This window comes from Sitophilus oryzae, unplaced genomic scaffold, assembly GCF_002938485.1.
Source record: "Sitophilus oryzae breed Bouriz unplaced genomic scaffold, Soryzae_2.0 scaffold_1390_pilon_pilon, whole genome shotgun sequence".
NCBI classification, from domain to species: domain Eukaryota; kingdom Metazoa; phylum Arthropoda; class Insecta; order Coleoptera; family Curculionidae; genus Sitophilus; species Sitophilus oryzae.
Genome location: NW_022146049.1, coordinates 15,798 through 153,020, shown reverse-complemented (window position 1 = coordinate 153,020; position 137,223 = coordinate 15,798). Strand labels below are relative to the sequence as shown.

The 137,223-nt window shown below is 31.1% G+C and overlaps 8 protein-coding genes across 13 annotated transcripts; 2 read left to right on the top strand and 6 right to left on the bottom strand.

Annotated features, from left to right (window-relative positions):
- Positions 1-7,274: 7,274 nt before the first annotated feature.
- On the bottom strand, positions 7,275-15,328 carry LOC115875608 (SET domain-containing protein SmydA-8-like). The gene is made up of 9 exons (XM_030891109.1): positions 15,043-15,328; positions 14,837-14,985; positions 13,091-13,252; positions 10,543-10,665; positions 10,227-10,484; positions 8,228-8,448; positions 7,926-8,171; positions 7,754-7,868; positions 7,275-7,663 (listed from the first exon to the last, which is right to left on the bottom strand). The coding sequence occupies exons 1-9, from the start codon at positions 15,178-15,180 to the stop codon at positions 7,360-7,362; spliced, it is 1,716 nt and encodes a 571-aa protein (XP_030746969.1). The 5' UTR covers positions 15,181-15,328; the 3' UTR covers positions 7,275-7,359.
- Positions 15,329-17,964: 2,636 nt separating this feature from the next.
- Positions 17,965-29,011, bottom strand: LOC115875607 (SET domain-containing protein SmydA-8-like). 3 transcript variants are annotated; one of them, XM_030891107.1, is made up of 8 exons: positions 28,862-29,011; positions 28,174-28,232; positions 25,011-25,150; positions 24,679-24,948; positions 20,435-20,695; positions 20,221-20,379; positions 18,305-18,688; positions 17,965-18,250 (listed from the first exon to the last, which is right to left on the bottom strand). In XM_030891107.1, exons 2-8 carry the CDS (start codon positions 28,222-28,224, stop codon positions 17,986-17,988), a joined length of 1,530 nt encoding a protein of 509 aa, XP_030746967.1. In that variant the 5' UTR covers positions 28,225-28,232; positions 28,862-29,011; the 3' UTR covers positions 17,965-17,985. The 3 variants fall into 3 exon arrangements, with proteins under 3 accessions (XP_030746967.1, XP_030746968.1, XP_030746966.1); XM_030891108.1 differs by lacking the exon at positions 28,862-29,011 and adding an exon at positions 28,420-28,771; XM_030891106.1 differs by lacking the exon at positions 28,862-29,011 and adding an exon at positions 28,439-28,771.
- Positions 29,012-32,377: 3,366 nt separating this feature from the next.
- Positions 32,378-36,701, top strand: LOC115875599 (trypsin alpha-3-like). The gene is made up of 3 exons (XM_030891095.1): positions 32,378-32,639; positions 32,696-32,951; positions 36,332-36,701. Exons 1-3 carry the CDS (start codon positions 32,378-32,380, stop codon positions 36,699-36,701), a joined length of 888 nt encoding a protein of 295 aa, XP_030746955.1.
- Positions 36,702-38,715: 2,014 nt separating this feature from the next.
- On the bottom strand, positions 38,716-46,953 carry LOC115875606 (group XIIA secretory phospholipase A2-like). The gene is made up of 3 exons (XM_030891105.1): positions 46,627-46,953; positions 42,029-42,271; positions 38,716-39,716 (listed from the first exon to the last, which is right to left on the bottom strand). Exons 1-3 carry the CDS (start codon positions 46,856-46,858, stop codon positions 39,553-39,555), a joined length of 639 nt encoding a protein of 212 aa, XP_030746965.1. The 5' UTR covers positions 46,859-46,953; the 3' UTR covers positions 38,716-39,552.
- Positions 46,954-47,012: 59 nt separating this feature from the next.
- Positions 47,013-47,967, bottom strand: LOC115875604 (glutaredoxin-C4-like). Of its 3 annotated transcripts, XM_030891103.1 has the most exons (5): positions 47,949-47,967; positions 47,781-47,885; positions 47,498-47,615; positions 47,334-47,438; positions 47,013-47,275 (listed from the first exon to the last, which is right to left on the bottom strand). In XM_030891103.1, the coding sequence occupies exons 3-5, from the start codon at positions 47,597-47,599 to the stop codon at positions 47,180-47,182; spliced, it is 303 nt and encodes a 100-aa protein (XP_030746963.1). In that variant the 5' UTR covers positions 47,600-47,615; positions 47,781-47,885; positions 47,949-47,967; the 3' UTR covers positions 47,013-47,179. The 3 variants fall into 3 exon arrangements, with proteins under 3 accessions (XP_030746963.1, XP_030746964.1, XP_030746962.1); XM_030891104.1 differs by lacking the exon at positions 47,949-47,967 and having other exon boundaries at positions 47,498-47,633; positions 47,781-47,936; XM_030891102.1 differs by lacking the exon at positions 47,949-47,967 and having other exon boundaries at positions 47,781-47,934.
- A 1,702-nt stretch (positions 47,968-49,669) lies between these two features.
- Positions 49,670-68,046, bottom strand: LOC115875603. 2 transcript variants are annotated; one of them, XM_030891101.1, is made up of 9 exons: positions 67,700-68,046; positions 67,461-67,552; positions 66,867-66,976; positions 56,389-56,640; positions 55,548-55,677; positions 53,676-53,976; positions 52,414-52,604; positions 52,172-52,360; positions 49,670-50,086 (listed from the first exon to the last, which is right to left on the bottom strand). In XM_030891101.1, exons 1-9 carry the CDS (start codon positions 67,776-67,778, stop codon positions 49,853-49,855), a joined length of 1,578 nt encoding a protein of 525 aa, XP_030746961.1. In that variant the 5' UTR covers positions 67,779-68,046; the 3' UTR covers positions 49,670-49,852. The 2 variants fall into 2 exon arrangements, with proteins under 2 accessions (XP_030746961.1, XP_030746960.1); XM_030891100.1 differs by having other exon boundaries at positions 52,160-52,360; positions 67,700-68,042.
- A 402-nt stretch (positions 68,047-68,448) lies between these two features.
- On the top strand, positions 68,449-114,864 carry LOC115875601 (nuclear protein localization protein 4 homolog). Its single transcript, XM_030891098.1, has 11 exons — positions 68,449-68,556; positions 68,713-68,955; positions 69,016-69,197; positions 69,279-69,540; positions 69,605-69,743; positions 69,831-70,054; positions 72,648-72,750; positions 72,807-72,968; positions 110,232-110,404; positions 112,626-112,870; positions 114,439-114,864. The coding sequence occupies exons 1-11, from the start codon at positions 68,542-68,544 to the stop codon at positions 114,581-114,583; spliced, it is 1,893 nt and encodes a 630-aa protein (XP_030746958.1). The 5' UTR covers positions 68,449-68,541; the 3' UTR covers positions 114,584-114,864.
- LOC115875602 lies at positions 82,040-108,116 on the bottom strand. The gene is made up of 3 exons (XM_030891099.1): positions 107,730-108,116; positions 87,177-87,484; positions 82,040-85,865 (listed from the first exon to the last, which is right to left on the bottom strand). The coding sequence occupies exons 2-3, from the start codon at positions 87,480-87,482 to the stop codon at positions 84,507-84,509; spliced, it is 1,665 nt and encodes a 554-aa protein (XP_030746959.1). The 5' UTR covers positions 87,483-87,484; positions 107,730-108,116; the 3' UTR covers positions 82,040-84,506.
- Positions 114,865-137,223: the final 22,359 nt, after the last annotated feature.

Sequence of the window (137,223 nt, the reverse complement as noted above, 5' to 3'; positions counted from 1 at the left end):
AGGGAAAGGGGTACGTCATGCGTTCAGCTTCACGATTTAATTACGTCTCGTGATACTTAATTTGTTTATTTATTAACGAGTCGTTGTAATTTACAGCCCTACAGCTTGAATTTTTTTAAGTGCATGCTAGAAACACTTGCATTTTTGGTAAAAATAAGTGGAATTGAGTAGGTGTTCGATGGTGGTCGCGCTATTAGAACTCTGAATTCAAAAATCGATATCTCGAAATCTATTAGAAATAATAGATTGTGGTTTTTTCAAGAATTTTGTTAATATTTCTGCTGTATTCTCTTTGTAGACAGACTTTGTTATGTGAAAATCTTTATCAATAAAAAAATTACACGATTGCTGAAAATTGCTATCCTCTAAAAGTAAATGGATGGATTGTTTACAATTTTTGAATGGAAAAAACAACCTTATCGCATTTTTCTTATGTAAACATATTGTAAAATATCCGATGTTGAAAACAAAATAAAGTTTCAATATCTAAAGTGGTTCTTGAGTTATAGCCTTGTGTTAAAGTTCTTGTGTTAAAAAGTTGAGTTTTTAAATTATCGCTATTACTGACGTTTTCTCGTTATAAAAAAAATGACACCCTAACGATATCCTTATAATTCCATTTCAGATGCTCAGAAACATGTCTAATGATTTTATCTAGTTATCTCTTGAAAAAAAGTCTTTTAAAAATAAGCGGTTTGCTATCGTGATTTTACTTTACTTGATAGGGAAAGGCGTATCGGCAACGCCGCAACAGCACACCGTCGCGCGTCGGGTCGGTCGGTCGCATTTCTCTCACTCCGACTTAATAAGATCCCTATGCGATTTACTTCCACACATGTAAATGCCTACCCAAAAGTAACAGTTGCCAGCACGGTATTATATTCCTAGATCATCCGTCTCCAACATCACGACATGCCATTTTCAAACCTTCTTTATTGCACTTACGAAACATTCAATAGGTTTGTTTTTCTCGAGGACCGTACTTTGCGCATGCGAATTAAAAGTTGCACGTATTTCGAAAATAATCACAATTTTATACGGTTTAGAAAGTACAAATTATACATTGTTATGAAAACCAACTTTTCATTGTAATCATATTGTCATAATCATATGTCATAATCTTATTTCCATTGTGTAACGACGCTTGTTTTTTGCGTTTTTTAATTTAAAAATTGTATTAATTACTCTTTAATCGACTGCTTTTATATAGCCAAGGATGCAAGTGTGTTCAGAAGTGATTTTAGAGTAGATAGTGAGAAGTTAATTTTAAGTTTGTGCAATTATATTTCTATTTTTTTCGCTGGACTTTCTAAATACTCGTTCAAATGACTAGAAAGTGTGCGTTTAGTGTGTGAAAGTTCTAATATAAAGGTCCCCGAATTATCTTTTCATAGGCAAGTAAAGTAGGTATTCAGTTGTTCTTTTATTTATATTAAGCCACATTCATACTTTCTGGTTAGATTTCCTAAGTATATTGCTATTCGTACGAAGTGGCTAAATGTATTTTTTTATATAATTTAATTTTTGTGACAGTAAACATTCAATTTATTGTTCAAATATAAGCATTTTACAAATTAAGTTTTTAAAATTAATGTTCAAATTTGGCGCGCGGAAGATAGGTACTCGACAAGGATAGATAGAGTAGAAGCACCGCGTGTGCAACAAAAAAAGAAGATAAATGAAAGTCTTTGATATGTTTGCGGCAGTTTCCATAGTGATTTACGTATCCACGTAAGTATATATAATCTAGCAGGACCCTATAACATAGGATACAACATTTTAATGAACAGTTCTTTTCATAAAATCAATAAAATGAAAAATATACGAAATAATATACATGTACAGATTTCTTTCGAAAATCGACAACTATGAAACTATGATCCCTTCCCCGACACGAACGGTACATTGTAAGACAGGAAATTGTAGAGAGAAACAAGCCCTATAACATAGGATACAACATTTTAATGAACAGTACTTTCCATAAAATCAATAAAATGAAAAATATAGGAAATAATATACAGGTACTGATTTCTTTCGAAAATCGACAACTATGAAACTATGAACCCTTCCCCGACACGAACGGTACATTGTGAAACAGGAAATTGTAGAGAGAAACAAGCCCTATAAATAGAATACAACATTTTAATGAACAGTTCTTTCCATAAAATCAATGAAATGAAAAATATACGAAATAATATACATGTACTGATTTCTTTCGAAAATCGACAACTATGAAACTATGATCCCTTCTCGGACACAAACGGTACATTGTGAAACAAGAAATTGTAGAGTGAAACAAGCCCTATAACAGAGAATACAACATTTTAGTGAACAGTTCTTTCCATAAAATCAATGAAATCAAAAATACTTATACGAAATAATATACATGTACTAATTTCTTTCGAAAATCGTCAACTATGAAACTATGATCCCTTCCCGGACACAAACGGTACATTGTGAAACAGGAAATTGTAGAGAGAAACAAGCCCTATAACATAGAATACAACATTTTAATAAACAGTGCTTTCCATAAAATCAATAAAATGAAAAATATACGATATAATATACATGTACTGATTTCTTTCGAAAATCGACAACTATGAAACTATGAACCCTAAGAAAAAAGAAATTAATTAATAAGATAAAATTTGGTATAAAATAAAATTGTTACAAAAAAGTTAATAATACAAATTAAAACAGAATATCCAAACCAATTAAAGTAGATTTTTTTTCCACAGTTACAATACCTTCCAGCAAAAATTTAATTCAAATTTAGTACTTTTTGAATATTCACACTACCCCTCCCAGACTCAATCTCTAGATGCGCCACTGAGCAGGATTGCATTTCAGAAATCTGCCTAATCCTGTCGTGTCAAGCCACACCCATAATTGCAAACACACATGCTTTGGCTAAGGCTTGATTAAGGTTTGCAGAGCTTCAGCATTTGCCAAAAAATAGTTAGCAATTTGTTACAAAACCATAGAAATTATATATCACTGTAATCACACTGTAATCAATATTTCCGTATTGTAACGGAATTTTAAATTATGTCTTTATTTTCGAGAAAATTTAGTCCAAACATAAGGAATATTTTGTTGAGGTTTGACCATCAACATCTTAAAAATAAGGAATTTGTTTAAAAATGTGCTAAAATACGGATATAGTATAATCCTTTATCTTCAATTTCGTTCTTCATTTGTGTAAAAACACCTAGCCAGTTTTACATAAAACGTGAAATTCCCAACGTTTATTTTGCTACTTTTTCGGATAAGAGAAATGGACTCTTAAATTATGTCATTTATTTTTTATACTATAATTTTGATACATTACTTTTTACAACAGTTATTTTTTGTATCTATAAGAATTTTGACGCTCTTACTGTGTAAATTAACGTACAACCACTATCATGCTTAAAATATAAATCAAATATCTTAAAATCTCAAGTATTTCTTTCATTTTATATTAACTGGGATAATATCACTGATAACAAAAATTCAATAAATTTTGACAAAAAAAAAACAATTAAATGTTAATTATTATATTATGTTTCATGCCATTATGCTTATTGGAATTTTTACTGGCTTACATACTCGTATATAATACTAGTAACACTCTTCTATAATCTATCTGATATCAACAAGAATTTTGTTTATTGTTAAAATTGTTTTTGATTTTACCTATATTCTATACAGGGTGTCCCAATGTTACATGGACATAGAACTATTATTCATTAGACATAATTTACCTCTATACAATATAGTTCAGTCATTGGGGATTTTTGCTTGGAAAAAAGTCCGGAAGTTTTGCAACTTTGCAGGTTTATAGGTTTTGGGGTCCCTAACTAAAATCCATAAAATGCACATTTCCAGATCTTGCCAAGATGGCGCCCAAAATCGGTGTTTTGTGAATATCTCGAAAACTATGCGTTTTTCTCGAAAATTTGAGGACAGCAAAATTAAAGAAAATAAAATTTCCTATACAAAAGGTTTTATGAAAATTTTCACTAAAGTCAACCGTTTAGGCACAAAATCCCTGGAAATTTTACAATTTTGCGTAAAATATGATATATTATGTATAGTCGATTTTCCGAAATCAAATGTCGATTAGGGTTCACTAAAACTAGTTTTAGTTTAGTTTCTTCAATTTTGTCATAAAACAGTGGCGTATCATAAATTCGCGCATTAATTTATGAATAATTAATTTTATTTATTGAAAATGTGTACTTGTTTCCACACCACCCAAGAGGTAAAGTATATGGCGCGTTTATTTTAACGTGGTCTCCCCGGAGGCCTACTCCACTAGATAAATTAAAAAGTTTAACTTATCTGCTCAAGCCCGACGGATCTGGCTCATTGATGTCAAAGTCGATCGTGTCTGCTGTGCAGCCCAGCGGCTCATCAGGGTGGTCTCTCAATACGTCCAACTCTTCATCTTCAGCCGCCAAAGGGATATCTACAGGCCAGTCCAACTCCTCTTCATCGGATTCGTCGAGTGACACTTCATTGGCGTTGTCACAGGATTTTCCATTGCAGTATGCACACATCATTGAACATTTTAATCCTGCTTTTCTGCATGCGCAGACTTTACCATAGTTGTTGGTTTTGCGTTTACAGGATAAAAATGCCAACAGGGATTTTGGAGCTGAATCTTTCAACGTTGTGACTGGAGTAATGCCTCTTTTTGTTTTCTTCCAACCCTATTCTTCGGCATCTTTGGTACAACCAGACCAATGTTGAATCTGGTGGTAAGAATTCGCAATGAATGCTGTCCAGCACGACAATTAATTATTCATAAATTAATGAGCGAATTAATGATACGACACTGTTTCATGACAAAATTGAAGAAACTAAACTAAAACTAGTTTTAGTGCAAGGACTGTATATATTCTAAAGGACTGTTCGATCGCGTCAAATCGCCGCTGTCGTAGTCGCCGTGGAATGCTACGTCACGCGCTGACCAGCGCTCCACAGTGCGGCGGTTGGTTATTCTAGCGGGACAAAATCTCAAGAGCAATGTTTGGGACTTAAAATCTAAGAACGTAGCAAATGGTCTGATATATAGCAACTATATGGTTAAATTTATTTATTTATTAACAACTTAATTTATTAATAAATAAATACAAGATAATAAAACTATGATATTATTCGTACATGACACACAAAAACCGTATTGTAAACTATTACCAAATACATAAAATTATGATATCAAAAAACTCTTTAGCAGTTTTTTAAATTAATTGTAATCTTGTGACACCCTCTATAATTTATTTAAAAAAAATATATTTTATTTTGAAAATAATAAATAAGATAGATATTTTAATTTTAATTTTAACACTCGGTAATTGTAAATTCATATATAGTAAGTATCTAAGACAATTTTTTAAAATCAGTGCCTTTTGATGGAATTGTTTTGTTTTTATACTATCCGACTGAAATGAATCTTTTTGGGCATTCACCTGTTAAGCTTGAACTCCCTGTGACTGTGACTACCTGTGTTGGTAACTGTTGGTAACTCAAAAAAGCTACATCATTCAATATATCGATATTTGAAAAAAAAGTGAAAGTTTGATATCTGCAGAACAAAGGCACGAAGGATTTTAACAAATAATATACGTACAGTAGAAAAGTACATATCTTTGGCAATCTTCAACATAATTTGGCTTTCTAATAAAATGTATAAGCACTTGTAAATATTTTGTTTTCGTATGATCTCTGCCTTGCTGAGCAGAAAACGACCAAATTTGGTTGATAAAAATGTATCGAAATACAAAGAATATTCATGCATTTTTGTATCAATTGGAATGTCTACTATTTATTCTTATCAGTACACATTTTTGGCTTATTTCTAACCAAACGCTTTTGTCCCGCTAAATTTATCTTCCAACGCACTGTGCGCTCGTCCGTCAAATGCAAAAATAACTGTCACTGTCTAAAATCTTTAGCGCCAACTTCAACTCGGTCAGTAGATGACGTAAAAAAACTGACAGTGCAGGAAGATAGGAATCGAACTATCCTTATCTCTATAGTATATCCTTGGTTTTAGTGAACCCTAATCGACATAAATGATTTCAGAAAATCGACTATACATAATATATCATATTTTACGCAAAATTGTAAAATTTCCAGGGATTTTGTGCCTAAACGGTTGACTTCAGCGAAAATTTTCATAAAACCTTTTTTATAGGAAATTTTATTTCCTTTAATTTTGCTCTCCTTAAATTGTCGCGAAAAACGCATAGTTTTAGAGATATTCACAAAATACCGATTTTGGGCGCCATCTTGGCAAGATGGCGGCGCCGGCGGCAAGTCTGGAAGTGTGCATTTTATGGATTTTAGTTAGGGATCCTAAAACCTGTAAACCTGCAAAGTTTCAAAACATCCGGACATTTTTCCAAGCAGGCCCCTTTTTTGATCCCCAATGACTGAACTAATAGTGATTCGTTTGTCCCATGATAGAGCACATTCTTTGACTTTGACAAGGCATTGACAAAGGCATTGACAAGGCATTCTTTTACCAGAGACAAAAAATTTAGTAAATACTAGAAAGACCATTCTACGAAAAAAAATCGGTTGTTGTTTGAATCGAAAAAAAAATATACTAGAATTTATGTAGGGGTGGGTGTAGTTTCTACTCTTCCTGTACTTTTTCTTGATTTTTGTGAAAGTCAAATGTTAAAGCACTTAAAAAACATAGACGCCTAAAATCTCAATCAAATCGGGATAACGGTCCTTAAAATATCTGAAAAAAATTGTTTATTTTTTTAAAGATTGATGCCCTCTAACGGATAAACAAAGCATTTTTGTATAGAGCCAAACGAAAACAAAAATACGTAGTAGTTCTATGTCTACAGAATATTTGGACACCCTGTATAACGATCAATAAACCAAATATATCTGATTATTGTTTTTAAACATTAAATAGAGCTCTAGGGATTTTCGCCAAGACCTTATCTATATCCTTTGAATCAATTTAAACAAAATAAAATATTTAATGAATGAATATTTGAAAATAAGTAAAGTCAAATATTTAAACTAATTTTTTAATTTATCATAATTATTTTTAAAGTTATGAATATTTAGCACTGATTAAATTGTGAAATTCGATCCAATAGGTATACTTTTAAAAAGATGTTTTTAATATATTATTTTTCACAACTAAAAAAAATTATTAACTGCTTACTTTTCAAGTCTGGGTTAAAATAAAACCTAAATTACATTCACTCCTAAGAAATAATCAAATATTGAAAAGATAATATTAAAAAATAAACTAGCAATACACAGAGACAATTTGTTTTATTCATATTATAACAAAATTATCATCATTTTTTAACATTATCGGTTATCCGTATATATTATAATTTATTTCCCATTTTCTGTAATTTTGGCTGGTTCTTTGACACCCAAATCAATTTTGTTCCTAGCTACAAATTTTTCGAATTCCTTCTTTGACGCCTCTATCAGACTAAGAAGTTTGACACCTGCTGGTGAATTTCTCTCATCTATTAAAACTTTAATCGCTTCATTTAACGAATATTGGCACTCTTGAAGCATTAAATTTATAGATTTAACTTTAGTTTTGATTCCCAAGTCCCATTTTCTTTTAATCAGGATCATATTGGCTAAGTAGAGTTCGTGGTATAATACTCCAGAGTACAGTGGTAATCTAAAAGATAAGAGAATTGTCAATAAAAAAAATATTATACTTGATTTTATACTATTAAAAAATACCCAAATTCTTTTAGATTATATTTACCTTGCGTTTACTGGATCCAATTTTTTATTAATATCCAATAATTCTCTACACATGACTGCTTTCCTGACTAGTACATCGTCGCTTAATTGATTAGGCATGTACCCTTGCTGATAACCTAAAAAAAACCGCTTTAATTTTTTCTCTACATTTCTTTTAACCATTTCCTCCATACCATACAATTGGACTAACGAATGCTTAACCGAATAAGCATGATAATGATTCGGATGAACAAAATTTAACATCTTCGTCAATAAACTATCTAGTTCACGAACTGTAGGATTAGACAACTGCACATTGTCAACTTCTTCACCTATTTGATTGACTAAAAATGTTACTTCGTGATTGGTTAATTTTACGTCACATTTATCACAAGCCCATTCAGTTTTGTCGTCCAAAGGATCTATTGGCAACTGAATACCTAAAGCAATATTACATTATTTATATTTGTAAAATTATTATTACAACTAATTTTACCTCCACAAGGTTCATCATCTTTGGTCCCAATGCACCTAAGGGCACTTAGGTAGGTTCCTAGTTCAGTAGGATCAGAGCATCTCTTACATTTACAAGAAAAGTACTTGGTTTCTTTCAGATGTTCTCTACGTGCTTGAGTACCCCACAAGGAATGTGTATACATAGTGGTGATATGATCTCCTTTGGATATTGGAAGGGCAGCTTTAATTGTGATAGCATATCTAGAAAAGTATCAGAAAAAGAAATAAATCTGTAAATAAATAAATGCCTTTATTGTCCACAAATTTTAAAATATATAAACAAAGGTAAAGTAAAGAAACAAAAGAGAATACAAAACAAGTATACAAATTACATTGTCAGTCTTATTGTATAAAATAAACATTTATAAATGTTTACAATGTCAAAGAATAAAAAAATATAAATAAGATTCAAAAATATTTAGTAAGTTTATAGTAAATATAGTAATATCAAATATTAGACCAGTGTTTACAAGATCAAATTTATTATCAAAATATAAGTCATTTACGGCGTAGAAAGCCTTGTCTAGTAAATAAGATTTCAATGCTTTGCGAAATGAAAAAAATGATGTTGTGGATTTGATTTCAAATGGCAGGTGTTTGTGCATTTTTTCGAGTTGTATAATATTGTACTTTTAACTAACTCTGAGCGTGGGGTAGGTAGATGAAGATCTTGCTCCGCGTTCCTAAGTGGATAAGTGTGAGATGGCCTTACTTGAAAAACTGATACATGCTTACGTATTAGGCAAACGGATTCAAATATAAATAAGGAAGGAAGAGTTAATATTTTCAATTTTTTAAAAAATCCTGGCAATGAGTTCTGCTGTTTAGTCCCAGTAAATATCGAAAAGCTCTTTTCTGGAGCTTGAAAATGCGGTCAAATTGAGTCGCACAACACGTACCCCAGAATGGAAGGGCATATCTGAGGTGCGACTCAAAAAGTGCATAATAAACAGTTCTAGCCACTGACAAGTTAAGCTCCTTAGAAACAGATCTTAATGCAAAACAGGCAGAGCTAAATTATTTCTACAACAGCGTCGATATGCATGTCCCATTGTAGAGAATTGACTACAACAAGCCCTAAGAATTTTACAGATTTTACGACGACAGTGGTGGTGTTGTTAAGTACAAAAGGCTGCAGCGAGTTTTTATACGACAAAGCTTTAGTTTTAGAAATGTTGAGACTCAGGACGTTCGAATCGCACCCTCACAAGTTGACTTCTGTTGCTCAGATACGACTTAAACCATTAGAGAGATATTCCCCTGAACCCGTAGTGCTGCAGTTTATTAATTAGGATCTTATGATTTACACAGTCGAACGCCTTAGAAAAATCACAGAAAATTGTTGCTGTAGAATGATGGTTATTTAGGCTGGAGTAAACTTTATTAAGGAGGGAAAACATAGCGTCATTTGTGGACTTGTTGCTTAGAAATCCGAATTGATGTTCAGTAAGTAATTTGTACTTAAACAGAAAAGATTCACAACCAGCCTTCTTTTAACCAACCTTTCTATGTACTTAGATAGCGTTGGAAGGAGTGCAAAGTACTGGACGCCCGTTTCGCTAACCAAGTTAGCATCATCAGCAGATTATTAAAACTTAGTGTTGTGTTTTGAAGAACTCACTTTTGAGTTTTAATCATCTGCTGGTAACGCTAACATTGTTAGCGAAATGCGCAACGCGCGTCCAGTGTATAAAAGTAAAGTGTTTTAGTGTATTAGTTGTTGCGAATTAGTGTTTTATTTTGGAATTACTAAAAGGATTGAAAGTTCAATGACTACTTTTAATATATCAGTTATGGAAAATTATACAAGGTATCATTAGCATTTAGGAAGAGATATTTAAATGATAAATATTTGAAAGAAATGAATCTTTTCGTTTAGAATAAATTGCTATTGAGTTATTTAATGATAATATCGAAAATTATGTAAAATTCTTTCTAATTTCTCTAACCTATATTAAACTATGTGAAATACAAGTTACCCTTTTTCTGAGTTTCCAAAGTTGTGCCTAGTATTGCAGATACAGTTATGTTCCATAAGGTATGCTGTAGGATACAACGCAGTTACTTCCGCATCTTGGTTGATTTCCAAAGCGTTGACATCAATAATACCACAAATTTTCTGAATAGTCTCTTTGGAGATGTCTTTCAGAACTTCCTTTCCTGCTTTACCTTCCAGCATTCGCATAGGCCCAAAGAAATTGTCATGCAGATAATCTACAACTCTCGAGTTGATATCCCTATTCGAGGAACAGAATATTTTAGAGAGAGATTTGCTATAAAGTAAGAAAAATTTACTTGTATAATTCACTATCTTCGCCTCTTTTCTCCATGTGGGCTTCCATTTCCATTAGTTGAGCAAACTTCTTTGGATGTCGATTTTGTAACAAAATACATCTTAAAGGCAATAAAGTATCTTGCCTAAAATGGTCATTCATATTAATGCACTATAACATCACAAAGAAAATCTTAACACATACAACACTAAACAGTAATAATATATGCTTCCATTCCATAAATATGCAACCAATAAAAGCAATAATAGTTATTTTTTATACAAGACGATAAAATGGTATTTTATCGTCGACCAAAAAGATTAATTCACGAGCGAGTGAATTAATTTCGGGAGACGATAATGCAATTTTATCGTCGTGTATAAAACAATATTTTTTTCCATGGCGAGTTACGTTTTAAAAAATATTCAGAAATTATTATTTCAAGGAATTTATTACGAATAGAAAAAATATTGAGCTGGGTTGGCGTTGATTTCTATGTAATTTGACAAATAAATGAAGCTGTCTCTTTAGTTGCCAGTTTTGAGTCAATATTTTTTAATTCTCTTTCGTGTCGATTGCAGATTGAATTGGAGCCAGAAATGGCTCAAAACGAAATAAGTAAATGACCAACAGATATTCAGGTTGAGGCGACAAACGCCATATCCAAACTACTTCCATTTAAATCCCGAATAACTTATGAAAAGAAATACCAAAATTTTCAAAAATGGAAGCAATTAAAAAAAGTGCGAGAAGAAATAAAGTTTTTAACCTATCCTCGCTGTTAAAGTATCATTTAATCTACCCTTGTGGTTAAAGTACTATTTTTGATAGATATAAGGCAATTTTAAGAGTTGCTATGGAAAAAAAAATTAGTTGAGACTACTATCACAACTACTATAGATACTATTGGTGATTTGAATGAACTAAGATTATTTTGAGAAAGTATATGTCAAAGTTCTTGAGAGTTCTTAAGCTTTTGAGAAAGTATATGTCAAAGTTCTGAAGAATTTGAAAAACATTTATTGCTATTATTCTAGATTTTTGTAACATGTACACAAAAATGATAGATATGTATATCTTGTTTATTTATTTTGTAGGTCGTAAAAGGAATATCGATTGAACATATGTTATAATGGATTATGGTTTTATTGTCTGGAATTGTATTCTACTGCCTATAAAGTAGAGAAATATTGAAACAGCTTAACGCGAAGTATAATCTACTTCATTTTTTATTGGAGAGGAAGGATACTGTATAAAAACATTGATAAGATGAGATTTTCAAGATATGGTTTTTCCCAACATAAAGCAAAAATTTTTAGCGTTTCACACATATGTATATTTTTTATAGTATTGTAATAATATTTTGTAAATAATTCGTTCCATGTTATAACTCTAGATCATACAGGGTGAGTTTTCTACAATGTTGTCTATGGGTATCTCGGAAACTACTGGAGATAGAGAGTAGATAAATTGGAGAAAGAATTGCAGTTTTGTGGGGTAATAAATACTCGCCTTTCAGATTTTTGAAAAAGTTCATGGTTTCCTAGATATTTCGAAAAAAAAACCAAATTTTGGCTATTTTAAAAATTGTCCCTTATTCCATTATAATCTATTTTAGACAAAAAGTTTTCAGATAAAAGTTGTTGATAATCACATCCTTAATGAGTTTGTGTTCTCCGATTTTTGTACAATTATATTTTTATTTTTTTTTTCGTTGGACTTTCTAAAAATACTGATAAGAATGACTAGAAAGTGTTTAGTGTGTGAAAGTTCTAATATAAAGGTCCCCGAATTATCTTTTCATAGGCAAGTAAAGTATTTAGTTGTCCTTTTATTTATATTAAGCCACATGCTTACTTTCTACTACTTTCTGGTTACATTTCCTAAGAATATTGATATTCGTACGGAGTGGCTAAATTTATTTTTTATATAATTTAATTTTTGTGACAGTAAACATTCAATTTATTGTTCAAATATAAGCATTTTACAAATTAAATTTTTAAAATTTATGTTCAAATTTGGCGCCCGGACGATAGGTCCTCGACAAGGGTAGATAGAGTAGAAGCACCGCGTGTGCAATAGAAAAAGAAGATAAATGGAAGTCGTTGATATGTTTGCGACAGTTTCCATAGTGATTTACTTATCCACGTAAGTATATATGATCTAGGGTTATAACGGTAATATACAGGTTGATCCCATAAACACGTCTATGAGGTTTTTTCGCGAAAAAAGTTTGAAAATTTGGATTTATTTTTAATTTTTAGTTAAAAACATATCTTCATAACATGGCAACACAGGTAGTAGATTAAATATACAAAAAAGAAACCTCAGAAAATATCCAGTGGTTCTCAAATTTTAAGAGAAATTTAAGTAAAATATCTCAATTATTTTAGACTTATTTGAAAAACGGTAGAGGGAACATATGTTTTTTATAGCGAGATCTACCAGCCCTGAAAATGTTTGCGCTAATATAAAAACTCACCCTGTATGTTATTAGCGATATGAAGAAAGAACGTTATCTCATATCAATATGAGATAGCACAGAAATAAATATGCGTTTGGAACTTTACCTATAAAAATCGTGAAGTCCGTTAATAGCTTTGACGTCTCTAAGCCCCAATATCATACATTCGTGTCCGTGTCGGTCCATATCTTTTAATCCAGGGCAGTCTGGATTACATATTGGAAAATCACATCCGTCACATCTAGCCGAGCCTTCACCTATTATCAACCTAAAGGGCAATCAACATATTCGTGTATACTTTCAACACATATTTTTAATACTTGCTTTAACATACATATAATATTTCTTTATAAAATGAAGTGTTTGAACCCTTCTATTTATAAACCTACCCATACAATAAGTTTTTTAGGAATAAACAGTTAGAATATACATTTCTAGGTATATCAATAATAAAATATATCAATGTTATTCACTTAATTGGTTAAAAAAATATATGATTTTTTTTATGATATAAATAGGAGGTTTTTGTAAGCATGATATGATATGGATTGTTAACTAAAGATGAGTTAACTAATAAGATTATGTAAAGATAGGTATAGTGAAATACTAATTATACTTATTTTATATTTTTTTTCTTTATGAACAATAAATTATACCGGGTGCGTCTCAAAAGTGGCTCACCCATATATGTTTTTTATTTTTTAAATAAAAAAACGAGATTTGATATTATGTTAGTATATGATATAAATTAGGATTGATTGACGTATTCAATTGTTTTTGGTCACTTCCTGTTTCACCGGAAATTACTACAACTTTTGATTTTTAAATGACACCGTCGCGTCGCGTCGCTATTTTTTTACTTTATTCTATAGAAAATGACACCGTGAATAGAATGACATATCATATGTCAACTTTTGACATTTTCACATATGGTTTATTTGAAAATGTAACATGCGGGTCATGAAGACAATTTGACTCGAAATACCAAGTGTGTGGTAGATACCAAATTATTCATAAAAAATGCTTTTTCAAATATGCTAATGACCCATCATTGATCCATTTAAAAAAATTAAGATATGATTAAAAATACGATTTGGGCATCTTTTAACCGGCCAGAACAAGACACGAAAAACATTAGACAATCAAATTTATTTTTCCAAGGCTCCTTGATTAAAAATTAGTGTTTTTAACACAGCCACTCTAGATTGAAATTTAAAATACGATTTTTTATTAAGCGAAAATGTCAAAAGTTGACATATGATATGCCATTCTATTCAGAATGTAGTTTTCTATCGAACAAAGTAAAAATATACCGAGGGTGCCATTTAAAAATCAAAAGCTGTAGTCATTTCCGGTGAAACAGGAAGTCACCAAAAACAATTAAATATGTCAATCAATTCTAATTTATGTCATATACTAAGATACCAAATCTCGTTTTTTCATCTGAAAAAATAAAAAAGTTATAGGGGGTGAGCCACTTTTGAGACGCACCCGGTATAGCTATTGTAAATTAAAAAAAAATTGTAATATCTGTTTAAAAATATATCTGTCAAATATCTGAAAACAATATGAAATATCTATAATATAATATCTGTCAAAAAACATAATTGAAAACAATTTCAAACTATTATTTTTTTTATGTTTACAAATTGTACTTATACCTAGATTAAAAATAAATCGACAGTAGGAAGTGCATTTCAATAGAAACTACGTAGGTTCTTGGTAATTTATAATTTTAACCGCAAAATGAATTAAATTAAATCGTTAGTTTATTTTGTACCCAATAAATAAACTTGAACAAAATGCATTTTATATTAAATATTGAAGCACGTGGTGTATTATTTGTACTAACCTGCAACAACCTGGGCATGGAACAGGACCTTCTTCAACCATATGAGGTCGAGGCCCAAAAATTAATGGATACTCCACCAATATCGTGTCTCCAGGCTGTAAATCCCTCGTTGCTACTAAACATCGTCCTTTATCTGGCTCATCGGCAATCTAATTTGGACAAAATTCATTAATATCTTCAACGAATACTGACCTTCATTTCATTACCTCAAAAGGTCTGCAAAGAAGCTTGTGGGATTTCCAGTGCTTCTTCTGATGGTCTTTACTACAATATGCAACTAACTTACAAGCAGAGCATTTGAGGTTTGCAGGTTCACCACACTCAGCACACTTTTGGTCACTCATTTTCTACAAAAATTTCCTTCGTTTGACTAAAAGATTATACACTTTTCACGCCATATTTCCCGCATGCAGTATTAAGCAAAAGCGGAAAAAATGCTTCAACGCGAATGGTCTAAAAATAGACGCGCGTAGTGAAGTTTATAAATAAGTGAGAAATCTAGATCATTTGGCAGAAATCCAGGTGTCAATTTTCCAGAAGGAAATTAACGCGATTTAAGCCATTTGTCTGTACTATACTTTTGATTAGGTTGATAATAGCAAATTTTACAAATCAACCACAATACATCAAGATACTTAAAAAAATTATCAATAAAAATAGTTTTTTTTGTTACAATTCCCTAGTCTTTTTTAAGCTTGTTTTTTAACTTCTATACAATACAGCGTATTTCAAAAATTATGTGCCATCTCTCGTAAGGGGATTTCTCAAATAAGGTAGCTACAGGGTGTTAAAATCTTAATAATCTTTCGATTTATTATAATTTTCTTCCAAGTGCTTTTAGCGATTCGAATGAAATTTTGAGGGTAAAAGATACTATAAGTGCGACATATTTTAATGCTGAAAAATTGTTAATATATTTACCAGGGATGTGCATATGGTTTATCACTGGAATATTTTTCTAAAGAAATCATGTACACCACTGGCTTTTTTCTCTTGTTAACAGAATTGTATAGACCTTTTAATGCCGATTAAAAGTGGTCTCTCGATATTTTGTCGATTTAGGTTTCCTTGATGAGATAAACGAAATTTTCTCAATTTGCCTTAATCCTAGACTAATACCAGCCTTTACAAATTTTAATGTTATTAACTGACCAAAGTGTTAAATAAGTACTCATCGATTCCTCACCAAAAATTTGAAAAAAATTTGCTATAAACATGGGTATGGAAATGCATAGTTTTAGAGTTACAGGATGTTACAACTTTTTAAAATTAGGTTTTTTGTAATTATTATCTTAAATATCATTATTTTTTTTATTTTAAATTGCTCTATGTTGGACTAATAGTAGTAATACCTAACAGTAATAATATTTAATAATAAAGTAAAATATATAATTTATTAATTTTATTTTTATTTTAATTTTATTAATTGTGATTAATAAAATTGCGTTTATCTCATCAAGGAGGCCGAATTGGGCAAAATATCAAGAGATAACTTTTAATTGGCATTATACGGCCTACACAATTTTGATATCAAAATAAAAAAAAAGTCGGTGGCGCACACGTTTTTTTAGAAAAATATTCCAGTGATAACTTTTATTATATTTTAGATATTTTTATAATTTTTAGCACTAAAATACGTCGCGCTTATAGCTATATACCTTTTTCGCTAAAAATTAAAAATTAAAGACTTAACCCCCTGTAGCTAGAAAACAAAGCAGAATCGGTCCTTTTTTGATATAAAAAATAAATCTTATTTTTACATGAAGAATCTCCACGCGAGAGACGGCACGTGTTTTTTGAAACATTCTGTATTTTTAAATATTTAAGTTTGTAAGAGAAAGTCTGTAAACTTGCATTCAAAATATCTATAGTTTGTTAATCATAGAAAAAATATTCAAAAGTCAAGCTATTTTAGATTTACAAAATGCTAGTAAAATAGGTCTAAAAAATAATAAAAAAAAAGTTTAATTCCGGTAAGTCCAATATCTAATAAAGTCTAATAAAAATAAGTTAAATCTAAAGGTGAAATTTTTGTTTACTTGAAATCACTTATAAAAAAAACATCCAGTATATGGAAGCCTCACCAAACACAAAATCATAAAAATTTCTCTGCGGAAAGGCATCATTCTCTTTTTTCCAACTTACGTAGAATAACTAAAATTAGTTACATAAACACGTGTTCCTGCTTTACATGCTAAACACTTTTCTTATGAAAGTATGAACTTAACCTAGTAGACACTGTAATTTAGACAACGATACCGTACCGAGAAAAAACGAAAATAAACAAAAATAAACCAACAAACCAAACCAAAACAAACCTAACCAAAGCAATCAAAACACGCTGTAAGCTAAAACGCATCTGGTTACGAATTTCAATTGCCGAGTACTTTTCAAATCTTGCTGTATTTTACAATATTTTATCAATAAATGAAAATGGTACACTTCCGCAAGAATTTTTTTGCGTGTCTATGTTTAGAAAGTACTAAATAACCAAATATTTCTTACATATCTGATTTCAGCTAAACTAAAGTAGCCCTGATTTCAGCAATTCTAAAGTTGAAAAACTGAAAATGATGCATTTCCGCAGAAACATTTTTGTAACATACTATTCAAAAAGGCTTCCAAATACTAAATAAACAAATATTTCTTACAGAACTGATTTCAAGTAAACGAAAGTAGCCCTGATTTCAGCTATTCTAAAGTTGAAAAACTCGAAAAGGATGGATTTCAACAGAAAAATTTACATGACATACTATTAGAAAAGGCTTCCAAATACTAAATAAACAAATGTTTCTTAGATAACTGATTTCAAGTAAACCAATAAACTTCAGCCAAATCTAATTCCACTACATGATTTAAAAACCATATCTGCCTTTATTAAGTTAATCTTATTACTGTACTTACGAAATGGATTATGATGAATGATGTTATTGATTCGTATGATTTTCTATTGCAACAACAAAGTTTCAAAACCAAGATGTATTTTATAAGTTAAGAAAAAAATATGCTCTAAGAATAGGCTATTATTCAAATATTATTCTATTTGTATTTTTGATAAGATAAAAAATTAACAGCAAAGCAAGCAGGTAATAACATATTAAACAATTTAATATTTTTTTTATTGTGCATCATAATCTTTACATAACTAACTAGTCAATTTCAAACATAAATGAATTTTCTGCCAGCCATTTCGATATCATATCTTTATTATTTTTCACATTTTCCAACAAGTTCTTTTGGGGGTGTATTTGGGATTGGAACTCAGCAATCTTATTTGCTTCCTTTAAAATCTGTAAGATTTCTGTAATCAGACTAAAACTAGCGTCTTTATCTTCCGGTAAAAAAGTTTGGAACAGTAGTTCTGTTTTTGCTTTGTATAACTCTGATAAAATAGTTAACAGATGAAGTCCTAACCTACAATAGAAGATATAATTAAAGAATTTAAACAAGACTACTTGAAAAACCGACCTTGTAGACCCTGGATCAATTTTCTTAAAAACTTCAATCAAACTTTCGCACATTTTCATTTTTTCTTTTAGCAAATCTCTTGATGTTTGGCTGATTTCGTAAATCTGTATCAAGTGATATTTAACTCTAATAATCAAATAATGAGTGGGATGTAGAAACAGTTCCAATTTCTCTAAAAAATCTTTCAAGTCCTCAAAATTTGGTTTGGTTTCCAATCTTTTATCAACTTCCTTATTTAAGTGCCGGATAAAATCAGTTACTTCCTTGTTAGGTAGTTTTATATTGCACTTGTTACATAGCCAGACTGGCGTTTCATCGGTAGGGTTTAGTGATAGCTGGATACCTTTGCAAGGTTCATCTTCCATACCAAAACAGATCATAGCACTAGAAAGTATATAGTTCCTTTAATAATTAAGAATTATTATGCATTATGAGCAATATTGAAAAAAATATATAGGTATATTTATAAATAAACAAAAGATGTTATCGTGGGGACTATAATAAAAAAGAAGGACGTATTGGGCAAACCTACAGAAAGATTAGCCATGAAACATGGCTAAAATACGACTACCCGTAGATACTTAGTGTTTCTGCCTTCCGGCTTCATCAATACGGGAGGAATCAACAACGATGAACTAGCGATCCTGAAAAAAGAAAAAGGGGAAGCAAACGAGGCACTAGGCACTATTTGCAACCTGGTTAAGCAGTAGCTCACAATTCGCAAGCGTTACTACCAAAAAACCGCTGCGGAGGTACTTCAACATACCTCGCCGCTGTCACCTTGGCCAAGAGAAAACAATAAACAAAAGATGTTATCGTGGGGACTATAATAAAAAAGAAGAATGAAATTATTGGGCAAACCTACAGTAAGATTAGCCATGAAACATGGCTAAAATACGACTACCCGTAGATACTTAGTGTTTGTGCCTTCCGGCTTCATCAATACGGGAGGAATCAACAACGATGAACTAGCGATCCTGAAAAAAGAAAAAGGGGAAGCAAACGAGGCACTAGGCACCATTTGCAACCTGGTTAAGCAGTAGCTCACAATTCGCAAGTGTTACTACCAAAAAACCGCTGCGGAGGTACTTCAACATACCTCGTCGCTGTCACCTTGGCCCAGAGAAAACAATAAACAAAAGATGTTATCGTGGGGACTATAATAAAAAAGAAGAATGAAATTATTGGGCAAACCTACAGTAAGATTAGCCATGAAACATGGCTAAAATACGACTACCCGTAGATACTTAGTGTTTCTGCCTTCCGGCTTCATCAATGCGGGAGGAATCAACAACGATGAACTAGCGATCCTGAAAAAAGAAAAAGGGGAAGCAAACGAGGCACTAGGCACCATTTGAAACTGCTGGTTAAGCAGTAGCTCACAATTTGCAAGCGTTACTACCAAAAAACCACTGCGGATATATTATAAAAGTAATGTAGTTGTGTAAGTATAGTTATGTAGTAGTATAAGTGGTAGTAAGTATAGAGTGGATACGATAAAAGACCCAGGTAATAGATGTCCATCCACAGAATCAAATCCCTCAAGTGGCAATGGGCAGGACACCTGGCAAGAAGGACGGCCAACAGATTACAGCATGGTACCCACGAGGAATTAAGAAACCTAAAAGAAGACCAAACCTGAGATGGGACCATGATATTAGGAAATTAGCAGGGATTACTTGGGCCCGTATAGCCAACAATAGCTAACAATTTGCCCAACTACAAAGAGAGTATCTAAATATGTGAGGGAGTAAGCTGATGATGATGATGATGATGATAAAAGTCATGTATTAATGTTTTTCAAAGTGATTTTAAGTAAATTTAAGTAAAATGGTGCAATTAAAGTTATTTTTATAGCTTCAAATTGATTATTTAATATAGATATAATCAATTTATGAAAAAATGTATTAAATCACCTTAAATAGCTATTAAACTCCGTAGAATCCTCACATCGAGAACAGCGACATAAAGTATTCCTCAATTTCTTCAGGTACTTCTTGCGTTGTTGAGTACCCAAAAGTATATCTGTATAAGAAATGGTTATATGTTCGCCTTTCAGTATAGGCTGCACAGCTCTAGAACACAATAACAACAAACATTTTTAGATTCATATTTCTATTATTGACTTACTTTATGGTCATTTTATAATCATCTTCATCATCAACCACGAAAATCGCATTAGGAACGCAATTTTGTTCAATTAAATTAGCCTTAGCGTATAGAAGTTTAATATTGCTATGTTCCATAACGTATAGCATTAGAAAACCACAAACTTTTTCGACTATATCACTCGATGCTTGTGGTAATATACTTTTTCCAATTTCAGCTTCATAGTTTCTTAACGGTTTTAGATATACTTCTTCAAGGAAACGCTTCTTTTCTTCAACTTTCCTAAAAGAGAACGTATACTTACAGGGTAACTTGCCTAAATACATATTAGGATACCGGTTATTTACCAAGTTAATCATTTCTCTCACGACGCCCTCTAAATTTTTAGTTTATTGTCTACGAGCCCTAACAACTATATGTTGGGACAAGGTCATATTTTGGAATTATTGCCCTGGTTTTTCAGAATGACTGAAAAAAATATGTTTAATTTTTTAAATATAAACATAGCCATATATCCTAAACAACTTGACAATATTTTTATGAATTTGTAAATCAATCCATATTTACAGTAGCGGATTTTGTTCATAAAAGGACAAATTTAATGACAACTAAATGTTGGGACAAGTATTTTTAAATAATTAATATCATCATAGGCGGCTTTGCTATAAACGTCACAAATGTCGCAAACTGTTTACTTCAGCATTAACAGCTTGTAAGTGACTCGATACTTTGAATAGTGAGATTTACTGTAAGTACTTTTAATTTTCAATTTTGTTAATTATCTAATTCAAAGTAATGGTCCGTGGAAAAGCTACAAATCAAAAACTAGGCGAAATTATCATTCGTCAATACAGTACGGGATAAACAATTCGAAAAATTTGTGATGATTTAAGTATTCCAAAAACCACGGTCTTTAATATAATAAAAAAAATACGGCGAATCTGCCAATGTAGACGTTAGAGGTCAGAAGTTCGGGAAGGCCAAAAGTTGTATCTCAAAGAGGTTTACGAAATTTAGTAAAAATTTGCAAGTCTGCGAGAAGAAGTACTCTTCGCGAAGTAACAGTTAAATGAAATACTGTAACTGGTTTAAATATATCAAGAGAATGTTGCCGAAAATATATCCATAAATGCGGTCTGGGGTTTTACAAGGTAAACTTTATTTTGTGTGGATAATCAATTACCTGAAGATTATTGATACAAATTCTTATTTAGGCCAAAGAAAAGCCGCTACTGACAGAAATTCAAAAGAAAAATCGCTACAATTGGGCAAAATCTAAATTATCGTGGACACAAAATGATTAAAATAAGGTCATATTTAGCGATGAGTCTAAATTTCATGTTTGCGTTGGAGATCATCGAAAACGAATAATACGAAATAAAGCAGAAGTCTTTCATAAAGATTGCATAAAGAGGGTTGTTAAATTTCCTAAGGGGATTATAGTTTGAGGTTGCATGTCAGCAAGAGGTTTGGGCAAATTAAATTTTAGAGATGGCACTGTTAATGCCCAAAAATATCAACATATACTTGAGACCTCACTTTTGCCTAGTGCTAAAGAATTGTTTCCAAACGAAGACTATATTTTCCAACAAGATGGAGCATCATGCCATTCAGCAAAATCAACTAAAAATTGGTTCGGTAATAATAATATAAAAGTTCTATCCCATCCTGCAAGTAGTCCTGAATGTTATAGAAACCGTGTGGCATGAAATGAAGCAATATTTAAGAAACCACCCTCAAAGAACAATTTTTGATTTGCGGACAAAACTGCAGGAAATTTGGGATAATCTTTTTTGGCTAGATTTTGGCAAAATAAGCTATTATGAAAAGTGATTTGTTTGTAAAGTTATAAAAATATAGTAAAATTGTTTAGATCATATTGTAATGTTTGAATTTAGAATAATAAACAAAATAAATTGAGTCCTTTTAACATATTACTATTTTTATTGCAAAAAAGACCTTGTCCCAACATATAGTTGATAGGGCTCGTAAAAAAATCAGACCATTGTAAACCCTTAATATTCACAATAGACCTTGCCCCAAAAACGATTCATTTCCCGTTTAAATTATATGGGAATTTGCCACTTTTTGCAAATATTTTTTTAGCTCGATCTCTTGTTCTATCGCAGCCACAGCAATCACATATCTTGTACAGAATTGAACGCTCTACAAAAAAGCTCTCTTACAATTTTTGGATAAACCTACTCCTTCAAAAGTTATTCACGGTCAAAAGTTAAACACCCGGTAAATTCCTAAATTTTTCAACTTTTTAAGGAAAATTATGATTATTTTTGAAGAATGTAATCTATTATTTGGAAAAAAGCAATTTTCATGATACCATGATAAACAATTTTGAATCATGAAAAACAATTGAATGCAAACAGGTAGTTAATTCTAATGCTTATTATAGTATCAGGCAGAAAATGATTGAAGCTTTAAAAGTGAATAATGGCGAAGAGTTCGATATTTCTAAACGCTTCATTTTTAATCAGGATGATTTTAAATGGTTTATAAACAAAAACATTGATTATTTCATAAATTCAAATTCGTTACAACTTTTTACACGGTTTAATATTGATACAAGTTTTCTGAAGTTAGATAGTACGGAATGGTTAAAGGATCCTGGATATATGAGAGGCTTAGAAATTTTAAAAAATTTGAGAGTAGTTAATGATACTGCAGAAAGAGCTGTTAAATTGTCAGAAGAATAATACATTAATATTTTATCTAGAACTGGAGATGAAAAACAATATGTGATTCAGATTGTAAGCGAATATAAGAAGAAATATCAGAATCCAACTAAAGAATGTTTATTAAAATAAATCAGCTATACTTAAATGGTTTAACCTTTATTAGACTTGAAGATTTCTTAATTCCCAACCTTAACAGCATCAGAATTGTATATTTTTACAGTAATAGATTAAATTTTTCAAAAATAATCATAATTTTGTCAAAAAAATTGAAGAATTTAGGAATTTACTGTGAGTGGTTAATTTTAACCGTGAATAACTTTTGAAGGAGTAGGTTTATCGAAAAATTGTAAGAAACATTTTTTGTAAATCGTTCAATTCTGTATAATAATATGTGATTGTCATGGCTGGGAAAGAACAAGATCGAGAGAAAAAAAATATTTGCCAAAAGTGGGAAATTCCTATGTAATTTAATCGTCGTGAGAGAAATGATCAACTTGGTAAATAACGGACAAACCTACTAAATATATTCATAAATAAATCAATATTTTTAATATTTATCTGTATAAATATAGTGTATTTCAGTAAAGTTAAAGGTAGGTTCCACTGAGTGAAAGCTATACAGGGTGGTCCGAACTGTATTCCGGAAACTTAGGAAGCATATTCTGCAGATAAAAATAAGTAAAAAAGTTCGTATTAATGTATGTCCTAAAATGCTTAGTTTCAGAGGGTGTAGAAGTTTCATTTCTATTTCGATTTTTTTCAAATGATTTCCGAAGTAACGTCAATATTTGGATGAAAATTGCTGTCTAGGAGTTTTTTGACATGAGAAATTTGATTTTGATGTCAATATGACTCCTACTGGTAGAGGGCGCCACCTACATGTGTTTTGAAGCGTAATAACTTTTTGTCCGCACTTGTATAAAACTACCGAGAGAAAATATATACATTTTTGTGACTTTTACGTAAAAAATATCTCTTTGTAAAAATCGCTACGAGCAACCGTTCTCAAGATATTTAGAATGGAAATAGTCAATACATGTCATTATTGACGAAAAATAAACACGTTGGGTAGATAGTTAGTTGACTGCTCAAACTGCTCACGATCCTGCTCAAACCACTCAACGTAAGAAGCTCAATTTTGGCATACAGGTTGATTCTAGGGTGTAGAGGTTCGATAAGAAGGGATTTTTCGAAATTCCAGTTCCAAGAGGGTGAAACCACCCCTTAAATATTACAATATTTTTCATTTAAAAAACGGTCTAGTTTCCGAAAAAACGCTTAAACACGTATATTTTATTTTGTTTTCTTACATATTTTAAGATTTTTTAAAAGTGTATACAGGGTGTTTCGAAAAATCTGGTCATTGATTAATCACGATCCTGCTTAAAGCGCTTGACGTAAAAAGCTGATTTTTGGAAAACAGATTGACTTTAGTGGTTTTAATAAAAGAGGACGTTTAATTTCTCCAATGAATTAGAAAACAAACTTCGATGGTTTAATAGATGTCTTAAAAGTATTTTCTTAAGTTATCTTTAAATAGTCAAATTTAGAATATAATATAAATACGCCTACTTAAAATAATCTGCATTCCCCCGGTCTCCACCATTAAATCGATCCAGCAAGTTCAACAACACAGCCCATTTGTTTTTATTTGACGTTTGTAATAATAAGCAGCGAAGAATGATTAATATATCATATCGAAATTTTGAATCGCCCGATTTTTTGGGACATAATCTCAAAATTTCACACTCATTTTCGTTATGTGTAGAAACATCTTGACACTCGTTACGACATTTGGGCCAGCCACATTTCGGGCAATAACAATCCGTTTCATCTAGTCTTCTAAAATTATCAGTTATAGTAAAAATATATATGAATGTAATAGGTTATTTTTATTTTAATACTTGCAGCATCCAACGCAAAGAAGATCATTTTTGGTGGGCAGTGGAGCGAGAACAATAGGATTGTCTATAAGAATTACGTTTCCTGGTTGAATATTGTTTGTAGCTGTTACAAAACTGTCAGTTTCTTTACAAAATACTACCTAAAAACGAGAATTATATTTTGAATTTACTTTAGCAGTAAAACTTGACTTTCATTTTTTCATTCAGTGTAATAAAATATAGTTCCTTGAAATATTGCTATATATGTACTGTTCAATTTGCGAAGTTTGAGTCTTTCGTCACATATTGTCATTCTCTCTCTTATCCATGTTTATCATATGAAATGGAAGTTTTGTGTCAAAAACGTAAGTCCATTATATTTCTTACATCATAGGATTATTTTTTTTGTTTTACATACGGATCACCTTCATTACATGTAAAGAATCGCATTTCCTTGTCTAATGTGCATGAATAGAAAAAGGCAAACATCATGTTTATTGTACTACACGCCGAAATCGAACAAAAGAATATCGCCGACTGTCAACGTTGTTGTTAAATTTCAACGACTCCGATAGTTTCCCGTAAATTTTTGTGGGATTTTCTGTGTTTATTTAGTTATTTGTGATTTAATTTGTGTTTAAAATGCCGTCCCGTTATAGTGAAAAAGAACAACGGCTCATATTAAAAGTTATCGAGTATTTGAAACTCGAAAAAGATGGTGGAAAAAACCTTTTACCTGTGTCGGCTGTTTACGATGTAATTGGACAACTACCGAGTTAATATTTTGTAACTAAATCGAAAATATTCACATGTTTTATAGAGAGCATCGGAGGCTTTAATAATTTCATGCTCGACTGTGCAAAGAATAAGTTCCGTTTAAGTCACAATATTCGTTTGTCCCCTGGAATTCCTGCTTATAAGATCCATGAACATATTAATAGTATTTATTCATATTAATAGTATTAATAGTTTACAGTTGAGGGTTGGAACCTTTGGTGTTACACAGCAAAATAAAAACACTAAATCACCACAATACACCAAAACACTTTTACTTTTACACTGGACGCGCGTTTCGCTAACCATGTTAGCATCATCAGCAGATGATTATAAACTATCTAATAAAACTAGGATAAACTGAATTGGCTTTGCATGATTTAAGAAACCAAATATCTGCTTCTAATAACCTAATCTTAGTACTAAACTTACGATAAAGATTCAGTTCCGTTGACCGTGAAGCCATCGAAGATTACAGTTAAGGATTGGAACCTTTGGTGTTACACAGCAAAATAAAAACACTAAATCACCACAATACTGAATAAGCTGAAGCAGATGATTATAAACTGAAGTTTATAATCATCTGCTGATGATGCCAACATGGTTAGCGAAACGCGCGTCCAGTGTAAAAGTAAAAGTGTTTTGGTGTATTGTGGTGATTTAGTGTTTTTATTTTGCAGTATTAATAGTATTTATTCATTCACATATTATTAGTATTTATTCATTGTATACACTGCGGGTAGGCTACAATAAATTTGTCATTGTTTAATATTTTGTTATTAAATTTGTTATTGTTAGTTTACAACCAATAAACAACTCATGGACCAAGTCAAGAAATACGTGAAAACCAATATGGCGCCGAAAATGATGACGAAAATTTCAAACTTCGCAAATTGAACAGTATAAAGAAATAATTGTTGGAATGTTGACAGACTCGTATACTGACTGGTATAAAATTTCCGGAAATATCTTTATGAAAATAGGTATTTCAGTATGGAATATAACTGAAGTATTGGAAATACAGGATCCGGCAATGGTGCGTCGGGCATCTGTAGCTCCTAGAATAAAAAACTTTGGAAGTGCAAATGCTAATATGTTTTACCCTGTATATTATTGCATTTTTGGCTTTCTTTCAGATCACTTTACATAATCTTAATATATGAGTAAATATATTTCGATAGTTTCAGAGATATTAAAAAATAAATCAAAAATTTCAGCCCTTTTTAAAAAAGCTATTTCGATGGTCTGTTCTTACTTTGCTATAAATATGGTAATCATAAATCATACAGGATGTTCCATATTCTACGCCAAACTTTCTAAAATATAAAATAGTTTTCTTTGTTTTTTTTTTAATGAAATACACTGTATATTATTCTTTATTAGATGGAGAGTTAAAAAATGAACATTTTTTGTATTTAAAGTATTTCAAAATTTTTAATGGTTTTGCAGATACACGCAGTATTAATTTATATGGCGCAATATATTTCAATGGTAAAATACGGGAAAAAAATCACTGGGTGGCTTTGATAAAAATTTCCTGTGGAAAATTCCGTATAAAATATAAAATCGGGAATATCTGCGAAACCATTAAAAATTTTTAAATACTTTAAATACAAAAAATTTTCATTTTTTTACCCTCCATCTAATAAAAAATAATATACAGGGTGTTCCATTAAAAAAAAACGAAGAAAAATTATTTTATGTTTTAGAAAATTTGGCGTTGAATTTTGAACATCCCGTATGATTTACGATTTCCATATTTATGGCAAAGTAAGTTTAGACCATCTAAAATAAATACCTAATATAGTTTTGATTTCAGGACAGTTCTTGTATTATTAATATTTTTTTAAGAAAGGCAAAAAAATATATAATTTTTATTTATTTATTAATATCTCTGAAATTATCGAAATATATTTACTCATGTCTTAGGATTATGTAAAGTGATCGGAAAGAAAGTCAAAAATGCAATAATATACAGGGTGTTCCATTTAAAAAAAATCATCCCGATCCGCTTACACTTTTTTGAGCCACCCTATAGAAGTTAAAATATTTTCCTGAAATACATCCTAGTACATACTTTAGGTTTTGACTTAAACAAAATTCCCAAGTTTTTTATTCTAGCAGTTACAGATGCCCGACGCACTATTGCCGGACCATGTATATCGAAATATTAGAAGAAAAAAATAAAAACTAAAAAAAAATAAATAATAATTTAAAAAATAATTTTACAAAAAAATATAAGTCAGACAAGAGGAATTTCCTCATCGATGTTAATCCGCAATATTATCACATTCGGAAAATTTAAATATTTTCATTTCCGTGAAATATTTTCTACGCAAATGTTTCCATAAAGGAAAATATAATATTAGGAAAAAAATAATATTATATTATATTTTACTACGATACTGACTTCATACAATTTGTTTTCCTCACATGGTTTTTCTTCTGATATGCCTTCCATATATCCTTCTATAAAACATATAAACAATAAAAGTAAATAAATATAGTTTTTGAACATTATCATCCAAATTATGTGATAAAGTCAACATTGTTGACAAGTTGACGATGAAAACTTGCAAATGAAGAATGATACGTTGTGATAATAGATGCGTGAATTAAAAATAATTATTCTATTAGCAAAACAAGAAATATATACCTATACCAATAATACTCACTCGTTCACATATAATCTTTATTAAAACTAAATAAATTTATTGCAAAATATAAAGTGCACACTTTGCCGATCTGGACAGATTGAAATTGGAACGGAATTATGATACTCGAATTAGAATAATTATATAATAAATTTTAGTTGCAAATTAAACATGTATAAATAAATGATACACTCTGCGTCACTCATAGTTATATACAGGTACATTGTGTTATATACACAGTAATTACAGCCAAATTTAAATGTTAATATTAGCCCAAATGCAAGTCATGATAAACAACTTAAATAAAATAATTAATAAGCAGCAATAAACACTATAAACAATATTTCCCTGTCATTCCAGGATTTTAAAAATCTTACACAATAATTTATATCAGAACAAGATTTAAAAATAACAATAACAAATGAATAATAATATTAAACTTACAGGAAATCAACAAAGATATGATAAATATATTTAATCAGTCTCTTATAACAAATACCACAGCGGTATGATAAGTAATATATTGACTTGATAACGGTTAATAATAAGAGAATATAAACTGAAAATATTTATGCAAAGAAATAATTTTCCTAAATATATTGCACTAAGCATCACGCGCAGAAAGTTTTCACTATTTTGGAGTCAGTATGTCTGCATTAGCTGCCAAATTCCTGTAGTTGTTTAATGCGAATAAACATAAGGCTTCTTTTATTAGAAAATAATAACAATAAATAACTTTATTTCAAATGTTATGTTTACATATAAACGTTACTATAGAAATGAAACAGTGTCAAACTGGGTGTCAAATATGAAATAATAAGGCAGATGAAATGATCAAAACCCATTATTAATGACATTCATGTGAGTCAGCTTGGAAAATGTGCGATTCTTTGCATTAAGCCGGGCCCACACGATGTGTCACACACCTTCCAACGTTGGACACATGAATATTTGCCACATCGTGTAGGAGACACACTTGTCAATTGCAATATTGTCGAAGCTAAACGATGCGTCCAAATGTTGGTTCCAACGTTGGAACCAACACGTTGGACGCATCGTGTAGGACCGGTTTTAGGTAGTGATAAGCCATTGATAAAGACAATTATGGAGGGTTCGGTCTCCAAGTTATTAAAATGTCCAGTCCAAAAGGACTGGAAAATGTAACCTGAGAACTACAGTAGATCTACTAAGTACAAATTAACGAACTAAATACATCCAGCAATAAAATAGGTCTCAAAATAAGTTTAGCAAAAACTAAAGTAATGTACAACGAACTAGTAGACAGAAGACATTCTAATAAATAACACAACACTGGAAATAGTAGAATATATATATTTGGGACTAATACACAGCTCGGGAAGCATGGAATACTTATGGAAGAAACTCAATCATATTCAAATCCAGAATGCAACTTTATCTAAAGAAGAAAACATTCGACTAACGTGCACTACCAGCCATGACCTATGCATGTGAAACCTGTACACTTAAAATAGACATTATAAGGAAACTGCAGCTCGCGCAACACTCAGTGGAACGAAATATGCTGGAAATAACCAAAAATCGACTAAAAAAGACCGTAAAAGAATAGACTGGATACGATAGAAGACCCAGATAATAGAATCCACTCCATCCATCCACAGAATCAAATCCCTCTAGTGGCAATGGGCAGGGCACGAGGAATTAAGAGACCTAGAGATGCGACCATGATATTAGGAAATTACCAGGTATAACTTGAGCCCGCATGCCAACAATAAACAACAATGAACCCAACTACAGAGTATTTACATGTGAGGGAGGCTACACGATAATTGGGAATAGTTGAATAGGCTGATGACCTCCATTAGAGGCTTTAGTGCAATATCATTATTATAGTAGAACACAAATATTTATTTAAATATTTTCTATTTTCAAATTTATGTAATTTTAATTATAGAAAAAACATTTATTTTGTATTCATTTATTCTTTCCCTTCCTTGTCAGGTGCTGGAGGAATTTCCTCTAGCACTTTAGCTCGGTCTAAGAAGCATCTCATTGTCTTGTCCCTGGCTGTAGTGTCATGGCCAGGCAATTGCACCAAGATAAAACGATGCCGGACGGGGCTACCCCTGTCCGTCATACCAGGCATGCTCTACTGACTGTGGTCATGTCTCGCGGGTAGAGGGTGTGAGGAGGTCTTGGTCAGGGGGGCGGTTAGGAGGGGCGACTGACACTTGCTTGGGATCATCCTCCACACGTGGCACACAAGCTACCACCTTCTCCAGCAAGGGTCGGGAGCCTACCTCTCTAGACCTAATAAGCGACATAAGCTACCATTTCGTCTACCCGGCCTGGGTCAACCAGGCGGGTTGGACGATCCTCTGGGAGTAGGTAGGTCTTAGTGGAGCAGAAGCAGGAGATACCTCCGACTGCTCCACGAAGAACTTGCTCCAGAGGAAGCAAAAGCGAAAACACTCCTCCGAAAAGGGGGGAGTAAAGAAACCAAGAAACAACCTGACTCATCTCCATCCATCCCTCCGACAGGAAGAGAAAGAAGCCAGGATGGAAAGCCGTCCAACACCGGGAGGCAAGCAGGGACGTATGACCAGCTTTGCCGCTATTGCTGGACAAGTGAAAATGGCGGTGCTGCCAAAGGATTTTCCAGAGGTTGCTCTGACCACCGACCAGCAAACCCCTCTAGAAGAGGCTATACTGGACGATCGGAACACAACGATCTACAAAATCTGGGTCAGCTGCGTTTTGCGGGGATACACTTTCGGGTGGGCATGATCCTCATAGATTGTGTATCTCAAGAATCGGTCAATTGGTTGGTGGAAATCGCACCTAAGCTTAAAAATTGGCAAGAGCCGGAACTGGTTGAAGGGAGAAAACATCCCTAAAGGGGCGGCTGCGGCTATAACGGTATTTCTACCGAGGAGCAAAGGGAAAGACACCACCTACCTGCTGAGCCTTATCCAAGGTCAGAACTCAAGTCATCAACTCGAGAGAGGAGGGTCATGGTCAGGTCCTCACAATAGGAATTGACCTCAAATCCAAGGAGGCAATAGAGAAAGAGGGACATATCCTCTATTATAGATACGGGACAACACCGGTATCAGGTCTAAGGAGAGACTAAGTTAAAGAGGTGGAGAAACTGGAGACAGATCCTCCAGCCACCAACCCACGGGTTCCTCAGCCGGAGGCAAGCTCCTCGACTGTGAAGACCGGCACGGAGGGCCAAACTCCAACCGTGGAAGGGTGTGTACCTTCGGAGGAAGAACTATTGTCAGATGAGGATGGGAAATACCCTGTCCCCTCTACAACAGGGGTATGATGGGTTATAGATTGTATGATGACTCTAGGAAGGGTGGCACAATAGATCTTTAAGGTCGCAGTGATTAACTCCCCCTCTTACTCATTCTACATTCTACATATATTCATATATTCATACCATACGATTGGAATAAAGCTGTCAAAGACAGCTGAGGAATGACAATCGATGACATTTTTGACGTGGTCAAGCCCTAAACATCATTTACTTGGTGCGTACGCTTCTTTCATTTTTAATGGCGCTTACTGCCAGATGGCCTTAAGAAGGTTGTAGGTAATTTATTTATGTGTTAAGTAAGTTTTTAAATGGTGTAGTTTATAATTCGGGAATTTTTTTTTGGAAATAGATTTGTCTGGAAACTTTCTATTCTTTTTTATTTTTTTTTACAATTAGTGTTAATTGTCATTCTCTAGCCGTCTTTGACGCCGGTTTTTCGATCATATGGTACAATTTACTCATTATCCCCACAGAAATATAAACCAATAATTTATCAACGTGCATGATTTTGAAATGAGATATCTGGAAATATGTTTTAAAACACGCATCTAGTTAGAGTTCATCAAACTCCAATTATTTCGAAAGAAAAAATAGAAACTATTACCTGCCACAATATATGGACAGTTTACATTTTGTTGTCACCTCAGCCCCACACGATGGGTGACGGAATATCTGCCGTGGCTTGTTTCTCTATGACGACATTACTAGTTGTGTCTTTAGCAAATTTAATTTTGCTCGTTTTCATGATTATGGAATCTAGAAAAAAGTGCGGTGAAGATTTTAATGACAGAATCTTTAAATCCAGCGCTTTACAAAGCAAATTCTCCTCATTGGTTGACGCAAAGAACCACAGGGAAACTCCTAAATTCATGGCAGCACTGGTACTTTTGAAATCTGGTACCATGGTCCTTATTTGTGGTGAGAAAAAAAAAATTAATTTTCTATTCTATACATTAATAAATTGAATATTTCAGGTACAGTAATAATCAGTAGATTCTGGGTTTTAACGTCAGCAAGGTGTTGCGAAACAGTAAAAATTTATCCGTTTGAGCGATTAAAAATTGTCAGTAATGCTGACAATTGGAAGAAAGGAAAATCTCACTCCGTAGAGAATTTGATGCGCCATGCGAATTTCAGTTTGAAAAGTTTCTCGCATGACGTTTGTCTCATTAAAGTTGGATCGCCATTTAAAGAGATTTATGAAACTCCAGGAACTTTAGCCAGTTTTAGGTAAGATATGTATAAAATTTCCTTTTCGGTCAGAAAGAATTGTCGGTCAGATCATGAAAGTTCGCAGTTCTTTTAGATTCTATGATAAACAACTTATTGTTAATAAGAGACTGGCACAAGAACATAGAGCAATAATGATATTGTTATACTAACTATAGACCTGATAGTCATACTAAAAATAAAAATACAATAAAGGATATAAGTTGGGAAACAAGTACAAACAACATTGAGCAATAACAATCTGGCAAATTTATGACAAATAAGTCTTCCAACAACGTCGAGAGAAATGAGCCAAAAAGATCTGCTTGCTTAAGGTGTATTTTTCAACGAGTCAAGTGAATTAATCACTCTGTGGCGCTTTTTTACCTTCTCGTCCTCCAATTTCTCTGTTTTTATTTTGAAACCCTAATTAAATACCATATTTGCTGCATCATCTCAGTCGAGATGCATATACAGGGTCGCTTTTATGTATGGAAACGGTCGATTTTTAGGAAAAATATAGGAGGTACCGCAAAAAGTTAAATACAAAAGTTATAGGATTTTTAGATATCTATCAGCGAGTAATAAATTTGAGTATACAGGGTAGTTCATACAGTCATAGCACATCAAAGTTTCATTTTTTTAAATAGAACCTACTGTATATTATTACATATTTCAATTCTTCCTTCAATTCTAAGTAAAAATCGAAATACACACAATGTACCTACCTCAAAGCAACCGTTTCCGAGTTATTGACTTTTGAAAATATCACTTAAACAATTCGATTTAATTAATTTCGATGTGTGTGGTTTGATTTAATGATGCCATTCTGCCGAAACTTTGTTACTGTTGTAATGGGTTTTTAAATTCCTGTTAGTTACTAGTAAATTTAAGTATACAGGGTCGGTCATAAAGTTGTGTCACATCAAACTTTATTTTTTTTAAAGAAATCCCTGTATATTATTGCATATTTCAATTCTTCCTTCAATTTTAAACAATAATCGTAAAACACAATGTACATAAATTAAAGAATTGAAATGTTAAACGAAAATTTTTTAATTTCCAGACTTGCCATACTCTCATTTTATGCATTACATCTATAAATGCTAACTTGAGAACTAATGTTAAATATTATTAACTATCACAGTTTCAGCAAAATAGCATCGTTAAATGAAACTGAACATATCGAAATTAATTAAATCAAATTGTTTAAGTGATATTATTTTCAAAAGTCAATAACTCGGGAGCGGTTGTTATGAGGCGTACATTGTGTGTATTTCGATTTTTGCTTAGAATTGAAGGAAGAACCGAAATATTAAATAATATACAGGGGGTAACAATTAAAAAAATGACACTTTGATGTGCCACGACTTTATGGCCGACCCTGTATACTTAAATATATTACCCGCTAATAGATATTTATAAACCCTATAACTTTTATATTTAACTTTTTGCGATACCTCCTATATTTTACCTAATAATCGACCATTTCCATACATAAAAGCGACCCTATAGCCTGTAGGTATACAGGGTTGTTCACCACATACGACACGGTGTATTGTAGCTAAACGATTAGATTTTTACAAATTGTAAGTTTTGGGTTCGTTGAAGGACTATTAGAGCTACAATTTAAAAATATTTTTACAAGATACAGAGTGTCTTGTAATGTATATCATTGCATTTTTAGTTTCTACGAATAAAATAAAGGTAAATTTGATTAAGGTTTATTACACTTAAACCTTACCGTTTTTGAAATATTTTCAATTTTGTAAAATTGCAGTATAAATTTTAAGGCTTCATTTCTCCGAGAGTATCAAAGTTTTTAATACTAAATATTTACTGAAGTTTATTTATTGATCAGTTATTGTGTTGCAATAATAAAAATTATATTACCTTATACAGAGTGTCTAAAAATTTATTTTAAATAATTACTAGCTTTAAACGGCTATAACTTGTTTAATTTAAATGGAATACCCTGTATATTTTATGACAGTCAGATGCACAATTTAATTGTCTATCAAATTGTATTATACCACTTTTTACCTATCCCTTCAAGTTTTCGTAGAAAATCTGGAATATTGACATTTTAGATTGTTTTTAAAACAACAAATTTAAAATGTACAGGCTAATAATATTATCGTTTTTAGTAAAACGATGATATTACTAGCCCATTTGACTGCAAAAAGAAAACTATTTAAATCTTTATAAAAGAGTATACCGTTAATTAAATATACCACCAGTATTTCCGCCCAAATACTAATTAATTACATACTTAATTGTGTTCATTAATAAATTATTCTAAATAAATGTGGATTTGAATCAGAAATCAATATAATAATAAGTTATAAAAATGAACATCTCTGTTGTTATAAATAAGCATTTGTCAAAAAATGAAATATCATTTTAAAAGTGTTTTAAGGGTAAGGTTTTTTTACCGCACTGTCTCACACACACTGTCACACATAAATAATTCAGTTTTTTAGTATTTGGAGCAATTATTATTAATCAACGCAAACAGCCAATTAATGTAGTTTGAATACTGGAATCATATTAATTGGTCCTCTTACAAATATTTAAACAGTTTTTTTTTATTCTTTAATGAAATAAACGAACTATATTGACAATATTTGTATCTGTGATCTTTAAAAATTTGGTACATTTTTAAAAATAATCTAAAATGTCAGTATTCCATGGGTATATTGATAAATGAGTTCTAAATTACAAGAAAATGCATTTTCTACGGAAGCTTGAAGAGATAGGTAAAAAATGGTATAATACAATTTGATAGACAATTAAATTGTGCATCTGATTCTCATAAAATATACAGGGTGTTCCATTTAAATTAAACAAGTTATTGCCGTTTAAAGCTAATAATTATTTGAAATAAATATTTAGACACTCTGTATAAGGTAGTAAAGTTTTTATTATTGCAACAAAATAACTCATCAATAAATAAACTTCAGTAAAACTTTAGTATTAAAAACTTTCATACCCTCGGAGAAAAGAAGCCTTAAAATTTATACTGCAATTTCACAAAATTGAAAATATTTCAAAAACGGTAAGGTTCAAGTGTAATAAAGTGTAATAAACCTTAATCAAATTTACCTTTATTTTAATCATATAAACTAAAAATGTAATAATATACAGGGTATTCCATTTAAAAAAATACAACTTTGATATTTTTTATTTATTTGGGACACTCTGTATCTTGTAAAAATATTTTTAAATTGTAGCTCTAATAGTCCTTCAACGAACCCAAAACTTACAATTTGTAAAAATCTAATCGTTCAGCTACAATATTCCGTGTCGTATGTGGTGAACAACCCTCTATAATGATTTTTTGCATGAAACATTTTTTTATAATAACTACAATAATTGTCTTCATCATTACTTATTTACAGATATGCATATCTTCAAGATACCTCAGCGACCACAATAGGTTGGATGACAGGAAAAACTCAAACAAGCAACAGATTATATTTCACCAATGTGAACTTAATATCGTTCCACCGTTGCCAAACGTTGATTAAAGATGAGAGAGTCGATGAATCGATGATTTGCGCTTACAATCTGGAGAATATCAACTGCAACTTCGATTCTGGCGGGTCGTTGGTCCAGAACAACGTTATCATTGGAATGGCATCATTCGAATCCCATTGTACCAACAGAAACAGTCCTAGAGTATTCACTAGAATTTCGTATTTTCAGAAATGGATACAATTGGTTGAAAATCAGAATGGTGTAAAAATTTATGCAAACTTTAAACCATAAATGTTAGTCGCTAATAGGACATAATTTATACTTTACACACTCATAATATATGTATAAGACTAATACATTTACTTTGCTGTATATAAAACTACAGATATTTTCATATGCGAGGTATACAGGGTGCTACAAATTCGAGGTACGAGCATTGGTAACTCGGTAACCGTAATAGATACGAACATGGTTAAATTGGGGCAAAGTTGCGCTTTGGGATGTTCACCAAGATGCCATCAAAAAAGTTTTAAAAATATCAACGATTGCTGAGTTTTTTAGAAAAAACGGATATTTTTGAAAATTAATTTTATTTTTTCCTGTCGTTACTATTTAGAAAATCAAAAAACTAATTACAAATTCTCATAGCCACTTTATTAGGGCTATCTGATAGTATTTTTAGATTTTCAAATCAGCTGATAATTTGTGAGATACAGAGGCCAACTTAATTTTGTTAAATACGGACCTGCATTTTTTACTTTAGATTTTGAAAGAACTCGCTTTCCTGAGTACAATGATATGCCACACTTAACTTTTTTTTTTTGTTTTGGAAATTTGGACACAATATATTTGTACTAATTTCAAGTCCGGCTCTGTTTTTTTTTAATATTTAATATAGTCATCGTTACAATATTGATAAGCTTTCAAACTTAACAGTGACGTGGGTTGAATACGGGAAATCAAACGCAATAAAAAAATAATATAAATAACATGTAATATAAACAATCAAATCATTTCCCCGGAAGATGGATTGGAAATGGTAGAGCAGTATAATGGCAAGCGAGGTTCCTGAACCGTCTGATGACGTCAAGTAATTCGACAGGTCCAAATTTTACAAAAAAGTGAAATCAACACATCTCGGCAGTTGCAATAAAGAGTACAAAATGCATTCGAAAGTATAAGAAGTTCTATTCAAAAGCTATAAATAAAATTGAACGAAAAATAAATTTGTGCAATAGGGAGATAAGGTAACCCTTTCGAACATGTAGACTATGTAAAGCTTTAGAAATGAATTTGTAGAAGTTAATTTATTCATAATAATTACGATAAATATTATGCAAATTATTAGATCGTACACTGAGAATTTCAAATTCACAATAAGAAAAATTATAAATAATATCTATAAATTGCTGATCTGGATATTATTTATTTGAATCTTTCAATTGACTCAATTTTCCTTATTCAATTTTAATTAGCACTGATCAATATTGTTGCGATGAATATAATTAGATTAAACAATTTAAAAAACAAAGTCGGACTTGAAATTTTTTTAAATAATAATTAAATAGTTTTGTTGCTGTTCCCGGTACCCAAAACAAAAAAAGTATAAAGCGTGGCATATCGTTGTACTCAGGAGACTGAGTTCTTTCAAAATCTGAAATGAAAAATGCAGGTCCGTATTTAAAAAAATTAAGTTGGCCTCTGTACCTCACAAATTATCAGCTAATTTAAAAATCTAAAAATACCATCAGATAGTCCTAATAAAGTGGCTATGAGAATGTGCAATTAGTTTTTTGATTTTCTAAAAAGTAACGACAGGAAAATATAAAATTAGTTTTCAAAAAAATCCGTTTTTTCCAGAAAACTCAGCAATCCTTGAAATTTTTAAAACTTTTTTGATGGCATCTTGGTGAACAGCCCAAGGCGCAACTTTACCCTAATTTAACCATCTTCGTATCTATTACGGTTTCCGAGATACCAATGCTCGTACCTCGAATTTGTAGCACCCTGTATAGAGTCAATAGATCTTAGTTTACTATAAAAATGAAAATTTTATGAAATTCCGTGTATCTCTAAAGTCAGTATCTAGAGTTTATCGAAGGATGTGAAATAGCTGTGCACCAATAAATTATTCTGCAGCTGCTTCAAGTACTGACTCCAGTTCTTCTAAATGTTTACTGAATCCACGGGATCAACCAAAGATTTTCTATTAAAGACTAGCTAGTAGTGCAATTTTTTTTTATTAAGAAATGCTTTTATACATTGATACCGATTTTATGTTCTTTAATCTTCATAATAAAACAATTAAAGAAATCAATAACTTTATTTACATATAATTAACAACACAATTATCATCAAAATCCACCAAAAAATACATAAATATCACACAAGTGGTAACTAAAAATACTACATATTCACCCAAATCGAGAAAAATGACACATCAAAAACCTATAAAGTATTTTCTATTTAAAGAATAAAGAATTGCTTGATGGTACAAAATAAATATGTTTGCTTTTAAACATTACTACTAGTTATTTAGACGTAATCAAGTAACATATACATTATATCTAATTTTTATTATGTCTTTACTTAATTGCCTTGCAAATTTATCATGAAATAAACTAAAACAAATTGGGTATAAGATTAACAGGTAATAAAACAAATCTAAACTAAAATGCAAATAAAAAAATTATAGTATTTTTTACCAATAAAATATATAACTGAACACAAAAATTTCTTAAAAATCTTAAAAAAGTAACAAAAATGGAAGACTATATTGAGCAAATCCCTGATCTCTGAGGTTTGGTGATTAAATGAAGAATTTTAAAAATAATTTATAAAAACAAATTAACATGCATTATTACTGATAAATAAATAAAAAATGGAATAAATGAGGTTACAATAGGCATGGATATGAATTTTTAATCCAAGTTTGACTGCAATTCCTTTAACACGCAGCCGTTACTGGCCCTGGTAAGCTTGAACGCACCATCTTTTAGTTGATAACAAATTAACTTATTCTCACTATGTCGAATTTTTCGAAAAAAAAAAAACTCTCGATGGGAAAAATTGTATGATTCTAATACTATACCTAACTACAAAACACAACACCAAAACAAAAATAAATCACGATAATTATTCTTTAAAGTTCTCCTCTATCTCCACCAGGTGTATATTTGCTGTTCTTTTTATCCTTCCAGCCTGGACTTGAGGGACAATAACAAGCTTTACTCTGTGCGTCAATATAAGCTTTACATCCTAAAGTCAGCGTACCGGTAAACAACATTTTTGCAGCACCTTTGCATGCTGAAATAACATAAATATCTAAATTAATTTTAATATTAATTAAAATAAGTCAGACGCATAGTGCTGAAAATCAGAAGCTAATCGAAGAGCTAAAAACAGAAAAGATATTGGGATTAACGTTAGAAGCAACAGCTAGAAGGCATAGTTTTATCCTTGAGTCCACTTCACTAGTCCGATAAAGTAGCAAATTAAGCGTTTGGCATTTAACGTTTTATTTAAAACTGGCTAGGTATTTTTACACAAATGAAGAAGGAAATTAAAGATATAGCATTATACTATATCCGTATTGTAGCACATTTTTAGAAAACTTCTTTATTTTTTAGATTTTGAAGGTCCAACATCAACAAAATATTCCTTACATTTGGACTAAATTTTCTCAAAAATAAAGACATAATTTAAAATTTCCTTACAATACGAAAATATATAGATTAAAGTTTTGTGATTACAGTGACCAGAGAGAAACTAATAATTAAAGTGAGAGGGCTTGTGGAATAGGGCATTTCGTAGACAAGTTTATTTTGTCACCGCGCATCCAGACGCGCATAGCGTTTAGGCGGTCAAAAAAGGAAGTTTTCAACTTTGCAAGTTAAACACTTGACAGGATTAATTAGATTGTCAGTATCTTTTTCTATTTCTTAGTTCTAGAAGGAGATAACTAAAATCTGTTGATAATCGGAGCAAATCGGAGTAATAAATTGTTTTTAACTGAATGTGCCTATTCTTTTAGCTTGTCAGAAGAGAAGATTATTGTCATTATTGATTATTTCAGATTCCACGATTATTCAGCATTTTTGTAATTTTTGTTTTGTGGTTGAGACCCAGACAAAACGTTTCCTTTAAAGGTAAGTTTTATCTCAGTAATTATTTTAACAACCTAATAGTAATAGTGAGTGCACATAATAATCGTACATTGCTAATTTAATTTTTTTAATTTAAAACATCACATTCTTTTCTGATACCTATGGAACGACTAGGTATTATACCTAGTATTATTTCCAGTAATACAAATTATTTTCTTCAACTGCTAGGTTCTTGTAAGACTATCAAAAACATTGAATACCTACGGGATACCTACTGATACTCTGTGCGAACTCCCAACCGTGCTTCCCTGTTCACTCCCAACCAAGTTAGATAAAAAAAGATACTGAAGATTGCAGCCTTGAGTTGGAGTATGGCAAGGAATATGGAGTTAAATAAATTATTATGTTCCTACACAGTATTTTATTTATAGGTTTTAATGCTTTAAAGTCTAATTATAAATTTTCGTTGTCAACAAAATAATCTAAAAAAACTACGAAGATTTCTTATTATAAACTTGAAAGATTAAGATTCGGTTCAAATATACAAATTTTAAATTTTTGGCGCCAGTATATAGTATGAATGCAACCTACTATATCGATAATGCGCTCATAGTTCGGGTTAGACGCCAAAGGCCGCACCACTAACACAGTCTTCAAAAATTAACGTTGATCGGTCTCTCTCACTTTAGTTATTAGTGTTCTCTCTGACAGTGACATATAATCATTGGCGTAACTACAGGGGTGCCAGGGTGAGCCGCCCCCCCCCCAGGTACTGCTGGGCACCCTCCAGAGAAATCTTGAATTTTATTACTTTTGGCTACATATTACTTTTTATTTGCTTGTGATGTAGTAAAAATGACGTTTTCTAGTTTTGTTTAGTTATTATTATTTTGTTGTATTCAAAAAATGTGTTAATTTTTTTTTCAAAAAATTTGTAGGTAAGTACGTATGTAATGTATTTAAGTAATCTACGGGAACACGGTTTGATAACCAAGTCTATGAAATTTATTGATAGAAAAATTCATGTAAACGTTTTATTCAAAAAAATGTGTTTTTTAAAATTAATTTTCATTTTTAAAAAAACAAAAGACCTAGGCCCCCCTGGGCTCAACCCCAGGCACCCCCAGGCCCACCCCAGGATAAATTGCTAGTTACGCTAATGCATATAATTTATATGGTTTTGTAACAAATTGCTAGCTATTTTATGGAAAATGCTGAAGCTCTGCAAACCTTAATCAAGCCTTAATCAAAGCACGTGTATTTGGAATTTTGGGTGTGGCTTAACACGACAGGATCGGGCTAAGCCTTAGGCAGATTTCTAAAATATAATATATATTTCCTTCGGCCACACACCCGCTTTACCCGACCCGAACAGTACAGCGTAACAGACTCTTAACAACAAGAAATAAAACATAGTTTAGACATAAAATACAATATACAGGATTAATAAATAAGCAAAATTTTATGGCACAAAAAATAGACTTCTTCAACAAACAATAACGCTTTTATTACCTTTTGTCATTGTTTGGCCTCCAACATTTTCTGCATAAGCATCACAATGCTTGTAGAGGCATCGTTTAAAATCCACATCGCAGACTTCCTTATCTTTGTTGCACGTGTCGTAGCATATGTCGTGTGCATTACAGCATTTTTCCATGGCCCCGAATGGTAAATAATCGCTGTTGATCTTGACACCTAATGCTCCGCAGCCATTGGCACTAGGTACATGATTTCGATTTGGTTTTGGAACGGCTCCTAAATTGAATCGTGTTTCGTTAATATTTCTATGATTTTAAATATCTTGGGACTAGAGGAGAGTCGAATTCTGTTATCAAATTGCTCTACCCTCACGACGCCACTGGAAAATGTTGTTATTTGCAAAATGTGTTGTTATGTTTTTACACGTATTAAGCCCTCTTCTCAGAACAGCGACTGTCGCCAGCGACACGACGCGACGTTGTTCTGAGAACGGGGCTTTAAACTCCAAGGTCGCGGCTCGTGACGCCAACAAAGTAAGGTATACTACGCATAGAAAATATAAAGGGTTAAGGTACGATAGATATGTATAGTTTATATTGGCCATTGACCCAGTGGCGTAGCTACCTAGGGGCTAGGCGGGGCAGTGCCCCGGGGCCCTCAAGCTCAGGGGCCCTCGAATCCTTACCAGAAATCTCGATCGAACTGAACTTTTGGAAATTTCTCCCATTTTCAAAATAAATATGACAGGTTGCAACCTCACTTTAATCGTGACAACTCAGTTGAGAGAAATTCAAAAGTTATTCCTAGGGAATTCCCCTAAATTCTTTCTGTAGGTTTGGCAGTGTTGTCAATTATTGCAGTGCTGTCAAGTGCGTTTTATTATTCATCGATGTGCGTTTTATTGTGAATTCGAGTTAATATTTTTTTTTCGAGAACGGTTAAAAAATTAATGCTGTATCAGGAGTAAGTAAATCAATAAACTTTATTGTACTGGTTAATATAGTGGTTCAATTTTATTTGATTTTACCACTCATATTGATGTCCGTTAAGTTAATAAATCGTGTCAAATCTATAGATTTCGGCTACAGCTCATTGTATAACGCGAAATATCGTGAAAAAATGCAAGTCACCTGCAATATTATCAAAGCATTATCAGAAATAATTCTAAAGAGTCCTGATAAAGATGAGCGTAGTGTAGCAGAGAGTATTAGAACAAAAATGCTAAATTTCGAGTTTGTGTTGCTTTGCGAATTCATGCACAGTGTATTGAACGACATCAATTATGCATCCAAAACTTTACAAAAATGCGACATCAATTTGGGCGAAGCGAGTAAAGTTTTAGCAGATACCAAAGCAAAGTAAATTTATAGAAATTATTTCGAACTATTCAAGTGCAAAGCCAGTGAAACTGCAAGAAAATATAGTATTGATACCCATTTTCAAGAAAAAAGGCACAGAAAAGTTAAAAAACATTTTGATGAATTAGCGCTGATCACCGATTTCCAAACCGAGAAAAAATATTTAAAATTGACATTTTCAATAATGTACTAGACACAATAATATCTCAACTATATACACGTTTTATTGGTATGAGTGCAGTCTGTCATATATTCGATTTTCTAATACCAACATTTTTATTACATGTTGATGAAGCAACTTTATTACAAAAGTGTGACGAATTCCACAGAAAATGTTCAGATATAATAGGCTCTAGTTTTTCACTTCAATTTACTAATATTTACCACATAGTTTTACCTCAACTAACTCAAGCATGGACTGTTCACCAATTTTGAAAGGAAATATTGAGCAAATATGGAGTGCTGGAATGCGACCTAACACCTAACAGACGTATTTACAGCAATGTTATTATTCTTTACAATTCCTGTCACTTGTGCAGCAGTTGAAAGGTTATTTAGCAAGTTAAAAATAATAAAAAATTATTTAAGAAATAATATGGGCCAAACTCGACTCCGATATTTATCGCTAATAGCAATTGAAAACAAAACCGCATCAAGCCTGGATTTAAACGAAGTCATTGATACTTTTGCGAAAACTAAAGCTGGGGAAAAATTATAAATATAATTGTTATTTAGTCAATTGATAGGCCCAATCTTTATATAATAAACCCTTGAATCTTCTCTGTTTCGTTTTATTAGCCAAACCTACACCAAGTATTAATTGTAATTTATGTTGTTAATGTTTAATATTTTTATTACCTGTCCTGCAGTGCACAAAAAAGAGCTTAAGTAGCTTAGTATTTTTAAAGTATTTGTATATTTCATATTTATTTGATAAAACCTAATCAGTCAACCTAAACCAATAGCAGTGGGGCCCCATTTTTTAATTTGCCCCAGGGCATTTGGTTACCTAGCTACGCCACTGCATTGACCGCGTCATTCATAAAAGGATTTGTAAGGTAGGCAATTTTATATACACTTACACAAACGACAAACGATATAAAAAGTGGCGTTTTTTGCCTTTGCCTAGAAACCAGCGTGTCATTATTGTAATTTGTAATATTGAATCTTCATAAACATATAGCGTTTAGTTTGTAAAATCGTGCCGTTAAAAGAAAACAATAATTGCCTAAATTTCGAAAAACGTTTAGAGAAAGAATTAATTTAAAATATAAAAAAATGTAAAATAAAACTTTTAGAAATGTGTGTATATGTATTTATATTTTTGTGACATTATTATTCAAGTGTCTTTTAAATAGGTACTACCGTGGAAAAGAAAGATTTCATTTTAACATAATTTGTATTTATTTTTAGATTTATTTTCCTTTGACTAAACGTACAAGTACCTTGTAAGAAACAAATTAAATTTGGTCGCGTCTTAAAAAAAATCGACGCAGTAATTTTAGATATTGACCTCCCTACAATAATAACCACGAACCGCCACTGAAATGTAAGAACATTATTTTCTATACGGGTGAGTCTTAAATATCTGCAAATATTTTAGGGGTAGTATATTTCGAAACCTAGAAACACGATTATGAGATTTTTTTCGCAAAAAAAAAATTTTAAATTTGGAATTTTTAGAAAAAATTTTGGATTTTTTTTAGTTAAAAAACATAATTTCTTTATAATATAGCAACATACGTAGTAAATTAAATCTACAATAAAGAAACCCCAGAACAGATCCAGTGGTTCTCAAAATTTAAGCAAAAAAGTAATTTTTTGAAAATTTTCAAAGTAAAATAACTCGGTTATTTAGAAAAACGGTAAATCGAAAATATATTTCCTTTGTCGAGATCTACCAGCCCTGAAAATATTTGCACTTATTTAAGACTCACTCTGTATATTTTACATATTCTCACGAAGTATCCGTTCTTTAACCCTGTATAAACCGTGAATTTCGGCAACGTAATAAATTTAGAGTTTTAAACCCCCGCTGCCACGTCGCTGGTTTAATTAAATTATGCACTTATATGTAGCCACATTTTGTAGGTAATTTTATAAGCAATAACTTTGATAACTATCAATTTTTTAATAAAGTTGGGCATGTCAGAGATATTTAGCAAAAACTGAAAAATTGTGCCTTTAGAATTCCTTAAACTGTGCTTTAGAGGTGGTTTTGGAGTAGTTTGCACGGTTAGGAGGGATGGAGACTTTTAATATGTTAATTTGGACCACAATGGCTAACTATAAAAAATAATAATGTAGCAACAGAAATTCAGCTTTACGGGATTTTGTTCCACGTTCTTACGGGATTTTGTACGTCTTTAAAAATGTCGTCGTAATTCAAATTTTATTTAGTATAAATTATAAATTTACGTTAGAATTTTCTACAAAGAACAGATTATTTTCTTGTCATTATGGCGAAGGTGCCTGTTAAATAATTTAAAATAATATGATCAACCCTCCTATAATTCCACATCCATTTTATAATAGGTATATTTTGTAATAGCTGTAATAGGTATAATATTCTATAAGGTGAAAGTTCTGTAATATGTAAGATAAATCTGCTGATATTATGCACCAAAATTATCTGTGAACTGAAATTTAATTCTAAATTCTTAACAATCACAAAATAAATTAAGTTTGCATTATCATTATAGAAGATAATGTAGGTATGATATTCTACAAATATGTGGAATATGTAGAGTACTGAGATAAAAAGATAGTAGGTATTTGCTATCTCTAGTCTGTGTATTTGAACAATTTTAAGGCATTTTTATAAATATTATTAGAACACAAAATATACATATGTACACATTGCAGCTGCATGTTTTTTAACTTGTTCAACGCATCAGATAAGGGGTTGTCCCTTGGTTGTCCCTTATGGTTGTCCCCTAGAAGGAATTATAAAAGGTTTTTTCATAACACCGGCAGTATATCTGCAACTACGTCATATCATGACTATTCATTTTTTAATTACTCAGTTTATGAAACCCATACATGAAACTTACATAGTGGTCTCATATTTCTATCATTTTCTAGTTTCATTAATGTAAGAAAGAGAGAAATAATGACTGATAACAGACAACAGACAGTTTTATATCTGGTATAATTAATTAGTTACTCTGAATTAATTACCAATTACCAACTCATTGAAGTGAATCACAGAGTCAAGGTTATTATTATTTTTTTAAATTGAATACGAAAAAATCTAAGAATATAATGCTTTACCTGTTGGACACTTAAAAATACAATCTTCTTCGACTGCTGCATCAAAAATATCGTGCACATTTTTAAAGTTTTGAGCCACTTTCACAATATTTTTTAATACATCTCCGAAAACGGTTTCAGCTGATAAAATCGCATCTCTCAAAGTTCCTAGAACTCCAGACCCATAACCAGAATAAACATATCCAAGAAAGGTTAACAAATAAATAGCGACTTTTCCATAAGGAATATTCATTTTCCACTTGGATTTTATTTATTTTATGAAATTTTTAGGTTAGGTGAAGCAAGACTTCTGTCATTTATATCTTTATATTCATTTTTTTTAATTACGTGTAAATGTCGTATGATTACGTGTTGCTAATTTATTAGTCAGAGAATTAAAAACCACATTTTTACTTTCAAGTTCAATCTATTATTTTATTGAACTTGAGATTTATTAAAAAACTTAAGGGACATACACCTACAAGTACAGTATATTTTTTATATATAATATCATGTGACAAAATTACGAAGGTACATTTCTGTATAACATTAATAATAAATAATTTGCAGCAGTTTATTTTACTAAGGGTTGCAATTCACCTTTATCGTAAAGAGCTTTAACATCTGATCCACCACCGACACAATTTCCTTTAACAAAAACTCTAGGCACCTAAAATTAAAAACAATATAAAAATATTTCAGTTGAAGTATTAATTTAAAAAACTCACAGTTCTTGCACCAGTTATTTTTCCTAAAATTCCTTGTATTTCTTCACCATCATCTCTCAAGTCCAGCTCTATAGTTGTATACTTCTGTTGTATTTTGTCAAACACCTAAAAGAATATATAAGTAATATAAAAGACATTTTCAACGTTACAATCATATTACTCACTTCTTTTGCCAGTTTACAGTAGGGACAGTAAGTTTTGGAGAAAATAACCACAATGTCGCTGGTAATGATGTCTTTTACTTCGGCTGTTTTTGGGGAAGACATGTCTACAGGTTTGTCCCTAAAATTAGCAATGCGCCTTGAAAAAAATCCTATAATATCGATAATACCCCAATACACAGAATCGTATATTTTTGACATTGTAAAAATTTAATTGGAAACTTATAACTTTAAAATTCTACAGTGGTTGATTGATATAGAAAATTAAAAAAAAACAGAAAAATACCTTGATTTGATGGATCGGGTGGGGTTTAAGTAGTTTCTTGATTAAGGAACAACTGAAGGTGAACAGCTTTCGATGTTCTGCTACCAGTTTACTACTGAAAATAAACTGAAATTTGCTATTTATATATGATTAACAAGAGATACGAAAATTTTTAAATAAATAAATAACCTATTATGCATCTGTCACTTCCGTCCCTGTAAACATGCTGTAATCACTTGTGTAATCTATGGTGTAATCACATTCTAGGTGTAGGTGTTTATTTAGTTGCTTACTGGAATAATAAATTGTGGAGTATAAAAGGTGACCCTAGACGTTAAATAATATTGCACAAAATACTTGAAGTTAGTCTGCGACAATACTGTTGTGCGATATCACCCTTTTAATGTGTTTAGGAACACCCTCTCTCATGCCTTGAAAAATTTAAGTTCTTATTTGTTAATAGGTATTTGTAAATAGGACACTAATCTAAGGTAAAATGGTACATATTTTCTTAACAATTGAAATGCTCCTAATCTAACCGAAGAATGCGATAAATAAAAGACATGACATTTTATTAAATAAGGTTTATTTAGTCAAGTTCATTTAAAACTAGTTCTATATACGTAACTAAGAGCTATATCTAAGTAATAAGAGCATTTAATACAGGAATAGTTAGTTGTACGGTTTATTTTTCGGTCACAATAGTTACAACGACCCCATTTTCTAAAGTGCCTTCGCCTATTGGCATTAACTGACGTAGTTCCTCATATTCTTGTTAATTTTCTGATTCTGGATGCTAGTGCTTTTGGCAAGCAGGTTATTTGGTCTCCTTGACTTTTATATCGCGTTTACACGCGGATCGACTCTCACTTTGCAATCTGTAAAAACTCAAAACAAATGACAACTTCAGAAGCTCGCAGCTCACTGATTTTCTTCAGCATACGCCCGAAATGTATAGAAAAAGGCAAGCCCTAAAGGAAATATGGTCATCAGTACTTCAAATAAAATTAAATATTATCCAGTCGTATAATCACAGAGGTCATGGACCTAACGTATAAATTAGAAAAGAATAACTCAATATAAGTTTAATTATAATTAATTTATAACTTAATTTAAATGTCTTATAAATCTCTTGGTGGAGCAGTTATCTGGCATATACAAAGTGGGTCTTAAATACTCATATATGCAAATATTTTTAGAGGTATATTTCGATCCCAGGAACACGTCTAAGAGGTTTTTTCGCAAAAAAAGATGTTGAAAATAGTTTTTTTATTTTCTTTTTGACTGTATATATTAGAAAACTTTTTGGAACTACCAGTTCACTGCAAATTTTCTCACTGTTTAATTTCTTAATCATTGTATTACATGGTTACGGCACTAAAAGGTATGATGGAAATACAGAAAAAATCCGGTGACTCTCAAATTTTCATAAAAATAAATCAATTTTTGGAAAAACGATAAGATTTCTTTTCTTTTATCGAGATAAGATCGAGATCTTTATCTTTTTTTTTAAGACTTGACTTATCCTCTATATACCGGGTGTGTACAGATATTTTACTTTGAAAATTAAAAAAAAAATTGGCTTAAATTTTGAGAACCGCTCAATCTTTTCTGGGTTTACTTTCTGTTAAATTTAATCTACTACATATGTTGCCATATTATGAACATTATTACGTTTTTTAACTAAAAATTAAAAAACATTACTAAATTTTTTTAAAGAAATTCCAAATTTTCAGGCTTTTTTTTTCGATAGACATGTTTCCTGAGGTCGAAATATACTGCTCCCAAAAATATTTGCACTTATCCTGTATATTAGCAAAAAAAATAAATGCAAGACTCAATTATCCAAGTTCGACCATGTTGTACTCATCACTATAGGGTTGTGAGTACGAGTAAATAAAACATTATACTGATACAGCTCATTTCTTTATTAACACGAATCATAAACAATATCAAGTAAAAAGTAATAAAAAAGTTTACGATATATAGAAATATAATAACACACAACTCATTGTATCTCAAATCCGATTTAATAAATTATTAACAATAAAAAATAGGATATTAACAGCATGCCGATTAAAATTAATTATTAGTTAATGCAGTCTGGAAGAAAGTTGATCGATAAAAGCGTCGATTCTTTCGCTGGTTCCTTTGAAAGACTTCGGGTCGGGACCGATCATTTGGATCAGCTGAGGCACTTCTTGGCGTGAGACTTCAGCAAACCGCGCTAGAGCCTTCATACATCTGAAAAGCTGCTCTTCTGATGGCTTTTGATTAAAGTATTGAAGTATGGCCATTGTGATTTCTACAGCTACATCGTCGAAAACCTACGGAAAATGGCTTATTTTAATCACTTTGTACCAATATATACACAACATGCCAACCATATCTTGATGTATCTTAGTTTGATTTATTTATGAGGAGAAATACTGTAAGTACAATTATTATTCAAAATGTATTCTGAATTTTCTTGATTTTTCTTATTATTCTAGAGGAAAGTGAGAATTCTGAGAACATTTAGAACCAAATGAAAAAAAAATGAGAACAAACAGATATTCAGAACATATTGCTATAGTCTATAAAATGAATAACTTTGAATTTTGTCCGTTATTTTTACCAACATGGCAAATATAAAATCCCTCTATCAAAAAAGTTACTGATATTCTTTAAATTGAGTGCCAGAACGAATCAGATAGGTAACTCTTAAGCCTAGTTCATGCACTTGCGAATTGCAATTTACGAATTGCGAAATTCGTTCTGTTTGCGTTCTGATTGGCTACCTTCAAGCACAGAATATCTAGCTACGCAACAGAAAAATACTCGAAATGAAAGAGCTAAAATTGCACAAATAGAATACTAGATGGCGCGACAATATCATAATCAGAATATAATTAGAAATTTTGAACTTTCGGTTTTGGATCGACGGCCTTATAGCTCGGCTAAATATGCACAGTTGCCAGATTCAAACTCTTCTTGCAAAAATCAACACGAAATGTCACAATTGTCAAAAGTAAAATGTCATCAGCTTTTGACATTTCTAAATATCAGACAACAAAGAAAAATGCATCTAATAAAATTAACACTAGAAAAGTCCGCGGGAACTGTCAAATTCAAAGTTATTTTATTTTATTATTATTAAGACTGCTAAACGACTATACCGGGTGCGTCTCAAAAATGGCTCACCCCTATAACATTTTTATATTTTCCTTTGAATTTTTCCAGATGAAAAAAAACGAGATTTGGTATGTTAGTATCTACATATATAAAACGCTAATGTTTATCCGTGTGTCGTCTCTACTGAAGTAACGACTTGCTCTAGAAAGTTGCTTCTTTTACTAAAAGATAGCTATTTGGCTCTACTAAAAACTATCGTCGCTGGACTTTTTGTTTTTTATTTAATTTAAAAAATTAAAAAGTATTTTCTTCGTGATGTCGCATGTCGCGGCGGATGCGCCAGGCTTCCACTAGTAACTACTAATCGTTTTCAGTCACTTCCTATTTCACCAGAAATAACTACAACTTTTGATATTTAAACGGCCTCTCTTTAAATGACTCTCGGTATTTTTACAAAAAAAAAAATAGAATGACATATCATATGTCAATTCAAAAGTTGACATATGATACGTCGTTCTATTCTACGAATGTCAAAACATTCTCGCAGGTACCAAAAGGTCTAGCTTTTTAAGACGAAAAATATTATGCATTAAAATCAAATTAGCAAAAAATGGACTTTCATCGTTTTTCCCGTGTGCTCTTAAATTGTCAGGCAGTTCGACAAAACAAGTGAGTAAACAAAGTGCCCATTACATAATCAAAAAATTGAATAGGCATATACCGTATGATCGAAAAAAAAACGGCGTCCAGTTGGCTGGGAAATGAACATCAATGACATTTCCCATATAAATTTACATATAAAATGACAGCGATCTTCATTCCATAGCCATCGCTGACGCCGTTTTTTCTCGATCATACGGTACTATAAGGATAAAATATTATTTAATCAATTTTTTAATCAACAAGGTACTTAGTGTTAATTTTTTATAAACGTCTTCTAAAATTATAATTATGTACCTTCTCACTCGCTATGTAAGCTCGTGTATTTGTAAAACCCGTTTGTTTACGATATTCCCGGATGGTGGCAGCACCGGCGCGGCAGCGAATGCACCCAGCCTATTAATAGGAAATATTTTTATTTGTGCTCATACATGCTCTTATAAGGAACGTTCCCGCACGGATGGTACTGAACACCGACACATACCGAGAGTAAGTACAATGAGAAAAAAAACGGCGTCACGTTACCTTAGAAATAAAAAAATTGTTTTGCAAAAACGAGATATGGATGACAGCTGTCAACATATATACAACCATAAGACGGTTTGACAAGTATGATAGATACACACCACAGTTTTTACCTCCTTGGCGGCCAAGTTATAGATTATCGCGGCACCCCGCTCTTGTAGAACTGGGTTGTCAGATAAAAGACAGTGAACTGCCACCTTTGTCGTTACCCGAATATTGCTGATTTGTTGTGTATTGTACTGCCATTCGGAAATGTAAAGCAGCCATTCTGAAGAACTCAGGTTTTCAAACATGTTAACCATCTAAAAATAAAAATTTTATCCCTACTGTCATAAAGTTCTGAATAGATATTTACAAATAAAGCTACAGCTTCCTGTTCTTCTTTTGATAACCTGTCGATTTCAAATGAAAAGTTCATCAGAATGTGGTCTTTTCTGTCCTGGTGCAAAACCAAAATTACGTCGTCCTTCAGTGCAGCCATGGCCAATAAATTTAGGAGTTTTACTCTTACTTCTGTTGGGAACGCTTTATCATTGAGAAGTCGGTCTATAAAAGTTATAAGAGAATTATAAAAAACAGGATTTGAAAAATATGGTAATCGCAAAACCATTTCTGATGCACGTGAGTAACTTTGAGTGACAAGCGATAGCGACAGCGCTGCCAGATTGTGATGGATTTATGAGATTAATCTTAATGTAAAATTCACAAACAATACATTTGTTATATCATTTTTTAAAGATTTTTACGTTTTATTTTTAATTTAATAACTAATATTTTAGTAATTAATTGATTTATTTGTTTTATAACTTATTACATACTGGCAAAAACTAGTCCGTTATGAAGATTATTCTAAGCGTTATTATGGATTATTTATTTATTGATGTACATCTTACAACGTCATAAGTGGTGATAACAAGTAAGAGGGTGCTATTAATGCACAAACTAATAATCACAGAATTTAATGAAAACTAACGTAGAAATAACTTTGAAAGTGGTATAATGTGCTTACCAATCAAACTTACTTCTCTGACTGCAGTCAAGGATAATAAAGGACCTTTATTGTCACGTTTTCGTTCAAAATAGTTTATCAGGGAAGCTACAAGCTCTTTGCTTCGACTGTTTAAATGCTTCGGCATATTTTCAACACACAGTTTCAAGAAATGCAATATAAAAACTGGAAAATTTACTTCTTAAAAGAACTATTTGTGCTTAAAAGTACATTTTAAAAAAAATGACTATGAAAATAGAAAATTACTCAAAAAGATTCAACAACAACACGATATTATACAAAATAATGAGTGACATTAGGATAATTGTCAAATAATAAACGACAACGTTGCAGAACACGGCGCAAGGTGACCAACATAGCGATAATAAAATTCGGTTCAAACTAATTTTTGAAGATTTAATCTAAATAATTTTAGATATTTATCTGTTACAATCATTTGCTCTATAAAGTAAAATGAAGAGCTGCTCGGTATCTTAAATTAATAACAAATTTAAACATTTTTGTCAAAATTTCATTTAGTCAGGTTTATAAACTTTAGTGTCAATGTCGATATGATTGATGACGTGAATCGGAAAATGTTTTGCGATTCCTCGTATATAGTTATTTACTGATATAATCCAGGAATCCATCGCTAAGAGCCCAACTGCCCTCATCCCCAATCATGTACTGTTGAAGTTCTTCAGTGGACTTCTGCTCTTCTGGACTAAGCTTCCCATCAATCAAAGCAATCAGCGCGTCAAACTCTTCCTTCACATCAATTAAGTCCTTATACACGATTGGAGGCTCTCTGGCTTTTTTCTTCTCTTCTTCTTCCTTTCGCTCCTCTTCTTCGATAGCTAACGCCTGTTCTGACGGTAGCGTTGATTCGCTACTGCCATTTACTGCTGCGGTGTCAGCCATAGCTATGTCCTTCAGTGAAATTTTTAGTTAAATTCTTAAAACGAAACCAGTCTCAAGTTTTTTTCTTTAAGTACTAAATATTGTGTTGGAAAATTAAAAATGATACATATAGAGCGTGTTAAAAATTAATTCTAAATAACTACTGGCTAATTCTAAATAATTACAGCCTTGAACGTGGACAGCTTCTTTAATTTAAATGAAACGCCCTGTATAGGTATTTTGCGAGCATTAGTGTAGGTTTCAAAGTTATGGGGTATCAAAGGTAAGGTGTAAGGGGAAATATGATCAAAGGTTAAAGTCATATATCTTCATAAGATAGGTAAGGTATCGGACTTGACACCAAAGTCATATAGACCGATAAGTTGTCCTCTTTCCTACTGAAAACGCTAGAGAGGCCCTTGGATAGGTACATAAGAAGTACTAAGGGTTAGGCTCCTAAGCAATCGCCAATGCACATGCCGACCTCGTAAATCCACGGATGCTGCGATGGATGACCTAAATAGGCTTATATCAAAGTCGATAGAGGATTGAGAGAGAATTAAGAGATTGATTATTGAGAGAGCATTCAAGAATGTTATTACCCATATTTGTAAATGCAATGAGTAGAAGAAATAAAGATAAAACAAAAAACCTTAGAAAATAGTACTTTCATTCTGTGAAAAATAGCAAACTTCCACTCTGGGGAAAACTACCATCAAAGCAGTAGCGGGTGGAGGTTGTCTACAGGGAGGAATGTTACCTCCTCTACTTTGGGTAACCTTGGTAGATGACCTCTTCAATAAACTGTCTAGCAAAACTTATTGCCTAGGATATGCGGACGACATTGCAATTGTGGTGAGGGATATGTTTGCTGAGATGACATTAGGAAGAATGCAGACAGGACTAAACAAAGTAGACACGTGGTGTAAACAAGACAGATTGATTTGTTCAGACTGAGATTGAGTCAATGTTCAGAACACAAATTGACAAGTTTACAAAAAATATAGCCCCCCTCCCACCCAAAAAGGAATAAGACCACCGGTGCCAGGAGAAACAGAGCCAAAGTATCTTGGTGTATTTTTTTGATAAAAGGCTCACATGGAATACTCGCATAGCGAAGGCAACAGAGAAGGCTGCCATCTCTTTAGGCATATAGGCGTAGAAGGATGTGTGGATGCATATAAACCCACTTTTAAATCAATGTTATGTTTGTCAACGTATTATTTCAATTGCTCTATATCGAAATAAAGTCTCTCCAACGATACACGACAATGACAGTTGACAGTTCTTGTCTGTCCTTTTTATTCGCAGGTAAATCATATTTTCTGTCATTTTTTGGATGTCGTCTGTATCCTTCCTGACTCGTTGGACAGTCTTTATAATATTAGATATATGATTAATTTTAATCGACGTCAAATTTGTCAAAGATTTAGGCCCGTATTTATAGTCGCGTCTCAAAACTGGGTCTCAGAAAAGACCGACAAAAATAACAGGCTTACTAGGTGCGTGTATACGGGCGACAAAACGTAAGCCTGTTATTTTTGTTGGTCTTTTCTGAGACCCAGCTTCGAGACGCAACTATAAATACGAGCTTTACATACCTCTAGTTCTGCAGGAACTACTCCACCAGCTTTAAGTATCTTCTTACGTCTTTTTTCCCTCTTCCTCTCTTTCTTAGCGTGTTTTTCGTTCAAAGTTTTCCTTCGCTGTTCCAAAAGGAAACTGTTGTATCTGAACAAGATAATTTCAATAACAACTAGATTTTTTAGTCAATTTCATACATTCCCATTATCAAACACATTTGTCGTCAGTATATATTATTCAAACACAAAGAGAACATTTTTACTTACCACTGAAGACCCATTAAAAACATTTATTTTGTTAAAATCACACAAACCACTTGAAAAGATTATTAGGTACCGTACAATCGAAGAAAAAACGGCGTCAAAGTTGGCTTGCAAATGAAGTGATCTTCATTTCCAAGTCATATTACTATATTATATCAAGTTGCAAAAAGATCAAGATTTTTTAGATTTTAATCAGATTTTTCATGCTAGGATACGCCGTTTTTCTTTGATCATACAGTATATTTTCTTAAAATTTGGAAGATACTAAAATGCCATTATATTTTTGTTTAATATATATTACAACATTCTTTAATTTTAATAGACTAAAAAAATAAACAAAAACGAAAGAAATGTAGAGGTAACAAATTCAGTTATTTCATTTTCAGAACTGTTAATAAAATACCTAATAATTTTATCAAGTAAAATTCTAAAATCACCAAAAGATTTATATACAAAAACACACAAAAACAATATTTTTTTAATTTAATTCTTTAATAAATTATTTACAACTATGTCAAGACAGGGGACGCAAATAATAAATTATTATGATTCACCGTTCCCCTGTTTTTTAGTTTTATCAATCTTACTTTCTAACCTGGCTTCCTCAATCTGCCTGTTTAGATCAGGAGTATTTTCCCTGGAGAATCCTTGAATTTCCTCGCTGATGGGCCTGGCGCTCTGTTCCAGTTGGGATATGAGTGCGGGGAGAGTGGCACCAATTCCAGAACTTAATACTTCTTGCGGCAAGTCAAGTATATGTTTCGGAATACTGGTTCCGCATAAGAACTGTGCGATCTCTTCGGAGAAGTGATTGCAATTCCGATGTAAAAGATGATACTGGTCTCCGCTGTAATAATACATTATCAACATAAATATAAATCGTTCAGAAATATACAGGGTAAGCTCATATTCACTCATTGGTCATCTCGTATTCCAGATATTTCTATAAAACATACAGGATCCGGCAATAGAGCGTGGGGCATCTGTAGCTCCTAGAATAAAAAACTTGGGAATTTTGTTTAAGTGCAGACCTAAAGTATGTACTAGGATGTATCTCAGGAAAATATTTTAACTTCTATAAGGTGGCTCAAAGAAGTGTGTGTGGATCGGGATGATTTTTTTAAATGGAACACCCTGTATATTATTGTATTTTTCGCTTCCTTTCAGATCACTTTACATAATCTTAAGATATGAGTAAGTATATTGCAATAATCTATACTAATATATAAAATCCTTAAGTGACTGACATACTGATTAATCACGCGATCCTGCTCAAACCACTCAACGTAAAAAGCTCAATTTTGGCATACAGGTTGATTCTAGGGTGTAGAGGTTCGATAAGAAGGGATTTTTCGAAATTCCAGTTCCAAGAGGGTGAAACCACCCCTCAAATATTACAATATTTTTTATTTAAAAAACGGTCAAGTTTCCGAAAAAACGCTTAAACACGTATATTTTATTTTGTTTTTTACATATTTTAAGCTTTTTTAAAAATGTATACAGAGTGTTTCGAAAAATCTGGTCATTGATTAATCACGATTCTGCTTAAAGCGCTTGACGTAAAAAGCTGATTTTTGGAAAACAGATTGAGTTTAGGGTGTAGAGGTTCGGTAAGAAGGGATTTTTCGAAACTCGAATTCTAAGGGGGTGAAACTATCCCTCAAATATTAAAATATTTTTTATTTAAAACCGGTGAGTTTTTCGGAAAAACTCTTAAACACGTATATTTTATTTTGTTGTTTTACATATTTTAAGATTTTTTATAAATTTATACAGGGTGTTTCATAAAATATGACCATTGAGTAATCACGATTCTGCTTAAACTGCTTGACGTTTAAAGCTGATTTTTGGCAAACGGATTGACTGTGGGGTGTAGAGGTTTGATAAGAAGGGGTTTCTCAAATCTCAAATTCCAAGTGGGTGAAAACGCCCCTCAAATATTACAATATTTGTTATTTAAAAACGGTTAGTCTTTCGGGAAAACGCTTGAACACGCATAATTTATTTTGTTTTTTTACATATTTTGAATTTTTCTAAAAAATCATACAGGGTGTTCCAAAAATTGAGGTAATTTCTTAACCACGATTCTGCTTAAACTGCTTGACGTAAAAAGCTTATTTTTACGTCAATAAAAAAATTCATTCATTCGTCTCAAATATTACCAAGTTATATAATAATATCGCCATATTGTTTTTTCTGATGCTGACATAAATGTGAGAAAATTTTATCCAGTTTGTATGTTAATAGAAATTCTTGCTTTGCTTTATCATCACCATTACAAATGATTAATTCGACGCGAACGAAGTCGCGGGTACACGCTAGTTTATATATATATATAGGAGATATTAATAAATAAATAAAAATTATATATTTTTCAGCCTTTCTTAAAAAAAATAATAGTACTATATATCCTAAAATAAGAACTATATTAGGTATTTACTTTAGATGGTCTGTTCTTCCTTTGTTATAAATATGGTAATTGTCAATCATACAGGATGTTCAATATTCTACGCCAAACTTTCTAAAATATAAAATACTTTTTCTTTGTTTTTCCAAATAGAACACCCTGTATATTATTTTTTCGATAGATGGAGAATTAAAAAATGTATATTTTTTGTATTTAGAGTATTTCAAAATTTTTAACGGTTTCGCAGATATTCGCGGTTTTACATTTCATATGGCATTTTCCACAGTAAATTTTTGTCAAAGCCACCCAATGCTTTTTCTCTCGTATTTGACCATTCAAAGCGCTATATGAAATAACTAGTTGAAGCCTGGCGCATCCGCCACGACATAAGGGAAAAAAATACTTTTTTTTAATTAAATGAAAAACAAAAAACCCGGCGACGACAGTTTTTAGAAGAGCCAATTAGCTATCTTTTAGTAAAAAAGCAACTTTCTAGAGCACGTCGCACAATGGATCGAAGCATAAGAAAATAGAGACATTGGCCGTTTTTGAAGAGTTCCAAATTTAAATATTTTTTTACATATTTGTGTTAAAGAGATATTCTAGTCTTGTAAAACATATACAGTATGTCTGTTTGTTATTGCCAATGAGCATATAGAGCACCATTTGAAGTAAATTGAAAAATCATTCAAATTGGTAGATAAAGAGTCTTACATTTGATTGTAATTTTAAAATGGATGCAAAAGATATCCGTTTGTTATATATAACGACTTATTAGAAGCGTTCTTGGGCTATAGTATTGGATTGTTAAATTAAAAAAAAAGTCACACCAGAAGTGAAAAACTCATTTGTTTTTATTTATGTCATTAAGACTTAAAAATATAAAGTTTTCTTGAATTACAAAAAAATGTAAGCGGATGTAAATGCAGATATTACGTGCAATGTAAAGAGCCACCTTTACTAGCACATATCATAAAAAAATTGGCTGCCCCAAAGTGCCACTGCAAAAAATATAATGTTTTTAATGTCAAAATCCTTGGATGTATGCAATGCACGCACAGTGCACCATCAAACAATTTATAATTTGCCGATATACATAGTTAAGTATATTCGTCGAAGAATGTTGGAGTGGGACTAAATTACACTAAAATACATAAGGCATATGGTTGAAAGGCCCAGAAATGTTTTCGTTAATACCATTAGTTTTTATGTAGTTAAGATAAACAAGAGACACCGGACATGAATGAGTCGAAGTTCAGGTTTTGTCTTTTTATCAATACAGAAATTATATAATATTTATACATTTGTAATACAGTGCCCTTAGCTTAGCAATTTCGTTACTCAGATATCAAGTTTGCCATGGAATAACAATCAAGCACATTGTGAAAAGCCATTTCTCTTTTGTTATAATGTTTTTGTTTTCTTTTTTATTTAGAGATTAGTTCTTTTGTGAGTCACCCTGTATATTTTGTTAACTATTTGGTACAAAAGGCCAATTAATTTAGATTTAACAGAGAAAGTAATTTCTCATTTGTTATAATGTTTTGTTTTCTTTTTTGTTTATAGATGAGCTCTTTTTTGTAAGACACCCTGTATATTTTTTAAAATATCTAGTACAAAAAGCCATATTAATTTAGATTTAATAGAGAAATCAATTTCTCTTTTGCTATAATATTTTTGATTTCTTTTTTGTTTAGATATTAGTCCTTTTTTGAGACACCCTGTATATTTTGTAAACTATATGGTACAAAATGCCATATTAATTTAGATTTTTGTTGTATTTATTGAAGTCGTACATAAAAAGCAATCAAATAAAAGTATTAACTTCGAAATAAGTCAATGTCCATATTTTCTTATGCTTCGATCCATAGTGCGTCGTTACTTCAGTAGAGACGACACAGATAAACATTAGCATTTTATATATTTCGTATCTATACTGCATGTATCTGCAAAACTATTAAAAATTTTGAAAAACTTTAAATACAAAAATGTTCATTTTTTAACTATCCATATAATAAAAAATAATATACAGGGTGTTCCATTTAGAAAAACAAAGAAAAAGTATTTTATATTTTAGAAAGTTTGGCGTAGAATATTAAACATCCTGTATGATGCCATACGTTTGCCATATTTATAGCAAAGTAAGAACTGATCATCTAAAGTAAATACCTAATATAGTTTTGATTTCAGAACAGTTCTTGTATTTTTAATATTTTTTTTACGAAGGACTGAAAAATATATATTTTTAATTTATTTTTTAATTTCTCTGAAACTATCGAAATATATTTACTTATATCTTAGGATTATGTAAAGCGATCTGAAAGGAAGTCAAAAATGCAAATATGTATATACAGGGTGTTTCATTTAAAAAAATCATCCAGATCCACACACACTTTTTTGAGCCACCCTATAGAAGTTAAAATATTTTCCTGAAATACATCCTGGAACATACTTTAGGTTTGCACTAAAACAAAATTCTCAAGTTTTTTATTCGAGGAGCTACAGATGCCCGACGCACTATTGCCGGACCCTGTATATATGAGGAAACCATAAAAAAAATAAGGCATAAATAAATAGATGCCTTTATTGTCAAAAAAATTTTCAATTTGTAGACGTAAACTAAACAAACAAGGTACACAAACAAATAAACAAAAGATAATACAAAACATTATACAAATAATATTGTCAGTCTTATTGTTTAAAATAAATATTTATAAATGTTTACAATGTCAAAGAACAAAAAAATAAAAACAACATTCAAAAATATTTAGCTAGTTTATAGTAAATATCAATGACCTGTAAATAAATTTATTTCGATGTCATTAGTAAATATAGCAATAGCAAACATTAGACCAGTGTTTACAAGATCAAATTCGATTTTCAAAATACAATTCATTTACAGCGTAGAAAGCCTTGTAAACAAGGTTCAATGCTTTGCGAAATGCAGAAAATGATGTTAAGGATTTGATTTCAAATGGCAGGTGATTGTGCATTTTTTTCGAGTTGTATAATATTGAACTTTTAACTAACTCTGAGCGTGGGGTAGGTAGATAAAGATCTTGCTCTGCGTTCCTGAGTGGATAAGTGTGAGATGGCCTTTCTTGAAAAGCTGATACATGCTTATGTATTAGGCAAACGCATTCGAATATAAATAAGGAAGAGTCGATATTTTTAATTTTTTAAAAAAGTCCTGGTAATGAGTTCTGCTCTTTAGTCCCAGTGAATATCGAAGAGCTTTCTTCTGGAGCTTGAAAATGCGGTCAAATTGAGTCGCACAACACGTACCCCAGAATGGAAGGGCATACCTGAGGTGGGACTCAAAAAGTGCACATAGATATACGAGGTTATTGAAATATATTTTTACACTCGTTACACAATTGTTTTGTGTTATTTTTGGATTAAATATTAAATCAAATATTTAGATTAAATTCTCATACACATACATATAAAAAGTTCTTTAATTATTTTAATTATTTTTGATTATTATTGAAGTATACATACCTACATTCTATACATATATTTATGATGTTTAATGGTGTAGTTTAAAATTCCAGAAAAAAATATTTTTTTTGGAAATAGATTTATGGGTCTGGAAACGTTCTATCCTTTATTAATCTTTCTATAATGAGTGTCAGTTTTTAGTAAATGACATTTAAAGATCGATTGAGAACAACATATACAGGGTGTCGCAATATTCCATGGACATTTTGTATTTTTGGAATCAAAATATGTTCATTGTCATAAATAGAGATAACGATAGACAAAAAATTTGGTAAATACTAAGAGGACCATTTTACGAAAAAAAATCGGTCATCGGTGATGTCGAATACTAAAATTTATGTAATAATATACTATACTATACTATGTATATACTAATATATTATACTAAAATTTATGTAAGGGTGGTTAGTTTTCACCCTTCCCGCACTTTTTCTTGATTTTTGAGAAAGTCAAATTTTAAAGTATTTAGTAAAACATAGACACCCAAAATCTCATTCAAACTGGAATAGTCATTCCCAAGCCATCTCGACGCCTTTTTTTTCGATCATACCGTATTTTATAATAGTGTCTTCTTCATGAATACACACACTAAAATAAACTACATTAATTTGTAATATACATAGTGAGTCAAATCAAAAGATATACAGGGTTGTTCACCACATACGACACGGAATATTGTAGCTAAACGATTAGATTTTTACAAATTGTAAGTTTTGGTATCGTTGAAGGACTATTAGAGCTACAATTTAAAAATATTTTTACAAGTTATAGAGTGTCCCAAATAAATAAAAAATATCAAAGTTGTATTTTTTTAAATGGAACACCCTGTATATTATTACATTTTTAGTTTCTACGATTAAAATAAAGGTAAATTTGATTAAGGTTTATTACACTTTAACCTTACCGTTTTTGAAATATTTTCAATTTTGTGAAATTGCAGTATAAATTTTAAGGCTTCATTTCTCCGAGGGTATCAAAGTTTTTAATACTAAATATTTACTGAAGTTGATTTATTGATCAGTTATTGTGTTGCAATAATAAAAATTTTACTACCTTATACAGAGTGTCTAAATATTTATTTTAAATAATTATTAGCTTTAAACGGCATTAACTTGTTTAATTTAAATGGAACACCCTGTATATTTTATGAGAATCAGATGCACAGTTTAATTGTTTATCAATTGTAGTATACCATTTTTTACCTATCTCTTCAAGCTTCCATAGAAAATGCATTTTCTTGTAATTTAGAACTCATTTATCAATATACCCATGGAATACTGACATTTTAGATTATTTTTAAAGATGTACCAAATTTTTAAAGAGTACAGATACTAATATTGTCAATATAGTTCGTTTATTTCATTAAGAAATAAAAAAACTGTTTAAATATTTGTTAAAGAGGACCAATTAATTAGGGCTGTAACGAGCCCTGTTTTTTAACGTGACCGAGTACTGAGTACTCGGCTAAAGGTAATGGCCGAGTACCTAGTACTCGGCTGCCGAGTAGTCTTAACAGTTTTGCGACCTTTATCAATATATGTATACTAATTATACTATACACCATAACATAATATTATATTTTATACATAATATAAATATAAATATATAATTTAATATTAAAGAAAGCTAGTTAAAATTCCCGGAATTCCCCGGCCTTAAACCAATGATCTTGTTTGTTTTGCCTATGATTGGCGAGCGGCTGGGATTCCCCGACTACAAACCAATGACCTGGTTTGTTTTTCTTATGGAGACATTGTTTTATTCTGTGGTTCCCCATGCAAACTGATATTTCCAATGTGCTGGATTCTGAATTGATTCTATTAAGGTGCGGTGGCGACGTCGATTTTGTTTTAAGCAAAACTTATATGTGTAACTAATTTAAAAGTCAAAAATAATTCAAACAATTAATAATACCCTTTAAAGTTATATTAAAATGAGTTACGGTGCTGACCTCTTTTAGATTATAAGTATTAAATTATTATTTCACTGTGTTTGTGTTATTACTTATACTTATTGTTATTACTTTGCTTAAATACATTAATTAAAGTTATGAATGAATAACTTTTTGTTTATTTTATTATTTGCCACTGTGAGTCTCATTTCTATCTGTTTTGGACATGCATAAATGGATTGTTTCTATTACCATACTTTACTCGGCCTACTCGGCCGAGTAAGGCCGAGCACCGAGTACATATTACTCGGTTAAAATTCTGGCCGAGCACCGAACTACTCGGTACTCGGTGCAGCCCTACAATTAATATGATTCCAGTATTCAAACTACATTAATTGACTGTTTGCGTTGATTAATAATAATTGCTCCAAATACTAAAAAACTGAATTATAATATTTATGTGTATTAGACAGTGTGGTAAAAAAAACACAAACAAACCAAACCAAACACCTTAAAAATGATATTTCACTTTTTGACAAATTCTTATTTATAACAACAGAGACCGAGACAGAGATGTTCATTTTCATAACTTATTATTATATTGATTTCTGATTCAAATCCACATTTATTTAGGATAATTTATTAACGAACACAATTAAGTATGTGATTAATTAGTATTTGGGCGGAAATACTGGTGGTATATTTAATTAATTGTATACTCTTTTATAAAGATTTAAATAGTTTTCTTTTTGCATATAAATGGGCTAGTAATATCATCGTTTTACTAAAAACGATATTACTAGCCTGTACATTTTGTACTTTTGTTGTTTTAAAAACAATCTAAAATGTCAATATTCCATGGGTATATTGATAAATGAGGTCTAAATTATAAAAAATGCATTTTCTACGAAAACTTGAAGGGATAGGTAAAAAGTGGTATAATACAATTTGATAGACAATTAAATTGTGCATCTGATTCTCATAAAATATACAGGGTATTCCATTTAAATTAAACAAGTTATTGCCGTTTAAAGCTAGTAATTATTTAAAATAAATTTTTAAACACTCTATGTATAAGGTAGTATAATTTTTATTATTGCAACACAATAACTGATCAATAAATAAACTTCAGTAAATATTTAGTATTAAAAATTTTGATACCCTCGGAGAAATGAAGCCTTAAAATTTATACTACAATTTTACAAAATTAAAATATTTCAAAAACGGTAAGATTTAGGTGTAATAAACCTTAATCAAATTTACCTTTATTTTAATCGTAGAAACTAAAAATGCAATAATATACAGGGTATTCCGTTTAAAAAAATACAACTTTGGTATTTTTTATTTATTTGGGACACTCTGTATCTTGTAAAAATCTTTTTAAATTGTAGCTCTAATAGTCCTTCAACGAACCCAAAACTTACAATTTGTAAAAATTTAATCGTTTAGCTACAATACTCCGTGTCGTATGTGGTGAACAACCCTGTATTTTATATCATAAATCAACACAGCTTTTATCAAATTAAGTTTTGTTAAAAACTTACTAGAATCAAGATTTATTGAGATATTTTCGTTCAATCAATTATATTTTCCTTCATTTAAGAAAAAAATCCTTGATTAAATATGTATGTCTTCAATTATTAATGCTCATTTAAAAATCAAATTAATTTGTAATGTACTGACTTTTGACTAATTAACAAATATGACTTATTCAGCTGGTACAGCTAAAAATGACCAATGTACAGCAGAATGTTAGAAAAAGTAACATGTAATATAAAAACTGTTTTTCAAAAACAACACAATATTATGGTATTTGGAATGAAAATTTATGGCAAATCTACCCAGAAAAAATACAGTCTAAAGTATATTTGATTCACTCTGTATACCTAAGGTATTGTTGCTTCCATAATTTAAATAAAATAAAATAAAATAAAATAAAATAAAATAAAATAAAATAAAATAAAATAAAATAAAATAAAATAAAATAAAATAAAATAAAATAAAATAAAATAAAATAAAATAATATATTTACGGACCAGCCATTTAAATGTACATACAACAACAACTATAATTACAACCAGAATAAAATCCATCACAACAGAGACTTTACAATAAATTACCAGAAAACCACCGCCTTTACTTTATTCTTGAAACTATTTATATTATCACAGAAGAAGTCGATATCACAATCTTTATCAATAATCTGATTAGCCTCTACACAAAATCTTGTAAGCGTAGATGACATTCCATAATTAGTTCTGTGAAAAGGCATATGGAACAGATCGAACCCACGCAAAATTCTCCCCGCAACATGCAAAGATAGTTCGCTTAGTAAGCTGGGACAGTCAATCTGTGAGTTGAGAATCTTGAAAAGTGTGCAAATATCTATAAATTTTCTCCGATCTCCCAAACTTGGCAAATTCAATGAATGCAATATCTTCCACGGGGATTCCCATCTTAAAGCCCACAAACCTCAAGAATTTTCTCTGTATACGTTCGATCTGCTCCACATAGATCTTATAATATGGACCCCAGACTGGGCAAGCATATTCTAGTATCGATCTCACATAGGCAATATATAAAGTTTTGATACTGTTTATGTCATTAAAATCAGTTAACGTTCTTTTAATAAAACCCAACATCTTTAACGCTTTGTTTATCATGAAGTTAATATGATAATTAAAATTCAAATCCTTAACAAAGTATACACCTAGATCTTTCATCACATCAGTTTTATCTAAAATATCATCTTGAATCTTATAATCATAAAATAAAACATTTTTCTTTCTGTAGAACTGCATTACTTTACACTTTGATATATTCAATGACATCCCATTCAACCTACACCATTCACTCAATCCATTCAAATCCTGTTGCAACTTAAAGCAGTCATCCAATGACTGAATTACCTTGTAAATTTTGAGATCATCCGCGTATAACAAAAATTTAGAGTGTGTAATGGCAAATCTACCCAGAAAAAATACAGTCTAAAATATATTTGATTCACTCTGTATATCTAAGGTATTGTTGTTTCCATAATTTATAAAAAATTGAGTGAAAATCTTAAATAGAAAACCTGATATGGAGGTTTTTTGGAACACTAAAGTCATGCTGTCTATGCCACCCACATAGTTACTATTTTAGTTTTACATTATGACACACATTATATTATTATTCTTAATATTATTAGCAATTAGAAAGATACAGTTTTTGTCTATAAACTTCAAATATAACATTCACAAATACACACAAAATGTTTATTTTATGTACTTACCTATATGTAGAATTAGAAAGCCCAGCTAAATAGTCTGAAAATACAGAATATGGTACTTCAGTTTCTCCCAAAAATTTAATATCCTTTGGAGGTCCCAAAAAGGTTGATGCCTATAAAAATATTCGAAGCTAAATAAAGAGAACCTAATTATAAGTGGTCCAAAGTAAAGAAAAAGAAATGTGGTGTGAATCTAATTATAAACCCAAAGTTGCATGCAGATATAAGACAATTAACCACCTTTATAAAGAGAATTCTAACAAATATAACAAGTTTGGATCTATTCAGTTACATTTATTTATAAACCGTACCAAATATAGAATTTTTACGTTTACACATCAGCTTCTAAACTAAAGTACAATCAGTAAAACGTGCTCTACTAACAGAGCCATCTCACAACTGTAACTTTACTCTCAACTTGGCTAAAAATAGTTTTAGGATCTCCAACGCAAAATTTTTGATGCATATTATCCAAATGTTTATAAATAAATGAAAAAAGAAAATTGAGTTCCTTGTGCCAAAAAATTGCTACTATTGCGTACCTACTATAGTACATACCGTAAATAGGGTATAAAATTGAAGTGGTAATATACTTACTGGATTACAGCTCTCAACCCCTCGAGATCCAAAAAAATATTCTCTATTGTAAACAACAGTAGATGTGTGCCAGATGCCATCAAGTTGTTTACCTGAAAACATGATTTTGATTTATGTTTATGATCTCTATTTATAATATAGTATTTTGCATTTTAACAAAGAGTACATATATTTATTGTGGCTCAAAAAGATAGTAATTAAAGGATTATAAATGATACATTCAGTAATTTCATACATACCTATCAAATGTGAAGAAAACTGGGATGCTAGCCCCATGGATAAATCATAAACATAAAGTTCAACACCATGAGATTCCATTTTAGCTATAATTTAAATACTTTTAAGTTTAACAAAATTAAATGATTTTAAATTCAAAAATTAACTAATAGAACGTTGTTTTATAAAGACACTACAATTTGTATTCTTTTAGCCTAGTCACTGCGACCCTTTAAATTTACGTTTATCAATAAATAAATTATTGATTATTCACTGTCACTTGTCACCTGTTTTTGAATGATCTCGAATCTCGAATGAAAACGCATATTTGCATTTTATCACCTGTGTCTTGGATTCCCGCCATACCAACTAAAATTTAAATTGAACTCAGAATGTGCGCTCTTAATAAATGCGGAAAATATAATCCAGCCAAAATACACTACTATACAGATATTCTAATTATAAATTGTACAGTCTAATGTAAATATTATCTACCTGTTTGAAACCATCTATTTATAGAAACTCTAAAAATATATCAAACACCCCAAGTAACTAGAGATATTTGTACTCTTTAAATAAATTAAAAACTACCTTCTGTCTATTATTTTTTATATAATAAATTTTACTGTTTGGTTGGTGCAGTTATTCCAATGTTTAATTGTTTAATTTATTAAAAATTATTATAAAAATATGTTTTTTTTAAATAAATTTAGGGAATTTTGTATTTTCATATTTCCCTACCTGGATTTCGTTAACAACAGGTTAACAACCTCCAGCTCTCCCAATTCCAAATTCCCTAAACTATTTTGACAAGTAAACTCAAAAGTTTTGAAGAGGGTAGTTAAATCTATTTATTTTTTTCAGAATGTCTAAACAACTTGTGAGTAATTCTAGATATGTGGCATAATTATAAATTTAGCATAAAATTTGTTATATTATAACATTGTATTGATAGGAAAACTAAATTGTCATGCATATAACCTCAAAATTTCAAAAATATATAAGATGACAAAGATTTATTTTTATAAAATTTTAGTTATTACGAATTCAGAGTCCAGAAGGAACGAGAAGAATCGAGATTAGTCCCTCGTCGACTACTAGTCAACTGTTTGAAACTATCTATGAAGCATTCAATTTAAATAGTTTTGCATTTGCCTTGTATAAACAAAGAAATAAAAAGGACGAAATAGCTAGCAGTAAAACGAAATCGCTCAGATCTATAGGCCTTAAACATGGGGATATGATATATTTGAGTCCACTTAATGGCTCAGTTTTATTCGTAAGAAAATGGAATATAAATGAAAAAAATAAGTATCTCTATCTTTTTCTAATTTTATAGTCTGTTACACCATCAGGAGAACCAATACCTGAAGCTGGACCTTCAACTAGTAGTGGTTCCAAACCTGGTAGTGCTTCTAATAAGGCTCTAGCAACTGCAAAATCTACTGTAAAAGAAGACGAGGTTGATCAGATTTTGTCCAAGTTGGAGGGTAGAATAGAAAGAAAAAGAGATGATAAATTGTGAGTAAAAAAATCATTATAGAACTATATTTCTATACATATAAAATTTTCAGTTATTTATTCATTTATATTTATTTTTAGATGTCGCCACAATTCCAATTCTAAATGTGTTCATTGTTCACCATTGGAACCATTCGATGAGACTTATTTAAAAGATCATAACATTAAACATATATCATTTCATTCTTACCTGCGCAAAATGATGTCCGGAGTTGACCGTGGAAAATTTTTGGCACTTGAAGATATATCGTGTAGTATCAAGACTGGCTGCAAGGACCACCCACCATGGCCTAAGGGTATTTGCTCAAAGTGTCAACCAAATGCGATTACATTAAATATGCAGGTGACTGCCATTATATTAGAGAAGTGACTATATCAGGTTTTTTTTTATAACATTTTAATTTCAGTCATACCGTCATGTTGATAATGTAACATTTGAAAACACCAAAATAGTGGAAAAGTTTCTAAATTATTGGAGAGGTACGGGTCACCAGAGAATAGGATTTTTATATGGAAGTTATGATGTTCATTCTGATATACCTCTAGGTAAATATTTCAAGATTTAAGATAATATACTGTTTATAAATGGATCAGATTTTAATATTGTATAAACTTATATTTTTTAATTTATAGGTATCAAAGCAAATGTAGTAGCTATTTATGAACCACCTCAGGAAAGTTCTAGAGACACAATTAGACTGTTACCAGATGAGAAGGAGGCAGTTGTCGAGCATATAGCAAGTGCTTTGGGCTTGAGAAAAGTTGGTTGGATCTTTACTGATCTGTTGCCTGAAGATATTAAAAAGGGCACTGTAAAACATACAAGAAATGTGGAATCACATTTCCTATCGGCACAGGTAATGGGCTTATTTTTATTAACCACAAAACTTTTGATATAAAACTAGAACAGGGCAATTAACTAGTAAGGATTTAAAGACTCAATAAATAATACAAGTTAGTTTTTTATTTTCTTTGAATTAATTTAACTTTTGTAGGGCTCTGTTTTTACACATACAAATTAAATTTATTTAAAAATTAATATTTATTAATAATTATGCCATATATGGTAATCGCAAAACAATTTCCGATGCACATGATCAAATTTGAGTGACAAGCGATGGCGACAGCGCTGCCAGATCGTGATGGATTTATGAGATGAATCTTAATTTAAGAGTGACAAACAATATGTTTATTATATCATTTTTTAAAGATTTTTACGTTTTATTTTTAATTTAGTAACTAATATTTTAGTAATTAATTGATTTATTTGTTTTATAGCTTATTTTACTTATTGCAATTGGCAATAACTACTCCATTACGAAGATTATTCTAAGCGTTATTATGGGTTATTTATTTATTTATTGATGTACATCTTACAACGCAATAAGTGGTAATAACAAGAGGGTGCTATTAATGCACAAACTAGTAATCACAGAATTTAATGAAAACTAACGTAGAAATAACTTTGATAGTGGTGTAATGTGCTTATCAATCCATCTTACTTCTCTGACTGCAGTCAAGGGTAATAAAGGACCTTTATTATCACGTTCTTGTTCAAAATAGTTTATCAGGGAAACTACAAGGCGTTTGTTTCGACTGTTTAAATGCGTCGGCATATTTTCAACACACAGTTTCAAGAAAACTCGAAAATTTAGTCCAATAAAAGAACTTTTTGTGCTTAAAAGTCCAATTAAAAAAAAAACTATGAAAATAGGCAAAAAAACGAGAATACTCGCAAAGATTCAACAACACGATATTATACACAATAATGACTGACATTTAGGATAATTGTCAAATAGTAAACGACAGCCTTGCTGAAAACGGCGCAATGTGACCAACATAGCGATAATAAAATTCGGTTTAAACTAATTTTTGCAGCTTTAATCTACATAAAATATCTGTTACAATCATGTGCTTTATAAAGTAAAATGAAGAGCTGCTCGGTATCTTAAATTATACAAAAAATTTAAACATTTTTGCCAAAATTTCATTTGTCAATAGTGTCAATGACGATATGATTGATGACGTGCATCGGAAAATGTTCCGCGATTACAATATTTACCTATCTCTCGGTTCTTCCAATTTGAATATATGTACCGTCTCTGTGTTACTACTGCAGCACAGAAACTGACCACACAAACTAAAAGCTAAACAGGATATTGACACACATCTTTTCACCCCTCTACGAAACTCAAATGTGACCAACATAACGATAATAAAATTCGGTTTTTGCAGCTTTAATCTAAATAAAATATCTGTTACAATCATGTGCTCTATAAAGTAAAATGAAGAGCTGCTCGGTATCTTAAATTATATAACAAATTTAAACATTTTTGCCAAAATTTTATTTAGTCAGGTTTATAGACTTTAGTGTCAATGTCAATATGATTGATGACGTGCATCAGAAAATGTTTTGCAATTACTATAGGTCCTGTTCAGTGATATTAGGAAAACTTATGTGAAATGAATGATTGTAAAGTTAAACTAGATTTATTATAAATATTGTTTTAAAAATCAATTAATTGAATATTCAGGGTGTCCCAATGTTCCTACATATTTTTTGTATCAAAATAAGTTTATTGGACAAAATTTACCTCTATACAAAACTGCTTCGTTTATCCGCTAGAATACATTTTAAGAACCGTTATTCCTATTTGAATGAGCTTTTGGGTGATTATGTTTTGCTAAGTGCTTTAACCTTTCAGGTTTTCAAATATTTTTTGAAAATAAAATAAAAGTAGTATTTCTTCTGTTAGAATGACATAAGACAAGCCAAATCTAATAATAATAATATCTTAGGTATTAATTTAGTTTTACTGTCCTCAGTAAATTGTAAAAAAAATTAAAAATGGATTCAAATGGTCTATAGGAAACTAAAATTTTAAACTAAAACATTCAAAACATTTTTATAGATTTTTTAAATAATTTGATACTCTTGTATATGAAAAAACTAATTTACTAACTAATGTTATGTTTTTTTCTATAAGCCATTGAAACAAGTTTGGTACATTTTTTATTTTTACATGTTGTGTTGTTAAAAAAAATACAAACTCAAACAAAAACAAAAAACATTACTTTAATAATGTATTAAAATAATAAACAATAAACAATTTTACGAAAATCTGAAAAAATATAAAAAAAATGATATTTTTCTAAAAGTCCCTGTATATTTTATGAGACTTGGTTCATAAACGCAGAATTATTATTGAACGATTTCCTTCTTTGACCTTTTCTGATATTTTGTCACCTAACCTTACTTTTTGTATATTGAAGAGAATGTTTGTAATATGTCGCTAAGATAGTTCCACAAGAAATTCCACATTCCACACTGAGAAATTCCACACAAACTTTTTTCTAAAATCTCAATAATAAAATATTTTCCCATTTGTTGTGAATTTTTTGACCATACCCTGTACATACCACATCTATAATATTTATAATATTTTTCAGGAATGTATTATGGCGGGATATTTTCAAAACTTACATCCCAACGCTTGCAAATACGCATCAAGTGGATCATTCGGGTCTAAATTTGTTACCATTTGTGTAACAGGTGAGATATAAGGATTTGACAGTTATTTAATGCTTATGATCCTACGATTTTTACAGGTGATAAAACAAACCAAGTTCACATGGAGGGGTATCAGGTTTCCAACCAGTGCATGGCTCTAGTGAAGGATAATTGTCTAGTTCCCACCAAAGACGTTTCAGAATTAGGTTATGTCCGAGAATCGTCTGACAAACAATATGTTCCTGATGTGTATTATAAGGTAAGTGAAATAATGACTTAATGCACCTATTTTAGTCTGTCTAGCGAGAGAATATTTAAGAATATTTTCGATAGAAAACATAATATCATTAAAAACATTACTTTGGCATATATTCTTTTGCTGAACAGATTTTAATATGCGAGTTCCCTAAAATTCTTCCATCTTTTTTTATACAAATTTGGGAACTGGTAGCACACGTTCTTACAGAATAATATAAGATTTGTTCAGACGTATTTTCAAAATAAAAAGGTTGTTTTGCATTTTACAATTTGTCTGTGAATTAAAATGGGTAATTATTAGGAAAACTGGAAATCGTGGGATTTTCACCAAAATTGGTATACACCTTTGAATAAGAAGACTAAGGAAGGAGCATAATGCTATCCATGTATTCATGCATGGTAGGCGCAAAAGGCACCATAAAAGCTCTCTAGGGTGGGGATCCTTGACAGTTCTGTTTGAAGATTCATTTGACACAATTGAATTTGATTTGAAATTTTGTGGATTTGTCAGTCTTTATGGAGCTTATTTTATGTTATTTATTATTTATTCTACTACTGATAGTTGTATAAAGGTAGTAAATCTAGATGGAAATTGTGGCAGAACTTAAATTAACAGTGACACTATTGCGATTTATCGAAAAAGACTCTAAAATAGTTGGTTGTATAGCGTGCGGTAGATCTCGGCAAAAATTGAGTGAAATAATGGTACAACTTTTCGCTAGTAAGTGACTATATAATATACATACGTGTAGTAAACCGATCATTTATGAAATTCACTTAAATTAACTAAGTTATATATTTTTCTTGCATTTTAGCTTTTATTTATTACTTGTCAAAGATTAGATGTCAAAGAATTTAGATACGTTAATTTGACTTACCTGCTTCAGTAGCGTAACTGCCAACATTTATTCACAAAGTAAAATAAAACAACAAATTATTGAGTCTACCCCACGTCTACCCTACATCATAGTTTTACATTTTTTAAATAAAATTAGAACGGCACTGATAAACCGGAATTTAAGTCGGCTATATTTGAGGCCCATCGCGGTGTACCTAAGATTTTTGATATGCTCCTTCCTTAGTCTTCTTATTCAAAGGTATTCACCCTATTTTGAGGTCGTAGATTACGAATCTGGACTTTTTCGGGTTCCGTACCAAAAGGGTAAAAACGGAAACCCGATTACTAAGTGTGGGTTTACATGCATACGTAATGCGTCGTCCGTCGTTCATTTTATGTAATTTTATTGGTTTATTTCAAAAATGACATCTCATACTTGAATATGATTGGACTAACGGAACGACGGACGACGCATTACGGATGCATATAAACTTACCTTAAGACTTCGCTGTCCGTCCGTCTGTCACAAAGGTCTATCTTATGAACCGTTATAGCTAGACAGTTGAAATTTTCGCAGATAATGTATCTATGTTGCCGATATAAGAACAAATACTAAAAACATAATAATTAACTAAATGTTTATAAATAAAAGAGTAGTTTCACTAAACATTATCTTTTAAGTAAGAATTTTACATAGAATCTTTCAAGTCCTCGGTGGCCGCGTGGTTAAAGCGTTAGGACTTTACGCTGCTATGACGTTAGAGCCGTAGTAAGGCAGGTTCGAATCCTAGTCAAGGCGAATTTTCTTTAATCGGTTTTTTTTATTTTTACATATTTATTAGTGATTAATACAATTTTTAGTAATGTGTTTCTTCATTTTTTTAAAATTACTTATACACGTATTCAAAATTTCAGCTAAATCGGTAAAAAGTTTATAATAACATAGTGTCTAATATTGTATAGATACTGAATGGTACGGAACTCTTCGTGCTCGTGTCCGACTCACACTTGACCAATTTTTTCCTGGCCGTCTCTTACCGTTTTTCAGAAAAACGGAAAATCATTTCAACATTGAATTTTTCTTTATTTCAGCACTATAAAGTAATAATTTCACTGTATTTTCATTATATTATAGTTTATCTAAAAGCCACACTTGATTGAAGATAGAATAATGTCCAAAATTTTACTGAAAATCACTTTTCTTAACAAAATGACAAAGAAAATTGAAACAAGATGGAAGTTTGACATTTCATATATCCTTCTTTCTCTCTCCTATGTAATGAGAGAGACAAATATATTCTAGATCTAATCTAGAAATTTGAAAATTTGCAACGTTGCCATATTTTGTTATTGTATTTTTTCGGGTGATTAGAGATTTTAAATAAATTATGTACTTATGAGATCTGACAATAGTTAAATATACCTACATCCACGAAGTTGCACGAAAGAGTTTTGATTGCATTGGTTCAATTTCTTTGCAGAGGGGGTTAATTCAAATTTGCATTGGTTTAAACTTCCTTGCGGAGGGGGGTAATCTTTTTTTGATATAATATAACAAAAAGGTAAAATAGCAGTTATGGGAAGGAGCCGTTCCTCTGGCGACCGCCTTTCGTAATCCCCGAGGGAGCAAAAAAAAACGCGCTAACTTTAGGTTTAGCGTTGGCACCCAATATTTTCAGATTGTTTACAAATTTATTTTAGCAAATTTTCCTCTATTATGCATAGAATTGCTTAAAAAAAGTAACAGAAAATAGCAAAAACCTCATTGTTTATTGAATACCTAGCAAAATATGTGCTAGAAATCCTTAAAAATATGAAAAATTAAGAAAAATTCGATGTTGAAATAATTTTTCGTTTTTCTGAAAAACAGAAGAGACCGCCAGAAAAAAGATACGTAATCTACAACCTCAAAATAGGGTGTATATCAATTTTGGTGATAATCGGACGATTTCCAGTTTTCCCAATAATTACCTTAAAATGACAGGAAACAACACTGCATCTCTCATGTATTCTCCTGTTGGACAAGCTTTATATATGGGAGTCTTAAAACAGAGGCTAGAAATCAGTTACTACAAAAAAAGTTAGTTCTTTGTTGATTCTTTCTTAATTGGTTTACTTAATAATTATAATCTGCTGCTGGTGTTACTTATACAGGGTGTCCCCATATTAAAAACTACTCCCACCACTACATAAATTTTAGTTGAAATATTTTCCAAGTCTACCGACGACCAATTTTTGTCTTTTGTAAAAAAATGTTTCTTGTCACATCAAGCTATGTAGGCGCATAAAATCTAGTATGCGCCTATAATCTAGTTGTCGAAAATATGGAATTTTATGATAGTATCACAAATTTGACAATAAGATTCATAAATTTTATATTAATTAACTTTCGGGTTTACTTTTTATTGATGCCCTCTGATGGACAAAGGAAGCATTTTCGTATAGAGGTAAATTGTGTGCAATTAACTTATTTTGATTCTAAAAATTCGTAGTAGTTCTATGTCCACGGAATATTGAGACACCATGTATAGTGATCAATTTTATACTAATTTTAAATATTTTAAAGAATATGCTATTCTAATTAATAATAATTTGAACAAAAAACATAGTTATATATTTTCTATGTACTACGCTACTAGATGGTTAGAAATAAAACAAACTATTACAGATGCGGAAAGTAATTTTATTTGAAATCATCTAACATGAGGTGGTAGGTACTTAGTTATCACAAATATTAGTTGGGTAACAAGGCACATACACTCCTACATTGAGTTCTCGCGTTGAAAGGATTAGGTAAAAAGTAGCACACCCAGTATCATATTTGATTTTAGATCAATTTTTGTGTTATTAAAAAAATAGTTACACTGCAAGAGGGTTGAATTAGCATAAATAAATCATCTTTATTTTAACATAGGAAAGAATTATTTGAATACACATAAATGTATTTTGTCAATTAATTATTGCACTAATTATTAACTAATGAATTTCAGGGCTTCTTGAATGACTCACACTATGAAATTTTCCATATGAATACATTAACCGCGATTCTGTCAAAATCTATGATTTAGTCTACTCTTAGTACATTTTTCTAGATTATAGTTGAGGGTTGGAACCTTTGGGTGTTACAACAGCTTATGTATGTGTAGAAGCTATGAAAAAATAGTGAATAACAATAATAAAGTAATATGAATGGCAGTTCATTGGTTGCTATAAAATGTTAAGTTACAATTGATAATTTATTTAAAAAAGAAAGTGAGAATGTAATTTTTGCTTAATAAAAGAAAATAAATAAAAATTCTACCAAAAATTGCCAGGATATTATATTGCACTGTATCTTTTTTAACCTAAAATATAAATATAAATTAAAAAGAATTCTTTAAAAATTATTATTTGACAATTATTTGAATTTATCTAGGTTGATTAATATTAATGTTATGCTATATTTATGGTCGAACAGAAATAAAATAATGTTTTTTTATAAATTGATAATAGTCATTTAAAAGCTTGTTGTAATTGCCAAGAATTTATCTGGTTTTTCAAGCAATTACATCTTAATTACATTTTTTGTAATCATTCATCTTTTGAATTAATAATTTTTGGTGACAATTTTTATTATGAAGTAAACATTTCTTCGAACTATATTTATTCAGGAAAAAAATATACTGGGCGTTTCTCAAAAGTGCATTCATTCACCTCTAAAACTTTTTTATTTTTTTTTATTTGGTACGTCAGTATATGACATAAATAAGGATTGCTTGACGTATTAAATTGTTTTCGGTCACTTCCTGTTTTACCGGAAACGACTACAACTTTTGATTTTTGAATGACACCCTCGGTATTTTTTTACTTTATTCGATAGAAAATTACATTCTGAATAAAATGACATATCATGTATCAACTTTTGACATTTTCGCATATGGTTTATTTGAAATTGTAACATGAGGTTCATCACAATTTGACTCGAAATACCAATTGTGTGGTACCAAATTATTTGTAAAAAATGCTTTTTCCAAGTATGCTAATGTCCACCTTCGTTCCATTTGAAAAAAATGAGCTATGAATATAAATATGATTTAGGCATATTTTAACCGACCAGGACGAGACACCAAGAACAGTAGAGCATAAAATAGATTTTTCCAAGACTCTTGATTAAAAATTAGTGTTTTATCACAGCCGTGCGAAAATATCAAAATTTGACATATGATACGTCATTCTATTCAGAGTGTCATTTTCTGTCGAGTAAAGTAAAAAAAATACCGAGGGTGCTATTTAAAAATTAAAAGTTGTAGTCATTTCTGGTGAAACAGGAAGCGACCGAAAGTAATCGAACGTCTATTGTTTTTATTTAATTCACTTACACAACGTTTCGGTCAAATGTATCGCTGACCATTTTCAACTGTAAACTGAATATATTAAAGCTGGTTTTATAATTCAAAATAAAAATCAAGTTAAGTAGGTAGTAAATCAATTTTTGAAGTAGGTGCCTCTTGCAGTTTTAAACTTGAGGAGAAGAAAACTTGTAAAAGTAATAAAATTTAATGTCGATTCTGGGTGGTTTTACGTTTAAATAACTTTGTACTGAGCTACACATTACACAAACGTGGCTTTGAAACGGCGCAGTCAGTATATCATTACAACCTTTAATAGTTACATATTAGTTTTACACTACATTGGACATATGCCACTGATTTACCGTTTGACGTTTACATTTACTACCGACGAGGTCTAGTCTACGTTTAACTGTTTATGCACACATTGATTACGTTTTATATCTAGTACAGTATATACAGGGTAATTTACCAGAAATAATAAAAAGCAAGTGTTTGGCGCTATACATGTAATTCTAATTGATATAAACTTCTTTGATAGTTAAACAATATACTTAGGTTTGATATGTGTGTACACCAGACGCGTTTAGTGAAAAAAAAAATCTTGCATATGAAAATTAATTTAGCTATTTAGTAATATTAAAGAAACACTTAAATTATAGATATTTTATAAGTTGATTATCGAAAATCTAGTGAGTATACACTCAGATGCAAAAAAAGCAACGGAAAAATTTTTGGTCAAGTCTAAAATGTTATATCGTTTTCATTTTTAGTCCTATTTCCTTGTTTTTTTTTTGGCAAATAGAGTTCTATCAGTGTCGATATGACATTACAATAGTCACCAAAGTCACCTCGTGATATTAAAAAATAACATCATACAGTAATGATAGTTGAAAAAATTGCAAATTGTTGGTGACAGGTTCATTTCTCTCTTAAAAATTAATCAAGGCATGTGATGACATGAGTCAAAATCAAAATGTTCAGGAGACATGATTCTGATCGAAAAATACAGTTTTAGGAAAAGTTACTCTCGAAATTATTGCACAGGGTGTTTTAAAGTTAGGGTAAGAAACAACCCTTCAATTAACCCGGTATACCAACTAAAGTTTATAAAAAACTGAGTTTAAACTTGACGAATTAAAGTAGATATATTTATATACAGGCTCAAAATTCATGAAAATAGGGTTAAAAGTAAAAAATATACAGGGTTGTTCACCACATACGACACGGAGTATTGTAGCTAAACGATTAGATTTTTACAAATTGTAAGTTTTGGGTTCGTTGAAGGACTATTAGAGCTACAATTTAAAAATATTTTTACAAGATACAGAGTGTCCCAAAAAAATAAAAAAATATCAGAGTTGTATTTTTTTAAATGGAACACCCTGTATATTATTGCATTTTTAGTTTCTACGATTAAAATAAAGGTAAATTTGATTAAGGTTTATTACACTTAAACCTTACCGTTTTTGAAATATTTTCAATTTTGTGAAATTGCAGTATAAATTTTAAGGCTTCATTTCTCCGAGGGTATCAAAGTTTTTAATACTAAATATTTACTGAAGTTTATTTATTGATTATTGATCAGTTATTGTGTTGCAATAATAAAAATTACACTACCTTATACAGAGTATCTAAAATTTTATTTTAAATAATTACTAGCTTTAAACGGCAATAACTTGTTTAATTTAAATAGAACGCCCTGTATATTTTAGGAGAATCAGGTGCATAATTTAATTGTCTATCAAATTTTTTACTTATCCCTTTTATTACTATTCCACTTTTTACCTATCCCTGCAAGTTTTCGTAGAAAATGCATTTTATTATAATTTAGACCTCATTTATCAATATACCCATGGAATATTGACATTTTAGATTGTTTTTATAACAACAAATGTACAAAATGTACAGCCTATTAATATTATCGTTTTTAGCAAAATGATAATATTACTAGCCCATTTGTATGCAAAAAGAAAACTATTTAAATCTTTATAACAGAGTATACCATTAATTAAATATACCACCATTATTTCCGCCCAAATTGTAATCAATTACATACTTAATTATGTTCGTTAATAAATTATTCTAAATAAATGTGGATTTGAATCAGAAATCAATATAATAATAAGTTATAAAAATGAATGTCTCTGTTGTTATAAATAAGCATTTGTCAAAAAATGAAATATCATTTTTAAGGTGTTACTTTTTACCACACTATCTAATACACATAAAAATTCAAATTTTTAGTATTTGGTGCCATTATTATTAATCAATGCAAACAGTCAATTAATGTAGTTTGAATACTGGAATTATATTAATTGGTTCTCTTTAACAAATATTTAAACAGTTTTTTTTAATTTTTTAAGGAAATAAACAAACTATATCGACAATATATTAGTATCTGTACTGTTTAAAAATTTGGTACATCTTTAAAAATAATCTCAAATGTCAGTATTCCATGGGTATATTGATAAATGAACTTAAAATTACAAGAAAATGCATTTTTCTACGGAAACTTGAAGCGATAGGTAAAAATGGTATAATACAATTTGATAGACAATTAAACTGTGCATCTGGTTCTCATAAAATATACATGGTGTTCCATTTAAATTAAACAAGTTATTGCCGTTTAAAGCTAGTAATTATTTAAAATAACATTTTAGACACTCTGTATAAGGTAGTATAATTTTTATTATTGCAACACAATAACTGATCAATAAATAAACTTCAGTAAATATTTAGTATTAAAAACTTTGATACCCTTGTAGAAATGAAGCCTTAAAATTTTGACTGCAATTTCACAAAATTGAAAATATGTCAAAAACGGTAAGGTTTAAGTGTAATAAACCTTTACCAAATTTACCTTTATTTTAATGGTAGAAACTAAAAATGTAATAATATACAGGGTGTTCCATTTAAAAAAATACAACTTTGATATTTTTTATTTATCTGGGACACTCTGTATCTTGTAAAAATATTTTTAAATTGTAGCTCTAATAGTCCTTCAATGAACCCAAAACTTACAATTTGTAAAAATCTAATCTTTTAGGTACAATACTCCGTGTCGTATGTGGTAAACAACCCTGTATTTTCTGTCCATACTGGCTGATATTTAAAGGTAATTATATATGTATAGTTATTTACTAAATGCAGATAAATGCAAACTGAAATGCTTAATAATTTTTTGTTTATAGAAGAAAAATATGTCTTAATATAATATCTTTTTTAACTTGGGACGGTTATATGATGAATTAAGATTAAACACAGATGTGAATATGATGAGTATTTTGTAGGAGGTGATCCACTGTTCCAAAATAACTCCATATCATATTTTCCGTTGGTTATTTTTTAGGTGACTGTACTGTAGCAGGAATTGCTTCAAATTTACTTTCAGAGTAAAATGTATTTTTTAAATTAAATACTTTGATTTTTGAACACTATTTAGCAATAAATTTTGCTTTTAAAAATATAACATTAATCCAAAATGGATTTATTTTTGAAGCGTTTCAGATAAATTTTCTTTTTCAACACTTGAAAGCAAATTAATCTGGTTTTTTTTAGTAATAGGTTTACCAGCAATTTGATAATGTATTTATTGAAAATTAATCTAGAAATACTAAAATTTTGTTATCAGTAGGGTTTTTGTGGATGTGATTTGGGGTGGTTTATAAGTACATTATTTTTGTTAGTTTTGAAAATTTTTGTTTAAATAAAGAACCACCACAAATTTTAATTAGTAGATTTTTAACTAGGTGTTTTTTCACATTAAAAATATAGTCATATATTTTGATTTTGATACTTCAAAATTTAGCTATACTAAAAACACGTCTGATGTACACTAGATAGATTTTAATTGATTTAAAATTAAATCTTCATATAATATAATATTAAAAACAAGACCAGTGGATGTACCTCAATTATATTTATTTTATTTTGACACAAAACAAAAAATTGGACACATCAACATCAACTATCTACATTTAAATGTTACATTTGCTTAGATACTAGCAGCGAACTTTGGCTGAAACAAATAATTTTATCCTGAATTTAGTATACCAAAACTATAGTCTTCTATTTATTTATTTTTGTATTCTCTCAGTCCTATGCCTTTTGTACTATTTTCGTTCATGATTTTTGGTTTTGTGTTTGTTCACGTTGGTCAGATACAATTTTTTTACAACCGGATGATAAGTCTAGCAAATTTCGCGTCCTAGAAATTAAATCGTAAGGCACAAAAGAATATTTTCTGAAGGTTTGGGAGAATTTTGAAGAAGATGATATGCACGTCGGGATAATGATAACACGAATAAACTCGTTGTTTCGGAATTGTTAGTTGAGGTCGACAGTTAGTGAAGAAGGCTAAAAACAGCTTTGATGATATTACCAGATTTATTTTTATAAAGCCACATAGTGCTGTTCTGTTACAACATTGCGCTCTCGGTTTAAATAAATATATTAAATATATTATTTAACGCTTTTTCCTTAATATTAGGCCTCTGTTTTCTACATACTTTCCCATCGTTTTTACAATTTGTTGTACTACATGTTTTTTACATAAGACTTTGGTTAATGTAATCTTATTTGCAAGTTAATACATTAGCGGTTTTATGATCCAGCGGTTGGAATATAATGTTTTAGAACAGACGTATACAAATTTAGGTCTAAAGCCCATTTTACACTAGTCAATTATGTTCAATACCTCGATGAACTTATCTCAAAAATATGTCTAAAACGAAAACTCTATATTTTTCTAATTGCACTTTCAAATGTAATGTAGGAGGAAATAAACTCAGCTAACATAACCTCAAAAGTTTGACATTGGCGGCCTTGAAAAAAAGTGACAAATGTAAAAGGGGCTTAAGTAATGTATTAACGTACAAGTTGAACTTAAGAGTACGACATAACCTATAAAACTATACCATTTATAGTGCAAAGTAACTATTGCACTGGAACTAATGCTATAAGGTACAGTAAATTAAACTCACTATAATATATAGTAATAAATATAAAATTAGGAAGCATTTTTATAAAATGAAAATCTACGTTTCTAAACGTTCGTTAAGTGGAATTCTTCTCTCTCTCTCTCTCTCTCTCTATCATCGCTTCGCTTTCAATAATAAATAAATTCGTCCGGGATAATTTTTTCTTATTCGTTACCGCGCTCCTCGTTTAAACTCTGATATCTTTAACATTCGATCCCCGTAATCCTAACGTAACAAAGACTATATTTATAAATCTAACGTTGAGAAGCTAAAAAATATCGACAACAATAGAAAATATCGCTCCATAATTAATAATATGCTCTTTCGATATTTATCATATAATACGAAAATATAGGTATATTTCGAAATTCGTTTTGTAAGCTTAGACATATTAGATCATCGCGCTCGGATGTTTCTTTGAAGCTACACATATATAAACATCTATTTTTTTTTTCTTCAAATATTTTATAAGCTAGAGTTTTATGATTACACCGAATAGATTTTTTTTTGTTTTCTTAAAACTACATCGACGGTTTATTATAGTGATTTATTACCGATGTTTAATGTAAAGACTGTGCGAGAAAAAGGTTTGGCATACACAAGTGTTAAAATCGATGCAACAGATGCTGTGTTAATCTGAGCTGCGCAGAATTATTACAGAACCTTACTGACCTACTGCGCAGTGACACCTATACAAAAAAAACTATATAAAGAATACTATACTCGGATTAAGACAACAGCTAACTTGTTTTCATTGTTTATTTATTCTTCTTGCTTCTAACTCATCTCTCGATTTATTTTATTTTATACAGGGTGAGCCTTAAATAAGTGCCAATATTTTCAGGACTGGTAGACCTCGATAAAAGAGACATAGATATTTTCTTCTTACCGTTTTTCAAAGTCCAAAATAACCGAGATATTTTACTTTAAAAATTAAAAAAAAAACATTTTTCGCTTAAATTTTGAGAACCATTCTGGATGTTTTCTTTCTTGCAAATTTAATCTACTACCTACTTTACCATATTATGAAGATATTATGTTTTTTAATTAAAAAATAAAAAAAAGTGCCAATGCACCATATTTGCACTAATTTAAGAGTCACCCTATATGTTGCATTATTTTGCACTTGCATGCATCCAAAGTTATGGTTTTAGTTCGAGACCGTATATGGTTCTAAAAAACATCGGTAATTGGAAAAATTCGACTTGTTCGTCTTCGGACACTACAAAACATTTTAGCGAAAATACGTTTTGCCCGCGTGTCTTATCATGCGCTCTTCAATTTTTTCGTTAACCGTATAAAAAAGAAACCAGAACGATGCTTTGATTATGTACTGTCGTTATTGTCACACCTACGAAATCTAGCGCTACGAGCCTATACTAAACCTAGCTACTACTGCAGCTTGCCGCATTTAGCTATCAGTATGTTTTTGGTGGGCTTGCCCGCGGTGTCTCCGTACGTGCTGATCTTCTCCACCAGTTCCAGGCCTTCTACGACGTAGCCGAAAATGCCGGTGAATCCCCTCATTTCCTGTAGTATGATGCGGAACTGCGAGCCCACCATGCCCAGGTTGTCGTGTCGTTTTTGGGTTCGGCGCATACCGACCGTTCCGCGTGAAGCCACAAGTTTGGTGTCGTCGGGCAGGAAGTAAGACTCCTCGAAGATGGACCTACCGCCTCGTCCGTTGTTCAGTTCAAAATCACCCGTTATCACACTCTCTCCCTCCCAACACTGGAATATCTGACAGCCTTTGTACCCCATACCCGCCTCCCCAGTGGTCAAAACTCCGAAGTTCTTGGCCATCTTCGGCGCTACGTCCGCTCGAACTTCTATCACAATTCGCCCCATCTGAGTCCCGTTCACCTCGACGTTGAAGTAATAAAGCGGACACATGCTCGACGGATTCCGAATCTGCGGCGACGGTACCATGGGCTGCATCATCAAATTGTTATCCTGGTAAATATTCTTAGGTGTAGCTATCATTGGCTGGGCATTGTGGGCATGACCGAGGTAGTTGATTGGAGGTACGACGTTTTGGTTGTGGTTCAGAGCGTGGTTATGATTGTGATAGTCCAACATGCCGTTCGTCGGCTGTTTGGCCAGCACGTGTCGCGAGTACAGCTGCGACATGCAGTAATTGGCGAGAAATAATATTGGGTTTTGTTGAGAGGGAGGTAGAACGCGCGAATTTCCGGAAAAGGCACCCTCGCCATTATGGATACTGCTCAGCGCCTGCTTCAACAGCTGAAAGTCAAACACCATCGACGAGTTTCGAATCAAGTCATCCAGCTGACACTGCAAATACATCTCGTGATAGCGCATCTGCAGGCGTTGCTTCTCCACGTTCACGCTCGAGTAAATGCCGTGCACGTCGCTCAGGCTCTCCGCCATGGACAGGTTCAGTCGTAGCTTGGCGAGAAGGTCGCGCGTCTCGCCGATTTCGAAGTGGGACGCGTTGTTCGTAAGGTCGGCCTCCACGTGCGTTTTCAACGTGACGCACGCCTCCAGGATCTTCAGCAGGAACTCGCGCTGCTGCATGGCCAGTCTTTGAATCTCGGACAGCATCTTGTTCATCGAGGCCAGGTCGATCTGCATCTCCGCCACCAGTTGCTCCTTGGCCTCGGCTTGCGACTTTACCTTGTGGTTGACGTGTTCGGCAGTAGAGGCGCAAGCGCGGCACACAGGCGCGCAACAGGTGTGGCACCACAGCACCAGCGGCATGGCGTGGGTGTGACAGTTCTCCGAGCACACCTGAAATTAAATCGTATTCCATTACCGATCAGTAATATATTTGAGGATAATTTTCACAAATACACTCAGAAAAAAAGCAACGGAGACATTTTTGGTCAAATTTAAAGTGTTATTTTTAGCCCTATTTTCATGATTTTTTTAGCAAGCTGTATATAATTATATCAACTTTAATTCGTTAACCCAGCTTTTTATAAACTTTATTGTTTGGCATATTATACAGTGTTAATCGAGGGGTCGTTTTTTTACCTTAACTTTAAAATGCTTTGTGCAATCATTTCGTCTGTAAATATTCCTAAAATATAATTTTACGGTCAGTACTATGACTGACCATTTTATTTTTTGATTCATGTCAATACATGCTTTGGTTAATTTTTAAGAGCGAAATGAACCGATAACGATCAATTTGCTTTTTTTAATTATCATTACTTTTTGATGTAAATTTTTAATATGACGAGATGAATTTGGTGACTATTGTCGTAACATCATAATTACACTGCATTGATATTCTATACTAAATTTAAAAAAAACGTTAAAGACTAACGATACAGTCCGGGTTTTAATAAACATTAAAAACGATAACAGAACTAACGATATTAAAGAAAACATCTGTAATACTCAAGTATATAAACAGAAAAAAAAATTGTAAAAAATACCCTAATACTATAACTGCCTGTATACGTCCGTTCATACTGTCATTGAGGCTGCATATATCATATTGCGTTATGTTTTCCCATTCTTCTTTAAGGACCAATTGACGTTCATTTAATGAAGCTGGTACCTCTTCGCGACCTCTTACCCTCCTGCCAAGCATTTGCCAAACGTTGAACATGTTGGGCACTTCATAGTAGTATGTAGTTCACAATAATCACCAAAGCCGCCTTGTCACATTGAAAAATAACTTCAAAAAAGAAATGATAATTCAAAAAATTGCAAATTGTTGGTGGCAAGCTCATTTCGCTCTTAAAAATTAACCAAGGCATGTATTGACATAATCCAAAATCTCATATATATCTTAGGAAAATTTCAGACGAAATTATTGCACAGGGTGTTTTAAAGTTAGGGTAAAAAAAAACAACCCCTCGATTAACCCTGTACAATATACCAAATACTAGAGTTTACGAATAAAAGGTGATATAATTATATACAGCTTGCTAAAAAAAATTATGAAAGTAGGGCTAAAAATAACAAAAATATAACATTTGAAATTTGATCAAAAATGTCTCAGTTGCGTATTTTTGTATCAGAGTGTTTATTATTTTTATTTGCTATTAGAAAATGATGAAATATCAGTGATAATGTTGGTGTACATACTTTTGGCTGTACCGGAGCCTTTTCCGGCGGTTTCATTCCGAGACTTAGTTGCGAAAAGTTCTTGGCTAAACATAAAACCGGCGTGTAGGTAGGCAGCGATTCCGGTCCCATATCGCCCAGCTCCGTCCGCTTCCAGCAGTACACACAGTACAGTTCCTGGCCCTTGACGAGGCTGGTGCGCGTACACTGCAGACAAAAGTAGTGTTTGCAGGAGAGCAATTTCGGGCTCAGATCTGTATCGTTGAACTTCTGCTTGCAGCAACCGCATACCATCAGCTCTTCGAATTCTGATGCTACAGGTTCCATTTCTAAAATCAAAATGACACGTTTTTTTTTATATTTTGCAGCTTAACTAAAAATACACTCACCGGCCAAAAAAAAACCGGCCACTAAAAACTAGTCCCAATTTCAGAGTTGGATTTCTCGCGAACCACTCATTAGATTTTGATGATTTTTTTTAAATTGTAAATTAATTCCTTCTTAACGGATGCTACGTCACCAATTTTTATTCCGAATTTATTTTAAGCATATACAGGGCACAACAATAAGACGAAATTTTTTGCTCGAACTTTGGGACACCCTGTAGGGTGCAGCAGCTGTAGTAGCTATTGCTAAATCAAATCACATTGTAGCCTCATCTTTTGTGAGCATTTTTTTTTAATCACGACATTATTTCTGTTTGTATTGGAGATACGCTGCTTTAAAACGAACGTCTCGGAAAAAATGCTTTGCAGGCAAAACCGCGACCAAACCAATTTACATGTAAACGTGCAAACTGAAGACGTGCTCAACGATGTCTTGGAAGTAGCTGGGGTCCTGTGGCAGGCCTCCTTGCAGACAAGCTGTTTTCTTTTAATCTTCGTTGGATTGTTCTCTCACTGACTTGAGTTCTAAGCACGGCTTGTAGCAGATGTTGATTCTGAAACGCTGTAATTCTACGGTTTCGTAAAGTATTCATGACAATTTCGTTTTCTTCCGGAACCCACTCGCCTGGTGAAATTTCTCCTTTCCATATACCGATTCCAGGCATCCTGGACTGTTGTTCGAGGTATGCCAAGAGTATCGGACACATAACGTTGACTTCGGCCATCCTCAATTAAAGCCACAATACGAGCAACATTCGTCACAGATAATGGCATTTTTTAATTTGACAACCGTTGTTGTCATATTGCAAATACTTATAAATCCGTTTTTACCTATGTCGCCTTGATTATATATACATAAAACTTTCTGCCTCCGAAGCATTTTTCCGAGACGTTTGTTTTAAAGCAGCGTATCTTCAATAAAAAGAGAGATAATGTCGTGATTAAAAAAATAAAATGCTCACAAAAGATGAGGCTACATTGTGATTTGATTTAGCAATAGCTACTACAGCTGCTGCACCCTACAGGGTGTTACAAAGTTCGGGCAAAAAACTTCGTCTTATTGTTGTGCCCTGTATAATGCTCAAAATAAATTCGGAATAAAAGTTTCTGACGTAGCATCCATTAAGAAGGAATTAATTTACAATTTAAAAAAAATCATCAAAATATAATGAGAAATCCAACTTTGTAATTGGGACTAATTTTTAGTGGCCGTTTTTTTCTGCCGGTAAGTTTATATTAGAAAGAATTATTCTTCAATTTTTGGTCAGAGATGACAACTGCCCATGGTTTATTTTTTGACATATTTTCTGCTTTTGTTTTTAATTTGACTAGTTCTGCAGGAGGCTTCAATATTACATTACGTTTTTTTGTGTGTCTGTTGAAAATGTGAAACAATGATATCTAGTATATTTATTCCATTATTTTGTCGTATATGGGTTGTGATTTTAGTCATATCACAGTTTGGTTGTAATTTTTTGCGTCATTTTTAGGGCTTCGTACCCAAAGAGTAAAAAGGGGAATGTCAGTCCGTCCGTCCGTCTGTCACTATCTTATGAACCGTTATAGCTAGACAGTTGAAATTTTTACAGATAATGTATCTATGTTGCCGCTATAAGAACAAATACTAAAAACAGAATTAAATAAATGTTTATAAATAAAAAAGTACTTGCACTAAACATTATCTTTTAAGTAAGAATTTTACATAGAATCTTTCAAGTCCTCGGTGGCCGCGTGGTTAAAGCGTTAGGACTTTAGGCTGCTATGACGTTGGAGCCGTAGTAAGGCAGGTTCGAATCCTAGTCACGGCAACTTTTTTTAATCGTTTTTTTTACATATTTTTACATATTTATTTTTACTTTTTACATATTTATTATTGATTAATACAATTTTCAGTAATGTGTTTCTTTATTTTTTTAAAATTACTTATACGCGCATTCAAAATTTCAGCTAAATCGAAAAAAAAGTTTATAATAATATAGTGCCTAAAGTTATATAGATAATGAATGGTACGGAACCCTTCGTGAGCGAGTCCGACTCGCACTTGACCAATTTTTTATAACTAATAATTTTTTTTTTTTAATTAGTAGTTAGTTAGTTTTTCAATTAGTCTTTTCAGTTTATGAAATAATTATTAGAACTTTTATGGTGTATCATCAGTAAGGTGAAATAATGTATGAACTATTATTTCTTATGAGAGGACTTTTTTCGATATATTTACTTATATTCATGAAATATTGTATCTAATATAAAATATAAATCTAAGTTATTTAATCTATAGCATTTATCCTGGGGAATTGTTTGTTCAGTTTTGCTCCAATTTATTTTATTTCATTAATAAATGCAACGTGAAACAAACAAAATTGTCATAGATTTTTTTTGACGGGATTCAAGAAAACACAGATGTGATGTTAAAAATACCCGATCAAATGAATACCCAGAATTTTTTCTCAACGCTTATGCTGGGTATATTTAGTTTAATAGCTGCATACGAAATTATTTCATTTATCCATAAATAAAAGTAATAAATTCAGAAATGAAGTAATGAGTACCAATATATTTATTTACATTTCATGATTTTTAAATTTTGATTTGTCTTATAAATATTTAGTGATAAAATAGACAGAAGAAGATTTTGTTACGTTTTTTTATTTATAGATTAATTAGTCAATGATTTGGGAAGTTTCTGTCCATGTAACATAGCGAGTTTACTGCTATTAAATTTTCTTATTTTTTTTTAAATTAAATTTTATCTTTTAGCTTTTATCATGATTTGCAATAGTGACAAGTTCCTAGATTGTACTATGTGTATTTTTTAAAATGCCTTCTCTCAAAGTCATATATTCCATCACTAGACAGATTATACATGATAAACTAAAAGTATTGACCTATAACTGGCTGATAATTAGGTATAAAAAACAATGACATATTAAATGTCATTTCTGTTACAACTCTTGGTGTTTCTGTAATAAATTGCATTATTAAAATATCCAAAGACACTAAAAACAACTAACTATATCGATTATGTCTCATCGTTTTTTCGGAAATTTATGATCCTTACAACAAAACGGGTTTCTGTCTAATTACATTTTTTTACCAGATGTCTTAATTGAAATTGGCCTATTTATAAGTCTTCAACGCGACGTGTTGTCTGTCGTGTTATCTTCTGTTATTAGCTGGCCTTTCTACTACATAAAAATCGTCAAAACAGTAAAGACGGCGTTGTCTCTATCGATTGGACAATGAAAAGAGATAGAGGGTTATCGTTTTTGTTTTTAGTATTAGGGGACGTGGTAACAGCAAGCTATATTTTTTTAATTGCCTACTTCTGTCCTAATTTTAGACGAATTGCTTTTATTTTTCGGCATGTTATTTACCTTTTATTTAAATAGTTCTTATTGGATGAAACCATAGATAAACTTTGTATGGATGAAACGACTAAATTGTATCTATCTTAATTAACGAATTTTCACGAAATCTAACATTGAAAAATTAACATATCTTTTAAGATTGATTTTTTATAACTATATTGTCAGTTAAAGTCTGAAATAAACTTTCAACTAATGTCGAACTTCAGTTTTAGCATTGCCATTTAACATTCTGAAATTATTATTGAATTTATATTATGAACCTCTCGTCATTTATGTTGTCTAGTTATTCTAAGCTTTTAAAGACTTATTGTCATTTCAAGGTGCAGAAGTCTCTTGCAGAATTGTGCTGTACGCTCACATTAAAAGTGCTATGTTGTACTTTTACATCATTTCCCTTTTTGAAATAGTGACCTTTGTCTTCATTTTGGCACATTTTAAGTTACTTCTATTTAGATTCAAAAGTTTTGTGCCAAAAGCGTTAAAACCATAGATAAAGGACACAAGTTTACATTGGAGTACTCTCAAAACTTATTATTGTTTTTGAGCTCATACGTTGTAGGGCGCTGCTATAGCGGTTACTAAGAACAACCACCGAACAAGAACAGAAATAATTTTCTCTTGTCAAAGTCAGAATCTTCAAAAATTATAAAGGCTTTCAAAATTTAAGCGGCCCATATTGAAAAAATACCGAAAAGTGTTTAAAGCGTCAATTTCCAAAGTAATCACTGCTATCTTGTGAGTTTAATTTAAATTTTATTTACTCAAACCCGTGATAATTGTGAAAAAGTGGCAAAAAAACTTAATAAGCTGTGTGAACTGTGCGAAAAAACATCGTGGATCGTGGCATAACGTCGGTTTCCAATGTTTCATAAGTATTTCGTACGTGTCCTTATATAAAATAAAGTTTCTTATATGCAACATACTGTATTTTATTTAAAAAATTAGAAGAAAATAATAATAAATTTGAATAAATAATATTTGGCGACATAATTCCGGAAAAAGCCAAACCGCTCCGAAATTATCAAAAGCTTTGGAGAGTGACCGTTTTAAAAATAGCGCCAAATAGTATTTACATTATTTGTCCTTATGGGCACTTTCCAATCTAAAGTTGTTTCTTTTATCTATGATTAAAACTTTTTTGATTTTCCTTGATGTATGGGGTGTTTTAGAGACTATGGGGTCTAGCCGAATTCTATTTTATTCTTCACCTAAATATGTTTTTTCTTCCAGACGAGTTGCATGAACACAAATTAATAAACCTTTTTATCTTCTGATTATGGTTGAATCCAGTGATACAAAATTTTGAGCAAATCAGATTAAAATCTGGGGTTTACACCGTTACTGAATAGTGATTTTTTGATGAAAATTATTATTCAGATTTTGTTGCACTTTTTTTTTAAATAAATTATTTTGATATTAAATATGACATATTTTCATATTTCAAATATGAGGCTCCTCAAAATCAGTAACTATATCATTTACTGAAGTATAACTTACTACAGAAAAAAAGTTAAATTTTTGACATATTTATAATATTATATTATTTTGTGTTGGAGCTTATTTATTGTTATAAAATATTATTAAAATATTCAGTTTGAAGAGATTCTCGACATAGATGAATGTGGTTGATACTCTTATACATCATGTTGAAAATTTGTACCTTTTAGATTTTAATGGGTGTTAATTTAAAATTAATCTATCACAGGAAATTTGAGTAGTTAAATGGACATCAGCTCGGGTTTCTATCACACGCCCCCCAAAAAATAAACATAAATATTTTTTAAGTACCTACTGCTTGTATTTATGCAGTCACTTTATCAGTCTGTGATCAATATTATTTCATAATTAGTTTGCTACGTTAAATTTAAATTTAGGAAGATGAACAACATGATCACAATCTTTTAGAGTCAAGTGTGCTTTGTATGATGACAGATAAACAATTGCGTTGGATTTGTTTTAACTGTCAAAGTCAAACCCTGTATGGTCATTAAACTTTTTGAGGGTACGGTATATGGAATAAATAAAAGTGAGGCATGAATGAATTTTTACACGCTTGCTTTTGTTTATTGATTATTTGCATGTGCCAAGGCATAATGTTTCATTGGCCTTATTGTTATAACAATTATTTTTTTAAACATCGTAATATTTATTATTAAATATTGTTTCTATAATACTGTAAAAATATTTGTTTACTGTCTCTTTTGGTCTTATTTTTAACGAATTATTGATAAGACATATGAATATGTGTTTCATTTAATCACAATAAGTAATTTTATGGAAATAATTCTGTATCCGAATATAAATTATTAAAGAATCAAAAGCTTAAATTAAACTAAAATCTTTTAAAATGTTTGGACAGCAATTTTGATATAAAAAATCATTTAAAATAAGTGCTTTCAGACAATTTGTATGCAATTTTTTCACACATTCAGTACTTAAATTTAATATAGGTAGAGTCTTAAATAAGTCCAAATATTTTCAGGTCTGATAGACCTCGATAAAAGAAACATATTTTCTCTTTACCGTTTTTCAAATAAGTCCAAAATAACCAGGGTTGGCATGATTTAAATCAAATGATTTAAATCATGATTTAAATCGTGATTTAAATCAAGTGATTTTTTTAATTTTAATCATGTGATTTAAATCAAAAAATCAACTTTTTTAAAACTTTACAATAAATCGAAAAATAACTGCAAAAGTTATAAAAATGTGTCCTAGAAACTATAAAAAATATTTCTATAACATACATATATACCCTATATCTATTCGTTAAATAAAATGTTACACTTGCTATTGTAAGGTATAAATACGTTTAATAAATCGAAAAAAATTGTAAATGTTATAAAACTATATAAAAAATGATTTGTATAACACATAGACCTACTACATATCTATTTATCAATTAAAATGTTGGACCGATTTTTGAAGTAATTTCGTGTGAATCCATTAGACTTCTAAAGGGCAGTGATTTATTTTGAAATTTATATACCTACAAGTGACAAAAAAATGCTGCTCGAATACATTTCATTCGCATCCTCTAGTGCAGAAAAAGGTTCTTTTGATGTTAGACTATATCTTCAAATCGTTCTGTTTTATATCTTTTTATTTTACACTTTGACAATAGACAATAGATAAAACTATTTCCGAACAATAGTGTATTATGTAAGGAGTAAAAATTATACTTTTTTTGACGAGGTTGTACGTTTGACGGACTAACGTAAACAGGGAGGCACAAAAGTATTTTTGCTCCGAGTAGAATATACTATATTTTTACAAATTAAACATTACAAATAATTTTTTAATCAATTTCAAACGTTGCAAATAATATAAAAAGTAATGCCTTATAAGTAATCGAGTAACAATTTGTACACTCGTTGAAATTGACGCTTAATATCAGTTTAATAATATATTTTTGTACTTTTGTGCTTAGGCGTAAAAGTGCTTTACTTTTATGCCTAGGCGTTGAAATGACAAAAATTAATACTCTGGTGGCATTTCAAAAAAAATCCTTTTGATCTGAAGCGAGCGACTTTTTTTGCAGAATATATTGGTGACCGATGTCTGGGAAAATGACACGCGCCGTAGAACTGTTAATGTTGTCAGTATTGATTGTTATTGAATTGGAATTAAGTCCAAATTATTTGGAAATCCGATTTAAATAATGTTTTCTATTAAAATCAAAGAAATCTGATTTTTTTGATTTTTTTTTAAAAATCATGATTTTTTCCAACCCTGAAAATAACCGATATATTTTACTTTGAAAATTTCCAAAAAAAATGGTTCTTTGCTTAAAGTTTGAAAACCACTGGATCTTTTCTGGGTTTTCTTTATTGTAAATTTAATCTATTACCTATGTTGCCGTATTATCAAGAGTTTATGGTGTTCAGCTAAAAACTAAAAAAAAATCTTTTTTTTTTGCGAAAAAACCTCATAATCGTGTTTCTGGAATCGTAAATAAATATACTATCCCTAAAAATATTTTCACTTATTTAAGACTCACCCTATATTTAGGAAAAACACACCATCACCGACAATATGATGAGTTTCTGAAATTAATTTTCTAGATTATACTTTTCTTATCTGTCATATGAAAACGTATAAATAGGAAATAGTAACAAAAATTGGTCAAGTACGAGTCGGACTCGCGCACGAAGGGTTCCGTACCATTCATTATCTATACACCATTAGACACTATATTATTATAAACTTTTTTTCGATTTAGCTGAAATTTTGAATGCGCGTATAAGTAATTTAAAAAAAATGTAGAAACACATTACTAAAAATTGTATTAATCAATAATAAATATGTAAAAAGTAAAAATAAATATGTAAAAATAAGTAAAAATTAAAAAAAACGATTAAAAAAAGTCGCCTTGACTAGGATTCGAACATTCGAACCTGCCTTACTACGGCTCCAACGTCATAGCAGCGTAAAGTCCTAACGCTTTAACCACGCGGCCACCGGGGACTTGAAAGATTCTATGTAAAATTCTTACTTAAAAGATATTGTTTAGTGAAAGTACTTTTTTATATATAAACATTTATTTAATCCTGTTTTTAGTATTTGTTCTTATAGCGGCAACATATAGTCTAAGAGCTAGCAACGTTTTCGAGAAAGTATTTTAAGACGTCTGGCTCTTTGAAATATCTCTTACTATGCTCTCTGGAACAGCATGCGGCCCGTTTGGCTGCCGATACCCGTTGCGTTCACTACTGCGCATCGAAAGAAGATCCTATATTTTTTTATTAATTTAGTCCTATAATTCAGAGTTCGACTCCGGGTCAGGTCAAAGACCCGGATTCGAACTCTGAATCATCAGTTCGTGGTCGGAAACTCTACGCACTGCGCCATGAAGACATGTTCGATTAATATTCAATACTAGAATTTAAAGGACTAATAAAAATATAGGATCTTCTTTCAATGCGCAGTAGAGAACGCAACGTTTACCGGCAGCCAGACGGGCCGCATGCTGTTCTAGAGAGCATAGTAAAAGATATATCAAAGAGCCAGACGTCTTAAAATACTTGTTTTTCCGACGTTGCTAGCTCTCGTGCTAATAGGTATATTATCTGTGAAAATTTCAATTGTCTAGCTATAACGGTTCATAAGATAGACCTTTGTGACAGACGGACGGATGGACGGCCAGCGAAGTCTTAGTAATAGGGTTCCCGTTTTTACCCTTTGGGTACGGAACCCTAAAAAGGAAGTTTTACGTAAATTAAATTATTTAATTTATTCAGTTTCGATAAAAATGTTGAGAATTCTAGTACTTCACTTTAATTTATTGCTCTTATATAAATTATCTTGTTTAACTATGTAGAAGCTTTTGTTTTTAATATTTTAATGTTGTTGTAGAAAGTAGGATAATTATTACGAAAAAAAAAACACTCACAAAGTCTACAGATATTAACATTTAACAAATTAATTAATCTATAGTGCCAATGTGCTTATCACTTTTACATATTGCAAAGCCCAATGACTCACGGCATTATTTTTTCCAAATTGGAAATATGAACTATTTTTATATGTTGGGCAACTTGTACGTATTCGGTTTTGTGGTTTTACGTTTCATTAATATTTGCATCATGGGTTTCTTGACGTTTTGTATAACAAGTAATTCATTTTTTTTTATTAAATCAAGTTAATTAGGTTAGAATTAATCACAAGAAATACTATTTGTGTATAATAAGCAGAGATATAGGATATATTATTTTACAAGTTGTTCTGAGCATCAGTTATTAATTTTTAGTTAGTTAACTTTCTATGCTAACATTTTAGCATTAATATTCAACATTTTAAAATCAGGGAATTAAAAATAAGTACAAATACATTAATTTCTTTACAAATTTTACGAACTAAACAGAAAAGAGCATCAAAGAATAGGGTGGATACGACAAAAGACCCATGTAATAGATGTCATCAACAGAATCAAATCCCCAAAATCCCCCAAAGTATCCACGAGGAATTAAGAGACTTAGAAAAAGACCAAATCTGAGATAAGACCATGATATTAGCAAATTAGCAGGGATATCTTGGGTCCGCATAGCCAACAATAGACCACAATAGGCCCAATTACAAAGAGAGTATGTGAGGGAGGCTACACCATAATTAGGAATGGTTGAATAAGCTGAAAATGATGATGATGATTCTGGAATTTATTAATTCAATACTTTAATTCCATATAAACCATTTAAGCAAATTAGTGGCACAAGAGTGCAATTTTATTGTCATTGTATTCTAAACTATAATTTTACTTTTCGTATCACGATGGACATAAAGTTAAAACAGATAGTTTTGTGACGAAATAAATAGAAATAGTCTCAATGAAACTAATACCACAGATTAGGTATCCTATAAGTATACAGATAAAAATCTTGTCCCTAATTCATGGTACGAAAATTGTTTTTTTTATGAGGATGAACAAACGAGTAAATTTTCTTGTGCGCAAAAATAAACTCCCGTTTAAACAGCGTAATAACTGGGCCGGTCACATGGCCGGTCAGGCGCTGTGCACAATTTTAAAGGCCATAAGTGGGCGTGCTTGTGCGCAAACTAGTAACCTAAATAGTGCGCGACTCCGAAAATTGGAACCACGAAAAACAATGCTTTTGACGATAAGTTTATAATCTGCATGATCTGTGCTAATACTATAGAAGAAATCAAATTTAATTTTTTTTGCATATGTCATGATGTAACACTGCGTATCATAATATTTCCTGGTAGTGGGCATGTGTGTTCCTACATGTGGTAAACCTACATTACGTCTTACAAATGGATCTGAAACAACGGGGTAATGGTAAGGGGAACGCAGTTTTCTAAAAACATGGCCGGTTTCATTCATAATATATTCAGAGGCGTGCGGCTGAAATTAACTAAAAATTGAATTAAATACATTAAATCTATAGGCTATTTAATTTAAGTTGCACTACGTTTTTACTTGTACTATATTGGAATAATGTAAAATGTTACATGAAACGAATTATAGTTGGTTTCGATAGACATAATGGCTGTTTTTCTCAAAAGTTTTGTTGTCTTTAGCTTCCGACAAAACACATATTTATGTATATGAATATTTTTACCTCTCAGTGACAAATGTTTAACCATTCGGTGATAAGTGTGTAATCTTCGTAACCGTGATAATATTTAGAGCTGTACGTTAAAGTAAACAACTTTGTTACCCTATTTTGTCGGATATTGTTCTAATTAATATTGGGTTCGATGAAGCGGCGTTATTGAAATAATTGTGGTTTCGGTTGTTTTTGTTGTTTCGTATAGGTCGACGTGCCAAGGATATAATCAGCTTAAAAAAAGTTAATTTACACAGTAACATGGTCTCCTAAATTCGACTGTAATCATTCGGGATCTTAGAAACTGAAAAAATGCTACCTTAAAAGTTAAAAATTCCGAATACTTCCAAAGATTTTTAGAAAAAATCGAATATTATTTTTTTTATTTTTTATTTTTTGTTGTTTGATTTCATTTTTATTTTTTATGACTGTTATGATTCTACAGAACAAAATAAATTTTACATTCTCATAGCTATGTTTTGTTCAGTAAGATCGAGTTATCAGATCTTCAAACTGACGTTTCGTCTTTGAGTTACCATCATCAACTTTCTTTTTTTTCCTAAATACGGTCTTGGATTTACTATTACGGATTTTGACAATTATGAATAACACATTCGAAAAATTCCTATTAATGATTTTCTGGTTAATTACCTGTCTCTCTCTAACACATGAATTCTTATGGAAAATGCCATTAATATGATTTTTACAAATAAGTGCAATCGGGATTTGCGCCAATTTTTCCTCCGTTTAACTGACCTCGTATATCTTCTAGTTTCCGAGATCCCAATGTTGATGCTGTAATTTGGTACACCCTGTACAAACTTAAATTAATCTAGATGTCACGTGATATTTCTTTTGATTAAGTATTCAAATCTAGTTGATATTTTGATCTCGTGTGAGTTAATCATGATCATAATTTATAAAATAATTTTTATTTAGTCCGGTATTTTTACCAACCATACCAATAGGTATGGTAGGCTATCAAAAAAAATCGGCAGAAAAAAAGTTTTTAATTTCACCCAAATTGAGTTATTTGGATCATAAATGACCTAAATACAAAATATTTTCATGGTGTCTGTCTGTCTGTCCGTCTGTAACATGATAACTCAAAAAGCGCTAAACCGATTTTAACCAAATTCGGTACAAAAATACTGTGGCACCCGAGAATCTGGCCATTAGTTTTTGGTGGGGGTGGGGGGTTGGTAAGGGGGTATGGGAGGGGGTTAAAAATTTAAAAAATAGTAACTCCAAAATTACAGTAGCTAGCGAAAGGCGGTTTTCAATTTAAGATTAGGAATAATATTTGCAACAGAATTTGTAATAACATTAAAATCAGTCAAAGTCGCAGTTTTTGAGATAAAAAAATTGGAAAAATTCTTTTACTTTGAAACTAAAAGAACTGCCTACGAACTTTTTATTAACATATTTTAGTATGGGATATTTATATAATTTTAAATTTCACGAAATAAATTTTTAAAACATTTAAAGTTGATTATGACGATGATGATAAATACAATAATAAATACATTCTAAATAATAAACAACTACATTAAGAAAATGTGGTATAAAATATTAAAAATAAATTAAAACTAGTTATATCCGAGCTTATAACATTGAGAAAGTTACATATTTTTCACAAGTAATTTTTCAATAAATAACCTTCCAGTCTCTAAGGATTTTATTATTTCAATTAAAATAATTTAAACAGTGAAAATTAATTTAATCAACAAAATTAACTTTTATGAACGAATTTAAAAACATGATAGTTAAATCCCGTAATATTTAAAAATTAAGCATATAAAATTTGAAAGATATTTTTTTTTAGAATTTCTCAATTTCTCTTTTGAATTCTTATTTTAAGCAGGAAAGTAATATACTTTTAGTAGCTTATTCAATGTCTATTTGGACAGTGTTTAATTTAATGCTTGTTCGAAACTAAGTTTCAAATTGAATCAACACCACGAAAATTTTGCAGAATACCAAGCAGGAAACGGCTTGTAACAATTTGAGGCTTTCAATTTGATTTTTTTTTGACAATTTCTGTAATTATTTAAGAGTATGTTTTTCGAAAAACATTGTTATTATTTATTTGAAATCCATAATACACAAGGTGGTCCGAACTGTATAACTTCGGCGGCATATTCTGCATTCTGCAGATAAAAATAAGTAAAAAAGTTCATATAAATGTATGTTCTAAAATGCTTACTTTCGGAGATACAGGGTGTAGAAGTTTCATTTTTATTTCGAAATAATTTCTGAAGTAACGTCAATATTTGAATGAAAATTGGTGTCTGGGAGTTTTTTGACATGAGAAATTTGATTTTGATGTCAATATGACTCATACTAGTAGAGGGCGCCACCTACATATTTTTTTAACTGGTTTGAAGACTAATAACTTTTCGTCCGTACCTGTATAAAACTACTGAGTAAAAAAATATACATTTACGACGTTTTTTACGTAAAAAATGTATCTTGGTAAAAATCGCTACGAGTATTGGTTTTCGACATATGTGGAATCGAAATTATCAATACCTGTCATCATTGACATATATTAAACATTTTGACTAAATAGTTATTATACTGAGATCATAAATTTGAAAGTTTTTGTGCCAAAAGATCAACAGAAACTGTTTTATCATCATTTTTTTTTGAAAAATTTATAATTAATTTAAAAAAGTAAAAATTTCCCAAATTTATTATTTCAGTGAAATAACTATCTACTCAACGTGTTTATTTTTCGTCAATAATGACATGTATTGACTATTTCCATTCTAAATATCTTGAGAATGGCTGCTCGTAGCGATTTTTATAAAGAGATATTTTTGGCGTAAAAAGTCGCAGAGATGTATATTTTTTCCCTCTGTAGTTTTATACAGGTACGGACAAAAAGTTATTACGCTTCAAAACAGTTAAAACATATGTAGGTGGCGCCCTCTACCAGTAGGAGTCATATTGATATCAAAATCAAATTTCTCATGTCAAAAAACTTCAAGACACCAATTTTAATCCAAATATTGACGTTACTTCAGAAATTATTTGGAAAAAATCGAAATAAAAATTAAACTTCTACACCCTGTATCTCTGAAACTAAGCATTTTAGGTCATACACTTATACGAACTTTTTTTACTTATTTTTATCTGCAGAATATGCTGCCAAAGTTTCCGGAATACAGTTCGGACCACCCTGTATATCTTTAGAGTGTATGAGAGGCTCACATCGATATCAGCAGTTAGTTGATAAATCCATTAAAAAAAACATCAAAATTTGTTTTGTGTTTTGCGAAATTTTAGAAAGTTATTGTAACGGATTTTTCAGTCTTACATTTAATTTGGTACTATTAAAAAGGAAATAAATAACATTAACTAATGTCGTACATAAAATTGGATCATAAAGTTTAATAAATAGTCAAGAAAGCGTTAAAATAAATAATTCTTATGGAAAACTATGAATTAGTTGGACAAATTCACCAGGATAGACCAGGTAAAAAACAGGCCAAAAAGTTTATATGTAGTAGAACGATCGCCAAAATTTACAGCAGACGTGATAAGCAAAAACTGTCAAAGCTGTAGTGGGTGTTATTTTGTATAAAGATTCTAATATAAGGGATACCAATTAAACTTTTAGTTACGTAATCGAGGGCGCGATTTTTAAATGCATTGTTGCCAACAATATACATAATCGGCGCCGGGCTGACCAACTGGAATTTAAATTTCCCACTAGGGATTCAGGTGGTAGCTTTGCTGTAAAAAGTGTCAAGTTGCCACATTTATTTATTTATTTTTTGACATTGTCATTCGTTTTGAGGCTTTAGTTTTGTATTACAAGTTTTTAGTTTACATGAATTGTGCTGACTGTACTGACAGACCTTGCAGTCGAACATTGCTCTTTTTAGAACCTCTTTTTTGCGAAGTGTACAAGGTAGCTTAATAGTTTGGTTTTAATAAACTCATCGCAACCTTATTAGAATATTTTGAACGAGAGAACGGTAGTAATGGCCCTTTACGTCCCATAAGTGCTGTCAAAGAGGGTTTTTTTTGGTTTGTTGATGTAAATAATAACTGTTTATATATTTATAATTAATTTTTGTTTTCTAAATTACAGTGATTAAAAGAAAATATTTAAAAGTGGGCAACACTGTACCGGTCAAGCTTAATCACGTGATTAAAAGTTTATTTGATTTGAACTATATCTTATATCGCTGATAAGATGAAGTGTTATCAGTATTTTGAACAGAAATCCTATGTCAGTATTTTTTTATTTAAATTTCCATAATAAACCTTTTCCACAATTACATAAAAGTATTTTGTGGCCAAATATTTCAATGTATATTCTCTTAACAATATATCTAATATAAATAGAAAATATGTTACATATAAAATAATTTTAATGTTTTTTTTGTTAATACAGTATTATTATGAGTTTCATATAAATGCCACGTTTATAATCTATATGTTATAAAGATAAGATAATAAATTAATTTTAAATTCTTTTAATAGTAAATCTCAAAGCATTAAAAACATACAAATACATTTTAAAAAAAGACTGGCACTTTTATCTTTAAAGGTCTTTTGAAAAATTTTAGTAAAATTTGAGTTTTGATTTAAATAATAAATAAGAAAAACACAATTTCGCTCGAATTATGTTACATTTTATTATTGGAAAATCAAATGTATTAAAAAGAGATAAAAGTTGGGTTGTTCATACATTTCTTCGCGGTATTGTCGGATTTTGCATCAGAATTTCAAACCGCACAAACAAACGTTTGTGAAAAATGTTGCATCTAGGGTTGGAACTTTTTTTACATTTAGTTACTTTATTTTACTACAGCTGTAACTGAAGCATAGATAATATTATCTTCATTTTGAATTTTCTACATGAAAGTTTTTAAAATAGTATATTTTTCTCTACACACAACTTTTGTCTCTCTGTCTGTCAACCGGTCATTTATATTTATCTCTGTCGCGTGCATTAAAAATTAAAATACAGACCACGCAGATGAAGTGTCCAGGATGGTATATTAGATATCAACTAAAAAAATACCGTATGATCGAGAAAAAAAAGGCGTCAGCGATGGCTATGGAATGAAGATCGCTGTCATTTTATATGTAAATTTATATGGGAAATGTCATCGATGTTCATTTCCCAGCCAACTGGACGCCGTTTTTTTTCGATCATACGGTACATGTTATATGGTACAATCAGAAATTTTACAATCAAGCAAACATTGACTGACGGTTAAGAATTGTAATGTAATTTCCCATAGGATTTTTATTTATCACAATGCACACTGGATAATAAAACTTTTTAAGTTAGTAACAATTAGTTATTTAATAGTATAGTAATATATCTTGTTCCGTTTAATAAGTTTATTCTTGAATATACAGAAATAATAAAAGGCCATTCCTGAGACATTTCATAAGGTTAGTCTTTATGGTATAGCTACCTAAAGATATTTTTCACTATCTACAGGTCAAAAAATATCCAATAAATCAATTCTGCCATTAATAATGGTAGGTATTGAATTCTCAAATGAGTTATAGCTGTAATTAGAATTTCTCTTTATAATGAAGTCGTTTAAGTTGATTCACAATTAGAAATCATATATCGATATTAATTTCTTGATATATACTTTGTTGATTTATATGTCGTTTTGCACTTTTTTGTGTTTTGGATTGTTTGTATTTAGCATATTTTTTGTATTCGAACATGATTTAACAACAAATTGGAGTTACACGTTGATTTCACTCGAGTAGTTTCAACTGTGAAATACAAATAACCCAGATAACAACAATTATTTGTTACAGGAATATATTGATTGAAATGGCCTTGAAGTCGATATACGCCGGTGTGCGTATTATTACATAGTAAATTTTCCAGCCAGACGTATTTTTTTTTCATTTGAAATGAAATTGCTTATTTTTCCCTAGTTCGTTCATCTATTTTAAGCTTGGTACCGTTTTAAGTACATGATCATGAAATGATTGGATATCTTCGTACCAAAAATAGACCAGTTAATTATTGATGGTCTCGTCTAATTTTGGCAAATTATTTATTTTTTAAATTTTTTTTGACTTCAAACCCTCACAAAAATCGGTTTTGATGCAATAAAAAATTTAGAAATTGAAAAAAAAAAATTAAAAATTAGAAACTGTTGTGATAAAATATCACAACACAAATCATTTAAACCAAAAACTCGTAATACAAAATGAATGACAGTGTCAGGAATTAAATAATAAATAATTTTTTAAGTAAATAAATAAATGCAGCCTGAATCCCCAGCAGGAGATTTAAATTCCAGTTTAGTTATTCCAAATTTTAAAAATCTTCCTAGATTACGTTTCTGAAAGTTTAATTGGTATCCAAATAATACAGGGTGTATAAAAAGTAAATCAGAAGATACAAAGATCTCTAAACAGAAAAGTTAGAAAAAAATGTACTATCTAATATACAGGGCGTCACATTTAAAAAAATGGAGTATATACCAATAACTATGACATTTGACAGGGTATGGCATTTTTGATTATACGCAATAAAACTTGACTGACGATCTATTTCCGAAAAAAAAGTTTTGAACAAAATATGTCTTACTCATGTACTTATCAAAAATTAATAGTATTGCGAAAAAATTGCTCGCTGAAGATTAAATAATAAAATATTAACCAATTTTAAAGATTATAATAGTATTCTAAATGGTGAAAATCATTTGTCCTGTTCTACAAAACACATTTGTATCAACTGCATAAGAATTTTCTCTTGGAGTCAAAGCGTTTACCATACATGATGTCAAAATTAACAAACCGTTAATTTTTACTTTCTGGAATTATTTCATCATTCATTAATTTTTAAGTTGATTAAATCGGCAATTAGGTTTATTTTATATCAAAGAATTTTCTAACTTGCAACGGTTTGAGGGATTTCACCATATTTTCGCAAAGGTTGACCTCAACTTATTTACTATAAAGTACCGTATGATGAAAAAAAAACGGCGTCCAGTTGGCTGGGAAATGACGATCGATGATTTACATATAAAATGACAGCGATTTTCATTTCATCGCCGTTTTTTTTTTTTGTAAATTTAATCTACTGTGTATTTTGTCATATTATGAAGATTTTATCTTTTTTAACTAAATAGAGAGATAGATTGAATAATTTAAATAAGTATAGTTATTTTTAAGTGAATATTAACATATAAAAGCTCTTATTTCACATTATTTATAAGCTTGATTTATACAAAGTTATTAAAGTTAATAAATTAAAATAATGAGGATTTTCCCATCTTGTTAAACACGTTTCTGTTTAATGCAACCTATACCTGATGGACACAAAAGCAAACATGTAGCTTTGCTAATTCAAACAATCTGAGACTGTTCATTGTTTTCCGATTTACGTAAGTGATGTATTATTTTCTTTTCAGAAAATTACTGGTGAAGTAAGGTAGTCTTAAATTTTCGGGTATAAATTATACCTAAATTGGTAATTTTAAGTATTCCTGTATTATTTAATCTTGAACTTGTTATTAATGTGGTTCAGAAAATTTATAAAATATATTTCCTATAATCGGTTTCATCATATTGAGTTGATAAGATGTGGTACTGTATTCATATCATTTGTAAAATTGATTTCTAACGTTAGTAATTGATTGATTAGTAAACATTGAACAAAAATTAACACGATCATATGAAGAAGCTCGTTGTTTTGATACATTTTTTAGGCTCGTTTACACAAACATAGTTTAAACCCGAGTTCATATTATGAACTATGAAAAACTGTGAACCCTGCAATATAATTGTGGTATATTTCTCTTGTAGTATGAATAATAAGATAATTATTGGTTAAAAGCCCAGTTTAAGCCTCCAAAAAGCCTTACTCAATTTCAATCGTCAAATACCTAATTTTTGAACTAAGTTCAACAATTTATTAAAATTTTAAACTTGGTTTAAATCTGAATTCTCCGTGAACCGTGTATGAACAACTGGGCCCTAATGTACTGTACATACGATTACAGGAGATTAGTTATCTATATATTATCAATATAATTTTAGTTTTTTGAAGAAGTTTGATGACCTCAAACATAATATTATATCAAATAAGAAGAACTTGAATCAGAGGATATAATATGAATGAATGAATGAATATCTGGAGTATAAATGAATATTTTTCATTCAAAATCAAATCAGAAGCTCGGTATTTTGGATTGAAGGCATCGACTATACCAGAAATGAGGAATATACGGGATGATTTAAGAAAACATTACCCAGTTACATAGTAATTGATGGAGGAAAGTCTTTTTCACTAAGATAATCTTGTTAATAATTATGAAACAGTATCAATAAGCTTCCCAGAAATGTTTTCGTCATGTTTTCTTACTCTAAGGGATTAAAATAATAATAGGTTTCAAGAACGCTTTTGGGACACATCCTTCTATAAAGGGATTTCCTTTTATTTGAATCAGAGAAGGTTCAGGTAGAATTCTAGTTGAAGTGGTAGGTTGTAATGAAGAAATATTAATTCTACCTGGAGCTACCTAAATCTTGAACTGTTTAGAACCAAAAAAAGATAGGGGTTTTTCAAATATTTTCAGGGGTTTGGTTTGGCCCAGTTAGACTATAAGTGACTATGAAGTATTTAATGTGTAAATATGAAGTAACACAATTCTGTTTATCATTAAAATGCGAAAAATTGCATTTGATATTATGCTATTGCACAATAGTTATATCAAAAGTCATTGGATTATACAAAATTTATTTTTTAAAATCCTTCATCCTCCTGTTATTATTTACATTTTTTCCAAATAATCTGGTTTCATTCATACTTTCATTATGTATAATTCTTCTTTTAATGTTTTTCAAAATAATATATCCAGAAAAATAATGGAAATTCTGCTGTTTTCTTCTTTATTACTAATATTGCTCTCTGTGAATGGACGGTAACAGGTAAACGTTTCTTCTTTTTATTGACGCACACCGTCGTCAATGTCGCTGGCAATTATGAATGAATTAACCTAGAATTACATACAAAGAAGCTACATACCACGTGACAGGTCGTTTTTAAAACAGCGAGATCCTGAGAACGAGAATTAATTATTGAATATATTTCGATACATGCTTGTAAAGTTGAGACAGATTACCATAATAATGATTCATGTCGTCTCAATTTACAGTCGATATCACTGTTTCCTTCACATTTTCAACAGGCGCACACTGCATAAAATAAATACGAGACCGGTGTTTTGTTCACTGGGGATAACATTTTTCATTTTTGCACTGGTGTAATTTTTTACGGATATTGCATTTGTAACGGGACTGGTTGAAAATAGCTCTTTATTTTCTAAACATTCTGTTATTGTTTGTTTAGAGGAATGGAACTTTTTGGAATCCTCATTTTATTTTCAGGACAGTAGAAAGGAAGCGAATATTTTTATGATGAAGGATTGGAAGATTTTATCGAAACATCGCGTGCGTTTGGCTTTTTCCTTAAATTATTGGTGGAAGAAGATGTAGACGGTAAAAAAGCAATTATAAATACAGAGGAAAACAGGAAATGAGGTCCTAATTGTGTCCACGAAGCCGATACACTGTTGCTTTGATAAAATCGATAGGATATACGAGGGGGCAGGCTTGGCGCCAAAAACCACGTTCAAAAACAGAGAGGAACAAGTGGCTTTTGCGTCTTACGGCACGTCAAAGTATCGCAAGTCACACGGTCCATGTTTTCACACATATCGTGCATGTTTCGCAACGGATACTGCTTACCGTTAAAACTATACGATGTGTAACACAGCCTTTGAGTGAATTTTCCGATAAAAGCGAGATACGTTATTTATTTGGTCGTTTCGAATTAATAACCGAGAACGGGTTTGGATTTTGTTAGCGATGGTTGTTTTGTACTTGGTTTGCGGTCCGAGACGAAAACGGCGAACGGTTCGTGTACTTTTCGACGTGTACATTACATAATATTTGGTTTGTGCCGACGAGGATCGGCATTAATACGAAAAAAACTTAAAATTATTGGTCGCCGCTACGCGATGTGCCACATCATGTTGACGACTGGTCCGTCGAGCCTCGTTCGGGGCGAAGTTGGCCGCGATGCGCCGCGTGCCTGGCCGTTGCGTCGCCGCCAACTTCACGTCGGACGTAATTGATTGCGCACGTTATCGTGCGTACGTCGCAGGCGTTATCTAACGGCCTGCTGGATCACTGCGGGGATCGGGCGTTACAGGAATCTTGCCGTCGCGTCACAATGTTTAAATCTTTAAATATTATAATATAACGGAGATCTTAGATTGGACTATATTGTTTTTTTTTTTCAATAAGTGGCCGTTCTTTGCCTGAAACACTGCGACCTGTAAGACCTGTTGTGCTTGTCCCCTTTCTATATCTGTACCCATTCTCCTATCTCTGTGCCCTGCACTAACTTATGCAGGTCCTTGATAGGATGGGATCATAGTTCCTCCGGTTCTAGCCTAGCTTTCCCAAATAAAAAGTGTCGCTTGCGATCCAGAGCCTCGCAGTGACATATGCTCCGCTGTATTAGGATCTTTATCGTAGAGTCTGCAGCAAAGACTTTTTTTAGTACAGGTTGAGCTTGTTCAGGTATCACTTGACAGTCATGTGTCCTGTCGAGAGGCCTGTTGTGACCCGCACTTTATTCCTGCTAAGCAGTGGCAGTTCTTTTGCGGTTTTTGCTTAATACGTAACCCCTGTTTCTCCAGTGGACATTCTGCGTTTCCCTGATCCAGAGCTTTACTGCACGACTACGGAGCCCTTACATTTAGGTATTTCAGTACTATATATTATATCTTGGCTCTGGACCAAGATAGGATGCCGATCCTTGCCTAGCTGGCTCATCGGCTTATTCGTTGCCTTGAATACCGCTGATACCGTTTAATGGTATCATAGTAAATAGTTATTTTTTACTTTTCAAGTTACATCCATTAGGTCCCTTCAGGATACTTCAGATTCACAGTCCTATCCACATTAATCTTCATTATCTTCCATCTTCCCCGAATGTCAATGGTTCTAACTCTAGAATTTCACGTTATACATTGTTTCTCTCAAAGTATGTAAGGGCATTGAGAAACTTATTATTTTTACATACCCACTTACCATTTTAGCACCTTGTGGGAAGGCACAGATTTAATCCTTTTGTATTGAAATTACTCAATTTATAGTGTGGCAAAATTTACACATTCAATGTGGAACCGACTTTTTGTTGTATTTTTAGAATCTTGCGCAAAATCTAAATGTTACGGCTATGGTTTTATATCGCTACGCCCTTGGTGCGAATTGAAATTAATTCGTGACTTAACATTTTGGGAACCTCTGAAAATAGCACTTATACAGGGTGAGTCTTAAATAAGTACATAATATATTCAGGACTGATAGATCTCGATAAAAGAAACATACTATGTCTTTACCGTTTTTTAAATAACTCCAAAAATAACCCAGTTATTCAAGTTTGAAAAAGAAAAAAATATATTTGTTTTAAAAAAAATGAGAGCCACCGGATAGTTTCTGTATTTGCTTCCATTTTAGTGCCGTAACCGTGGTAAGAGATTAAGAAATTATATACGTTGGAACCTTTGCGGTGAACAGACAGTTCTAAAGTTTTTAAATATACAGGAAAACTTAAAAGAAAATACACGATTTCCAACATCTTTTTGCGAAAAAAAATGTAAGCCCTGTTTCTGGGGTTGAAATATACCATTTCTGTGTGTACCTCATTATAGTCTGAGAACCACTTAAAAATACACTTGATTTTCCTAAACTTTTAAGATATTCTCAACAAATGATTGAAACAATATTAATTACATTTTAAATTAACAAAAGAAATCATTAGGTTATTCTGTTAGGTAGATAACAACATAAGCGCAGTTTTATTTTTAACATTTTTATTATTTGAGATCTACGCTCTGCAGCACTACCTCTTTACAGGTCACGAGCCGCCACTGTACACCATAAGAAATAACTGTACCTTTTTGGTAATCTATCTGCGTAAAACTTTAAGTTTTTAGCACTTAAGTTAATCAATTATTTCTATACTTTCATTATTAATTAAACTGCATTATGATGATATCATACAATTTTCTAATGCCAACATAGCTTTCACAAGTAAACGTGTAAAAAATGGTGCAAAACAAATTAATGTTTTGCTACCAAATCTAAAGAAGGAACTTTTAATTTAAAAATAGAAATCCTTTGTTTGACTTGTTTTATTAATTTCTAAATTACATTGACATATTTCGTTTTTCAGGAAAAAAGATTCATACGGCAACGAAGTGTCTCGACTTGCTAGACCATTACCAGTTGAATACTTGCTGGTAGATGTTCCAGCTTCAACACCAGTGACTCCTCAATATACTTTCAATCCGGATCCAGAAAAGCATCCCTTCCCGGTTGAAAACCGATTTATAGATGGACATATTCAGGTAAGATCAGCAAGATTTTTATTAGGGTCAGGTGTTGTAAAAATGAGACACGCAATATATTTAGGTAAAAAATGAGACAGACATTCAATAAAACTACTCGAAACTACTGACTGTTTTCTTGTTATATCCCCATAATGTAATATTTGTATGATAAATCATGGAAAAACTGAAATTGCAAATCCATTGTCTCGTTTTGAGGTTCAAAACTTTTGAAACGGACTTTTTCACTACATATTTTTGTTCATTTTTAATTTAATTTAATCTTTTTTTTACACTTACAGTTTATAAATGCGTTGCGACGATGTAATTTTATTGTATTCTGATTTAAATTATATGCAGGTGTTCTTTATTAATTTAGATTTTTTTTTATTTGACTATTTAATTCTACTATTAAAAAAATCTGCATATGGCCACTCCAGCATTTAATATAAATTATATTTTTTTTATCTTATATTTTATTTGTCTTATCTTTAACCCAGCATGTCTTACTTTAATTTTATGGGTTAAATATTAGACATACTGAACCTTTTAGGGATATGGTATATATAAAAGTATACCTTTTGGTATACTTTTACTTTTGCAATAATTCTCTTAAGCGGCGGCTACACGACAGCGACTTACCTGCACGGTATAGTTTGCGCTAACTAGAAGGAACACTGTGCGGTGTCCACACGATGCAAGTAAGAGCGTACATTCATCATTATTTTTATTCTGAATTTGTGGTTCCGTTCGTGGAAATGTCAAGTGACGAATTATTAATTATTTTTTGATTTATTAAAAAACAGCAAAATAAACGGTATAGATCGAAGTGGAGTAAAAACTGACTTAAATAGAAAACCATTTTCTTGTACGCATCATTTTTTCTGTTTCTATCGGAATAATCTTTCAATTTTATCTTCCATAGACATGGCAACGATCAATATATTTCAATAAAACTCGTCATAAACTCCTTATTGGAATAAGTACGAATATCAGACATTTTCTAAGAGTTGATAACTAATAACACAAAACCCACAAAAGTCACAAAACTGTACCTTGAACTCGCTGATATCGTCTACACGTATGATATCACCGCACAAACTGGTTTGCGCAAACTAAAATCTTTAGCAGCGCGACGTTTACGCAGGCCGCGCTTGTTGGTTTGTGCATGCTACCGTTTTACCGTCTACACACAGGGAGTTCCCGATACAAACCGGTTTGCGCAGGTAAGCTTGTGGTTAATCTTGTACGTGTAGCCTGCCCTTTACAACCAAATGGGTTTTATAGAAGAAATACTTCTGTATTTAAATGGTTGTAACTAAGAAAAAATCCAAAAGTTTTGAAAAATGTCTCAATTTTACACCACTTGATCCTATATTAACCTTTCATGTAAACAGTAAAATTTAGCTTACCACGACAAGAGTCGTTGGTAATGGGTTGATTTCAAATATTATATTTGTAAAGTTTCATCTCTCCAAAAAAGTCCTATGGGTATTTCGCCACTGTAAGAAAATCTACAAAATAAAATAGAGTTATTTTTTGTAAACACTGCTACGTTAATCCAACGGAGCCTAATTGTCAGCAGTGGTTTACTAATAAACAAATTTGCCTAACGAACAAAAAATGCTTAACGAAAGCAAAAAAAACACAAAGAACAAATAAAAAATCTATTTAAATGTCTAAATACAACTATTCAAGAACACTTTAGTTTTTTTCAATAGATACGTCTACAAAAACCGTTGACGTTCTGTTAAAATGACATTATATCAAGTTAAACTTTAAAAATAATAATTACTACCTGATAACAATTACTTAATAAGGTAAAACGAAAAATCTTCAAACTTTCTGTATGATTATTTTTCATTGTTTTTAATTTTTACGTATGTTGTGTTTATTTATGTTATGTCCTTTAAAATCAAAAAAGCGATTGCCATACATTACTAACATCTAGAGATGCATGAGGAGGAATACATTTATTTTTCATTAGATTGTATAAAAAGCCTCTTTTATTTTTCTTTTAGAGGCTATCGCTTCTTTCATTATAATTTTTGCGTATCTGTACTCCGTGTCCCATGAACATTATTTTAATTTACACAGTAGTGTTTACAAAAAATAACTATTTTATTTTGTAGATTTTCTTACAGCGGTGAAATATCCATAGTACTTTTTTGGAGAGATTATATTTGTGTTATACATAGAGAATATTGATACTCAGTTGCGTATCCTTTTTTTGTACCATTAGGATTTCAATGCCTTGACAACATACCTCCAACAATTCAACTTCGACGAATTCTACGAAGCGATCGACGACTTCCATTTACTGATCTACATTGCCACCATGGAAATGCTGCCTATGCGAGAATATTTAGGCCCTCTGTTGGACGCTTTGCGCAACAAAGATAGGAACGCAGCTACTGAGTGGTCGAGGTCTGAACAATGGGCAACATTGGAACAATTGATAGCAGCTAGTTCACCGCCACCTTCGAGGTATGAAACATTTTTGAAGAAATCTTATTTTGCGTTTAGACGGCTGAAAATTGGGTATAGTTTTGTAAAATCAAAAAAGGAACACCTTTTTCAAATTAAGTTTTTCAAAAGTCGGAAAGGAAATCTATTTTTAGACATCTTTTACTTTAAATGTCATATTTGACAGATCTTGTGTCATTTTTAATCAATACCAGAGCAGAGACTACTACCCAAGTCAAATGTCACCTAAGTCAATAAATAAAAAAAAATATATGATGCGGACTAAAATTAGTTAATCACTAGGTTAGGTTATGTTGCTGGGATTTGGGATCATGTTTGATCCCTCACTCGGAGGCCTTGGGCCCATTGCGATACCTCTGTATTGTTGTACCGAACCTTCCCCTCATTCTTTCTTTGCGTTAAAGCACTTCCAGCTCTTTACAAAATTCCCGATGTCGCTGATGTTGGCTTCTGCTGCTTCCTCTAGTCCCTCCAAAAAACCTTGCCCTAAAGTTTTAATGCGTCGGTATTCCAGTGCCTGGACAGTAGCACAGCAGGTGTTCTATGGTTTCTTCTTTCTCTGCAGTAGTCGTCGTTGAAAATCTTCCATCTCACGAGGTTTACCCCCGTGGGGCAGTTTCCAGTGATGACACCTACAATTTTGCGTACTAGGTTCTTTTTGTGCTCTAGTAGTTGTTTTGTCTTTTTGCTATCTACCACTGGCCACAGTCTTCGAGCTGTAGCGCAGTCCTCACGATGTTGCCACGTCTCTTGCTGCTTGGCCTTGATGATAGTTCCTATAGCTTCCTTCAGTGTGTTAATCGTCACATGTGGTGGGTCAGCTGCCACGGCCTCTCCCCTAGCCCCCTCTTTGGCGAGTCTGTTAGCTTCTTGATTGCCCACCACATAGCTGTGGCCTGGCACCCAGCCTTTACGCAGCCAGGACCTCTCGTACCTCTCGGAAGTCCATCACAGTTTTCGATCTCACTGATTGCATGATGATGCTTTTTAAAGCGCCCAAATTGTCAGAGTATATCACGATATCCCCTATTGGTCTATCAGCGATTTTCTCTCGTATACAACTGGCCACTTCCTTTATGGCGTAAACCTCTGCTTGTAGAACATTACCGATAGCCTTAAAGATCGTCGGTAGATTAAAGATCCGATAGCCGTAAAGATCGTCGGATACCTGTGTCTCCTGAAGTTACGGAAGCATCTGTGTAGACTGCTATCTCTTGAGTGTTCATTACTTTGTTGCTTTCCCATTCTTCTCTTGTCGGGATGCGAATCCTTATTTTTCCTCTAAAATCATGTTTGGTGATCATATAGTCGGTTTTCTGGTCTAGCAGATGTGGACTTTTGTTCGCCATGATTTTCCCTATCACTGGCAATATCCTCGAGTGACGTAGTTGGTCTGGTTCCACAGATCGTATTCCCCTAGCGACCAGATCCTTGACGAGCCACTCGATTGATGGCAAGTCCAGGTAGCTAACCACTAAGTAAAGTGACTTTCGTACTATCACTAAAACAATCTAAAAATCTGTTTTGTTTTTGATACCTACCATATTATGTTTTATTTTTCTTTCCAGACCCGGTAGTGTTTCATCTGGAAACATTAATTCCTCTGCCGGAGCATCAACTGGGCCGAAGTGGACCTGCCCATTTTGCACGTTCATCAACGAGTCCGACGCTCACAGTTGCGAGATGTGTAACTTGCCTCGGTCGCGGTCTTAGGACGGGCATCCCGAAACCGATGAGCCTCTTGATGTGGAATAGATTTTCCTTTCTAACGGTCCCCAAGTAGCTCGAAAAAAGGATAAAGGGGGACAAGCCGCGTTTTTACAGAACGTTTTTTTAACACTAATCAAATGTTACGTGAATAATTCGGTTCAGTTCTAATTTATTTTCTTTTGCTGTAAATACATACTATATACAACTGTTTTCATTTCTGTAGATATAAGACGGTTTATTTTAACATACCTATATAATGAAATGGTGAAATGAATAAAATTTTTCAAAATTTTAAGAATTGATTTTTTTGTTTAAAGTGATAGACTTATAGAATTTTTTGTACCAGTTTGAACTGTCTAATGTTCTACAGGGTGTCATTGAAATGGTGTAAAAAAATCAGTGGTTGATAGTACTCCTAAAAATAGTAAAAAAAGTTCCTATATGTATAGAGCGGAAAATGCATATTAAGAGAGTTAGGGTCACTGAAAGGGTGAATTTAAAAAACGGTTGTTTTGAAATTGTAGGCTTAAAAAACCAAGATAAAATTTCGAAAAAAAATCCTCTGCCATAAATTTTGACCTTAAATCAAATGGTGATACTGAAAAATTATTTGGAAAAGCGGAAAGGGTAGTTTTTGCAAGGGTATGGGGTTGTTTCATGAATAACTTTTTTGAGGTTGTTTTTTTTGCACCGTGGGTTCACTTTTTGAAAACTACATACTTCTTCCGACAAAAAGGTACTCTTGTTGCACATCACCCAGAGCGATGGTTTTCGAGAAAATTATAGGCAAAGAATTTGCTCTGATGGGTTGCTAACCGATTAATCAACATAAACTTATGAAAGTTATGGCGGTTCAAAAGTAACCAAGTAGTTATTAAATAATTAATTGGAAAATCAAAAATTTCATGGATTTTAGAACATATCTTATTGCTTTATAAACGAATAAACCAATTGCAAAATTCCAGAGCAATCTCTTTGCCTTCAATTTTCTCGAAAAACCATCGCTCTGGGCGATGTGCAACAAAATTACCTTTTTGTAGGAAAAAAGTATGTAGTTTTCAAAGAATGAACCCACATTTTAAAAAAATAACCTCAAGTTATTCACGAAACAACCCTCTACCCTTCCAAAAGTATCCTTTCCGCTTTTTCAAATAATTTCATTATCACCATTTGATTTAAGGTCAAAATTTATGGCAGAGGATTTTTTTTTCGAAATTTTATCTCGTTTTTAAGCCTACAATTTCAAAATAACCGTTTTTTAAATTCACCCTTTCAGTGCCCCTAACTCCCTTAATATGCATTTTCCGCCTTATACTTATAGCACAGAATATCTAGCTACGCAACAGAAAAATACTCGAAATGAAAGAGCTAAAATTGCACAAATAAAATACTAGATGGCGCGACAATATCATAATCAGAATATAATTGGAAATTTTCAACTTTCGGTTTTTGGATCGACGTAGATCGACGGCACGTCGACGGCCTTGACGCTCGGCTAAAATGCACGGTTGCCAGATTCAAACAGACTTTAATTGGCATCCCATTCTTTTTCTGGTGTATAATAATTCCTTTCTATTCTTCGTTTCTTGTCAGATACATATATTAATTATTGATTTGGCTTTTAAAATAGTTTTAATTTTAAGTATATTATTAGAAAACATATGCTCTCAAAATACATTTTAATATACACTACTTTATTATGTTAACTAAGAAAATAACTTTAACTACCTTTAAAATTAATAATATACAGGGCGATTGATAGAGATATTTATTAATGCTGAAACGTTAGTAATAAATATACGTTTAATAATAAAATGATGTATTAAAATGCAGTACAAAAAATGTTAATTGACTAGAATATAATAATAATTTTTTCTGTTTTACGTTATTTATAACAGACCTAGGTAGATTTTTAAAAGTGACACAGGTGCAATTAATAATATATTAGTTCGGCATAAAAGTTGCTGTCATGACATCGTACAATAAATTAAAATTCATAAAATAAATTAAAATTATTAATTAAACAAATCTTTATAAAAGAAACACAAGTATATCAAATTTGGGCCCAATTGAACGCCAGAAAATGGTATCGTAATATGTTACTACATTATGGTACCCTTGATATGCTTCATGGTACCATAATATTGGAATGTCATAAAGAAATACGCAAGTATAATCAAATATGAGCGCAATCGAACGTCAGGAAGTAGTATCGTAATATGGTACTATATTAGGTACTGCTTTATATATGCATCATAGTAGATGCATCATAGTACCATCATATTACAATGTCACCGAAGATACTTACTATACCAAGTTAAGCCCAATCGAACGCCAGGAAATGGTATCGTATATAATAATAATAATAATAATAATAATATTTATTTATTTCCAAATTATGTTACAAAAAAAAACATAAAGAGAAATATCGTCAAACATCAAAATAAATATTCCAAAGCATATTACACATATTTTACAAAAATTAGATAAGTCTACTTACATAAACGGGAGAATATATAGAAAAAAAATAAAACCTAAAATTTACAATATTGGATACTAATTCAACAATATTTTGTAATCCTAATTAACCATTGAAATTAAAAAATTCTGGCAAGCTAAAAGGCTCTATATTTAATAAATAATTTTTTAACTTAAATTTAAATTAAACAACTTTCCACAGAGTCTAAGTGTTAAGGGCAGTTCATTATAAAACTTTAAACACATATACAAAGGGCTTTTTCCGTAATCGCAAGTTTATGAGCGGGATAGTTTAGTAAATTCTTTCTAGTATTGTACTGATGTATTATGTTACTCTCAAAACATTCTCTATTCATGTAAAAATATACTAAACATTCATAAATATATAATGCATATACTGTCATAATTTTTCACTCTTAAAAGATCCCTCTACACGATTCGTTGAAATTCATTTTTCTTACAGTGCGTATTACCCTTTTTTGTGTTACAAACAGTCGTTGTATTTTGCTGTTGCTGCCCCAAAATATTATCCCATAGCTCATGACGGACTGAAAATTGGAATAATACAGTGTTTTTAGTGTTCTCTCATCCATATATTTGCTTATTACCCTAATTGCATAGCAAACTGAACCCAGCTTTTTCAAAAGATATTCTATATGATTACTCAAATCTAAATGCTCATCAATTATTATTCCTAAAAATTTCGTGTGGTCAGATATTAATATATTTTAGTCGAATCATATATAAGTGGTCTATTTGTTCGTGACAATTTTGTTCGAAAAATGATGACATTTGTTTTATCGGAATTCAGAATTAACTTATTTTCATTGAACCATCTAGTTACATTATCTAATAAAATTTTGCTCTCGTCAATTAATTCGGGTAGGTGTTTTTTTCCAATTAACAGATTGGTATCATCAGCATAATTAATTATGTTTTGGTTTTGTCATAGCATCATCAGCATAATTAATTAAGTCTTTTACAATTAGGACAATGTAAATTGGTTAATTCCGAGCAATCCTTCGGGTGATGACTTCCTCCACATTTGTGACAACATTCTGGTGATTTCCAGTACTTTGAAACATGCCCAAAATTGCAACATTTAAAACATATTGCTACATTAAAATATTCCGTGACATATGCTTTCATCAAATCAAAACTTAAATTATTCCCTTTCATGATCCATTTAAAAAGCGTCGGTGGTACTTGAAGAACCCAGTTTTCTTTATGGATGTCTCTGCATGGTTTTTAGTAATATATTTTATCTGTGTCTTTATGTCATTTCCAAATTGGCATCTTGATGTCAGAGTTTTTTGTTCAATTAATTCATTAATGGGAGTGGTCCAAATTATAACCTTTATCTATGCCAGTAACCATTATCATTGGAAACGTATTTTCTTTCCATGAGTTGGAAATTACTTTGTTCATTACTGGGACTATCTTTTAATTTTCGTTGCACAGTCAACATTATGAAATTACTTGACTACTCCACCACTCTCCAATTTGTTTTCATTTAGAGTTTGCCTTTAATTTTTGTTTAATTTCTTGCACTACTGATTTAGAATTTTTTCTTTTTCAATTTTAATTAACAGTTCCTTATTTTCTTCTTTAGTAGGTGTTTTCCATTTAGGAATCATTTGTGTCTCTTCACTGTTGCTTGTATTATTATTCGCTTTGATTATTTCGCTATATGTCCTCTGCTGGGTCTTACTTTACTTTGTTGCTAATGGTTTGATTACTTTCAATGGTTCCTTTCAATTTCAACGGTTTGTTTTCAAACTTTTCCATTTTCTTTCTCAAGTTGCCCCACATTATATGATAACATGGTAACTAATCTATGTACATTAAACAGCGCATTTCTCGGATTTGACATATTTGTTTCATTTTCATAAATACAAACGCTCACTTCTAAATAGTTGTGTATCACTCCCAAATAATATAGTAGTCCTTCTAACGCATTTCTTGTATTTATTTTAGAATTTTGTTCAGTTTCTGTAGAGTCGTTATATTTGTTTGTATTTTTGGCAAATTGTTTTTCGGAAATTTTTTCCTTATCTTGTTCTGTTCCAAATTACCTGGGCTGGAATCAGACCTAGTTCTTTTCCTACTCTGTTGCTCAGTATCCTGTGATATATCAACACTCGAAATGGAACATGTGGGTGATCTCAATATAGAATGCCGTGGTTTAAAAATATTATTGGTCCCCTCATTTTCTTTTGTTTCCAGAAACACTTCGGTGTCTTTTTCAGTAATCCCCTGTATATCGACATCACTTAATTTCTTTTGTGCTCGAGTTTTAACGCTATCAGCCTTGCCTTTTTTTGTAAGATCTTGAACGTTTTTCCTATCACTGTTAATCGATGTTGTTCTCTGTTTTTGCAATGGAATATTAGGTTTATCGGATTCATGCGAACTGTTTTTACCGCTGCTACTTGCACTCATCTTATTGATAATTTCTATCAAAATTTAACGCAAACTATTACAAAATTACTAGGTAAATTAAATAGAAATCACGAGAGCTTCACTAAACACGTCCGCACAGTCTGGTATCTATAAATAGAACTATGGTACTATTATGGTACCTCTTGATATGCCTCATATGGTACCATAATATTGCAATGTCATCAAAAATATGCAAGTATATATCAACTATGAGCCCAAATGAACGTCAGGAATTGGTATCGCCAATATGAAAGGGTGCCTAGGAGATTTTTAATTTACTTATGCTCCATGGTGATATCATATTACGATGTTACCAATGCGTAGTATACAAGGTTTAAGCTCCATCAGACTTGCCAGAATGGTACTACATGTGGTGCCTTGATATGCTTCATGAATGTCCTTAATGGCTGTAATGTCATAAAAATACGCAGGTATAATCAAATATAAGGCCAATCGAACTTCAGGAAGTGGTATCGTATTATGGTACTATATTAAGGTGCCACCCACTTTTTATCATCATGGTACATCATGGCCCTGATGTAACCAGAGATACTTGCTGTACCAAATTATAGAGTCAATCGCACGCCAGGGGAAATGGTATCATTATGTTAATGCCTCCTATCGTATGGGTACCTCTATGTACTCAATATGGTACCTCTTATTATGCTCAATGGTACCATAATATTACAATGTCACTGAAGATACGTAATATACAAAGTTTAAGCCAAATCAAACGCCAGGAAATAGTATCGTAATATGGTACTATATTACGGTGTGATAATAACTTCGCTTGAACCATGTGTTACTGATACCATGAAAATACGCAAATTATATCAAATACCGTATATTACCGAAAAACGGCGTCCAGTTGGCTGGGAAAAAACGATCGACGACATTTCCATATAAATTTATACATAAAATGACAGCGATTTTCGTTTCATAGCCATCGCTTCAATGCCGTTTTTCCCGATCATACGGTATGAACACAATCGAACGTCGGGAAGTGGTGTCATAATAATAGAACAATACTTATTATGGTGTCGCCAATTTTCAATCAAAATCAAAATTCAGGATTCAGTTAGAATCGAACGTCAGGAAGTGATTTTAATTCAGCTCGTAAGATTAAACTCCAACTAACATGGCGGGTTAAATATTTAAACGTTTGAAAGAGCTCTAATCTATTTTAATATGTTTAAATGATAGAGCAAATTAGAAGGCAGGCTTTATCAGGAAGTAAATATTACGCAATTTGGCGACACTGCATAGGTCTTTTTAAATTTCGTTTGTGAAAACTGTTTCTTTTTAATTTATCGACCTATTTAAAATACTTAGTGAATTGAAACTACCGCAATAAAATATCTGATTTGAGACCTACGATTTTATGCTTGTAACGGGGCTTCTGTTGCGTAGCTAGATATTCTGTGCTTATAGAGACTTTATTTTTTACTATTTTTACACCATTTCAATGGAAACCCTGTTAGTCCTGTCCAACTGGAGAATCTCCGACAATGATAGTTGTCTGTGAACTTTAATTCATGGGCAAATTGTATTTTCTGTCATTCTTTTTGGATTTGTCCTTGAAATCTCTGATTCATGGACAAACTTGATATTGTTGGTTAATTTTACCCAAACTTTGAAACTGAAGATGAAATGAGTCTACGATACCTAACCATAACTACCTGAAATATCGTATTATAACTGAAAAGGCGTCAAATTGGCTTTATCTTCTTTTCCAAGCCAACTCCGACTTTTATTTTTGATCGTGTAGTATTTTGTAGTAGGAATGATGACTTATATGTCCTTGTAAACATAAGTACCAGACGATCAAAAAAACCGCATCAGGTGGTTGGAAATGACATTGGAGTAATTTTGGCAGGGTATTTCAGACGTCATTTACTTAGCCCATTGCTCTTCATTATTTAATGGCGTTGATTGACAGTTGGCCTTAAGGTACTTAAAAAAAAAATTTTTGGAAATAGATTTGTGTTTAGAAACATTCTATCCGTTTTAAATCCTTTAGTGTTAATTTTTGGCTTAAAGTTTTGTGTCAATCTTTAGCAAGTAACGTCTAGAGATTCACTTCGCTAAAATTATCATCAATTATCATTTCCCAGCCGTTTTTAACGCCGTATTTTTCGATCATACGGTATTTTGCAGTAAGAATGAAATATATATCCTTTATATGTATAAGTTATTAACATGCATTTTTTAATTCAGGTATAGGTGAGAATAGTACAAACGCCACTGTAATCCTTGATTTTTAGAAATTCTAAGAAAATATGTTCCACTTCCAATAAATTTCACTAAATACATATTTACTGTAATTTTATTAATTATACATTTTTTTTTTTTTTTGATATTATGTTTTTTAATAGTTAATTTTATTGATAGCTTATGATGGTTATTTATTTGTTTCCCTATTTACTAGAAACTATATTTTCGAGTTTATGTATTATCTCCGATATGAGGATAAGGTTTAACGGTTTTTTATTATTCTAATAAAAAATATGGAAATATCAGTTTAAATAAACAAAATAAATGTATAGGAAATTTCAAGCGATGACGGTAGCTAGTTTTCCTTTTTGTTACCTAGTGATAAGTTTAATTTAATAGTGCAGTGAAAATGGTTTACTTCAGTCAGATCAGTCAGTAAACTAATTATATTATGAAGAAGTGAAGGAAAGTTCAAGGAAGATATCCTCGAAGAAATCATAGGTAAGTATGTTCCTGATTTTATTGCAAAGCTTTTCGAAATTTCTCAAATAAATATAAAAATGAAGACCGTTATCCATTTTTGTTTGTGATCAAATCGGTGTGAGAAAGCTGGGAAGCTATAAAATGTTTTCCGGGAGGGTTGTATTCATTGGCGTAACTAAAGGGGGGCCCGGGGGCCGGGCCCCCCAGGTTCTGCTGGGCACCCCCCAGAGAAATCCTGAACTATGACTCTTGGCTACGTATTAATTTTTATTTGCTTGTGATGCAGTAAAAATGACGTTTCTAGTTTTATTTAGTTCATATTATTTTGTTGTGTTCAAAAAATGTGTAATTTTTATTTTTTTAGAAAATTTGTAGGTAGGTATTTAAGTAATCTACGGGATAACCGAGTCTATGAAATTTATTGATAGAGAAATTCATGTAAACGTTTTATTCAAAAAATGTGTTTTTTAAAATTATTTTTCAATTAAAAAAAAAACAAAAGCCCTAGGCCCCCTCTGGGCTCAGCCCCAGGCCCACCCCAGGATAAATTGCTAGTTACGCTAATGGCTGTATTGAATGTTATTACACCCAACAACCACGCAATCCTTTTCGTGTTACCATTTTTTCGGCAATTTTATTACCATTTGAAATTGTCACAACATAACGCACAGTGCTTCGAACATATGGCTCTAGAGGACAAAAATCCAAAACTTCTCTTTTATTGTAGGCAATTTATTCAAACTAGGTTTATTTGACACAAATGATGAGTACTCTCATTGTACTAAATGATGATGTTCTTAGTTCCACGTTTATGAAAAAAAAATCTTATAAATAATAAAAATGTTGGAGCTGTGTTCCATCTAAGCATATAATAATTTATAGTATGAAAACGGTGTAAGTATTAAATAAATACGTGTGATAAAAAAGAATTGAAATAACATTAGAACATGATTCCTACAATATAAGCCTAATATAAGATAAAAATATTTTTCTTTAATGAAAAAGAAACATTAATGTTATATTTAATTAAAAAAAAAACTTAAGATACTATAAATTTACTTTAGGACAACAAAATGCATAGATCGTAACTACTCTGATTCAGAAGAATCACTGCTGACAGAATCTTCCAAATTTATAGTATCCAAATCACAGGTAGATAAAGTATCCTCACATATAAGATATTTCTGTACCTACATCATTTTCTAATATGTTACTTTTTCGCGTTGTTACTGTTCTTTTTGTTGGTATGAGGGGTTCGGATGTTAATAGTTACCTCTTTAATAGACCATATCCATATATTATTTTTCCTTTTCTCGGGTATGAGGTTTTATAATAAATTGAAAGATGGAAACTTTTTTATGCGACGTTTCGCTCCAACATAGTAGGCTTTTTCAGGCACAAGTGGTGTCTCATTTGACTGGAAAGTTTATCAATATCTAATAAAGAATACATTTTTTGAAATACAAATATTTTGAGTTCTTGTCCCTATGATCAAGCCAAGTATTAACCAGATCGGCGTTACTTATCAATTTTACTCCATCTGAAAAGTATTATAAAATAAAGTTCGCCGCAAGCAGACGCAGGTGAACTATACAAAAATTAAAAGTGTATGAATATGACAACAAAAATATTCAATAAATACGATATGTTTTGATATGTTTTTTTTAAATGCCTTTTTGAAGTTTGAAAACCTAAAATTTTTATACCCATTTAAGAATCATCTTAAAAAATAAATAAAAACTAAACAATCACGAACTTGTTTAGAAATAAATTTAAAGTACATACCTTGTTTAACAATATCCATAGTGGCTTTCAATTAAGTACGTACCGTTTAACTCCATAATATACAGAACTACTATGAATGTTATTATTTTCACTGATAAGATAATGATTGCAAAATTTATTTTCAGTGAAAATATTTGCTAACAAAAAACGCTGTTTATGAAAAATAATATACAGAGGTTGAACATTGCTATAAGTATAACATTACATATCCAGATATTAGTAAATTTTAACTTATTTTTCGATTTTTGTCCATGGGACGAAGCACTGTGCAACGTGACGGCCGTGACGCACAGTTCGGGTTCTTTTTCACTTAATTTTTACTACCCGAAACAGCGTTACATCACACAAACTTCGTACATGAGAAATCTATAGTTTCAATAACTGCACTAGTAAAAACCAAAACACTTAAATATTATTACATTGCGACCATTTCAATGTGATCAAAATTACCAGTAAAGCCTTGGTTTCCTACAGAACGGTGCCGTAAAAGTGCGGTCACAATTTGGCGGCCGCTTTAATGGTGAATATTATTGTAAAGTAACATTAAAGACGGTGCATTAAAATACTGCCGCTGTTGGCTTTGAATCAGTTTAAATCATAGAGAAATATACCATTAAATAGATAATGTTACAATATAATATTATTTATTATAGCGGGTGCGTCTCAAAAGTGGCTCACCCCTATAACTTTTTTATTTCTTCAGATAAAAAAAACGAGATTTGCTACGTTAGTATATGACATAAATTAGGATTGATTGACGTATTCAATTGTTTTTGGTCACTTCCTGTTTCACCGGAAATGACTACAACTTTTGATTTTTAAATAGCACCCTCGGTATTTTTTTACATTATTCGATAGAAAATGACATTCTAAATAGAATGACATATCATATATCAACTTTTGACATTCTCGCTTAATAAAAAATCGTATTTTAAAATTCAGTCTAGAGTGCCATGGCTGTGTTAAAAACACTAATTCTTAATAAAGGAGCTTTGGAAAACTAGATTTGATCGTCTAATGTTTTAGTGTCTAATGTCCCTGGCCAGTTAGAAAATGCTCAAATCGTATTTTTAATCATATCTCAATTTTTTCAAATGGAACGAGGGTGGCTCATTAGCATATTTGGAAAAAGCATTTTTTTACGAATAATTTGATACCACACACTTGGTATTTCGAGTCAAATTTTCGTTACGAACCACAAGTTATAATTTCAAATACACCATGCTCGAAAATGTCAATAGAATGACATATGATATGTCATTCTATTCAGAGTGTTATTTTCTTTCGAATAAAGTTAAAAAAATACCGAGGGTGCCATTTAAAAATCAAAAGTTGTAGTCATTTCCGGTTAAACAGGAGGTGACCGAAAACAATTGAATAACCGTCAATCAATCCTAATTTATGTCATATACCAACATACCAAATCTCGTTTTTTTAACTGACGAAATAAAAAAGTTATAGGGGTGAGCCACTTTTGAGACGCACCGGTATAATATATATTATATATATACATACATATTATATATATATACATAGTGCGTGGTTATATGTTTCTTTTTAAAAACGCGTGTAGGATTTTTGTTGAACTTTTGAACTGTTATTTCTAAGTTTTGGTAATTTGTATATCTTATTTAAAATGGGATGCAAATGTGTTTATTTATAAGAAAAAAAAAAGAAATTTATAGTATAAAAAATTAATTTATTTAACAAAGTTTAATTAAAAATGTGACAAAATAGTTACCTTTCTATTGGTTCTATCGGACTTTTTTCGACTATATAAATCTTTATTTGTAAACTTTAATACATCAAATATTTTCAATCTAATAAATCATTTAATGATGTAAATAAGAGGAAATTTCTCACATGGGTGGTCAAATTTTATAGTTTTCATTATATCAAACAGCCTCTGAGAAATGTTTTCAACTCAAAATGCCTTTAATTATGTTTGACTACATCATTAAAAAGGGTGTTCAAATACATCAATGTGATATTTGTCTAAAATTTGCAAAAAAATCCGAATCTCTGGATAACTCGAAATTATTTACCCATTTAAAAGCCTTTGATCATGAAAGTGGAAAAATTTGTTCATTTTATTTACAGGCTGGAAAAATTATTTAAATTAAATTTTGATGAGTTTTGCACTGAAGAAAACGTTCAGAGGCTGTTTGATATAATGAAAACTATAGAATTTGACCACCCATGTGAGAAATTTCCTCTTATTTACATCATTAAATTATTTATTAGATTGAAAATATTTTATTCATTAAAGTTTACAAAAAATAAAGATTTATATAGTTGAAAAAAGTCCGATAGAACCAATAGAAATGTAACTATTTTGTCACATCTTTAATTAAATTTTGTTAAATAAATTAATTTTTTATACTATAAATATCTTTTTTTTCCTAATCACCTACGAGCTGATATAATATGACGAACAATCTATTAAATTACTGCGAGATTATACAGAAAAGTCCACAGACTTCGAGACATAGGAAAATCAAGTCCATTTAGCGTGTGTCCAAATTTTGACAAGTTTTCAAAAATGACAGTTTTGTTTAGACTGACGTTTAATTTCACCTGACTTCTCGGTGAATGATTTTTTTTATGGGGGTACATAAAATCTAAAATTTACGGCCATGAAGAAATTCAAAACTTGGAGCAGTTAAGGCAGAAAATATTTAATGCCTTTGACACTGTCACCCCTGATATGTTATCCAATGTGAGGAGGGGATTTTATGATCGTTTGGGTTATTGTTTAATGCAAGAGGGAGGCACTTTTGAACAATTTTTGTAATTTTTTAAATTTCATTATCCTGTTTTTTTACCGTTTACCCATTACCTACCTTGACGAACATGGGAAAACGAAGGTCCTTTTCAGGACCACAAATATTTTGATTGAGAAAATTGGTAACTTTTTTTTGGATTAAAAAACAAAAGTTGTTAATATAATACCAATTTAAAAGTGTTTTAGTAGTTTTAATACACACTATGATATAAAATTTATTATTATTATAATGTACATTATTAATACTATTGTTCATTCGAAATGGCATTAAGGCCCAATTGCAACAATGATTTAAATTTTTCTTAAAGATAAGTAGAGCTTAGAATGAGCTGTATTTATATTTACTTTATATTCACCTTAAATGAGGGAATTTGACTGATACAATTTTGAATTTGAATTGTTTTTTAATGATACTAACAATTTTAGTTCAATTTTTAATAAAATTTATTTAATATTAATAGAAATCAAAGATTTGAAACCTCTTTTAGCGATTTATAACATTCTCAAATGAATTACAGGTGCCCTTATTTTCTATGAAAATCACACAGCTTTTTTCATAGTCGCTGCAGTTGCTATAGCTATAAAAAACTAATTTTTTAAGGTGTGAAAATTGCGACACACGCTAAATGGACTTGATTTTTCGTATGTCTCGAAGTCTGTGGACCTTTTTGTATGCCTCGATAATATGTTGGTGCAGATTATTTTCACCCAAACAAATAATAACCCAAACTATACATTGATGCGGATTGTCTATGAACTCTTTCTGAAAGTCACAGAAACCTGAACGCGTAATTCGGTGTTCTTTCGCATCTGTTATAGGTAATTTGTGCTATAATAGTGAGTGAAACAAGACAATTTTTGAGTGTCCATATACGAATTTATTTCAATACAAAATATACTAGCATTTACAAAAAGTATAATAGCGTTAAATAAAATATTCTACCAAATCTTACCGAATATTATTTACAAGCACAATTTTTGTGCAAAACAACATATACATTTACAAAGTCATTTAAAACAGCACTTTTTATAATTATTTAAATAAAATAAGTGTCCCAAAGAAATAAACACACTAGCTACTTTTATAATAAATTTGTTTACACAGCTTGTTAAAATACACTGACTCAATAAGATTTCCCCTAAATTTACGTCTACATTATGTAAACATTCATATTATACAGGACTTTCCAACCTCACTGTTCAGGTTTGGTAACTTCCTATTACAAATACAAACTTGATTAAATTTGCATTAATGATTTGTTTTTGAAACGTCAAATTTGGCTTATTACAATAGAATAAAACTATTTTACTTCAATATTTCTAAATGTTTATAATACGTCACCAAAATAGAACTGTAGTAGGACAATCCTGTATAATAAATAGGGGCATAAAGATATTTTGGTTATATATTTGCTACTATATACAAGTAACTGTTTTGAGGTAATAACAGCACATAATTTAATAAATCGCGAAGGTAAAATTAAACCAAAAATAACACATAGACGCTATAGGGTTAATTTGGAACATGGTCAACCGGGAGATTCTCGAAAGTGGCTCAACCTATAACTTTTTTATTTTTTCAGATAAAAAAACGAGATTTAGTATGTTACTAGATTATATAAATTAGTATTTTTTTACTTTATTCGATAGAAAATGACACTCTGAATAGCATGACATATCATATGTCAACTTTTGACAATTGCGCTTAAAAAATCGTTTTTTAACTTTCAGTCTAGAATGCTATGGCTCGGTTAAAAACACTAATTTTTAATCAAGGAACCTGGGAAAAATAGATTTGATCGTCTAATCGACGATCTTGATCTAAGTAAGATCATATTTCATTTTTTTCAAATGGAGGGTGGCTCATTAGCATATTTGGAAAAAGCATTTTTACGAATAATTTGGTACCACACATTTGGTATTTCGAGTCAAATTGGCATTATGAACCGCATGTTATAATTTCAAATATGCGAAAATGTCAAAAGTTGATACATGCTATGTCATTCTCTTCAGAGTGTCATTTTCTACCGAATAAAGTAAAAAATACCGAGGGTGTCGTTTAAAAATATCAAAAGTTGTGGTAATTTCCGGTGAAACAGGCAGTGACCGAAAACAATTGAATACGTGAATCAATCCTGATTTATGTCATACACTAACGTACTAAATCTCGTTTTTTTAACCTAAAAAGTCATACGGGTGAGCCAATTTTGAGAAACACCCGTTATAAATAAATGTTGTGACAGAATGTAAGGCTGTAACTTGCTGAATATCAATAAATTACTGATATGTACGTTTTAATATAAAATATACTAATAGTTAATTAAATTATAATGAGTATGATACATAATAAATATAATTAAGCTTGTTACTAAGGAACGGTAAAGTATTTTAAGTTAAGGTCTCCTTTTAATCAGCTGTCACTGTCAAAATACTATTGTAAACTGACAACTAAAGTAGACTAGTTTGGAAATGAGATTTTGTGGTTGCTTAATTATATTTAATTCTGGTCATACGCATGCCCAAGAGAGTACTGAGTATCAACGAAATTAATTTACCAGGTTATGACTATTATTATGATTTTTTTAAAGACTTTTATGTTTTTGTATTTAATTACAAATACTCTTGTCGGATATAATAAACATTTATAGCGTTCCAACTAATATATTATAACCTTAGCCTGATTTATTTTTTCGAGACAGTATGACTTCACGATTAAAATTTAATTTTGATTTTCGGTAACTAATCCAGAGCTTTCACAGCCTTTTTACATAATATTTTTATACAGGGTGGTCCGAACTGTATTCCGGAAACTTCAGCAGCATATTTGCAGATAAAAATAAGTAAAAAAGTTCGTAAAAATGTATGTCCTAAAATACTTATTACTTTCGGAGATACAGAGTGTAGAAGTTTCATTTTTATCTCGATTTTTCCAAGTAACGTCAATATCTGAATCAAAATCGGTGTCTGGGAGTTTATTTGATTTTGATGTCAATATGACTCCTATTAAGAGGGGGTGCCACCTACATACTTTTAAACCGGTTTAAAGAGTAATAACATTTCATCCGCACCTGTATAAAACTGAGTAAAAAAATAGACATTTACGACGTTTAAAAGATCTCTTCATAAAAATCGCTACAAGTAGTGGTTCTCGAGATATTTGGAATCGAAATTATCAATACCTGTCACCATTGCCAAATTAAACATGTTGACTAAATAGTTAGATAAAATCATAAATTTGAACTGTTTTTCAATACAAAAGTCTAACAGAAACTGTTTTATCATCATTTTTCCGCAGAAAATTTATGATTAATTTAAAAAAAATTAAAATTTCCCAAATTTATTATTTAGTCAAATAACTTACAACCAGTTTATTTTTTGTTAATAATGACATGTATTGACTATTTCCATTCTAAATATCTTTGAGAACGCTTTTTTTACGTAAAAAAATATTTTTACCAAGAGACATTTTTTTACGTAAGAAATCACGAAAATGTGTATTTTTTGACTCAGTAGTTTTATACAGGTGCTGGACGAAAAGTTATTACTCTTCAAAACAGGTAAAAACACATGTATGTCCTCTACAAATAGGAGTCATATTGACATCAAATCACTTCTCATGTCAAAAACTCCTAGACACCAATTTTCATCCAAATATTGACGTTTACTTCATAAATTATTTGGTACCTGAAATAAAAATGAAATTTCTACACCCTGTATCTCAAAAACTAAGCATTTTAGGACACACATTTATACAAACTATTTTACTTATTTTATCTGCAGTATATGCTGTTGAAGTTTCCGAAATACAAACTGACTTGACCAGCATGGTATCCGCACAATAAAAACATCTAGAGTAATAAAATTCTCGTTCGAAAGAATTTGTGAAGTTCAATCCTTACTATTTTATAAATCGTTTTTGAATATTTTTATATAAATATATTTTTGTCTTTTTTCAATAGTGTGATTCAAACTAAATTTAACACGTGCGCTATTGGGATTCACAAATTGTTGAGTGATAAATTGCCAAAATAAATCAAAGATAAAATTCAATACAAATTAGTTTTGATAGTCAGCAATTGATAAGAAAGTTATTTTAAAAACAAAGTATCCTATCAAGAAATGTATTACATAAAAGACTTGCAATGTTGTATAACAACACCCATGCGCACTATATTATATTTTAATCTATACATAAATTAATGTTTACTAAAATTTATTAATCAAGAAAAACAAAGTATAATAGATCTTATTTTTAGTTTTTTTTGTGCGTTTAAAATTATTACCATTATCCTATTTAGAGTGCTATATTTCTTGTACAGACATACACAATTTTTATATTTTTGATTTTAATAAATAATTTATATTGTTTAGTTTAATTAACTTAAATGATTTTTTTTTACTATTTTTACATTTAATTTTCTAGAATAGATATTAAAATTGAAAAATTTTTTTTTTTTTTTTTTTTTTTTTTTTTTTTTTTTTTTTATTTTTTCAATTGAAATGAATAAAACTAATTTCTATAGTGAATTAAGGAGAAAAAAGGATTAAAACTCCTGTTGGAAATAATTGTATAAACAAAGATGAAATATGTTTACCGTCAACTATGTGACTCAAAGTATCAGAAAAATCAACTTAATTTTGAATTAAATGACATAAGACGTGCTGTTGTGATTTATTTTTTGGTTAGACAATCTATATACAACAAAAAGCAAAAGAATGACTGCCAAGGTTATAGCCAAAGTCTGTCCAACGAGAGGTTCTATGAGAACGGCAGTCAGTTTAATTACAGGTAAATTGTATTGTCACTTTCTTTTAGATGTCGTCTGTTCAAATCTTCCCCAACTTGATGTATAGAATTTAATAATAAATTATTATAAACAAAAAGTTAAATTTTAGTGTATAGTATGCATTAAAAAAGTTTTTTTTATTTAAATAAGTTATTTTTTTAACCAAGCTGCAGAAATACAAATGCATACAAATATATTATTTTAACAAACTTAAACACCCCAAATTAATTTTTTTTTCAAGTTTTATTGCTTTTTAAGCTGCTAGTAGCACAATAAAGTTGTAAGAAAAAAACTTGATTGATAGTAAAGTACACATACATAAGGGGTATACATATAAAGGGTATACATGAATTTAGCATACCCAATAAAATAAAAAAAAATAATTTGACATATAACATGTGACAAATATTATGGCGGCAATTTACAAAAATACCATTTACACAAAAGTGAGGTTAGAGACAAAATATTGGAAAGTATCAAAGGGAAAAGTTATTTATAATTCAATTTTATTTAATGTGTGTGTACAAAGCTCTCAAGCAATATACAAGGATTTTTCGAGATTTTTTGAAAATTTTTATTTTTTTATATATTTATGAAACTTGGTATGTAGGCGTAGAATCGAATATTGAACTCATCGACTTTCTTTGAGAACTTGTCACCTAACTTTCTTCATACATGTATAGATGATTTTTGTAATTTGTCGCAATGACAGTAGGCTCATGGCATATATCGAAAGATCTTTTATTACTGGACATGTTGAATAAATTTTCTCTACGATTTTTTTTTTTCACAACCTATGAAACCTCGGCTTGTTCAATTTGCAACAAATAGGAGTTTTTTAACGATAACAAAACACCCTCTTAAAAATAATGCCCTAGAACAAAATCGACCAAATCATCGACGACTCGCACAACACAATGGATCAAAACGGATCCGATCGACATCATATTCATTGAATCTTCTTTGCGCGTTTAGTGTTCGTGTAACGGGTTGAATTCTTCGCGGTTGATCAACCTTAGTCACTGTTTTGGGTAAGTGGAGGATATTCCATGTCGTCCGTGAAGTGGAAAGCGTCCTTCGGAGGGGCTTCGGTGGCTTGAGCCATCTCGCGTAGCTTGTCCGATTCTGAGGGACAAAATTAACGCTTTAAATATGTAAGCTCTTGGATATAAATGCGACTAGAAGCTTGGAAGCTTTAGATTAAACATAGAAAAGACACAGCATATCTAGGAAACAATTATTGCTTGTTTATGAGTAGTGTCCCATTCTCGTATGTTTTATTGGGTTTCTCGTTTATAAGGAAAGATGCTAAAATATAGTGGTTTTCATATTGTGCTGCTTTTTGTTCAGCGCCGCTACCACAGATTTGTATTACCCGGTTTCTGAAATACAGGATTTAAAATGTTGCATTTTTTCGACCCACTTCTGGTATCTTTGGTTTTATACAGGGTGTATCTTAAGAGTTATTTACAGTACAAGTGAGTTTATGAACATGATTACAACAACGAGCGTTGTAATCATGTTTAAACGCACGTGTCATGTACAACGTTTTATCTACAACCGAAAATAAGAAGTTGTTTTAATTTTCGTTTATTAGTCGCCCAACTTTAACACCTTTAACTATGACATTTGCCACATTTATGCTGAAAAGTCAGTTTGCCCTGTCAAGTAAACGCGAGCACTTTTTGCCCAGAAAATCATTTCTTAAAATTATCGATGTGGGCGATTCCGAAAGTCTCCCTTCAGATGTAGAACTTGCCGCAGTACGTGCCACGGAATCATTATTGCCGGAAATGTTAATATATTTAGATGTTCGTATAGTTGTTTTTCATTATTATAGAAACTAGTTGTGTTATAGACTCATAACACCACTAGTTGTGTTAAGAATCTCACAACGTAACTGAATATTAAAAAATAGTGATGTAAAACGTCCTAAACGGTTGTAGATGTAATACAGACTGATATGGATAAAATTAAATTTGGATTTTTTAGTTTTAGTTAAAACCTAGCATGTAATATAGCAACATAGATAAAATAAAAAAAAAAAAAAAAAAAAAAAAACCAGAAAAGATATAGTGGTTCTCAAAAATTTAAAATAAAAAAAGTTTATTTTTAAATTTTCAAAATAAAACGATTTTTTGACGATGCTGCACCTTTGAAGGACCATCGTAAAGCTGTTCCGACGTTACAAGGAGGCATAAAAAGTACATTTTACCCGAATAGAACATACTCTTTTTCTTAAAATGATTACAAAATGTTTTAATCAATTTCAAACATTGCTAATAAAATAAACAGTGGAGCAACAATTTGTGGCCACCTGTTAAATTTTGGACATTTAATATCGTTTAATAATATATTTTCTTGTACTTTGTGCTGAGGCGTAACAGTGCTTTACTTTTATGGCTAGGCGTTAAAATTACAAAATTATCACTTTGAGACGTTTAAAAAAAATCATTTTGATCCTTGAAGCGAGCGACTTTTTATGCGGAATATATTGGTGACTGATGTGGAAAAATGACACGCGCTGCAAAATTGTTAATGTTATTTCGGTGGGCGGGAGTTATAAAGATTTAGCCATTTAGGACAGGACTTTAATTGAAATAAGTCCTAATAATTTGGAAATCCGATTTTAAATATTTGTTTTGAATTAAAATAAAAATCTGATTTTTATTTTTTAAAAATCATGATTTTTTTTCCAACACTGATATCAATCAATAAAAGTAATCTAAAAAATAAAAACTAAAAACTAAAAAAAAAAAAAAAAAAAAAAAAAAAAAAAATTCAATAAATTTTAAAAAAACCTTTTTTTTTTTTTTTTATTTTTTTGATAAGTTATAAAATATCCGAGATATAAGGGGAGTTTGAAAATGTAACAATTTCAAAATCGCCCTGTTATTCAGGAACTAAGAATAGGATACCCATAGCATCATTTTTTGTATCATAAAAAGTAGAGCAGTAATGTGAAAACAGTAGATTTATACTCTACTCATAAACGAGAGAAATCTTGTAAACACACGAAAACGGGACACCGTGTACAAAACTACGCTATTGGCCATAGCGCCACATAGCGCTGTTTAGTAGGCGGACAAAACTTTCAATACTAGGTAGTGCTGTATCTTTTAGTATATTTAGTCTAAGGGTTTAATACAAGGTAATTTTATTTATATGTAAAAAAGAGATCATGCTTTCTATGAGTAACGTTTATGCCTTTGTGGCAGTTTTATTTCTGCAATTTTCTCCAAAAATAGCAAATAGAAAGAAACTTCATAATCAAAATGTGTGTTTTATGTAAACTGCTGCCGGGTTCAGAATTCATAGCAAGAAATTTCTCAGTGGTTTTGTAGTAGGTTTCATACCGAGGATTGTGTTACGCCATCTGTGGTACTTAATTTATACCGGAAAGCTTTAAACAAATTAGTATTTTGAATTTCAATCTGAGAGTGCTATGGCTGTGTTTAACTACTTCACTTTTTAATCAAAGGCGTTCTTTGAAAAATACATTTGCTAGTCTAATGTTTCTCGTGACGTTTCTCGGCCAGTTAAAAGATGCCCCAATTATATTTTTTCAAATAGAACGAGGGTGACTCATTAATATATTTGGAAAAGCATTTTTGCGAATAATTTGGTACCACATACTGTATTTCGAGTCCAACTGTCGTTATAATTACAGTCGTGGCACTTTAGATTAGATAGACAGTTAAAATACTATTTTTAAGCGAAAATATCAAAAGTTGACATATGTCATTTTATTCAAAAATCTCTACTTTTCTAACAAATTAAGTAAAGAAATGAGGTTACCATTTAATCATCAATGAATAAAAATCAACTATATTATGATATTAAGGGATATATCATATATTTGATTTTAATCTAATTTAATAAAAAAAAAAAAAAAATCTAAAATAACATATTCTGTTTTTAGGGTTCCGTACCCAAAGGGTAAAAACGGGAGCCCTATTACTAAGACTTCGCTGTCCGTCCGTCTGTCACAAAGCTCTATCTTATGAACCGTTATAGCTGGACAGTTAAAATTTTTACAGATAATGTATGATGTTGCTGCTATAAGAACAAATACTAAAAAAACAGAATTAAAAAATGTTTGTAAATAAAAAAAAAAAAAAAAAAACATTATCTTTTAAGTAAGAATTTTACAAAGAATCTTCTTACAATTTTACAAAGTCCTCGGTGGCAGCGTGGTTTAAAGCGTTAGGACTACGCTGCTATGACGTTGGAGCCGTAGTAAGGCAGGTTCGAATCCTAGTCAAGGCGACTTTTTTTTAATCGTTTTTTTTAATTTTTACATATTTATTTTACTTTTACATATTTATTATTGATTAGTACAATTTTTAAGTAATGTGTTTCTTCATTTTCTTTAATTACTTATACGCGCATTCAAAATTTCAGCTAAATCGGAAAAGAAATGTATAATAATATAGTGTCTAATGCTGTATAGATAATGAATGGCAGGCCGGAACCCTTCGTGCTCGAGTCCGACTTGCACTTGACCAATTTTATAATTGAGTTCAAAACTACAAAAAACAAGAAAGCAGACGTCTTTCTTTGAAATTCGTGGACGTGTTTCTCAAAAATTTATTTGCTTTTTTTTCTACCTGTGCCTGTAATAAACTACCTGGGTTAAGTTGTAATATTAGTAAATAGACAATCATAAAACCAGGCTGGGAAAAACCCAGATTAATGAAATTGCCATAATTCGTGGAACATAAAATATAAAGCCTGAATGTCTGATGACAGCCAAACGGACAAAAAAATGCTTTTTTTTTTTTTTTTTTTAAATTAAACACTTAATAATACTAATACTTTTTATAATTATTGTACGACATGACTAATGTTTAATATACTGTTTTGGCATAGTTATGTTAAAAACCATTTTATTTAATTTTTTAAATATGTATAATCTTATGAAATGATTTAATAAAATTGTAGGTATTTTAAAAAATTGTATTTTTTTTTTTTTTTTTTGGGGGGGGGGGCATTGAACATTTGACCTTGTGGTTAAGCCGCCACTGACCACCATTGGTTTTTTTGACGTGTCGCTGGCGACAGTACGAAGTTCTGAGAACGGGGCTTTAAACGTTCAAGTGTATGTTCATCAATCAAATATGTATTCAAACAAAGAACCACAGAGAAATATTCTACGTATATTGTGAACCTAGTACCTTAATGGTCGAAAAAGACAACTGGAAATGACAATCGGCGAGGTCATTTGCTAAAAATTGACATAAAACTTGTCAAAAAATTAACACTAATTATAAAAAGATTAAAAAAGGATAGAACCGTTTCTAGACACACAAATTTATTTACAAAACATTTATTTTCATAAAAACTTTAAACTATACCATTTAAAAAATCATTTTTACCCAAAATAAACATAAATTGAGAGCTCCTCTGCATGGCCAGCTGACCGTGTAAACGCTTACTGAAAATAAAGAAGAGTACGGGCCAAGTAATGGCGTCTAGAGCTTGGCCTTGCCAAAATTACCGTCGACTGTCATACATCCTTTTAAACGTCTTTATGTTCATGAATCAACTATGTAATCAAACAAAGAACCACAGAGAAGTCTTCTTCGTGTATTCTGAACCCAACTGATATTATGACTTTTAACTTTGTTTCAATAATATTTAGAGGAGACTGCAGAAATGCTTTCTAT

Coding starts and splice junctions, on each gene's coding strand:
- LOC115875608 (XM_030891109.1), bottom strand. CDS start 15,180: ATGAGTGACCAAAAGTGTGCTGAGTGTGGTGAACCTGCAAACCTCAAA. Junction 14,986..15,042: donor TTCTTTGCAGACCTTTTGAG/GTAATGAAATGA, acceptor TGTCCAAATTAG/ATTGCCGATGAGCCAGATAA. Junction 7,869..7,925: donor TTCGTTAGTCCAATTGTATG/GTATGGAGGAAA, acceptor GGTTTTTTTTAG/GTTATCAGCAAGGGTACATG.
- LOC115875607 (XM_030891107.1), bottom strand. CDS start 28,224: ATGGAAGGCATATCAGAAGAAAAACCATGTGAGGAAAACAAATTGTAT. Junction 20,380..20,434: donor GATTATAAAATGACCATAAA/GTAAGTCAATAA, acceptor ATTGTGTTCTAG/AGCTGTGCAGCCTATACTGA. Junction 18,689..20,220: donor GAGTTTAATAGCTATTTAAG/GTGATTTAATAC, acceptor TATACTTTCTAG/TGCTATGATCTGTTTTGGTA.
- LOC115875599 (XM_030891095.1), top strand. CDS start 32,378: ATGGGTGACGGAATATCTGCCGTGGCTTGTTTCTCTATGACGACATTA. Junction 32,640..32,695: donor TACCATGGTCCTTATTTGTG/GTGAGAAAAAAA, acceptor TGAATATTTCAG/GTACAGTAATAATCAGTAGA. Junction 32,952..36,331: donor GGAACTTTAGCCAGTTTTAG/GTAAGATATGTA, acceptor ACTTATTTACAG/ATATGCATATCTTCAAGATA.
- LOC115875606 (XM_030891105.1), bottom strand. CDS start 46,858: ATGAATATTCCTTATGGAAAAGTCGCTATTTATTTGTTAACCTTTCTT. Junction 42,272..46,626: donor TATTTTTAAGTGTCCAACAG/GTAAAGCATTAT, acceptor GATTCAATTTAG/GAGCCGTTCCAAAACCAAAT. Junction 39,717..42,028: donor AGGCCAAACAATGACAAAAG/GTAATAAAAGCG, acceptor ATGTTATTTCAG/CATGCAAAGGTGCTGCAAAA.
- LOC115875604 (XM_030891103.1), bottom strand. CDS start 47,599: ATGTCTTCCCCAAAAACAGCCGAAGTAAAAGACATCATTACCAGCGAC. Junction 47,439..47,497: donor ACTGTAAACTGGCAAAAGAA/GTGAGTAATATG, acceptor ATATTCTTTTAG/GTGTTTGACAAAATACAACA. Junction 47,276..47,333: donor AAATAACTGGTGCAAGAACT/GTGAGTTTTTTA, acceptor TTTTAATTTTAG/GTGCCTAGAGTTTTTGTTAA.
- LOC115875603 (XM_030891100.1), bottom strand. CDS start 67,778: ATGGAATCTCATGGTGTTGAACTTTATGTTTATGATTTATCCATGGGG. Junction 66,977..67,460: donor GGGTTGAGAGCTGTAATCCA/GTAAGTATATTA, acceptor ATATTTTTATAG/GCATCAACCTTTTTGGGACC. Junction 55,678..56,388: donor AGGCAGATTGAGGAAGCCAG/GTTAGAAAGTAA, acceptor TATCTTGTTCAG/ATACAACAGTTTCCTTTTGG.
- LOC115875601 (XM_030891098.1), top strand. Junction 72,751..72,806: donor TGTTACCATTTGTGTAACAG/GTGAGATATAAG, acceptor CGATTTTTACAG/GTGATAAAACAAACCAAGTT. Junction 72,969..110,231: donor TCCTGATGTGTATTATAAGG/TAAGTGAAATAA, acceptor CGTTTTTCAGGA/AAAAAGATTCATACGGCAAC.
- LOC115875602 (XM_030891099.1), bottom strand. CDS start 87,482: ATGGAACCTGTAGCATCAGAATTCGAAGAGCTGATGGTATGCGGTTGC. Junction 85,866..87,176: donor AGGCTCCGGTACAGCCAAAA/GTATGTACACCA, acceptor ATTTAATTTCAG/GTGTGCTCGGAGAACTGTCA.